This window comes from Corvus hawaiiensis, chromosome 11 (assembly GCF_020740725.1).
Source record: "Corvus hawaiiensis isolate bCorHaw1 chromosome 11, bCorHaw1.pri.cur, whole genome shotgun sequence".
NCBI classification, from domain to species: Eukaryota; Metazoa; Chordata; class Aves; order Passeriformes; family Corvidae; genus Corvus; species Corvus hawaiiensis.
Window position 1 is genome coordinate 7,749,759 of NC_063223.1, and position 119,290 is coordinate 7,869,048.

A 119,290-nucleotide genomic window follows, 5' to 3' on the forward strand; every position below is an offset into this window, starting at 1 on the left:
ACTCCTTCCTCTGTGAGAAGAAACAGAAAGAAGGAAAGTTAAAATATTTTTTTTCCATGTGGAAGAAGGTAAATCCCACGTGGGAATAGAGAAGGGAACATAATGGTTCAAGCTGTGGTGTTGGGGATGAGGTTGACTGCGTGCATAAAGCAGAGGCTTCATGGGGAGAAGAGGGGAGGTGTCTGCTTCTCTTCAGATTAAAAGAAATGTTCTGGAAGCTGAAGGTAATCTCTTCCCAGGCATTTGTAACCGAGCTTCACAGCTGCCAGATTGCATTTGATCACATCCAGCAGCCCTGGCTGAGGAGGCTGCAGGGTGAGGAGCAGCACAGCACCGGGTGTGAGGGCATCTGAGCCAGCCCTGGCTGAGCTCTGTCAGAGGCTCCATCCAAAAGGTCTCTCCAGGCAGAATGTGCCAGATTTGCCACCATCCCAAAAGCTACAGGAGGAGGTGGGCTGAACCTCCAGTGTATCAAGATTAGGGGGGAATTTTCAGACAGGAAATACTGATTTTTCTCAATGGCAGCCACCTACCTGACAAAAAATATTGTTCATCTGAAGGGAAATGTAAATGTAAGCCTTTGACACAAATATCCCCTTTAAAGAAGCCTTTCTGCCCCCTATCCCTCTGGAAATAGAAAGTTACATTTGCTTATGTGAAACCTGAAGAATTTTCACTTTGAAAACTTTAAACTTTGAAAAAATGCCCTTTATATTTGCCCTTAGCACTGAACTTTGTGGAATCCACCCTTTGCTGTACTGAGGTCTCAGCAGTGCCTGCTGCCTCATTTCTCTTTTCTGTTTTACAATTAACTCTTATTTTCAGTGTTTTTTTAAGAGCAATATGCACACCTGAAGATATTTTAAAGAAACTATTTTAAAAGGTTATGAAGAAATAAATACTTGGCATCGAGATTCTTGGAGTGCATGATGAATATTTTAACAGTTAAAAATCTAGCCAGAGAGAAATGAAAGGATTTAGTGCTCTAAATAAAACTCTTTGTGGGTTTTAATGTGCAAAAATGGACAACAATGGCTTTAAAGCCTCTCCACAGATACTTACATCTCTGCCCTGGTATACTCTGTATATGTTATATGCGTAGCCAGTAATGGTCTGTTATGTCTTTTTAGATGCTGAGGGAAGGTGTTACACCAGTTTTCTGCTCTAGGACTTTGCATAATAACCTTTAGGCTTTGAGCAGAGGGTTTGGACCCTTGGGAAGACAGTTGTGGATGCAAAGCTCTATTTTTGTACCCTGTGATGGAAAGCGGAAACCAGAGAGAGGGGAGGGAAAGGGAGATTTGGGAGGTGATCATTCCCCACAGAGGGGCTCAGCCAGCATAAATTGCAGAAAGCTCTGTGCTCACATAACTTCTGATTGTCTTGTGACTGCAGGGAGGTTTCACACCAACAGTGGGATAAGGTTTGGTTGTGTCACTGCTTAATATTTCCATTTCTTTCTCTCCCTCACACACATGCCCACACAGCTGCAAAAGACAAGTTTTCTGTAATAGCAGCTGTTTCAGAGGTGGAACATTACTTGAGTTTTTATTTGTGTAATTGATCAATTCACTATCTAAGAAAGCCTTTTTTTTTTTTTTTAAATTAACCAAATCCATGAAATATGTATTTCTGTAAAGTAACATCTTTGGCCTGAGCAAGAGCCCTTCAGTCCTGCTGTAAGGTTGCCTTTCTGCAAATCCTCCTGCTAATCGACTCTTAAGTATTTTCTTCCTTGCTGTTACAGAAATTCCTATTGCTAAATGTAGTGAATGCAATTTCTAAAGTGATGGTGCCAGTATAAATTATTAAAATTACATAGAGTAATAAAAATGTGTTGTGTATAAAAAGATACTGAACAAGGCAGTAGGACTCAAGCTTTTAAGTTACCTCAGAAAATTCTCTGTATCTGTAATCAGGACAAGTGGTACAGTAACTACAGTTGGCTTTTGTCTTTACACGTTTTCTAAAGCAAAATGCTCGGATGCCATAGTTTTCAGACTTCCAGCTTTCCTTGAAGAAAGTGAGATGCTCACTTTCAGCTCTCAGGATTTTGATAATTTTTGGAAGCATTTTTGGCTTGGAACATTAAAAACATAATGTCCAAAATCGTAAGTTACTTTTGAAAATCTATGTGGTTTGTTTGCAACAAGGATAACTGATAAGATTTAACTGTGAGAAGATCACATATATGTATCAAATATATAAATTCATTAATTTAGTACATAATATCTGTTTTCTTATTATCAAAACAGAGAAGTTTTTGAGAAACAGGAGAAACCAATTCACCCCTTCACTATAAATTAATAAAAATCATCCCTTTGAGTTTTTTCTTCCTTGTAGTAGGCACTCAGAAAATGGACATGGGAACTTCTATGGAAAGTTGGAAAGAGACATTAAACAGCACAGATGCAAGGTTAGTGTTATACAAAAAAAAAGAGTTCAGTGCATAATCTCAGCCCTTGATGGAGAAGATACAGTGAAATGTTGACTTTAATTGCCATGGGACATAGATTAGCAGATGGTCCCATGGATAGACTGCTCTCCATGTCTATAAATAGCATAAGTTAATTTATGCAAGATCTTCCTTTTCTTTTATAGCTATCTCCCAATGTGTCGATATCTTCTTGGCAAGGAAGTATCCAGCCCCAGAGCTGGAATAGAGGCCCTGTCTCAAAGGCTGGTATCGTGTGATTATGTTACAGCAAAAAAGCATCTGATCAAGTAACTCCTGATTGAAAAGACAGGCCGTGACAGTCTGATCTGAACACACCTTCATTTCAGAAATAACTATCAGGTATCTGCAAGTCAGCTGGAATAATGTCTGGGAGAAGTGGGGGAGGCAGCACGGCGGCGAGCGGGGTCAGGGAGCTTCTGCCAGTTCTCATCACAGGCTGCTGATGCTGTTTTGCTTTGCACATCTTTTCTGCCTTCATCTTCCACCTCCCCAATGCTGGGTGAACTCCTTTGCTTGTGGTCTCACTGCCACAGTCACAGCTAAGTGGCAAATGGGTTTTGGGACCTGGCATTGCTGCGTGCAGCCAGCCAGCCTCCAGCCTGGCCCCTCTGTATCAGGTTTCGCCTCCCCGACGTGCAGACCCTCGGTGCTACAGCTGCCCCTCAGCTCCTTATCACTGGAGTCGTTTTCCCTCTTTACTGGGCTTTCCCAGCCCTCCTATTCTGTGTCTCTCTGTCCGTAATTTCTGTAATGCAAACCTCACTTTTTGGTTCACAGCTTTGCCTTCTCTGTTGTTCAGGAAGCCTCATGTTTGGAACTGTCTCTGAGTAACTGGGTACCAGAATCCCACAGATATTTCTGCTTCTGGGCTTGTGAAGCCATTTGTGCCTTGTCCAAAGAACTCCTAGAAACTCCCACTTTTAAGCTCGTCATCCATCACTGTGCAAATGTTGGCATTATAAATCAGGGTCCAAGCAATCTTTTGGCCCAGTTCTCCCTTGCTATTACATTGAATTAAAGAGGTACCAGTAAATATGAAATAGGCAAAGAATTTTCTAAGCTGCCTGTGTAAATACAGGCAGTATTTTAAGCCAGAGCACTTTCTTCTCCCAACAGTGGCACAGTATCTCCCAGCCCCACAGAAGGGCTGAGCCATCCCTCTTCACCACCTGGGCAGGTAAATGAAAATGTAACAGAGGACCTGCAGTAACTGACTTTGTGCCATTTTGAGCCTGATATCCATCAAGATCAGCCACCAGAAATATGTATTGATAGATCAAGGACCACAACCTGCTCCATGACAAATCTGAACCCCCTTTGGTTCAGTAGGGATATTCTGGATTTACCTACATGTAATTTAGAGCAGATTTTGGACCCTGCCCATGAGCATTATGCCTTTCCCCACAGGAAGGAAGATTGATTCTGACCTTACTTAAACTAAGCAGCTTTAATCGTTCGGCATAGAAACACCAAGACTGGGCTGGGGGCTGGGGACACAGACATGGGAATCCTATAATCTTTGGTTAAGTTGTAATGAAATTGTCCAGGATGAGAAGGAAACAGATGGATTCTGATTAATTTCTCACAAGTGTAGACCTCAGCATCCGATGTAACATATGTGGTGAGCAAATGTCACTCATGCCTCCAAAGTGCAGAAAAAATCACTATTGTCAGGATATATTCATTGGCATATTGGCTGCTGAACTCCCAAGGGTGCAAGGATGCTGTGCATTACATTTAGTCCTGAATTAAATATTCAGAGGCAGAGATACCTAACCCTTTCCTGTATGCCTCACTGGTTATCACAGTTGAGCTTAATGAATTGAAAGAAGGAGGGGAAGGGAGATTTCCCTCCCTCCTTTGTAAATCATTATTTACTGTGGAAGGAATATCAAGATGAGTTGGTATTTCTGCTTTAGAGTGTTCAGTTGACTACCAATAGAGCCTGAGTTAGGGAAAATAATGCAGCTTTGAGCTGTAAATGAGCAACTACATGGCTTTCATCTCGTATTGATAGAAATCAGAGCCCAGGTCTGTGTTTGTGGAGTTGTTCTGGGTTTTGTCACTTCTATAATCTATTCCACATAATTGCATATTTAAAGAAAATGTAGTTCATTTATTGATTGCCACTTTATTGTTCGAGGCAGGTAAGATAAGAGGCCAGAGCTACTTTCTCTTGTCTCCACGTATTCTTAGGAAGTGGAAGGAGCAATGCATGTAAGTAAAGCGAGGCCCCATCTGTGCTGAGGAAACAGATTCATTACAGCTGACTTGTCCTGTCAGAATTACTGCCCCAGACTGTTTCTTGGAAAAGGATGTCACTAAGATATCTATTAGAGTATTTCAACCACAAACTTGAGAAGCGAATATTGAGCAGTGGGGCTTCTCTGTGGCTTGGGCTCTGCCCTTGGATGCAGCTCCCCACTTCCAGTCACTCCCTCTGCAAAATCAACCAACATGTCAGTCAGTGTCTTCTCTTCTAAAAATTAATTCCTCATTAGAAAAATGGGGGAAAATGGATATTTTGCTCTCTACCTCACTGTGTGTTGAAATTTAATGTCTGTCTTAACTTGCACATTTCCCTCTCCACCTGTGGCAGGCACTGCTCCACTCACATTATAGGCTGGTTTGTTTGTCTTAACAATCTTCTATTTGACAAGAGTGTGCATCTTTTTTGGGGGAAGCTGAATCCTCTCAAAAAGAGCTTTATTTCTGACTGAAGAAGATGTGGCTGATAAGGCTGGGGAAATCTTGAGACAACCACATTAGCTGCTGTCATACACTGGTGGAAGTTGGCTCTTCACGTGCAGCCTTTTGTTTTTTCCTGAATGGAAGATGAAGCAAAGCTCAGTAATAGCTGGAACTACACGAAACAGCCCCCATCTGCTGCAGTCATAACCTTCATTTTGAAACCCCTAGGTTTTGGAAAACCTGACCTGAACTTCTTGTTTCCCTTTTTCACTGCTCCAGCTTGTGACCTGTGCTGGACTCCGGGCTCCTCTGGCCTCGTGAAGCACAGCACTGTTTGGTTTGGCCCCATTGCTCATTAGAGACAGCTCATAGTCTCTACGCTTAAATTTTTTAAATTCTGGTGAGAGAATCAGACCCTGATTTCTCAGGAAGCTGTACGCAATTGAGTGTTGGTTTTGCTAAAATTCCTGATTTTTTCTTTTCTGGGTTGTCTCCAACATTTTTATGGTGTTGTTGACTTAATTGTGTACCAAAACGGAGCTAACAATTTGTGCATCTGCAAAGCACTTGAACACAGTGCTCCCCTTTGTCAGCTGGAACTCCAGCTCACTTTTTCTGTTTTTTCCATGGTTCCTGACAATGCATCACTTAGAGTTCCCTCCTTTAAGCTGTGGTCAGTGCAATGAGCCTAAGTTTGATAATTGCTTGTTGCATCAAGACTGCACAAGGCAAAATCACTTAAATCCTCTGTTGATCTCCAAAGTCACTGAACAAGACCAAACTGCCTCATTTTTCCTTGTTTTATCACATGCCACTGGAATTCCCTGTAAGTGTTGCAGTCTGCTTTGCTGTCCTGGAGACCACGAGCTGTGCTGGGATTCCTTGGCCCATAAAAGTGACATTGCAAAGCTACATCAAGACTTTTTGACCCAGCTTGTGTTGCGTGAAAGCTTCAGTCTCACGATGCCACCCCAGCTAAATACACGGTTTTCTGGACAAACCTACCCACTGCTTTGCTTGGCAGAGGTCTTTGTGGATAACCAGGCAAGCCTGAAGCCATGAGAATAGGTGAAGCCAAGGAGAGTGGTGGGAGATGGATTTATAGGGAAGATAAATTGGTGGGCACGGATATTTGTGTTAATTAATTGCAAAGCTACAGAGAAAAGGAATATAGAACTGATGCAGAATTACCTTGTGACCAAAAATATTTCCCTAAATCAGATAAGTGAGAATCTACTCACTCAAGTGAAGCCATTTTCAAGGAGCAGTGATGAGGATGGGACCTGAGTGCACGTTGCCTTTGTCTCTCCAGCTGAGGAATCACACATGAAAGTCCCAATCACTGCTTCCTGTATACAGCAAACCAGCAGAGATATAAAATTGGGGCATAATGATGAATGAAACTGTGGGATGTGTCTTGATTATCCCAGGTTTCTAATGTATAATTGAATTATTTTCATAAGTGTATTTCAAGCCCTTTGATTTCTGGCCTCTGTTTTTAATTACTCAGCCCCCTCTTGCCTTTGTGCATTATTATGCTGCTCATTAGCATTCAGTGAGACTACAGAAGTTTGACTTCTGAATAAAGTAGCGTACAAAAGAGAAGGGATGCTTTTTATCTTACCACTTAATAATTTAAATGGAACCCTTTTCTTTAATCAATGTTTAATAGTACAATAGTTGTTTATTTAAACTGTGTTTTGCCTAATTTTGCAAACAAAAAAGAGAGGCAGGATAAACATGTTTAGAAATAAAAACCTTTGTAACCATTTTAATCTTCAGAAGACTTAAAATATCTCCAGCACTTCCAATGTTGGTTCATCTCAACAAGGCAGGAACGTGGGCCTTGAATGTCTCTGTATCATTTATGCAGCGTTAAGAAGCACCAGCCTATTTTTTATTTGAGGGAAGCAGAAAACCTTGCTAATTGCAAAACTGAAATCTACTCAGCAGCGTTAATATTGTTGGCATGACCGCCAGCTGTGATGATTAGGATGTGTGACAGAGGGAGAGATAATTTGATCACAGGCCTGGGGACCAGAAGCTCCTGTGTTCTGCTCCTTCCCAGTGCACCTGCAAAGGCAAGGAAAATACAGCGGAGATTTAGTTCAGCCCCACAGCACCCAAGCTTTCTGGGAGGGTCCTGCAGGGCACAGTGGATGCCAGAAATATGCGTGTAACTCCAGGGTGAGGGAGAGAATGAGAGCTTAAGCCTGGGCATTGACTTGTCAGAGGAAATAGCTTTAGGGGGGTTTAGTAATCTATTACTAATTGGGTAGTAATTAATAATCAGATGTAGAGGTTCTGCATGTATGGAGCTTGTTCTGTGTCACCAGAAAAACATGGCTGTGGATGGGGTCAGACTCTGTGGGACAAAAACTGGGAGCCTGAGCCACGGCAAGGTCAGGGGGACCCTCAGAACACAACATAAAAGAGACGGACTAAAGCCTCTGTCCCTCTGCTTGGCTTCCTCGTATGCAAAACAGGAATTGATCAGGGATATCTTGAGGATTTAGAGATATCTGGAGACCGCTTTGGAGACATTAAAACCAGCGAGCATAATATCTGCATTTCAAAGTACTCTTTGGACCTCTTAATTCACTTTGACAGCAACCCTGCGCTAGAAATGGGGTTGGCTCTGTTGTCTGGATGGGAAAACTGAGGCTGAGAGATGGGAAGGAATTGTGAGCACAGGATAGCACCAGGCCAGGGAGAGCTGTGAACTCCTGTCTCCTGTGCCTCAGCAGCCCAGTAAAAGCCCCCACAGCTGGTAAACTGCTCCATCCACACATATCAGGGGGTTGCTGATCCTACATAATCCGTCTGATGTCCTGACCAGCCTACTTTCAACAAACTGTACTCCAGGCAGCAAGATGAGACCTTGTTTCCTGCTAATTTGCGTCTCCTGTCCTCTAAATCTTTCTCTTTCCCATCAGTACACCCAGTTCCCTCCCTTTTGCCCAGATCTACTTCTCACGTTTCTTTATGCAACCTTGGAGCTCCTTCCTGCTTCTGCCTTTTCTCTCTCCCTTTTTCTACGCTCGCTAGAGGTCTGGAGGGGTGTTAAGTGTCAGGAACAGTAGGCAAGAAGGTGACAGCTCCTCAGGTAAGGAATCAGATGGAGAGATGTGATCTCATGCTGTGGGCTTGTTCCCTCCTACTTTGACTATATTGTAACTCCTGATTAAAAGAGCGTAGCTGAGTTGTGCTAACATGAGATGAGGGAGAGCTAAGGCTGGGGATTTGGAGCCTTTCTTTTAGGCTAAGTGAATTTGTCCAGGATGTGAGAGTCTGCTTCTGGGTTATAATTTACCATGAATGGTGGTGTGGAAGCTGATGAGACTTTTACTGTATTTCACATGTGCACAAGAGAACTTGCACAAAAAAACCTCAAAAGGCAATTTGCAATTCCACAACAGTAGCCAGAGTGTTTTCCCGTGATAAAAGTAGTCTGCTCTGTTCCACAAGGCATTTTTTCACTGATTCTTCCAACTGAAGGAGTGTTTGTCCAGGAGGATGACAATTTGTATCACAACAGGATTTAGGTAATATAGCTGAAATCAACCTACTGTTGCACTGAGCCCTCTGGTTACCTACGGCGAGACACTGCCCTCTCTCACAGAAATGAGACTCGATTCTACACATATTTAAATGCCTGACACCCACTGAAGCATTTATTTGGACGTCACTGTTTAGGCGAGCAGCAGAGCTCCGAGAATCTGAGGGTGTAAAGTGAGGTGATAAAGGTTGTACAGAGAGTCAGTGGCAGCACAAGGAGGCGACTCTGTTTCCCAGTGGCTGCTGCAAAGGCTGTCAAAGTGACCCCCACTTTGTAGCCAGGGAAACACCAGCTTTCATTTTGAACATTTAAACCAAATTTGTGAAGATGATGATTTATTGATAAGCCGCAGGACTGTGGACATGCGGTAAGAGGCGCGGGGAGGTTATGGCCTGAGCCCCACACCCTTCTCAAGTCGCAGCTGTTTCCGAAAGATGCTGCGAACTCCGGCCCGGCTGCGAGCTACGAAACACCTCCCGTGTCTTCCCTCGGCTGAGCAGCCAGCACTCGGATGCTGAAATAAGGTCAGGACTCCGTCAGGCGGCTAAAAGCCCGGGCTGAGCGAAGGCTGTGCCTCCGGAAAGCAGCGCGGTGTTCCCCGGCAGCAGCATCCCGCTGCCCGGTGCGGAGGGAGGGAGGGAGGAGAGGGCACCTCGCCCGAGCAGCTCCAGCTCTGCGCTCCCCGTGCGCGGTGGGGTCAGGGACCGGCGCGAACCAAGGGAGGATGCTCCGCGGAGGTGGGAAAGACGCCGAAGCCGTAACACCGTGCTTCCTCCCCAGGCTCTGAGGAGGAGGAGGAGGAGTGGGAGGGGAGTTCCAAAGCCACTTTGGGCGCTGCGCCGCTACGTGCAGGAGTGTATGCGGAGCATCCTCCTCGCAGCCCGAACGCAGGGTGCGCTCCCCGCTCCCCCGTGGGTGATTCCCCGTTCCCCGACGCTGCTCCTGCTTCCGCAGCCGCTCCCCGGGCGAGACGGCGGCCAGGTGAGCGGGACCGGGCAGCGGAGCTGGGGCACCGCGGGGTGCGGGGCCGGGCCGGGCAGCGGCCGGGGCTCCCCTCCGGCTGCCCAGGCTGGTGCTCGAAGCCGGGAGGAGCGGGACGGGCCGGAGCTGCGGCTCCCCTCCGGGAGGTGCCGGGCCGGGCTGGAGCCGGGGGTCTCCGCCGGCTTCCAGGGCCGGTGCTGGGCGCTGCGCGTCCCGGGAGGGGATGTGTGATGTGCGCCGGGGGGAGGCAGCCGGGAGAGAAGCATCGCTTCAGCTGCGGTGTAACTTGTATTTCGGAGCGCAGTTACCGGGAGTGTGATGGCTAACAGTGACTTATTTATTCTCAAAGAGGCCACGGGAGCTGTCCGGCCAGGGGCAGAGGGATCCCCCGAACTGGGCACCCCGGGATCCCCCGCACCGGGCATCCCCCGTGCCGGCAGTGCCTGCGGTGTTCGCGCTTCCCGGAATGTCTGTAGCGAACCCCGCGGGCTGGGCAGGCTCCGGGAGAGCGGCTGCGCGAGTGTCAGTCCGGAACACTCCAAGTGTTGGTCCTGGAGTTAAATCTATCTCTGCACTGGGGTGTATGCGTGTAATTCATTTACTGCCCCCGTTACCCCAGCGATGAAGGTGTTGATAGCAAAGGGTCAAGCTTGCTCCCTAAATATCACTCTTCCCCCCACCCCCCCTTCTTTTTCTTTTAGAAAGTGCTTATAATTTCAGCTACCGATTTTATAGCTCCTGAAATACTTACACCTCCCAGAGCAGTTGGTTTCCCACGACTGGCACTTTCACCTTTTTGAGTGGGAGGATTTACTTCCTTTAAAACAGAGCTCTAACAATACCCACTCCTTTCAGCGAGGCACGTGTCATCTCCTGACCCCAGCAACTTCACTTTGACAAAATAAAAGCTGGAAATAATCACTTAAGAGATGCGACTTTGCTCGTTTCAACAAGTTGCTTTGTTCTCTGCTCGAGTAATTTCCTCCAAGGCCCGTGGTCATTGTCGTTAGCTGAGGATGTGGTGATACGTGTGATGTTAAACCTGCAGTCACCGGGGATTAATGCACGGGCATGACATCACCGACAGCCAATGAGGGGATGGGTTTGGACACACACGGACCCAAACTGTCTTCCAAACTGGTGATCCTGCCGTGCTCCTGAGGAATAACGCCAGTTCGGGCAAACGCCGTGATTTCCTAGCACGCTGTCACTGTGTTTCTCAGCCCTGTGTCCTCCTCTGAGACAGTCACAATTCATTAAACAGCCACTCGTGTGTGGTCAGTCTGGTTGGTTAAAGGTTTCACTTCTTGGGAAGAGATTATTGAAAATGGGCATATCAGTGCCCTGGCAGAGAGAGAGCTGACGCGACTGAGCTGGTTGCTGGCAGTGTGTAAACAGGCAGAGTTCTCAGCCCTTGTGGCAGGAGAGCTGCCTAAGCAGCGTGTTTGAGCACACAGAGCTTTCACCTGTAGTAAATTGCTTTCCTTTGCCTGATTGCTCGGAGCAGAGCTGCTCCCGTGGAGATGGGCACAGACTCCGTGCCAGGGGAGTGAGGAGGGACCCCGTGCTGCCAGGTGGATGTTGCCGTGGCTGGCGAGGCAGGAAAGCGCCTTGCCCCGCTGTGCCAATGGCTCCTGCTGTGCTGTCACCCTCACCTTGGTGCCTCCGTGCTGCCAAGGTCCAGCAGGTCTGAAGCCCTTGGCCTCAGTTCCTGTCACTTTGCTCTAGGATTGCTCAACAAGTCAGGGTGGCTTTTGGAGAATCACAACAGATGTTGCCTGGCATGGTCTGGCTCCTGAAATGTGCATTTCAGAGTTCAGCTGCCTCTTCTGTCTAATGTTTCCTTAACCTTCATCATTTGCTGCAGACTGATCCAATTCCCCTGCAGGTCAGGCAGGGGCTTCCCCATAGGCTGTGCAAGACTCTTTTTGTCACGATCACAAAATATTTTCACTCAAATCACTTATATTTCCCTTTGCTAGAATTCTCAATGCTAAAACATAAATTTTTGGGTCCAGACTTCATTCCTAAAGTCTTTTAATATTTTTGGTTGTGATTTATATGTAGGTACACACACAGAGTCCCTTATCAGTGCCATTGCATCGATAGCCCTTTGCACTGAGGGACCCACACAGAATATTAGCAATATGACTGATGTGCCTCAGAGCTGTGTGTAAGATCCTTATGCCTTCATTGCCAATAAGACGTGACAGGATACATCTAATGAATTACCTTTAAATTAGAAAGCAGTAAACAAGCCATTATTGGATTAGAGGCATATTAAAATTAGAAGAACGTTACCATCTTTTGATATCCTGTGGCACATTTTTACCAGCTAAGAAATGACATGGGGAGCTGCAGAGAGAGACAGAGGGTCTCTAGAGAACTGTAATGATTTTCATCTGTGTGAAATAGATTTTTTTTTAAATGCTATTACTTAGTGTCTTATGTTTAGATGATGCTGTAGCAGATTTCTTCCTGTTTTTTCCCTTCTAGTTTCATATTGATGTTTGATATATTTTGTCTGAGCGACTTCAGTGCTTGTGGAAGGTACCAGTTTGATGTACTCTGAAAGCTAAAAGCTGCCAATTATTGAAGAAAAACACAGGCAAAAGTGTTGGGGAAGATGAAACAGGAAAGCCTTGGAAATATGATTGCCTGACAAAAGATTTTGGGAATATGAAAACTACAGGCAACATCGAAATGAAAGCCACTTTTGAAATACCAGGTCTTAGTTACTGAACAACTAGAAAACAATGGTATGGCCGACTGAAGTAATCCCCTCTTGATGGAACAATACCCTCTGCTTGCAAACAGGTCCAAGGGTCAGAGCAGACCCTACTAGCTCAGCAGAAGGGGTCCAAAGAGTAGTTTTTAGAAGTTAAGATGTAACACTCTATGGTAATATAAGAACTCTTATAGGCTGTATGTAAATGCTATAGGATTTGTATCTTGTATTAGATTGGTTAGTGACAATTAGAATATTCAGTGCAGAAGATGATTTATTGTATTGTAACCAGGACTTCAGACATTCTCATTCTCATTCTCATTCTCAATTCTCATTCTCACTTCTATTCATTCTCTCTTCTATTCATTCCTCTCTTCCACTTCTACTCTTGCTCCTACTCTCTCTCTCTCTCTCTCTCACCCGTTCACTCTCTTGCTCTCTTGGGCCTGCTCAGAGCTGAGTCTACCAGCTCTGAGCAGTGCCCCAATACCCACGCCCTTTACAATAAACCGGCTGTGTCCCAAGACCTGCCTATAGAGATCTCTCGTCTCCATCCGTCACCGTCTACGTCCGGCCGTCCCGACTGGACCCCCAGAACCCCCGAAACCTACACAAAAGGAAACAAGAGTCTTGTTGATAGGTTTTAGTCCAATATTGAAGAGCTTTCTGCCTTGCCAGGGTGCAGAGATTGCCTGGGTTCATGCCTCTTATTCCATGGCTCTTTTCCTCAGCTGTTTAGTAGGCTGCACCAGCTCTAGTGATTGTGGAATATTATTTAAATTGCATAAAAGAATTCACACTGACTTCCCTGAGTTTTATATAAATTCCTAAGAATCCACCAGTTCTCCTGGTCATACAGCTCAGGTGCAGGTGTTACCTGGTGTGGCCTTCCAGATGTGACTGCTCTGGATTGGATCTGAATTGGTGGAACTTGGGAGCAGCCGCTGATCTCTCCATGCCAATCTCCTATTAATTGAAGGCCATCACCTGCTGTCCTCTCTCTGGCAAACCTTCCCAATTAAGGACTGGGCTGAGAGTGAAAAGGGCAGAATTTCGCCAGTACTCAAGCGTTAGAAAAAAATGTACATGGAGAAGTAAATAGTAAAATATATGATGAAAAGCAATTAATTCTCAGGCTTGTGTAAAATAAAGTTTCTTACGAAATCTTGAAATCATTGTGGTTTTGTAATGTCACCTACCTCTGTTGGCCATTGAAAAAATAAGATCTTAATCTAGAACTAAATTTGAATTTGTGGGTCCAAAAAGTTTGTTTGGACTACCAATATTTTATAACTCTCTAAGACCAATCTTTTATTCTTTTAAACACTCTATCAATATGAATATGGAGCAGCAATAGACCTTTGAGTCCTAAGCCTCATTCCAGTCTCCGGAGGAAAATCTTGAGCGTAATGTTTTGTGCTGGATTTTGGAAGCACACTCAGAATAAAGATCTCTCCTATATAAATACTTTTTACCCAAGATATTGGATTTTCCTTGTCTCACTCTCAGAGTTTATGGCCCTGGGACTCCTTTTCTCAAGGTCTAGTAGAACTCCTTCAGCATCTCTTTTCCCCTTTGAAAATGTGATAACCATCACGCAAGCAGCAGCTTTGAAGCTGGTGCCAGCCCTGCAGATCAGGAGATCACAGCACACTTTCACCTGGGGTCAGGCAGCTTGAGCTGAGCTGCTTTGCAGTGCCAGAGCATCCTGACTACTTGCAAGGACGGGGATTTCTATCGGACTGTGGCACCGAAGCCTCTTTGCTATTCTGAAGGGGCTTGTAAGGAGGAACAAAGGACTGTGGATTTCACCTATTTTGCTCTATTTTATGTTTTCCAGCAGTTATTTTGGAAAGGCTGTGAGCTGAAAGGCTGATTTTCTCAGACTCGGTACAACTATGCCAGAGTAAAGCTCAAATGAGGGAAAGTACTACTGGGTATCTCCGTGACTCCAAAGGTGACCCGTTGTTTTTATTCCCCTTTCTGTTGTGTTTCAATTTCAGTTACACTTTACAGGGAACATCTGTGGAATAAAAATTCTGGTGGGGTCAGGTCTTTCTCCTAGAAGGATATTTCCCTCTGCACAGCATCAGTGCAAGTTTTCTCCCTCCTCCCACAGCAGCTGTGCTACACATGCTGTGAGGTATGACAAGGATAAATATATTAAGGGGCAGAAATCCCACCCTTGGTGTTACAGGATGGTAAAAGATGGTTAAAGAACTTCCTCCCCAACCCTCACTGCAGAGCTCTTGCCCCTTTCTTTTCTCCAGCCACTTGCCAAGCACGACTCACTCGTGCTACATCCCTTTGAGCTGAAGAACATGGAATCAGCTTGGACTTAACTGATTCTTACTGGTTTCTTTTCTTTATAGAGGAGAGAGCAGAACTCAGGTGCTTGAGCTCTTAAAGCATTTGTAGGCTTTTTTTCTGAGCCTGCAAGAGGCTGCTAACTGCTAAACCAGAATCACTTGAGTAATGCCTAGACATGGATAAACCAATTAAGAGGAGTTCTTTCAGCTTTTTAAAACAAATTGCAAATTTCAGGTTCGTATTTGCATAATTCAGGTTATTAATTCATGTGTTTGCTTTTCCTAAACTGTGTGCCAAATTCCCATTTGGTGTAAGTTTCAGAGTGTTGATCTCAGTGTAAAGGGGAAAAGGTGGAAATTGAGTTGTTGTAGGAAGCACTAAATGGTTAGTGATTTTTCTTTTCAACAAAATTAAATGAGCTTCTTTTTTTTCAGAGTCAATTCAGTGTCACCTTAAGTATTCAGTGAGAAATTCAGAAATTCTTAATTGATAGGGTACCCAATCTCTCCTTTGTGCATCTCTGGGATTTATATACATCACAAGTTAATAAAGCTTCCAGCATTCATTCTGTGCATGTGTAATTAAGGAGCGACTGTACCTCGATGTCATTTGCTGTGTTATGTGGATTCCAGTGGTGAGGACGATGGTATTTTATGCTATCGAACACAAGCAGGAACATCCCTGCATGAGTGAATCTGTTTGAAGGACTAGGCTGTGGCTGCTTTAGTCTGGAGAGCAGTTACCCTCAGATTTTCTTGCTGTTTCCATTATTCACTGAGAGTTATGTGTGTTTATGATAGTCTGATCAGCAAACACAAGTGTGTTGCAGATGCAGATATACTGTGAAGTACAGCGGTTTACATTAATGGGAAGGATTTATCTTGTTGCAGTGTTGAATTTATGATGCCAAGCTGTGATATTTCCCTGTTTCAAAAATGTTATATTGCAGCGGGCTGATATCAGGGTGATAAAATAAATGTTTCTTTTTTAATTCAAGCCACTGTAAGATGCTAATAATGTTGGAGACAGGAAGAGAAATGCCATGTTTCAGAATTTAATGTAATGCATCCATATTACAATTTCCTGGCTAAACTAACTTAGCTTGGACTCCTAAATGAAACTTCTTGTTCAGTTTAAACTATTAAACAGGTGTGGTTGAGTTCTTTAATGGAAGTATGGCTTCTATGACAGAAGCAGGGGAGTTATAGTGCCCTGCTTAAATCAGTCTTTGAGACTGTTCCCTATAATTTACAAGGGCTTGTAGTGACAGGAAAAGGGGGAATGGCTTTAAACTGAAAGAGAACACATTTAGATTGGATATTGGGATGAAATTCTTCACAGTGAGGGTGGTGAGGCCCTGGCACAGGCTGCCCAGAGAAGCTGTGGCTGCCCCATCCCTGGAAGTGTTTAAGGCCAGGTTGGATGGAACTTGAAGCCACCTGGTCTAGTGGAAGGTGTGTGTCCCTGCCCACAGCAGGAGGAGGGATTTGGAACTCTAAGGTCCCTTTCAGCCCATACCATTCTGTGATTCTAGGATAATTCTGAAAATAGAGAAGCTCTGGTTGCTGGTGATGGTCTCTTCACTGGGCATTCAGGAAGCCCGTGTTCCCTGCTGGTTTCCTTCCAGCTTCCTGGTGAATGCTCAGCAGACAGGGTTACTAGGGAGGAAGAAGGGATCATCTCTTCCCCTTTGCTGTTACCTCCTCCTCTGGCCAATGCCAGGGTCTGTGGCAATGCCAGGGCTGTACTCAGGATACCCATTTGTTTTATTCCTGGAGGAAGTAAGATAGTGTGAAGGAACTCTTCATAACCTTAATGACAGAAGGTGTCGTGGCTGCCCTGCTCTGCGGCATTCCTTCTTCCCTGAAGAAAATTGGGATGCAACTGGAATTGGCCCAGTGTGGATCCAGGCAGGTGTAAAAGCCTGATCCTGGCTGTCTGGCAGGCTCGTGTTGACTGTGTTACTATTTGTGCTGAGCACTGCCAGTTTAATGGCTCTGAAGCACCATGGTTAGAAGTCAAGTGCTATGAAAATTTCCCCAAACACAGATCTACAGCAGTGAGTGCACCTGCACATAAAACAGGCCACTGAATCTCAAAAAAGGATTTTTAGTCATTTTGTGGAACACAGAGAGATTGTCATGTGTGCATGTTCCTGTTACATTACTCCGTTAAACAGTGCCTCTGAACTTCGGAGTTAATATCCTTTATTGTGGAAGCACATCACAGAGTAATTGAAATTGGGTTATTTAACTGCAAAGTATACTGGAGTAACAATTTAATTGTGGAAATACCTGCCAGTGATGTGGTGTATGGGCTTAACTGGGGCTAAAGGAGGAAAAAAGCGAAATAATTATTTTAGTACGAAACTATCCCCTATTTTTGGTGTGCTGCTGAAATGATTAATTCTGATTTTGTTTAATAATAGATCTGTTTCTGTTCAGGGACCACTGAAAGAACAAAAATTTGTTAGATCAAATACCTTTTAAAAACCTGTGCTTATTGTCTTAAGAGAGAAGCAGGTAAAAAGGATTATCCCTCCTTTTCTACACCGAATTGTCATGGAGAGATGGATCTGGGGTGAAGTGGGACAACTTCTGGCAGAAAGACTGTAACCTTCCACCTGAGAATGACACTTCGTTAAGTGTTAGAAATTAATTGGTATATTGAGCTCATCCACACACATAAGAGCATTTCCCTCCAGAACATTTCCTCCTTGCAATGCTTCTCATATATTTTTGTGACATATATTTCAGTTTAACAATAGAAGAATAGTCACAGAAGCTGTAAACATTTAAGAATAATTACTGTTTATAACTCTGAAAAAGGGGCACCCACTTTAAATACAATTAGTGCAGCCACTTTAAATACAATTACTCACCTTGCCAGTGGGTACCATTCACCTGTGAAATGTTCCAGGTGCGCTTTCCTCACTGGTTGCACCCCAGACTGTGGTGGGTGGTGGTTTTGGGTGGATGAACAGGAAGCTGCTTTCTCCCAGTGTCTTTGCAGACAGCTCCAGGAATGAGAAGGAAAACATAATTCAAGCAAAACTCCTGGGTTTTGCATGTGTTAAACATTCTTTTTCTTGAACATGCTCTTCAGAAATGGATAAACTATTACTGCTAAATCTTGCTTGGAAATGTAGGGGAGACGGTCTGCTATTTGTAATTCGCATATTTGGAGTATACGTAATTGTATTATGGCTAGAGATCTGATCTGCCTTCTGTGTTTTCCTCATGTAAGAGGAAAAATAAAGCCTGAATAAAGCCAAATTAGTCTTATTTTAAATGCTTTTATTTTTTTTCCCTTACAGAAGAAACATCTTCTGTTACAGTTAATGAGCACTGTTGTCTTTTGTTAAAGTCTTTGTTACAGAGGCTTAGAGCAAAAGGGCTTTAATAATAAAAAGGCCTTCTTCTCTGGAATGTCTGTCTGATAATAGTCTGTATGATTTAAGAATAATGCTGTAAAATAATTGCTTTTCAAAAGAATAATTTTATATAACTAATTGGAGGGCAAGTGGAAAATCTGCATCCTCCAAATAAATGTATTGTGTCTCTTTAAATATCCAAACAATTTTTCCTCCTATTTTTCCACCCTCAAGACAAAAATAATATCAAATCTCATTCAGGTTGTACTTAAATATGACCAAACTGATAATTACATTATTACAGAGAAGGGCAGGATAGCTGGAGGATATGTACAAGGTGCATTAGTACTGCGAATAGAAGCTGATTTACTTATTGATAGTGGAGACACGTTTTAGTCACTTTATAGAATTAACAATTGATCAGCTTGTTAGGTTCTAGTTCTTCATAAGCACAGCATGTTTATTCATTATTGTCATTACATGATGCAGGCAGCCGAGGTCATGATTAGCAAGGCAAAATCTAAAAAAAATTCAGCTTCATTAAATATAACTTCTGCAATGGGCAGTTTCTGAGCAATGCACCAACTCTCACTCCTCTGACATAAATAAAACTTATACCTGCCTGGCTAATTTGCATTTCATTAACATTTTTCAGAACCATCAGATCTATTTGTTTTGCCAAATGCCAGCGATTCAGGCTTGTAAAATTGTAATAAGATGGGCAACATCAAAGCATTACTTTCAAATTGCCTTGGTCACTGTAAATATCCCCCAATCTGCAGCACTGCAACTGATAAACGAAACACGCCGCTGGAGGAGAATGGAAAGATGTTATTCCAATAAATATACCCCTGATTGTTTGTTACTATGGGTAAGTTATGTTTTCTAAATCAGCATTGACTTAGGCTTGAGCGAACCCGATAGCAAAAATTCCCACAGAGGCTTCTCCTGCTGTATATGACTAATATATTAAAGAAGATAAGTAGTCGTTTTTAAAACTTATTACACAGTAGGATTGAACACAAGAGGAAACCATTTTACAAATCTGAAACTTAAGGTCACCTTGAGAAGAAAAGGACACTTTAGATGGCTAGAAAAAATCTGTTTCCTCCAGAAACTGAGATTCAAAGTTTACTCTTTTCCCAGTGTCTTTTATAAAGGTTTAGACTCCCAAGTGTAAAACTAGAGTCTGTTTTGATGTGCAAATATTTCAAAACTATGTGGTGGATAGGCATTTAGACACTCGCATCTAACCAGTGCTACAGATGAGCTTCCAGTCTCTTAGTAATAAATAAAATGCAGAGTAATAATTAATAAATAATAAAAACCAGAATATAAAGCTATTCTGCTAGTGGTTTTTATAATATAATCCAGAATTAGGGCTGACTTTTCTAAAACATTTTATTAGACTGTTTTAATAATTTTCTACCTTTTCCTTTTTTATTTCTAAGCATTTAAAAAAAAATCATGATGTGTATTTTAGTGATACTGAACACTATTAAACTTTTGGTTCATAATTCAAACTTTTAGGAGTATGAAAATGTGCTCAATAGCATTTTCTTAGGGCTTGTTAATAAAGTTAATGAACTTTTTTTCTATTAGTCAGTCCTAGCATAGATAATACTGCTCCCTTGTTTGAGCTGTAGCAAATCAGGACAACATTGATTTTCTTTAAGAGATGAATAATGAAAGATCTACATTCTTAAATATGTAGATAAAGACAAGTAACTTAATTAAAAAATTATCAGTGGAAGCTAATAAGATGAATTAACTGTTTCAATTTGTTGTATATGTCAATAAGCTGTACGATAACCTGGATTTTTACATAAAAGCCACTTATGATTTTTTTTTTTCAATTTTCAGTGTAATTTCATGGTGTCTTTGGCCGCCAATTCTTTTGGAAATTGCTCATGTCTTGGGAATGTTAAATTCTTGGAGCTATCTCCCCTAACTTCAGCTGTGTAGGCGTTGACTCTGCAGATGTTTAACGTCCAGAGCAGTGCAGCCTGATGAAAATAGTTCTGCCCTGATCAATAGGGATGTTTACAGGCTCTGTCCTCGGCGGTGAAGTCAGGTTACAGAGCCTGATTGTTTTTCCAGTGACTGGCAAATTCTTGTGTTTGATCACATGTGCTATGAATATCTGAGCTGGCAAACTTCCAGGCTAAATTGCTTGCTATTTTTTGACTAGCATTACAAATTATACATGATGAAAAAAAGGACGTCTTGGGGCCTCCGTCTTTCATCCGATGCTGCTTTTAATATCGAGGAGGCATCATCAGGGTACACAGGGTGGAGGAGGAGCTGTGAGGAGGAGCTGCTCTATTAAGATGTGGTAGCTGATGTTATTAAAGGAGGAGACAAACAGCCTTGTGCTGGAAGGGCTCCTCTGTGTCGCACACACGGGGGTTTTTGGTCTCACATTAACAGAGCAGGCACCCACACCAGTCTCACGGGCGGATTCGCTGGTGGGAATAATGATGTGTATGGTGTTGCACCTGCAATAAGGCTTTCACAGTCCTCATGCTTCAATTCTAAGGAACTCCTGAGTCATGCTGGTTTTCAAGCTTGAATCTCAAATCTCAGTGCAGCTACAAATGCATCATTGGACAAGCACGCCCAAGCTGCTGCTTCAGGCCCTTGGGTCACTGCCTTTCTGTGGCAAATGTACTGCCCAGTGGCTGGGCTGGAGTTTAGTTATTCCTGTCTTTTTTAGACATCTCTGTTTGGTTTCCAGGGTAGGACAGAGATGCTTCACCAAGATCTGCAGATTTGGCCTTCTTCTAACTCAGGGCTGTCCTGTTTGAAGTGACTCAGCTGGGTGCTGAGAAAAGGGGCAGCTTGTAGGTGGGCCATACCTGTAATGGGAAGGCGTGGGGGACACTTTGTAAAACCTCTGGGTAAGGCATTGCTTGGCAGACAGGGCATGATTTGAGCAGGATGTCTCTGTAGAGCTCCCACAGGATGGTTTGACAATAGAACGTGATTTGGGAAGCAAATTTCACTCTGTCTGCTCCACCCGGCAATGCCCTGCCAAACTGCAAAGTGTTGAGGATACTCTGGCGCTTCAGACTTTACTTTAACTTGTTTTACTCATTTAGTCTTACTTCAGCTCTTGATTAAACATAATATTTGTGTCCCTGAGATGTGCCATACTACGGATCTTGCTCTGTTAATATGGATGGGAGCCAGTGTTTCTTGTCCGGAACAGGACTGTCAGAATCAGAGGTGTAAATAAGAGCCAAGGGAAATTGCAAACCTCTCAAGTCCAGTCTGTCTGTATTTTTATTACATGGTGCTCAGCAGATCTTTCTTAGAGGCTTTTTTTAAAAAAAAATCCTGTTCCAAGTTCAGCTGAAATTTACCCACTTACAGCAGAGATTGTTCTTGGTCCTCTGTGCCAGGGTAGCAACCTCTGGATTTTTCCTTTCATTCGTGGTTTTTGTCAACACTGTTCAACACACAGACAGGACCTGGCTGTGGTTCTGTGTTTTGGGGTATGCACCTCAGGACATGAGTGGCCAGAGGTCGGTGGTGGGTGAGAGCTCCAGAGGGGTCCCAAACAACCTCCAGCTGTGTCCAGCGTGTTGGAATGGAGCTTAAGCTGGGCTTGAGCTCTGTATTCAGAGAGCTCTGCTGACTTCTCCTGAGAGGAGAACAGGAAACTTCAGAAAGCAATACTTTCCAGTTAGGGTGACCATCATAGGAATATTCCATTATTCAATTAGAAATTTTTCATATTCTTGAAGACTAAATGCTGAGACCTTCAGGTTAAAAAGGCAATAGATTATTTATGCTATGCTGCTATGCTCAGGTGATAAATTGGATGGTGCTATTGCAAGCAGAGAAATAATTAAGAATTCTGGTACAATTGAGAAGTCAAATTAGAAAGGATAAAATCATGATTTAAGAAACCAACTGTCTTTGGCTGGAGAGCAAAAATAATTTAAAATGATAAACCATACCCTCCACTGGCCATTTATTCTGGTTTGTGCAGCAGTATCAGTGTTCCAAGTGGGTTCCTCTGTCTTTCTGACACACAGCTGCTACAAGACACTTTGTACTCACAAGTACCTGCTCAAAATCATGCAATCTGAATGAAGCTGAAATACCCAGGTATTTATTCTATTTGCACAAAGCCATCCGCCTAGAAAAAGGACCAGGAAGGTAAAATAAAGGTGGGTGCACTCGCTGGAAAATGTTCTTTGGGTTTGGCTCACCAAACAATTTCTGTGAGCAGAGAAGTGAATTTTTGGCATTGTCTGTCAATTTTAAGGGAGGATAGAGGTGGACAGGACTTCATCCATGGTATAAAAATGATGTATTAGACTAAATTGGCAGTACATAACTATGTGAAAATGTGGGGTTTGCTTAGTGCAAGGCACAACTCTAAATTAAAAATCTGTATCTTCCTTTTTGGGTGTGGGGGTACCCTCTGGTGAGTGAAGGTTTGGCTGCCCACAGCCTCTCTTGCCAATCTTAGCCAAACATTAGTCATTTGCAAGGAGGGGTTTCAGTTGGTGAGGGGAAAATATAAATTCAGTAAGTAATTTTTTTCAATTTTTTTTTAAATTAGTGGTGTCGTTTCTCATTTAATTAGTGACCAGTACTAAAGCAGCAGACTTAAATTCCTGCTCTGGTCCTGAGATGTAGCACATTTTTAATGAAAGCAGTTTTTAATGTAAACCAGTTCTGTGACTGTCTTTGCTATCTTGCCTCTTGCCAGGCCATGGAAGTGCTGTGTGCAATAACCCTGGAATTTGAACCAATGGTGCAACCACTCCATGGGCGTCTATAAAAATGTGTCTCACAGTGCAGGAAACTCAGGTGGGAACAGTTAAACTGAGAGAGTTCCACTTTTGTGTTCCAGTTCATCAATCTTTAAAGAGACACTAGTAGGTCAAATGGGTACAACACTGATCGATGGACAAGAAGAATCCCTTTTTAAAGTCATTGCAATTCACCTCCAATGGGCAATAGAGAAAATAAAATAAAAAGATACAGCCACTGGGGTCCTGGTGGGGGAGAAGTTAATTAGCTGAGCACTCACATGCTCTTCAGAGAGCTGTCCCTTAGAGTCCATAAGGGATTTGCAGTCCATTACTTTTTTTGGAGGGCAGGTTCCCTGCAATGTGACAGTGACAAAACCTGTCTGTCTCCCAGTCTCTTACCAAAGGCTCCTTGTGGTGTAACTGCACCTCAGGAACAGCCAGGACACCACCTGGTCATCACCTGAAAGACAAATACCTGCTGGGCAGGACAGCAGCAGTTGTCTCAGGACCCAGCAAAGTGCTCATGATTGAACTAATTTGAGTTACATTTGAGTTACAAGCAGTGTACTATTAAAGTCTATGTGGCAGTATTAAATGAGGCACATTGGCATTTTTTGTAGGGAAAGCTTCTGGAAAGTTGTATGTGAGCTGAAATGTCTATTCAGTTGCCCATCTGAAACCACAAAAGGTGATATGTGAGGTGTTTCATACCTGTTGCTAATTCCAACATAATTGAAATTTGGAGGTTGCTCTCTTTACTGCAGTTAAGTACTGTTTTCCCCAGGACAGAAATTCACAGACTATTTACTCAAAAATGGAAAAAAATGTGTTCTGTGGGAACCTGAAAGCCAGGGTTCTGTGAATAGTCAGAAATCAGAGGAACAGAAGACTCGTGCAATCCATTTCCTTAAAAAACCGTTAGGCAGAAATATCTGAGCGTCTGCCCAAGGTGACTGAAGATACTGTTTCTTATTCAAGTGCCAATATCCATAACCTCATACAAACTCAGGAAGCACAATCCAACCTCTGGCAAACAATATCTCATTGCTAAAAGAGAGAACTTAACGTGCCACCATATAAAGATTTTTTTTCCTGTGAATCTTGAGGTGGTTTTTTTGGTTGGGTTTTTTTTTTCCCCCCATAAAATCTCAGTTTCCTGGATGAAAATAATTGGAGAAGATTTTTCTTTTCTGTTTTCTAATTATTTTTAAGAGACTTAATAGCTCTCTAGTGGTGATGAGAAGCCGATTAAAAGCTGATTGTTGTCTACCCTGAAAATAAACAATCAACGATTTGTTACTTTCAACAGATCTCACATCTTTAAGGCAATCATAATTGCCTTCAAGAGAGGCAGGAGAAGTGGGGGGAATCTCATACTTCATTTCCAACCCTGAGCATTTCAAAGCATAACCAAAATTATACCACTTACCCTCCCCCTTGCTCTTCCCATCAATCATGCACATGGTTACATGATCATGAAGTGGCTTTTGCATGAATGAAGAACAGGAAAAGAAAAATCCATTGTAGGCAGATTGGGAAGTGAAAGCCTGATGTTCAGGCTTCTCTGAGCTTTGTGGAAATGAAAATTATTATTATTAGGGAAAAAAAAAAAAAAGAGAGACCAAAAAAACCCAAATAAAAAAGAAAGTTTCTAGCCTTAGCCATGAAGAGGACGTGGCATTACTCATTCAAAGCTTGGCTGGGTTCATACTTCAGTCAGAGGCACTGGCTGAGCCTCCTGTATTGAAACATGTTGTTCCCTCAGCTGTGACAGGTGCGGGAAGGAAGACCCTCTGACAATTCACATGCTTGAGGGGGAATACCATGTTAACACCTCTCTTACTGTTTCTGAAGAGCAGTTATCAGCTTTCTGTGGCTATTGCTCTCCTGTCCTGGTAGTGCAGCCACAGGAAGGTGTTTGGGACCTTTAGAGGTTTGCTCCTTTTCCACTGCAACAGTGCCAGAGCTCTGTGTGGCTTCCTCGTGCCTGTGAAGGGATGAAAACAGCATCCAGCAGATGATTAACCTGCCATGGGACATCTTTTTCTCTTCCCCTGCCTCCCAGCCCTTTTGTTGGGGGTTCACACGTGGTCTGCTGCCAAGCAGGACAACTTGCCATGGGAGGCAGGGAGAGGTGCTGTGCAAGCAAGAAACACAGAGGGCTGAGACTCACAGAGAAGAAGGCATGAAGGATTGGGCAGGAAGAGGAAAGGAAGGAAAGGATGGAGGAAATTCCTTCTGGATGTGAGGAGCAAAATGTAATTTATGGGACTTCTGAAATTCTCTTGCATCAGCGAATGCAGTTCCTGGTGCTGCTGGAAATGAAAAGAGCTGAGTGTTGCTTTATGCATTCCTAGTGGGATTTGGAATTTTTCTGGTTACAAGGAGAAAGGCAGAGCCTGCTGGAGGCACACAGAGCCAGTGCATGCACAGACAGGGCAGGTGCACTGGGTGTGATGGGCAGGGCTTCCATCCAGCCAGAGCTGTCAAACAACAGAAAAGAAAATAAAACTCTGAGATTGGTTCTAAATATGCTTTTGCTGAGTTAACAAGAATCCAGACTGAACAAGTTTGGGTTCTTCTTTAAATGCAGTTGTTTATTCACCCATGTACAAATCTCCATGCCATACAATTGCCTCATTTTTGTCAGTGTCATATGACACCTTTTACTTTTGAGCAACAATTCCTGAACTGGTGGGTCAGGAATCTTATTCTGGAATCCTCCTGCTCAGTAGAGCAATGTTTTTCCAAAGTAACTTGAGGAAGTTACTGAGAAGCAAACAATGTTTTCTAACATTGATTAAAAAGCTGATCCCATAGCATCAAAGTCAAGTGACAAAACCAGATCAATAATCTGGGTTATGGCTGTTTGGTCTGTGCCTCCCTCACCCTGTGCAAGTTTTACCCTTCGTTATTGAGATTCTGTATGTTAGGGGCAGAGTTTAAAATCACCCTGAGCTGTGTTGTTGTTGCTACCAAAGAGGGAATATAAAAAATGTTACCTTTCAATTTCCTAGTAGTTATCCTGTCCTGCCCCAAGCCTGACAGAGAGCAGGGAGAGCACTCCACAAGGTACTTTGCTATTCGCTTATGTAGTGAATAACACAGGTGCTAAAAAATGTGTGTTCAGCCTGTAATTACACTTCTGGAAATTTAGTGCTGTATTTATGAAATGCTTTTCCTTAGAATCTTTAAATAATTAGCTAATGAGTCCCAAGTGGAACAATTATCCCATATACCCAGACAGTTGGGATTCTTCATCAGCCAACGTGCATCCAGTGCTCATAAAACATGCTTGTGTTCTAAAAGCAAAACTGGCTGCTCTGTGCTTGCCTCTCAGAGTGTTTTGGGAATTGAAACAAAAGCAGGGACCAGGTTACATTGGTAACAAGTCCTGTTACTGTCAGGGCCTAGTACAGCTTAGGGAAGTGTGAGTGGACACGCTGTAACTGTGAGTGAGGTGCTTTTGGGAATAACAACTGAATAAAATATTCTGATGCAGTAGAACCAGAAAGAACCAAATTTTGTTGCATGAGGACCTTAAGAACCACGAGAAGGATATCTAAATACAACACATCCTGACTCTGCCTGCACGAAAAACCCAACATGTGTAGGAAGAATTTTCAGTTTGTTTCTGCCATGATTTTCCTCCAGTAACCTCTGACTTGATTCAGGGTATTGAGGCTGACACTGAACAGTGACTGACTACCTCATATTTATATCTCAGTGGTTTTTTGCTCCAGGGCATAAAGGATATATAGTCCTGCTACATGCTCTGAGCAAACATGTAATCCAACCCTGTGGATGGAGAGGGGAGCCTTGACTACCTCACAGGTGTTCATCCAATTTAAAGAAATCTCCACAAACCAGGCTCCACAAGATTTTGAGCCGTTTGTACCACTAGTTTCCCCCCCTTAGACACAGAAAGTTTCTCTTCATGCACACACCAATTAATCTTTGCAGGACACTGAATTTATTTTTATGCTGCTTGCAGTAGCTACAGAGAACCACTTTAAATCCTGCCCTTCTTTAAACCAAGCCTCTTCAAGGAGACAGTTGACATGTCTCCAACAAACTCTCTTTTCTTGACTAAACAGACACAGTCACTTCTACCTTTCCTTACCACCTGCTTGCACTTGCTGACTTTTAATTTTCATGTTATTTCCCTTGGATTGCCTCTTGCTCTTAATTTGAATGGCTACCCCTAGTCAGGAATTATCTGCTTCTTGCATGTGAGCCCTGGACTGGCCACCACACACCCAGAATAGGTCTGGGACCTCCAAGTGCATTATCCAGAGGCACAAATGGACATGAGTTTTCCTCCTTCATCTCTTCCATCCATTCCTCCCTCCTCTGAGTGACCTCTGCAAAATAACCCAGCTCAGCTGGCTCCCTGGTGAGAGGGAAGGAAGGTGAGTGACCTACTCTATAGCAGGTCAGTTATCTCTGCCTTCCATGGGAGAAATTAAATTCCTCCATCAGTTCAGGGTAGAGAAAATAGTGTTTTATGGCTCAAGACAACCTGTGCAACAACTTTAATGCTTTGCTACCTGGCAGGCAAAGTTTACAGTAGGGGAAAATGGTTTTTTACTGTGTCTGAAACATCCTGCTGAAGAGATTTCCTTTAAAGACGTTTCTCTCCATGTTTTTTTGGTGTGCTGCCTGCTTTAGATGAGAGATGCTCTGCTTCTGGGAGGGCAGCTGGGAGTGGAGCAGGGCACTGGCTCTGCTCTGTGTCCTCTTTGAACAGGGTTGGAGTCATTCCTGTTCTCCCTTGAACAAAGTGACTGAAACCTGCACATCTCTTGAGCAGGGCTTGCACAGGGGGGTGGAGAAGATTTTGAGCTGCAGTGAGGGACTGAAAGAACCTGGATCATCACAAGGAAAAATTCTTTCTGATAAAGGTAATTGAAGGAGTTGAAATGCTGGGCTGTAATGAGATCTCCTGTGTTGGCTGTCCACACTGGTAAGTCTGTGCAACCTTTAAAATGAAACCTTGATGGTGATACATGCCTTTTCATGAGTTTGGCAGAACGGTTCCTAGTGGGGTGGTGATGAATAATAAATAATGCTGTATGGAGAAAAGAGTCTATTCGGCCTCCATTTGACAGTCAGAATAGCTGCACTTTGCTCTCTGAGCCGTCCCTTGGACTTGGTGGTCTTTATCCTGGAGGAAAGATGAGAACTCACTTTGTGTTGAGAGAGCAGAGGAAGCAACAGCTTTGATTTCAAACTCCTCCTTACTCTGTGTGGACTTTGGGTTTTCTGGCAGTCAGTCCTCTGTTCCTTGCCCTCAGTCCCTTGCTCAAATTTGTTTCCTGATCCTGTGCACTGCTCTTTCTGCTGCTGTGTGACCTGAGCTCTGCTGGCTCAAATTTGGAGGCCACAGACTCTCACTTAAAATGAGTCCAACTGAAAAGCCTTTTTAAGAGATCATCCACCCAAGTCACTATTGAGACTCTGGCACTACTAACTAAGGAAATCTGTGGTGTCTGGGCCAGAAAATTAGGGTGATTTAGGCATGTTTTGCAGGATAACCTCCCAGGACATCTTCTTTACACGCTCACAACAGACAAAAGGTTTGTTCTCATGTTTAAAGGAGGTGGTGAGGACAGATATACCCTAGAGAACTCCAAATGCTGTGAAGACAGACCCAGTTCCCCCTCCAACCTGTGGCACAGAGGATGTCTGTCAGTGTGTGAATGGTCTCTGGCTGCTGGTGTGGTCGATACCTCCTGTTATGTGGATATAACAGCAGTTCAGTTCTCCCTCCTCAGGAGGTTGTGGGGTTTATTTCCTCTAGCTCTCACTGGCATTGTTCTCTTTTCCTCCCCACCTCCCCCACTTGCTGTTAAGTGAGATTTTGAAATATTCCTGTGGAAAGGGCTAACTTGTGATGACAGACTGAGCTGCTGCCAGCAGAGACTGATGTCGTAAATGGGACATGATGTCATAAAAAACAATTCAAAAATTGCCCATGAAGTGTGTAAGGAGTCTGCTGGGGTCTGAGAGGGCTGGGCACTCCTGCAGTGCCCCTGTGGTTTTTTGGATACCTGCCTGGCTGATTTTTGTGCAGTTCAAAGAGCTTTCTCACTTCACTTTGCCGTGGGGAGCTCGATGCGACCAGACCTCCATCCCTCAGAGATTCCTGTAGGGAAGCAGAAGAGCTGATGCCAGCTCTGGGAGTAAAGGGAAGACGGAATGGACCCAATAAAAGTTTTACTTTCTTGCACTGTGAGCTTAGTCTTGTGCTACCATCCAATACCTGAAGGAAACCTACAGGAAAGATGGAGAGGGACTTTTTACAAGTGCCTGAAGTGAAAGGACAAGGGAGGATGGATTCAAACTAACAAAGAGTATGTTCAGGTTAGATATTACGAAAAAATCCTTTACTGTGAGGGTGGAGGGGCCCTGGCACAGGGTGCCCAGAGAAGCTGTGGCTGCCCCATCGCTGAAAGTGTTCAAGGCTGGGTTGGATGGGGTTGGAGCAACCCGGGATACTGGAAGGTGTTCCTGTAGTGGAACAGGATGGTCTTTAAGGTCTCTTCCAACCCAAACCATTCTGTGACTCCGTGATTCTGTCATTGTACTACATGGGTAACTTTATGTCCTCTCTCAGTTTGCACAGTGCCTTCCTACTTGGTGTAACCCTTACTTGGTGTAAGGACTGGCAGAGCCAAGGCCTTTAAAGACCTGACACATCCCTGTGGGTTGTGCCAGCTGGGAAAACAACCAGCATGTATCAGGAGGTACAAGCTGGAAGGTGCAGTGTTTAAAGTGAGGTTAATTAACTGTTGGAATAACTCGGCGGAGGTGGATTTACCGACACTCAAAGCCTTCAGATCAAGCCGCAGTTACGTGAGCTGATGCAGAGATTTCTGGGTCAGGGTTAAGGGACCAAATCCAGAATGTGAGACGCGTTATTTCCCTGTATCCGCCCACTGCTGGGGCTGATGGGGCACCTGGAGGGCACGGCGGTCACTGTGAGGTGAAGGTCAGCACGTCCCCGCGCTGCCCCCGCTCCGAGGACAGGCTGAACGCACGAACCCTGCGACAGCGACGCGTTAATGTGGTTAATGACAGGCGCTAATTGTCACGGGCGGCGGCGCCAGCACAGAGGAGCGCTGCTGCCGGGAGGGCCGGGATCCCTCGGGGCCGGGGTGGCTCCGGCGGGGCGCAGGGAGCGGGGCTGGCGGCGCAGCCGTGCGGCTGAGGCTGGACGGGGCTGGATGAGGCTGGATGAGGCCCGGTGAGGCCGGGTGAGGCTCCCGAGCGCTGCCAGGAGCTGGGAGTGGTGAAGCTCCTCATGGACACAGGCTGCGGCGGCGGCGCGCGGCCGCCAGGGGGCAGCACCGCCCCGATGGATCCCCGGGAAGAGCCGGGATCCTTTGGGAAGCGCCGGGGTCTCTTGGGAAGCACCGGGGTCCTTTGGGAAGCGCCGGGATCCTTCGGGAAGCGCCGGGGTCCCTTGGGAAGCACCCGGGATCCCTTGGGAAGCGCCGGGATCCCTTGGGAAGCGCCGGGATCCTTCGGGAAGCACCGGGATCCTTCGGGAAGCTCCGGGATCCCTTGGGAAGCACCCGGGTCTTTTGGGAAGCACCGGGGTCCTTTGGGAAGCGCCGGGATCCTTTGGGAAGCGCCGGGATCCTTTGGGAAGCGCCGGGATCTTTCGGGAAGCGCCGGGGTCCTTTGGGAAGCGCCGGGATCCTTTGGGAAGCGCCGGGGTCCCTTGGGAAGCGCCGGGGTCCTTTGGGAAGCTCCGGGATCCTTCGGGAAGCGCGGGGGTCCTTCGGGAAGCGCCGGGGTCCCTTGGGAAGCTCCGGGATCCCTTGGAAAGCTCCGGGATCCTTTGGGAAGCTCCGGGGTCGGCCTCCGCACCGCGATTTGGAGCAGCGCTCACCCGCCCGCCGTCCTGGAGCTGCCCCGTGCCGGGGAGCGATATCAGCGCACAGCCGGGAATGGTTTGGGCTGGAAGGGGCCTTAAGGAGCCGTGGGCAGGGACACCTTCCGCTATCCCAGGTTGCTCCAAGCCCCGTCCAGCCTGACCTTGGACACTTCCAGGGATCCAGGGGCAGCCCCAGCTTCTCTGGGCACCCTGTGCCAGGGCCTCCCCGCCCTCAAGGGGAAAATCTTTTATACAACATCTAGTATAAATCTCTGCTTTCTTCATTTAAAACCTGTCCCCCTTGTCCTATCACTGCCTGCCTGCCTGTGTAAAAAGTTGCTTTCTCTTTATTATAAGCCCCCTTCAAGTACTGTCACTGAATTGCTCCCCTGTTTATAGTGATTTAGCCCCAAAATGGGGCTCTGGGTTTGTCAGCCAGTGTGTAGGTGTTTGCTTTAGCCCTCTCTTTTGTCTCTAGCTCCCCTCACACAGCAGCAATTTTCAAATACACACAGTCACCTGACTAGATCTTTTCCCCCCTCTTCTAAGAAATGTCAGATATTGCTGTATTTCCTCTTTGTTTCCCTTTGTCCTTTATTCAGTAGGAGATAAGAGTTTAACCAGGCTGACAATGGGGTTAAAGTCAGGCTGGCAAACCCCTTGAACAGGATATGGCCCCCAAATTTCTTTCCTTCTCACCCTTACTTCACACAAGAGGAGACTTTAAGGGATGCACAGCTGTATTTTAAGTGAGGAATTATTTAGAATGGAGAAATTAAGGCCTTTTAAATATTTAATGAAAGGAGGTTTTGTAAATTATTTAATAGCTTATTATAAAAGATGGCATAAAATGGTTTAGTAATTTATTCTTTGCAGAAAGTAGCCATAAGAAGCATTTTACAACATGTAAATATTGGTAGGAAATGCACCTAATTTAAAATGTTATCTTATTCCATCTGTCAAAGGAATTACACAGTGCCTATACAGTTTTCAAATAACTTTAGACCTTTATTGTTTCTGTTCTTGACACACTTCCCTGGTACAGGGAAATGCTGTTTATACCCATTTTCCTGGACTGCAGAGGCACAGAGAACAGACTGTGCTGGGACTGAGGCACAGCAGACCTGACCATTGCAATTCCCTGCAGATCCCAGAACCCACAATCTTCATTTGCCCTACATACTGACACAGGGGAGTGGTGTAGCCTCTGGGGAACTCGTGCAAAGCAGGAGTTGCTCATGGCCAGTCCATGCATAAATACTGAAAATTGAGCCCTTCCCCTCTCCCATTCCTTCTTCCTTCTTTTCTGTACCTTCGCTGGAGATGGAGGTGGGGTTCAGCTGCTCACTGGCTAGAGCTCATTGCATAAAAATAAACAAGCAGCTCTGTTTTCCAAAGTCATGTGTCACCCTGAGCCAAGACAGGGGCCAGCAGTTAAACCCACTGTTCACAAAACACACACAAAGCATGCTTTTGCCATGAAAAGGCTGGAATTCCTTTTACAGTTATTAACGAGGTGAGCCTCTTGTTTCTGTTCTGATCTGTCTCCTTTATTGACATAAACCAGCTGAAGCTGGTTTCACGAGTGTGCCTTAATGTCACCTCACACAACTCTATTTTTTAAAGAAATATCACTGCCTGGAAGGCATCAGAAGACCTGGAGATATGCAGGTGGATGTATCATCTGTCACTTTTGCTGCATCCACTTAATTAGAATGAGTTGGGCTAATCAATACTCCCTTGCCTTTTACCAGTGTTTAACACGTGTTTGCAGAACAGGTTGCACTGATGTTTGTATTTACCTGTAGATGCATCTGCACAGGGTTTTATTTTCCTCTCTAATAAAAATTATGGAACAGATAAGCACTAAAACCCAAGTTAGTGTATTGCAGTATTGATTTCTACAGGAGCACTGTAAGAATATATTTATCTACCTGTCCTATTATGAAATGGGTAAAAATGTAGCACATAACCATTTCAGTCAGTCAATGCTATATTGAAAATCCTGTTTGTTTGCTTCTTCTTAATAGGCCTTTTGAGGCACACTGGTTTTTTATTTTTATTTTTTATTTTATGTGTATTTGTGGAAGAAAGGATTAATACAGGATGGTAGTGCTTTTTCTTAAGACAACTCTTTGCCTACATTTTGTTTTGATTTTCACTGCTGATTTGATAGAACCGCTGATTTTGGCTCACCCTGGAACTCCACCTTGGAAAGCAAAGAGAGTAAAATGTGATTAATTATAGATTGCTGGCCTGGTGCCTCTTTAATTCCAGCAATTACTCTATTTTCTCATGGCATTCTGAACAAAAAGGAGCTGTTAAGGCCAGGTTGGATGGGGCTTTGAGCAACCTGGTCTAGTGGAAGGTGTCCTTGCCCACGGCAGTGGTTTGGAACAAGATGAGCTTTAAGGTCCCTTCCAGCCTGTGATTGGAAGGTTCTGTGATTCTGCAAGTGTGTTGAGCTAGGGGCTTTCCTGTCCTGAGCTGCTGAAAGGTGTCTGCCTGTGTACTTTTATGACCCCAGACATGGTCTGCCCTCCAGTGTGGTGGTGTAATTTTGTGTTCCTTAAAAGCAAATTTCTAATTGATCCAAGGAAGAGTGAAATGAAAAGAATGGTGGATGAGAAAGGTTTTTGTGATCACTCTGTAGGTGAAGACCACATTGTTATTACTCTCACAAATTCCTCTGTGTCATGTTTTCAATAGCAGAAGGTCAAGTTGTGCCCAGGGATGGAAGTGAGAGAACAAATATAAACAGCAAAAGCAAAGAAGCTTGAATGTCTATAAAATGGAGATTTTGAGCTCGTTTTTCTGTGGAATGTGTGTCAGTGCTGCTGCAAAAGTGTTTCCATGTGGAGATTTCAAAGTGTAACTCCTGGCTGTAGGTGGGCTGGGTGTGAGAGGTGATGCTGGAAGCGAGGAGAGGCAGCAGGGTCAGAGGGTGCAGTAATGCATAATCCCAGACACACTCCTGTGGATGTGACCCTCTGCTCCTGAGGCAGGCTCCAGGGCCTGGGCCAAATCTTTACGAAGACAATGACAGATTTTTCCCACTCTGTAATAATCTCTGGTTCAAACTGTTGGAGGCTTCATGGAACCATGTGGCAATGTGTTTGCACTATGGTGCAGTCTTAGACCTTCCAGCTTTCCCAGCTGGGTGGTGAGAGAGCACATGGTGATAGGGCCCCAGTGAGCTGCACACACTCTGTTTGCAACTCCTAGTACAGCAAACTCTGCCTTTGCTTAATGCACTGATATCTCAGAGCTGCCTCACCACAGCTTCTCTGTGTTCTCAGAAAGAAAAGAGCAGTACAACTGCTGCCTTTTGCCCCAGATTGCCCTGTAGATGGCACTGTGAAACTAAGATTTTGGTAACACAGACGTATTTTACAGCACCATTCCAGATGTTAATTGCAGTGTAATGTGGCTTTCTTTCTAGGTCCCCGAAGTGAAGGAAAAATTCTGAGATGCAGAAAGGTTTATTTGCTGCCGCAAATGGGAATCTGGAATAACTATGAAAAACACACTGAAATAATTGTGTTTGACTGGAACAAAATTCTTGCAAAGTCCCCAAGGTAAGAGCACTTTTTATCTTTCAAATGACACTGAAGATTCACTGTTCTGGTTAGCAACAATATCCACTTGAATCCAATAGAGAGTGAAGGCTTGACATTTCTGAAAGCGGCAGCCCACTGACGCAGAAGGGCTCAGCACCCCTTGCTGCATCTGTCTGCCAAATTTCATTTTTTCCCTGCCTTTTCAAAGATCCTCTTGTAGTTCTTTACATCAGCAGGCTGAAAACTTGCATCCTGTCTACCTGCAAGGCAGACTGAAGTCTGCAAATGTGTCACCTGGATGGTGCTGGATGCTTTTAGCAGCCTTTCAGTTTGGATATGACCAAGTGGACGCTTTGTCGTGATACATTCATTCCTGGATTTGAACATTCTTACACTGGACTAAGGTTACCCTGTTAATCTGATGAGCCCTGGTTTCACATTGCTTGTTTAATATCTCAAAAGAGTCAAACTCAGCTGGGGAAATCTTTTGAAAATAGGTCAGTACATGACCCTTTCCACCGAGACCAGTTTTGCTCCTGCACTGGGAACAGTGGGAACACCTGGGTCCACTTAAGAGCTGAAATAGCAGCTGTTGAGCGCGTGATGCACGATTTGGGACCTGTCCGTCATCACACCTGCCCCTTCAATCAACTCCTACGAGAAACAACATGCTGAAAATGCCTGGTCTGGGATAATTAATTCTATGGGTTAAATCCAGCTTTCTGCCACACCTCAGGAAGCCTGGAGGAAGGTTTCTGTCTTCCTGGTGATATATCAGAGTGACACCAGAGCTGGGATCTCCACTGATACTTGGGTTGCATCCAAGTGTTTGCATTCGGAGCAATAGAGGGATGGGATTGGAAGCTGAGCAGATGATGACATCGTATTCAGTGATAACTGGTGCATGAGCTGTAAACTGTGTGTTTCTCATGGAGAGACCAAGAAAACTAAGGTTAAATTCAGCTTTCTCTGGAAAAAAAAGGGGTTCAGCTATGTGGGAAAGATTTGGATGACCAAAATCTGAAATTCTGATACACTGATTTCAGAACTTACCAGGCAGTTAGGCTAATGCTGGATCAACAGCAATAATAACATTTATGCTGGTTTCACAGTGACTCAATCCCATTAGCTGCAGGGGCATTATGTGGTTCAGCTGGATGCAAGAGGTGAATTAGGTTCAGCTGCTCTGAATTAACCTGGGAGCGCTCCAGAAGAGCGTACTCATAGGGTAGGTGAGGAGCAGTGATGTCTTTATCTTCTAGGCTTGATGCATGCTCACAGAAGGCTCCTATATACAGCTGTAGAAGGCCATCAGGGTGATTGTTCCTGTATTCAGGGTGGCAACATATTGTGTGCAAACCAGAGCATCTTCTTAAAGCCAGAAAAGGTACCATTTTACCAAACCAGCCCTTAAATTGTGGCTTCTTTTACATATAATTTTCATTTTCTGAAATCTGTGGATGTGGTGAGCTATTTTTTTCTGCAATATTTGTGTAATTTTTAATAAAGTTTGTAGGCTGAAGGTGCTGGGGTTTACACCAATGTATTTCTTTCTCAAATGTAAACCAGTATTTGTTGCTAAAATATATTTACATGCAGCAAGCTTCTCATCTCTTAACTTTTGATATTAATAAGTGTATTTTTTTTTTTTTAGGCTCTACCAACATTTACAATTAGAGAAAAAATATTGTTTTGCAAAGTGTAAAAAGGGAAATTATGCAAGCAATTTAAAATGGGAAAACATGGCCTCTGTTTTGGTTTAATTTGTAGATGTTTATCAAATTTAAACAACATCCAAGTGTGTCACCTGGTTGTGACAGTAGAGCTGTCTAAGGCACGTGTTGCTTGGGATTTTTTTGTTTTAAACTTATCTCTTCAGCACTTGACCATTGGGTTAGCTGAGTAGTCTTAGGTATTTTCAAGATATATAGGTAATTTTTTTTTAGAAAATACTTGGAAGACTCAGAACTAGAATCTGCAGAGGGGAGTAGTTCCCAAAGGACCTTTTGGTGCAAATAAACTCGTGATAGGCTTGCCCAAATCCCAGTGTGCTGATTAACTGGAGACTAACGTCACTGCCATGAAAACAGTATTTGATTCAATTTATGCAAATCTATAAATTGCCTTTAATTAATTTGATGTATTCCTGCTTGCAGAATTTGCTGAAAGCATGGAACACAGTATCTAAGGGTTCAGCTACATAACACCCATTTATGTATCATGCAAGCAATAAATCATCATAACTGAGTTTAAAAAGATGATTAGATTCCCTTTCTATATGATGAATGGCATAACATAAGCTGTTGAGGGATTTAATTGTAGATATTTGCAGAAAAATTACTGAGGATTTGCGATCTTAGTTCTAAGAATCACATGAATAAGAGTAATAACACCTTCTTTAGAGCAAATGTTTTCTGAGATGCAGTTTCCAACATCCTGGCAGAGAAGTGAGTCCTTGAATATTTGACTGAGGTGCTGTTTCATGAGTGTCTTATCCTCAGCAAACCTGCTGATCTCCAGGAAATCTCCCAGATATTGTGTGTTTGGGAGACCCAGCCAATTTCTGTGCATGGCTGCAGGGGAGTTGGTAGCTTTAGTAAATATGTCCTGAGAAGTGTTAAGTAAAGATTATATTTATTTTCTGTCATTGGGGGAGGTGCAGTTTAAAACTAGTAGCACAACTCATAAATATGTATATTTAAATTTGAGAGTGGCTGGCTCTTAATAATAGACAAAAGAACCCATCCTTTATCTCTCATTCATAGAACTGTATTGCACTCATAATGTGTTATTATAAATATGTGTTTGTGGGTAATGTGATGTGTGACAGACATTGCTTCTAATTATAAAATTATATTATATTATATATATTATCTAATTATAAAAACTCTTTACAGAGAGTTGATCCCAACCAAATCATGAAGTTGATTTTGTGAATGTTGCCTTGTAATAAATGCATTAGTTATTCTTCAACGTCCTTTCAGCTTTTCCTTCCCCACATCGTTTTTATGTTATTCCCTACTCACATTGTTCTTTCACTCAACTGCTTCCTTTTCTGCCTCCAGGATGAGATTCTGTGCCAAATCAATGCTTCTGTCTGACTGGCTCTTTCTGGTCTATGTGTTAATGGTCTGCTGTAAATTGTTGTCCGCCTCTAGTCACCATCCCCGGGGGCACACAGGTAGGAGCTTTTAAACTCATTATGTGCTACTGAGACCAATTAATACCACTTGCAGCATGTTAGAGCCCACTTTCTAGCAATGGATAATTGATGAGGCTGTTGACAGCATGTTATAATCAGTGCAATAGGTTAAAAATACACCGCCACCAAGAAAAAAAAGAGTTATTGTAAATTTTCATGGCTTTTCTCTAGTAATTTTATGTACTAAAGCTCGCCAGGGGGTTTTTGGAGTGACTTCATGACCGCTAGGACTTTGGGATTTGTTTGTGTCATTTTGCTTTATCCTTATCCAAAGACATTCTGAGACGTATCTTTATCTTCACCCTCTTAATCCTGTCATTATCAACTGACTTTACAATGGTATCATTTGCTTTGGTGGGCAATAAATCGAAGCCCTCAGACTCATGTTAGCCAGTTCTTTCACTGACTAACACAAATTCTGACCTGTGATCATCTGCTGATCCCCCCCCCTTCTTTTCCTAACTGGCATAATGAGGCAAAAAAAGATCCTGCATTTGAGGGGATGTACTATTGTAGTAGGGAAATATCTACCAGGCACGATGTGCTATCATATTATAAATGATAGAAAAAGCCCAGAACAAAGCCGGGTTGACTTCCAGACTGGATCTCTGTAGCAACATCTCTGGTAGGATCATGCAGACAAAGCAGAAAGGAATAAAGATGTACCAGTGCTAATGCAAAGGTATTTGTGCAAGTCCTAAATAAAATGGGATAGCTGTGCTAAGACTGTGCCACCTTTGATCCCACTAGAGGGTGAGCTAAGGTAACAAAATGCCACCTGTCAGTGCTGCTTTCAGGAGAGGCCAAAAGTCTGGCTGCAAACTCCATGATGGGTCTGTGTTGTCAGCACCATAGTCAGCTTCATGCTGGCTTGGGGACTTCTGCAAGTGTTGCTCTTTGTGATGTGGCCTTATTCTTAAATTAGGTGTTAGGCCTCAAATCCATATGCAATGTTCTTAGCTCTGAGTCAGACTCTTGTGGGTCCAGGTCTAATGTTAGCATCCACTCCCCTCAGGGCTGGGAAGTGGGGATGCATTTGGTAGAGGCTCCATCCTCCAGAAGAGACAAACTATTGATCTCTTTCCGGACTGCTTCCAGTGGTTGTCTAGGTAGGAGCTGAAGGCTCCTCCTGTGCTCACCAAAATATCTTCAGAACTGGCAAGCAGGATTGACTGACTTGCAGGTAGCTGCTGTGTCTCTGAGAGCTACAAACCCTCCTCCTTGCCTTCCCCATAACATCTGGAATGGTGCTGCTCTGCTTTCCCTGGCTGTGCAACACTCGTGTTTGCTGTAAAATACAGTCAGTGTTTATGGAGAATAACTGCACTTTGAAGCAAAAGCCTGTGGAGTGATTCCAGTGAATGCAGTGTTGGAGGATGGACCATGTTGCTGCTTTGTTCTGGGAATCAGTTTTATCACTTCAATGAGGAAGAAGGGGGTCTATGCACAATCACAAGTTAATAGCAGAGCATTTTAGAGCCTACTCTGAAGAAAAACCTGGAGAGCAGCCTTCTGCAGCTTTTGCCATTTGGGGAGCGGTCTTGTAAGAAGAAATGTTGTTTTTGTCCTTTCGAGATGCACTTCGCCTGTGTACCTAAGGGAAATACCTGTAATAAGGCAGCAGTGATCTTGTGTTGTGGGCTTGTGTGATGAACACAGTGTATTATGTAAACTAGGACAATACTTTTTACATAAAATTTCAGAATGCTTGAGGACATACCTCAAATTGACACCAGGAATTCTTTCCACCCTATCAAAGAGGTACCACAAAAACAGTCAAGTTGCTTGACTTGAAGCATATTTGTGCACTGTGATTTCTCTGGTGAGTGAAAAGAAGGTTCTGTTCCTCATGAATAGTTTGGTCTGACTGTGGAGCTGTTTTTCAAATGGACACCCTTGAAGCTGGAGCCTCCATGCACATTTTTAGACTGTGGTGTCTTGTTCTTCCCCAAATGTGAGTTTTCCTCCATGTACACTGAAGTGACCCCCATCCCACTTTGATTCCATGTGGTAGATGAAGCAGCCACCCCATCTTTGATTCTGCAACTCCCTACATCAGACTCTTGGCACCACAGAGGATATAGAGGGTTTGGGGGGCTCTCCTCCAGGGGCCTGCATTTCCCAGCCTCATCTTATCTTTGCTGTTTAACACAACATATAGATTGACTTTCTAATGGATAATCAAACCTCAGATGGAATCTATTGTGTGAGCAAGGTGCTGCCTTGTTCATCAGGAAAGCAGATAATTCAGAGCTTTAAGCAGAGCCTGTTTTGTGGAAAGCAAATAATTAGTCTCATTTATTTCATACAAATCAGCATGTTCTTGGATAGCAATTGAGATAAAATTTTTGCAGTCAATAGGCAACATTCACATTTTTCAAAGTAAAATGTCCTGAAGCACATTAGAGGGATGAATCCAAGCTTTGGGTTCAGCAAAGGCTTTGTCCTGTGTCCCTTAGGTCCTGCAGCTGTAACCTGACAGGTACCTGCTGAGCTGGGAGGCATGAGGTGCCCAGGGATGCTTTGAGAGGAGCTGGTTTTTAAGAAGAGGTTGTGTCTGCTCCTGACAATCAGTGTGTTTCAAATGATGTACTTGACATGATTAGCACCTTTAAATATATGTGTATTCACTACAGCTAAGGAACTTTATTAACTAAGAGCAGACAAGAGAATTTAAGATGAAAAGTGGGAATCGACTTTTTCTTTTCAAATTACTGCCATTTTTAAGGAGCCTAATCTGGGAAGAGACTATTATTGACCTAGGTTATGCTAGATGGTGCCTGAAAGAATGACGTTTGACAGCTGTCTGCCCTATTCAGGCAGGAACAGAGACTGGATCTTACAGACTCAATAGCCATCCTGCTCCTGAAAAGTGGGAGAGAATGGCATTGAGCAGTCCCTTTGACAATGGAGGGCTCTTTGCTGTAATAAAGCGTAAGACAGACCTGGTTCTTTCTTTTGCTCTGTGAAATATTCACCACCATCAAATACCTGTCAGGGGAGAGACTGTTCAATCCTGCAAGCCAATCCTGCTATTGCTTTGGAGCAATTTGAATCCAGCCTGGAGGCCGCAGCCTCCTTTTTCATTGGACCACTGTAATGGCTTTGACTGCCAGTGTCAAAAGGTAGGGGAGAAATGTTCCTTCTCATCACCATTAGATCACTGAAGATGCTGCTTGTGCAGATTATTTCAGCATCCTCTTTGTATATCTGTGTGGAGAAGACACGTGAGAAAGTTCATAGGACTTTGTTGCTGTGAACATCCTTCTGAAGAGTTTCTCTTTTGCCCTGACAATAGCTAAGGGAAGCATAAGCACCAATTTTACTTTTTTTTTTTTTTTTTAAACTGGGCAGTATTTCAGGCTCTTGAGTACCTAATACCGATATAATGATCAATTCCATGCTGTGCTGGATGAAGCAGCATACATTTAGTACCAGAAAAGATTTGTTTCCACCTCACTGCTCTAAGTCACAAATGAAGAAGCATTGACAAGACACTTTGTCAGGTCAGCTCGTGTGAGGGCTGGCCCTGCAGACCCTGAGCTGGTACAGCCAGCTGAGCAGCTTCTGCCACGAATTACTGGTGCAGCTCAGCTTTTTCAGACTGTTTTATGTGATGATCCTCACCTGAAATGCTTCCAGCTTTGCTGAAGGGTCTAAATTTTTGAGCGGAATGTTCCACATCACTTTCAGTTTTTCACAACTTTAAGGAATTTTTTTCTCTACTTTCAGGGCTTTATGGACAGGCTCTGTCCCCACTGGAGTCAGAGGAAAAATTCTTTACTTACACAAGCTCCAGGATTTAATCTTCTTACAGGAGAGCTGAAAAATGCAGCTTTGTATTAGAAACATTGCTGCTTTCAAGAAAACAGTGAAAACCCAGTCTTCTTGCTCTCCCCTTATTTTGGGGTCGAATCATAATTTTTCCTGGCAGTGCTGTCGGGCAGCCATGGGATGGATTCCCATTTCCACCAGAGGGCCCTGCAAGGCTGTGGAAGGGACTCCAGCACTCAGCCACCGCCGGCTTCCTCCTGATCTAAATCCCAACTCTGCATTTTGCTAACTAGAATTATGAGTCCTTTGTATTTCAATGGGTCAGACATGGTTACTGCACAATAAGCTTTAGCCCTTTGTTCTATTTAACTCCTTTTATGTCTTAATGTTTTATTCAGTGTGCTATTTATGTGGTTTATTACCCAGCTTCTAAATATAGGGGAGCTACAATATACAGCCCTGACTGTAATCTCTTCAAGTAATAAGGTAGGAAAAGCAATTCAGTTGAGAAATAGGTTTCCTTTAAGACTAAAAGGAGCAGAATTCTCTGTGTGAAGTTTGCTGGTATATTTATTTTTGAGGAGAAAAAAGCGTAAGAAGTATTTCTTACTTTCCTTCTTTAATTTTTTCCTTAAATAACAATGAGAACTTTTAATACATGTGACAGATTTTGACAATGACTTCAAATTAGATGCATAGCTATGTTACCAATAAGTAACAATTCGGTGTTGATTTACTCTTTTATAGGGTAAAAGGTAGCTCCTGGTGTCATTTTCCATGAAGGCAGCTTTAACTGCGTGGAATGCGGTTGCATATGAAAAGATTTGTGTATTCCTGGCACTCGAGGGGTGGGAGGAGGAGAATTACAGACAAACTGGTAAATGTGCAGGTTTATGTATCAAATGCCATTGTTTCAAAAGTGTGGGGGGAAATTCTGTAATAAAAAGAAGACAGAGTCTCAGTTAATACAAATGGCCAAACCCAGTGTGTCAAACTGTAGAGCAGGAGGCTGAAACCAAGCTCTTTCCTGCAGTATCAAAGTGACCTTATTTTAAAGCCATTGGGGAAAGCTTGTGAAAATACTGTCTTAATTTTATTAATTTTACATTGACAGCATCATGTTTTTTACATAGCTGCCATCTGCAGTAAATGATAATCTTTATATTCCATTGACCAAAATTCTAACCAGGAAAGCTTTCTTTACTCTGTGTCTTTTCTTTTAAATCTACTTCTGCCATACTTAGAACTGATAACAGAAAAAAAAATTGCATTTTAAATGGATAGTCTTGTGCTAATGTGAGAAATAAATGGTTGGATAAGTGTAAATCCACAAATAGATTGGAAAAGATCTTGTCCTAGGTGTTCATTGAGTGAAGTGATGCAACAAAAAGCGGCACGTGCTCTGTTCTGGGTTTACATGGAGGTCAACTCGCTGAGTCCTTGGGAGGATGGATGCCAGAGTGATAAAGGCGAGAGATTGAGATGTAAAGGACTTGCATCGAGTTCCTTGCTCTCAAATGATTAAAAGACCTGCCTAAGATGAAGTTGTGACCCCACTGAAGTGGGAGTTTGTGATTCTTCTGTGATTTAGTTTCCAGCCTACTCCGGATATTTCCCAGCAGAAAAGGTAAACCTCATAGTTATGATTTTATTAAAGCTTAAACCAGTCATTCTCACAGAATTCACCATTCACCAATCACTGCCATTTTGAAGGATGGAAACTGTTTTAGGACCTGTTCTGCTATTGATCCCCAGGTCTGTGCTCACTGGCTGGGGCACACTGCCACAGCCTTTCTGTTACATTAATTGTGATAGCAGTGCAGAGCCTGTCCCAAACTTAAAGTCCCATTACAACATAATTGTAAGGCCTTTCATCCCAAACGAGTGGCTGCACAGGCTTGAATAAACATCCATGGAAATGGACAGCAGTTTCTGTTGATTTGGTGATTTAGGCTGTCTGGTTTTGTCTGTGCTACTGGTGAAGGGTGGTTCAGAGGCAGGCTGATCCTGCATGTTGGCTTTCATTTGCCCACTTGGCTGTGGGTGGGTACGAAATATTCACCTTGTACTTAAGAGCAGGAAATCTGTTGTCATCCTTGGCTGTAGCATCAAACATGCCCCACCTGTGCCTGGTCCACTCAGACTCCAAGAAGTGCCCAGCTCTGCTCTTGTGCCAAGCACGGTGTTCTCTCCTCCAGAGAGCTGCCCCTTGACTTTAACTTTGAAAGTTTGTGGTGTTTATGTACCTGGCTTCAAGGACATGTTTGAGCAAGCATTTCTTCTTGGAAACTAGAAAACGTTTAATTAATAATGGAAGAACCTGGAGATGGAATTTTTTTTTTTTTTACTAACATTTAAGTGTTTTGTTGGCAGAGCACCTCAGGATTGCTGCTGGTAGCCCTTTGCTGCAGCTGTCTGTTTTTCAGTGTTTGGCAGCATTCTTGCATTCCTTCAGGAGAGTGACAACTGATAGCGGACAATGGATTCTAAATCAGGAGATTAAAGATGTCTTGTAGGCTTCAGCAGGGTAATCTCTCCTCATCACACTGGAGATGGAAGTTACACCTGACATTCATTATCTTCCAGGGTGGCAATCTTTAACAATACCTCCAGAAATGCCAGAAGTTATGAGTGGAAAATTCTAGGATCAACAGTTCTGTTGCTTAAGTGTTTGGTTTGCCTTTATTTATTTATTTATTTCCTTTCATTATTTCCACCTTCCCCCCCCCCCCCCCCCCCCCCCCTTATGAACATCATCCATATGCCTTGCAGTCCAATGGTCTCTGGTGTTTTCATTTATGTTGTTGTTTTGAGAAGTAATGACCAGGTAAGTGGGAGGTAGGATTTCACTTAGCTTTGTTTCCTGCTTGCATCTTCCTGATACCAGTTCTGTTTATAGCTGTGTTTCCTTCAAGTAGCATCTTAAGATGCAGTGAATATTTTGGAATAAGCAGATTTCTTTAGGTGTCTTTTTTTGCACAAACTGTTGCAAATTAGCTGGGGTGAAATGGCAGGATCTGTGTTTAGTAGACCAGGGGTGAGTTAACAGCTGTTTGTAGGGTGTTGCATCATGTTGGCTGGTTTTGCCTGATAGCAAAAATGAAATTGTAAGTGATTGTAAAGCAAAAATCTAAATGTACCAAGGTAGTTTTTGGGTTCATTTTATTTTCAGATTGGATGTAAAACCTTAAAGCATCTTTTGTGCTCTGTATATCCCTTCTTCTACAGCTTCCTTTATTTTCTCAGGAGATTTCCTTCTACATAACAGGAAATAAGGCTGATAGAGAGCAGACACTGACCTTCCTGCCTTATGGTGTCCCTGGATTGTCTCTGACTGGCACATGAAGTCTCTCCTGACTTGCCATGTTGAGGAGATGCCTTTTTCAGAGGAGATCAAACAGGAAGATGTTAAGACTGTGTCATCACTGACAGTTGCTACTCCTAAGTTTTCTCAGATTTGTCTATAGAAAACATCATTTACTGAAAATACTAAAATTGAGTCCGAGTATAATTTGAGAAAAGAGCGAGTGATGTCAGTGGGCTTAACTCACCCCAGGAACACGAGTGTTTGGCATGAATTGTGGCTATGCTAATGATTTCTGTCTGCTGAGTCCTTTCAGCAGATGCTGGTATTCTTCCAACTGGAAAAAATAAAGCAAAACAAAAAAAAACCCAACAAAACTAAGTCAACTGAAATTTCTCATCTAAGAGTTTGAATGTAGAAAGAGGTACTTGCTTTTCTCTACATGCACTCTGTTGGAGTTAGTACTCTTGTGTCACTGAGGAAAAAAATGTAGCTGATAATTTTATTTTCAGTGTTTCTAAATGCATGTTGTTTAAAAAGAAGCCTGATTGCTCCGCAAGTTGCTCTTTAGGATTTTCACTTGCTTGGCTGGGTGTCCAATGCTGTTGTCTGTTTTTAGGAATGGCTGCTGATAATAGAGTTTAATAATTTACTAGCATAGAGTTAATTTTTCAGCTTTTGTTCTGCTTCCAAGTTTCAGAAATATGGAGGCAATATAGTGGATTTTATTATCAGACCTATGTTCAATGTTGTTTGTTGTTTGAACTACATAGAAAAAGGCAATATTTTGACATTTCATTCAGAAATACTGTGACAGATGGGCTGTTTTTCTTCCCCCCCTCCCCCCCCACTATTTTTAATATTTTATTTGAAAGTACAAAAGACCCCACAACTTTGTGTTGACATTCTCTAGAAATGGAGTAAAATTGCTGTCCTCAGCAAAATGCAATTTGCTGCAAGGGATGACACAGTCCCCAAACAAGGAGCCTAGATAATTAGTCTACAACTGACAAATAAGTCTGCTATGCTAATGTAATGAAACATCCTTTTATCAGACTGTATCACATGGTAGTTTGTGCCAAGCTAGAGAGAAAGGAGAGTTTACTCTGAAAACATGTCCTCTTCTGGGGCAACAAATCTAATCTAGCACTGACTGTGAAAGAATTTTCCTGACCCTTCCCCACTATCAAGGGATTTGGATTGACTTAATTCTGGATCAAACCCAAAACCTGAGTAGGGTTTTTTGCAAAAGCATTTCCATTTTTCTTTTGGCTGTAGCACGACCAGCGTCAAAGCAGCATTAAAAAGAACTGTGGCTGCAGAAGGCCCAGTTTATCAGGGGGATAAAGGTGATTCAGCATTTTCTCTGTATTGTCTCTCCCTAAAAAAGGAGGTCTTTGCACCAAATTCTGCAGCCTAAATAAACAGGAATGTGCTGGAGTAACTCCTCTGGCAGCCAAATCAAAGCAATAAGGTGTTTGTCAGCAACATGAACTGCTCTACAAAGGAAGTGTGATTATTCTCATTTAAGAGATTGGGGTTGAAGCACTTGTGTGCATGGTGAACACTTCCATGTCCTGGAAGCAAACAGGTCTCAGCTGCAGAAGAGAGCCAGAGGTCAGGTTTAGATTGCCTTGCCTGGGACTTGGTGGCTGGGCTGCAATTTATGCAAACAAGACACTGAAATACCATCACTGCACTGTGCTGGCCAGCAAAGATTCCCACCTGTCAGAGCTGGCAAGGGACTGGTGAGCTCCTTCCCAAAATTATTTCCAGCGTTTCTTGGTCCAGAGTCTGTTAGCTGAGTTGGTCAAAAGGCACTGCAAAGAAAGGACATTTATTCTTATTTATTAGGTTTTGCTCACTACATTTTTTTGTGAAATATGACATGACCTTTCAGTCTGAGATCTGTTAGATAATAAATATTATTAGCAGGGTCATTCCTTGACCGAGGGAAAACTGCCTGTTGTGAAATGATGAATTCAGTCAGGGGACAAGCCATGGAAAGATGTTTGGTTTGTGGCAGCCTCAGCAGCTGATTGTACTGAGGGAGTGGATATTGCTAATTGCCACTACTCTTATGTTAGCATGGTGAGTAGGAACTGGTTTGCTACTTGGCTGTGGGGATAGGGAGAGAAGAAATGAAGTCCTTCTGTCTGAGGTGAGAGCACAGGCATTGTGTACCCATTGGCTGACTCTTGTTTCATGCAGTGTGAAGCACAGGTAACATCAAGGTACCGGGAGTTGAGAGGCAGCAGGTACTGACCTCCAGCAGAGAAGGGGTCATTGACGTTATCACACTCTGTAAATAAAGCATTAAACAGAGAAATTCTGAGTATAAAAAGAAATCAGTATGAAAATCACAAGGATACACCCTGTGCTTCAGTAAGAGTGTGTGTTAAAACAGCATCCAATTGCAAAGTGCTCTCTGGGGCAATGAGAGCTATTTAGTCTTTTTTGCATAAATCTGATGACTTAAGCTATCGGCTTTATGAAAGGGCTGGATGGTAGAGTGAACAGGACGTGAGTCTTCAAGGAAGAAGAAAGGCAGAAATCCCTTTCAGTGGAGACAGGATCTCATGATGTCACTGAGCACTTGATAAGCCAATTGAAATTCAAGAATCACATTTAAATTTCTGTATGATGAAATGAGAGGGAGAGAAATAGGTTTGCACTAATGATTATGTAAACTCTTGACTAGAATCAAATAATATATTGTACATTTTCATTAAAATCTGCTGTCCTGTATCCAAGCAAGTGCTAAAGTTTAAAATGCAGTTAAGAAGTAACATGTTAGAAATGTGCAAAAGCTGAGATTACTCTTCATGTTATGTACTGTACAAGCCTTGTCTCTGCAATGTTTGTATGGGTGTGTGAATTACTAGGGTTTTAATGCTCCAGTTAACTTTTTTAACAGGTAAGCGGGCTTGTTGTGTTTTGGTGTAGAGGCAAATCAAAGACATCTGTTTACTGACAGAACACAACTATCCTAAATGAGTCCTCCTGAAATTAAGCACTGAGAGGTTCCTGGGTTGGGTGTCTCACTCAGACTGAACTGAACATACGGCAGCAAATAAATGCGGATACACTTGCAGATTCTCTGTAAAAGCTGATTTGGTGCCTGGGTGCAATGGTACAGCCTGTGATCACAGGGGAGCTCTGGCTTTTGTCTGTGACTCCAGTAGAGTGTTATTTACAGCACCCAGGACTTTCTGGAGAGTGGAGGGATTCTGGTTGTACCCCTGCTTTTCTGGGAGGTTCACTGTACAGGGAGGACAACCTGTCGGGCTTTCCAACTGCTACACAAACCCCAAGATAGTCAAAGGTAGGCTCAGCAGTCAAACCAGATGACACATGGATTATGATTCTCCTATTCTGTCAATGGTGTAGTTGAATAAGTAAGTAGTAAGTACCTGAAGCAAGTACTGATAAGTGATGTTTATCACAGTTCACCTGTTTCCTCCCATACACCAAAAATAAAGCATCATCCCATTCTTTGTTGACTGCTACACCACTGGTGCTCTTTGGAAGAAGTCTGTGTTGTGGAACTTAATTATGGGTTAAATTAAAAGTGAATTAAATTATAATTTTATGTTTCTTGTAGCAATTTTACAGGAAATATGAAGATACGAAAAATACAGGGATTGACACTTGTTTCTCTGTCTCAGCTGCATCTCACAGAGCAGAGTACTCATTGTTCAGCTAAACTGCTGAGGAAAGATTTGTCCTTTCCTCTCTCCTGGTCCCAAGTCAGACCACTTGCCCTCTGCCGCCCTCCCATTCTCCTTGATTTGGAGGAGTTTGTGCCACTGATGTCTTGCTGTAGAGTCCTATAAGCATCAGAAATTTATCTTCTTCATAAATTGTCCTGTAGACGGTACCCTGACAATTTGAGTTGGCTTTAAATTGTTGTCACTGTCTCTGCTTCATCATCCACGAGTAATGATGTTGGTAATGAAAATGTTATGCTATCATTTACAAATTCTGAACACCTTTGTTATCTATGAGATGATAAGTAGATAGCAGAATATCAAAGTCTCATTTTGCTCTACATATGTTCTGAGCTCCTGACTGCCGAAACAAGGCAGATACAGGCTTTTAAGGCCAGATTTAACAAGATATGTAGATACCTATCACAGCAGATTAGCTGCCAGTATGATTTTTCAAATGGGTTTATGCAAGGTAGGTGCTGAACTTCCATTTTTAACTGCAATGAAATTCTAGATTTGAAGACTTTAAATTTGTGCTGGTATAAGATAGATAAGATCCAGCACATTACAAAGCTCCGTGTAACCATTCCTCTGTCAGCTCCAGCATCTTAAAACAGCTAAACAGCTGCAGAGTCAAGGTGGATCAAGTCCATGGAGTGGTTTTCCCAGGCAGCACAGGAACGAGTCAGGGCAGAAGGAGCAGACTCTTACAGCGGCTTCTAATTCAGTGCCTGCTTTATTTTACTTTCTCTGCAAACTTTAGCCTTGTTCGGCATTGGCAGCGAGGTGCAGAAGGAGCGTCCCTGTGTCGGTGGCTCAGCTGCGCGCTCGGTGTCCGTGGCTCTGCCCGGCGCCCGTCCGTGGCTCTGCCCGCGGTCGGTCCGTGGCTCTGCCCGCGGTCGGTCCGTGGCTCTGCCCGCGGTCCGTCCGTGGCTCTGCCCGCGATCCGTCCGTGGCTCTGCCCGCGGTCCGTCCGTGGCTCTGCCCGCGATCCGTCCGTGGCTCTGCCCGCTGTCCGTCCGTGGCTCTGCCCGCGGTCCGTCCGTGGCTCTGCCCGGCGCCCGTCCGTGGCTCTGCCCGCTGTCCGTCCGTGGCTCTGCCCGCGGTCCGTCCGTGGCTCTGCCCGCGGTCCGTCCGTGCCTCTGCCCGCCGTCCGTGGCTCTGCCCGCGGTCCGTCCGTGGCTCTGCCCGCGGCCCGTCCGTGGCTCTGCCCGCGGCCCGTCCGTGCCTCTGCCCGGCGCCCGTCCGTGGCTCTGCCCGCCGTCCGTGGCTCTGCCCGCTGTCCGTGGCTCTGCCCGCTGTCCGTGGCTCTGCCCGCTGTCCGTGCTGAGCCGCCCCGCTGGATGGCGGCAGCGCAGCAGCCGCAGGCTCCTGGCCGAGCAGCGCCACGCTCCCGCTCAGAGCGCATTCTCCCGATTTTCACGGGATTTTCTCCCTACTTAATCTTTTATTTACCTCTGTGTATCCAGCGGAGGCACAGCTCGGTCTTTATGTTCCTCAGTGTCCGAGCGCGGGTGTTCCAGATTTTCCAAGAGCGGGGGCCAGGTCAGCCGGCGAGGAGCGCACACGTCCCTGGTGCGGGTCACACCGCAGCCGGGACCAGCTCAGCCCGCTGCTTGTCAGGCAGAACTTGACCTGGGAAGGGAAATGAAATTGAGCCTGAGCGTTTCCTTTCTACGTTTTATTAGGCTGTATCAACAGCAATTAAAGCAGGCAGGTATTTACTGCCTGATGGCACTGACAATTTAATTTCCCACTGCTAAAAAAATGATCTTCAGCTTAGCAGGCTTTGTAATTAGGTTTGACCTTGAGCAGTCCCACATTCCTCATGTTGGTATGTTCATGTTAGAAGGAGTATCTGAATTTTGGAATCTATTTAAAATGTAAATTATGTTTCTTAAAAATTGTAGCACATCTTGCATAGCATCGAGACGTTTAGCATTTATGTTATAAAGGTACATAATAACTAAATGTGTCATAACCAAATGTCATGATTTTATGCTGAGTGCTTGGACCTGCAATACTTTATGTGTGTGCCAGTATTTAAATGAGATCCAGCTCACCTCCAAGGCTAACAATCTATTAGGATGAAAGTGTGGGCAGTTCACCTCAGTGTCAGTGCTGTAATTTCTAGCTATTTGTGTGTGGACTCTGTACTGTGAGAGAAAAGAGATTTGTACAGTTAAGACTCTCTCTTCAACATGATAAAGTCCCACAAAAATTAAAATTCAAATTACAGTAACATTTTGGGTATCTAGGTAGAGCCTGAACTTCAGTCAACAGAACAGAGCTTTTTAATTTTTAACATTGGATGTCTTGCAACTAAATGCTGAAAGTCAATGCATTTTTTTAGTTGTTCTTGGTGAATTAGTAGATACTGTAGATGACAGTAAGGTATATTTTAGGAAATATCACACCTGCTTTCTTTGGAGGTGGTTCTCAGTTTAAGAGAAAATACTTGCATTTATTAGGGTGTGAATATGGTATTAAGTGGTTGCAATAAGGATAGTGTTGTTTGTTGCAAACAGGAGATATGAGATCAGAACAGACTATTTCCCTAGAACAGCAGGGCTGTAAGTGCTGGATTATTAACAGTAAATCCACAGTATTTCCTTTTGGATATGTAGAAGAGACTTAATCCCAGCCACAGGTCCTTGTGATGGCTCTGGGCAAGAATATGGAGATAATGAAGTAAGGAAAATTGCTATATAGAGAAAAATGCAAGCTTGGAGCTGGTACAGACTTGACCTCTGTTATAGCCCTTAATCTTGGAATGAAACAAGATTTTGCAACTTGTTCACCTCCTTCTGAAGTTGCTTGCAGATACAGTGACACAAAACTGTTTCAAACTTATCAACACCAGCACTGGCTGAATGTATTATCTGATGCTGCAGTATGGAAATTGGGGCTGTTTGATTTACAGGACTCTCTGAGCTGTTGGATTTATCTGGTTGGCTTAAAAGCCTAAAGGAAAAAATTGCTTTGAAGGAGAATTTTTTAAAAATAAAGATGTCCCTTAGTTAGGGTTAATTGTGGCATCCAGGGAAGATATTTTATTACCATTATTAATCTAGGTCTGTGTCTGACCCTGTGGGAGAGTTCTGTGTATGCTCCAGGTGACAGAAGATGGAATATCCATAGAGAGGACAGAACAGCTCTAGCTGGCAGACATATAAAATAATCCATATGAAATTGGGGAGTTTTAGGGGAGTTTGGAAGTTTTAAGGGCACAGCTTTGAAGTGTACAGGGATTTGCTCCTGTACATTCATTAAGAAATGATACAGTATAATCAAGAGATGATTTATGCAGTTGTAACAGTGGTGTAGACAGGCTGCTGTTAAGTATATCCTGATGCTGGTGTCTTGTTCCAAGTGTTGGGATTAGCTACAGGTGATAAGAACAATACTTTGTTTTCTGTCCTGAGCAAGTTATTTCTTTAGTTGGTTCCTTTTTAGTTTGTTCTTTTTTATTATGATGTCAATCTGGTAGTCCAGCATGTTCTGAATTAATTATTAAATGCTTCAGAGTAAATGGAACTGGGACTGCTGCAGAGAACAGGAGATTGTTGTGATTTGCTGAATTTAGAGACTCTTTTATTTCACAGTGCTTTCCTAAAGGGGAACCATGTGTGCACCTTGAATTTCACACACCTCTTAATCCTGAAGGACTGAAAGCTCTAAAGGAGGAGGACAGATGTTATTTTACAGTTCTTCCACCTGTCACTGACTCCCCAATAATATTTGAGAGTGCTGGGCCAGCAGAGGCTGTTGTCAGTGCAGACTGTGATCCCAACGCTGGGGTCCCTCCCTCCCAGAACAATCTGTGCTGTTCTCATGTGTGTGTCCAACTCACACTTGGTTTCAGTTCTATTAGATTTTGATTATTGGATGTCATCCCTTTGAGATACCATGCATTAGATATCATCCATTGAGTTGAATATCATCCATTAGATATCATCAGCAAGTGCTGAACAGGGAAGGTCATTGTTTTCAGTGCTCCCTTTAGACACTTGTGAAAATCCCACCTGGAAAGTCTCTTATTAGCCACTTTTGTTATATGAAAAATGTCATTCCTCATCCTCAAATGACAGGGAAACACCAATAATAGTTCACCTTTAATCATTTTAAAGTTTAGTTTTGTGCTCAGTGACAAAGCTGTAAGATACATTTAGCAGGATCCCATAAATAATTGCAAGCTGAGAACAGAATAATGATGGAAAGCAACTAGTTAGCCAGATCATGTAACTGCAATGCTTTATGTTGCCAGGAAGGACTTATGCCAGCTTGCTTGCAGAGTTGCTGTTTTGAACCTTCTTGAATCCTGGAAGGTTTGTGATTTGAGAACTTTTATGGATTTCTTTATATAATAGTTAGAAGAAGCCTTGCCCCCAGTGACCTAATTATGTCACCTGCATGCTGCACAACTTTGTACTCAAGCAAGACTGCCACAGGCATGCGAGCTTTGTACTGGAATTTTTTTTTGAATTGGACTTAATCTTTTCTTCCCCCCTCTCCCAGTACAAGCTGCTGACTTCAACATTTTACCTTAGATTGGAAGCTCCACTGATTTTTTTTCTTTTGGGTTTTATGGTTTTTGTTGTGTGTGTTTTTGTGTGTGTGTGGTTTTTTTTTTTCCCCCCAAGAGGCCGAGGATGCAATGATAAAACTAATTTGTATTTTTAATCTGTACCTTGTAATTAGAGCTAGGAGGGGCTGGAAGGGGATGCCAAGCAAGTAAGTGCTTTTCCTTTAAAAGCTCTCCGGGCACATAACTGAGTCCTGGGAGAGCTTTAAAGGAAAGCACTAATGAAATTCCTGCAGAAAAGGAAAAATAAGCCAACAAAATTAAGACTTAAGCATGCTATTTTTATTCAGGACTGGGGTTAAAAAAGACTCTGGTACCCTCTGGGTTCATTCTCAGATAAAACATTTGAATCACTAATTATTATGTTCTTTTTGTGTAGATGAGTTTCTGCCCCACTGATTTCCCCAGTACTGAGATTTTTAGGTGATTGAAGATGATGTTGGTGTTACTTGGAGGTTTTGCAATCATTTTACCTCAGCTCTGTTAGAAAATCAGGTTGTTTTTACTCTGAGATCAGTAATTTTCATGAAGTTTTGTTTTTCTAGAGGGCAAAGCTCCAAAGCACAAACCCCAGCTTATTTAAGTCTTGGAAATGGAATAGCTGTGGAATTTAGGCACCTGGATCTCGTGAAGGTTTAAAAATACCGCACCTTTCACTCAAGCAGAGCAATGAGTTAGAAACAAAGCTCAGTCATGGTCACCCATGTTTATAACCTCGAAGAAGATGATGGTGGTGAGAAAGGATTGAGGTGCCAGTGCTGAGTTGAGAAGCTGAAATAGATGTTTATTGTCCTTTTGGGCAGGATTCTGCACTTTTAAGCCAGTAGATCTCCAGTGGTAGAGCGGCACAGAGCTTTGTGCATGGATATGCTGATAGAATTGTTCTAGCACAGAGGATTCTTTGTTTCTAGGAAACACATATGCAAAATTTTCATTACATGTTGCCTTCTGAATGCATATGACTTCATTAGCACAGTGAACTCCCATGCCTTCCTTCTGCCAGCTGATCCTCTAAGGGTCCCCTGACTTCTGCTCTCAGTGGCTTTTCTCCTTAGTGTGTAACAACCTTTATTTTTTAAATACCAGTTTATAGAATTAAAATGATAGCTCTGAAACAGAGATGTTGCAGAGCTAAACCATGTTGTTCATTGGCACATTGTGCTGTGCATGAGATGGATGATTTTGCATTCCATGTGCAAGAAGGAACATAAGCCTCAGCTTGTGCTGGCATTCCCAAGGACAAATGAAAACAAATGTCAAACAAGATTTCTTTTGATAAACACTATACCCAGTTAAAATGAAGCTCAAGCCCTTTTTCCTTATGCAAGACTAGCTTTTGTTCTTTCTAAAGAAGAGATGTCCAGGTGAATACACTGGGTCTTAGCTGGCATTGCTTGAAACTGGATTATTCCCCCCCTTCCCTGGTGGGGGCCATGAATGGTTGGCTTTGCCTCATCTCCTTCTTTTTGAATGGATGCGGAAGACTGCAAAGCTGGCTTCCTCTTCCTATTATTTAGTAACTATCCTCTATCCCTTGAATTTTTTGGGATGGCTTGAGTTATTTCTTTTCAGTGGCTTAGTGAAGGCAGCTTTCTCTCCTGTCTTAGCTGGAGGACCAGGCTGAAGATCCAAGTGAAGTATCATCCATAGTCTGAGGAAAGAGAAGGACCACTAGCAATTAGGATTTGTGAACTGAAGAGTAAATGATGGGGATTTTTGTATTTCTAAAACTTAGTTTTGGAAACGAAAAATATCCCTCATCATCAAGGGCATTCTCAGCTATACCTCTGACTTAAGTATATTAGTTTTCCAAGTGATGTAAATAAAATTAATGGGCCTGACTTTGTTTATGGGCTGTGCCTCCACGCAGCCATGGCCCTGGTGCAAATGCTCTCATCCTGGTGTTAGCAGGCAGCTGTAAACCTCTATTTCTTATGGCTCCCTTGTAGCTCTGTGCTCTGATGCAGCTCAGCATGCAGATTTTTGAGTAAGGAGAGGCAATAGTTTTCAACATAAACAAGTCCACTGGGTCACATTAACCTCCTTCAGTCTCTGTGTTAAATAATTAAAATAAACTAGGTAATGTTTAACTATACGTATTTAGAGGCTTACTGGAGGAGCTTATTAGTTCAATATTCTAACACAGTATCTTAAACCTTCCTGAGCTCCAGGATCCCTTATTAAATATTTAGTGCATATTGCTGAAAAAGTCAAGATTTGCTTTATTTTTTAGAGGGAATGTCTATTCTCAAAACTCACTCAGCCTTTAAAATACTGGCCATCTATAAATACTATTTTTCTCCAGCTGTCATTTCTTGCTACCAAGGACTATTTTTCATTCGTACCAATCTTAATAGTGCCCCAAGAATTAATACTTGCAGAAGGCTCTGCAGTGCATCCTTGCTGTATTCTATAGAACCACCTCAAGTACCTTTTTAAGCAGTTCATTTGACAGCAGCTCCTTTGGATAGAAAGAAGACGTGTGTCAGCTGCTGACTGTGCTTCGGAGACATCAATATTTCTCCTTTTCTGCTTCTAAAACTGTCAAAATGAAATTAGTTAATTGGTGGGTAATTTAGTGTAGTTGCTGTGGGATAGTAATTATTGGTGACAAGAGCTGCTGGATGTGCACTAATACAGTACAGCAAAACCTAAAATTTGAAAATACAAGGCATTATCTTGCACTGCTATTAAGACTAGTCTTTTTGCCACAGTCTCATTTAGTAGAGATTCAAACCTTCAAGTTCAAGGACTTCTTGCGAGGAGAGAGAAGATTTTGCTTTCTGCAGAGCAGAGTTTTAGAAGACTTGCTACATAGCTAAGCAACAGCAGCTTAGTGGATTAAAATAGCATCAGTGATATCTCCAGTCTCTGGGGTAATGAGTTCTAAGCAAGGCAAAGACCTCCAGGAAGGGATTTTGTTTCTGTGGAGTCTCTATCTGATGTTAGTGAATAATAAACAAATAACAAATTGTTTCACTGAATTCATTCTCATTTTGCCTAATTGCCTGTCTTGGTCCAGTACTTCTGCAGACAAGACACAAACCATGTTGCATTTACCTTTACACCCAGGGACTGATTGCTTACTGAAAGCAACACAGGTCCTGTGTTTTTTCTCTGCCTGTAGCCAGAAACTGGTCACTCCCTGCTCCAGGATTGTCTTTCAGTATTTTATTATCACTTTCCATGTTGTTGTGTGACCTGAGATGTCAGCTGAGAGAAAAGGGTCCCTCCTCAGCCCCCATGACAGCAGCACCTTTTAGTATGAAGGTATTCTGCAAAGAAAACTGTTTTCCATCTCTAACAGAGACTCCCCATAAACGGTCTGTGTGCCATAAAACATAAAACTACCTAATAATCCACCTCTATACCGATGCATAAAATTACTCAGAAGCTGACAAAGGATAATGTGTTGGACTGGCAGCATGTTGGATCTCTAATACAGACTCTATTCATCCTGATAATTGCCATCCACCTCTCATCTGAAACTCACCTGTGCTTTAAGCATTGAATCATGATCAGTCATAGCTCTGTTCTCATAATGCTAGGAAGGAGAAATACAAGGTGGGAAACTCTTTTAAAGAGGGTAGTCCCAATTTTGACAAGGTGTTTCATGCACAAACATGTCTGTTTCTTCACTTGCAATGTTTTCAGGTTTAATGGGGTCTAGATTAACAGGTTTTTCTTCTCTATTGGATTTTTTTCTGAAATTTGATGGATATGTAAAAAGTTAACTTAAAAAAATATCTCTGCTTTGAACTGACAGGAATGTTAGAAGAAATAGAAATCTATTCTCTCTTACCTAACTTCAGTGTTTTTTGAATAACAACATATTACTGAAGTTCCTGATAAAATGTCAATGATTTTAAATAAATAAAAGGAGAAATTACTTATGATTTTCAAAAGACAGCATCTTTTAATCTTAGAGTGCAAAATGCATTCCTGAAGGAGAAATAATGCTGGTTTTTTTCTAGACCATTGCAAATAGATGTCAGGTTTGTTGCCAAATAACGTCTGATTTCATGTCTAATAGGTAGTGGAATTTAATGAGTACAAACTGAAAAATGGAATAGTTCTCAGTAGGAAGGGGGCTGAGTTCTTTTGACACACCCTGCTGTTCATTCGATTGTAAAAGATACCCACAGGTGGCAATTCAGTGCTTTCAGTGCCTTGCCTGTGTGAAAGAATAAATGTGAAGCCTGGGCACACTGGGAACAAATCCACCCTGGCTCACAGGCTCAGTAGGAACTTTCAAAAGGAGTGAAAAAGGGCAGCCTTTGTAGCTAAAGGAGGGTGTTGGTGGTCTGAGATTTTGCTGTTGATATCTAAGGTACTTGATATTTAAGGTAATTACACCTAAAACTTATGTAGGGAGTGAAATTTATACTAAATTCAGTGGTTCAGGCCTTCAGGTGGCCCACTGCTGCAGTTAGTTTGGAAGACATACTTGACACCTCCTCCACGTTTTTTTCTGGGAATCATTTGCCAGCTGGGTCCACAGCTGGTGCTGTGGCCTAAATGGGCTCCTTGTGAGGACTGAAGGGAGCCTATGAGAAAGATGCAGAGAGACTGTTTACAAGGGCTTGTAGTGACAGGACAAGGGGGAATGGCTTCACACTGAAATAGAGCAGGTTTAGATGGGATGTTGGGAAGAAATTCTTGACTGTGGGGGTGGTTGCCCAGAGAAGCTGTGGCTGCCGCATCCCTGGAAATGTTCAAGGCCAGGTTGGATTGGACTTGGAGCAACCTGGGATAGAGAAAGGAGTCCCTGCCCATGGCAGGCAGGTTGGAACTAGGTGGTTTTTCAGGTCCCTTCTAATCCAAACCTATCTATGATTTGATGATTTTATGATTATCACACTTCAGCTGTCCCATTCATCACCAGTGCAGAATGTGTGGCTCAGGGACTCATGTGGATGTTCCCTTCCTTGAAGCTGTCATAGTACATGGGGGATTCATATCTTTGTGATGGTTTAGTTGCCCAGCTCTTGTCTCTAGGATATGTTAGAGTTAAAATAGTCCCTGAGGAAAAGGTGATGCTGAAATGTGCCTTTTACTCACCCCATGGGGAACTGTAGGTGCTGGCAATGGATGTGTGTCCTGCTGCTTCCCTACTTTTTTAGGAAACTTGCATGGCAAATTTCCTTCAGGTAAAAGTTGGGTACTCTTAAGTGAAGTGTCAGATGTTTTTAATACCTGAAGGTCTAATTCTGTCTGGTGCTGAGCCTTGTAAACCAGTGCTTTGTATAACCTGGATTTAGGAGCACTCTGTACATGGCCAGGTCAAATCACGAGCATGTTTACTGTCAGCTCATGGGTCTGGTTTGCTGTGTAGTTTTGAACTGTGATTAAATGGAGATCATTATTTTGCAGGCTCACAGAACACAGAGTGCTTGGAATAGGGTAGTGAGAAACCTATTTTCTTGTATGTAAGTGAACTCTTCTGGGGCTATGTTGCTGAAGCCGGATCCCTTCTCAGCTAAGGCTACTTCCAAAGTGTACATATTTATGATAACCTCAGGCCATCTGCCACTGATTTCAGAATGAAGTAAAATATTCATTCTGGATGTATCCTGCTTTATCACAGCCAGTGATTCACAGTGGAATGTATCTTTTGCCATATTTTCTTGTCTTAAACCCAGTAAGTTTTTTGTACACAATTTAGAATCTTTTAAGTCTTCCACATTTTGTCTCTCCCTTAATCTTTGCCCAAAAATAAAGGGGAAATTTTACCTTAGATTCTGTACTGCCATTTTTGCAGTCTGAGAAGCAGCTTGTTGGAGACTGCAATTAAAATTATTACATATTTTACCCATAATTCAAGAAGAAAAAGTAAATGACGTTGTTAGAAGTGTTTAAACAGAAAGCTTTCGGTCGCTTAATCACATATGAAATAACAAAAGGCTTTTGAAAAGCCATTTATATTTCTGCATTGCCGTATTGAATACCACCATGCCTGCTCCCTAACAATAAAATTTTACAATATTTGTTGAGCAAACCCCATATTTTTCTTAATGCAGCAATGTAGGTATTTTTACATTACAGGACTGTTTCATTAAAGAAAAGTCATGGCAGTTCAAGTGGGTGAGTTATTTTCCTTGAAAGTTCTGTTTGTCAAGGTAGAATTAAATTGGACTAGCCAGGACTGTCAGTGTGCTGAAAATTGAGTTCTCTTTGGGGAAGTGGCAGTGCAGAAACCAATTGGTTAATTATATTGTTTAATCTCAGCTGGTCAGGATTGCATGCTCTGAAGGTGGATAGTCACTATAAAGAAAGTCTTGTAATTTCTTGTGCTCAAAAGAGGCACTTGCAAATCATTACAAGATGCGATCACATAAGATCAGGAAGCCTCGATGGATTAGTAATGAGACACAGAGCCTTTTAGCTCAAGGTCGATGTTCCGAATCCAGATCTGCTTGTGGTGTTGGGAAGTGACCTCAGGCAGGTTCTTTGTTTGCGGTGAGCTGGAGTTTTCAGGGTTGTTGATAAGTACAAATTCACTGAAGAAAAATTGCCGTGGCGGTGGTTTTCTCTCTGGCTGTCTCCTTCCCTCTTATATAGAGACAGAATTTCTGCTGTTTTCTTGAATTGTGCTGACTGAGGGAGATTAATGTGATTCTGGCCAGGTTCCTGCTGCTGAGAGCTGCCTGCTGGGCAGTGATGATGCTGCCGGACACGAGTGCTCTGGCATGGGCAGTGGAGGGAACTCAGCAGCAGGAGGCAGGACAGGAGTTTGTGTTTAAAGGAGACACTGCTAGAAGTTCATGTTTAAAGGCTCACGTTTAAAGAACAGGATGAGGGAGGCAGTCCAACCCCACACAGTGTCCTTAGAAGCTTTGAAAATAACAGGAGTTGAGCAGGTGTGCATGGAAGGGAAGTCTTTTTCAATGGGCTATCCAGCAAGTGTTGTACAGGGCTGTGGAGGACCTGGCGGCTCATTACAGACAGTGGCACTAATGCAGCTGTCACTGTCTCCTGCTACTGAGGTTCACTGCGGATGGAACTGACGTTTTCTTGGGTTCTAAGGACCTTCAAGCAAGGGATCTTGCAGAGGAATGTGCCTTTATGGAACTGCTGCTGCTCTGTAGGAACAGCTATTGCAAACAATAGCTCCTTCCCACCCTGTCCCTGCTGAGACATTGAGTTGAAGGAAGTATCAAATGGACACTGTATATAATCTCACAATATCCATGGATTTTCAAAGCTATCTACTATTCTGACAATTTATATTGCAAGGCAATGTGTGTTTTGAGATCAAGAAAAGCCAACCACACTAGAAACTGTTTTCTAGTGAGTAAAAAGTCAACACAATTTTTAAGGGTTAAAAACCTCCGTATAAACTGTGGGTTGAAATTTTTTTTTCGAGAATACAATCAGAAGAAACCTGTTAATAGTTTCCTTTTGTAATGTGCTGACTTCAAGAGGAAAACCCAACTGCTTTATTTAGAGTACCATCCTTGTGGAAAGAGTGGAACTAATGACAACTGTACCAGGTCACCTTTAACTTTCTCAGAAGGGAGATGGTGGAGCACTGCTGTTAAAGTCAATGGCTCTTGGGGGAACCTAACCGGCACTGTAGAAGGTAATGACATGTCCTCTCCTGCCACCTATGGCTGCTCCATTATCCTTGAAAGCAGCCATGAAATTTGCACAGCTTTAACGGGAACATCTGCTTCTCTCCCTTGGTTGTTTCCCTCACATCTGCAGCGGTGGCGACAGGGCACACACTCTTCCTCATTCACCCTCGTTGCTCTGACCTTTCCTGTGGCTCATTTTTTATGCTGTGTCTCCTTAATGACTGTTCTAATTCATCTCTGCATTTGCTGATAGTCTTATTAGGGCCAAGGGAAAATTCACCAGGTGAGGAAGCCTGTTGTTTCCTGGTAAGAATGAAACTTTGTCAAATCTGACAAGCTAGCTGGGATACTTTTGAGGGACAATTTCACTACAGTTTCTGCAACTTGCCCGGTTGGGGACTAGTGTTCCTGCTAAAAAGAGCAATCCATCTCTTCTGTGGTGAATGAAGTAAGTCTCCTTTTCTGACTGACATGGATGATTTATTTTTTTCTGGCCAACATCTAGAAAAATATCCAATTGTCCTCCTGCTATTTAAACATCTAATTTCCATTGATTTCAAATAGATTTCATGGCCAACATGAGAATGGGACATTTAAAAGCCCTTGGGAATTTGAGACTTCCCCTTCAATTCTAACTCCTTTGAGCTTCCAATCCAAATATGCTTTGTCAAGTGTCCTGGAGCAAAGCCAGTGTCTGTCTGGTTTCCTACAGGCACAGGGAAATGCTATCATTGCATCTGCTGCATCACAAAATAAAAGTGCTCAGTTATTGGGGGGAAATTTCCATCTCATGGTCTAAAACCCCCTTCCAAATACAACAATCTCTAAGAGTCAAGGTCTCTCTTAGTCCTTTGAGTGATGGCAGTGAGGATTGAATTTGATTCAAGGATCAAACTCTCGGACTTTCTCCCAGAGTTGTGGTCTCTTTCTGTCAAACATATGACGTGGTGTGGAGGGAGGCTTTTGATGCTAGTCTTCATTTTGTTGCTGTTGTACATATTATGGGATACAGTGGCTTCCGTGCCATTTTAAAGTTATATTTTAACTTTTCACTTCAAGCTGAATGGCTTAATTAAAATGGAAAATCTACCTAATCATTGTCAAGGACTGTCAATTTTAATAAGAATGGAAGAAGAGCTGGATTCTTGGGTACTTGGAAGGGGATGTGTGGAACAAGAAAATAATGTTTTAACCTATAGTTCTTCCATTTCTGAGAAGGGTCTGTTAACACTCTGTCTTTACTGATTCAAGCAGCTTTTTTGTAGCAATTCACATTTTAAGCCTGAGCGAAATATCTTTATTGATGCTAGTTGCCAAATGAAAAAAAAGCTAAATTTGTGTAGAACAAGCTGTATACTGACTTCAAAAACACCTTCTTCTGCATAAAAGAATAGTCTTAGTTATATAAATGACATGGAAGAAATAAGGTGGGAGATCAGCACAGTTTGTGTGTTGTGGCAGCACCCACTTGTGCACACCCAGTTAATGAGCAGAGATCTCCACATTTGGCTCTTTGAACTGCACCTTTCTGGGATTTTCTTGGGTTACAGCCTGTGACTGGAACGTTAAAATTTTAGTCTTCCACCTTTATTCTTAGATAAAGAAGATTAAAAAGTGAAAGTTGAGAGGCTCAAGAGGACTGAAGAAGCTTGAAAAGAAAAAGAAATATTAATGGTGATGCTTTGACTGAGAGTCATCTGTATGAAATAGGAAATGTACAGACCTCCACAGCTTCTGAATTCTGACCTTTTAAATTATTATTCTGCCATTAGCAGTGTAGGTCGGGGTCAGCAGTTTAAATGTGGACCTATGGGAAACAGTTACCAGGTATTCTCACTTTATTTCATTGTATCTGTATTTTATTGTGGGTCTGTTGCAGTGCAGCATGAAGCGGTGGGCAGTCTGCAGTTTTATTTTTTTTCCATAAAAGAAAACCCTCCCTATTTTAACAACACTGACTAAAAAAAGTCTGTTGACATTCTGAAAACCTCACTTATGCTTCGTACTTATGGATATAGCAGTTAAAATAACTTAAGTTCAATTAGCTGTTCAGCCAGGTTGGATAAATTCTGCACATGCTGAAACCACTTACAAGTCCTCATGCCACTCAGAGTTACAAATGCATTTTTTCAATTTAGTTTTATGACCTGTTATTGCTTAACTGGCAGCTGGATCTTATACTTGGATTGCTGTGATGCTTTCCTTACCTATTCCATTGGATAAACCCAAGGTAATCATTACAGCTGTATAAAACCTGGTATCAAATGAGACAAACTTTGAAAATAATTGATCAGTGGTGATCAAGACATAGGGCTTTTCCCAGAGATTAAAGACCAGCTGAGGAGCTGATGGCCTGGTGCCCAGTGCCTTGAGTGATCTGATTGCTCTTAATGTTCCTCAGAATTCCATTTGCCTGATTCGCCTATCACATGAAAACTTCATCCCACTTCAGCAGTAAAATCTATCATTCAAATTCAGTCTTATCTGCTGGTTCTGGTTTTTGCAAAAGACAGTTCTTCCAGTGGCAACAAATGCTGCTGTATGAGTTTAATAAACACAGAGCAATTAGTAGAAAGTGGGATTCAGTGCCATCCTTTAAATTAAGAACATCAAACAGGATGACCAGAAGAGCTTTCATAAACCACACCATTCAATGATAGCAGTTATGTGTGGATCTTTCTGGAGCAGACCCTCAAATGAGGGTTAAAGAATGAATAATTATTTATTTACTTACCTCTAACTGTCAAATTCAGGCACATTCCTATTATTCTATAGTCCCATAAAAGTAATTCAAGGAGGGAAATACACCTTTGCATTATAAAAATAAACCCCAGAAAGCAGAAGTTCTTTATGCCTTGTAAGTGTGAGCTGTTTTGAGCCCTGAAATGGAGTACAGTACATGTTTCCTTGGTTGATCTCCCCAGTTTTACTGATTCTATTTGGACATGAGACTAAAGATTCAATTTTCACTTAAAATGAAGAAAATGCTTCTTTCCCAAACATCTACTTTGTTTTCTGGCAGCTTCCATTTACTTAATCTGCAGAGCTTAATGACTTAGATGACAATTAGTGTTTCGTATTCTCTAAACAAATATCATTCTTGTCTGATGAATGACCTTGAACTGGGTTAAAAATACCTCTGGTATTCAGTAGATTACAAATGTTTGTTTTACACAAGTAAGCCCAAAATGATCATTAGATATTTCAGGTGATGGAGGAATGCTCAGAAAGGCACAAGACTTAATCCTCAAAATATATTTTGTTGCATGCATGAGACAGACTTAAAAGGGTTTTGTTGGGGATTTTTTTTTTTTAATTTCTTAAAGATTATGATACTATTAAATGAACTTCTGTCATGCCATAAATGAGCAGTAATAAGCTGTACAAGCACAGCCCTGAGACTGGGTGTGGAGAGCACCTGCAGGTGGCAGTGAGCTCCTGGTGCCTACAAGGGCTGTGTTAGTGACACCTTGATCAGGATGGCTTCATCATTGATGTGGATGGGACAGCCTTTCCTGGTTTGTGGTCCCAAATATGCTATTTTTGCTTTCCTATGGCAAGAACAACCCTGTTTTGAGAGGAAATCAGCTCTCAAAATTGAGGCAGAAAATTTAATTTCTGCTCACAAAGTGGTGAGTAACCATAAGCCTGCCCTATATGGATGTGTGTACCTGCTTTCTTCAGGCAAGCAGAAATCTCTCTAGGGAACTGGTTTCATTCTCTTTCCCTTTCTCTCATGATAAATTTGTGAAGGAAGGAACAAATGAGAGAAAAATAGTGGTCTGCATGTAATAGCGAGAGTGAATGTTAATGGGACACCTGGGAAATACTTCTATATTACAGAGCACAATGTTGCTCATTTGCTACAAGTTATGATTGAAAACCAAATCTTTCCTTTGCATTTTCTCCTCTGTGTCACCTAAAATAGCCCCACAGCAGGAAGCTCCCTGCAGGAAATGATTAGCCCTGCTTTACTCCGAGGTGCCTTATGAGGTTTTACGTTCCTGGATTCCGTCTGTACAAGTGATGTGTGTGCTTGAACAAGGATGAATATTGGTGCCCAGCTGAAAGGCAGCAGTCCTTATTGATTGACTCCAGCGAGCACCCTGGCAGACAGAGACACTCATGTTTTAATTTGTTTTTGCTTCCAGGTCACCCTTCATCCACCTTTCCATTTGCAGCAGCTTTTCCCTCCTGCCCCCACATTTACAGCACCTCAGTTGTTTTGATTTATCGACAACTCAGATTTAATGCTTTGTTCCTTGGAGAAGTCTCTGTGCTTGTGTCTGATCTAATGTCACCTGTGCTACTTTTCCAGAGGACTTTAATCTCCATATGGATGTGACCTCTGACAATCACCACAGAATTCACTCTCTTACATGATTCTCTACAGCTGTGTCAGCAGATTCCTCCACCTGCTCTGAAGGGTTATGCTTTTGATTTCATTAACTCTTTGGGTATTATTATCAGGGTTTGAGGTCACTCACCTATTCTCAAATATACAGCTACACCTACCTGGTGTTCCTCCCTACTCAGTTGCTTGTTTTGAGAGCTGTTTTTTTTACCCCAGGTGTCATGTCTCACCTGAAATGAGTTAAAGTGGTTCAGGACTGGTCCCCTGGTTCCCCAGATAAAATCCTGATTGTGATTTTGCATATAGCACACTTCTGTTTTCCACAAGGAGAAGAGCATAAATGTCTTGATTGGAACAAAGTCTGTAACTTTATGGGCTGTGGGAAAATCTTTGTTGTTTGAAGTCTACATGTTGTGGAAGCTCCAACCTCTATTCCTACACCTGGAATATGGTTGTATCTTTGCTTCCTTTTTTTCTTAGAGATATTAGTACTAGGAATCACAATCCTGCCATGTGTTTGAGGATTGTAAGAGTAATGGCTAGCAAAAAAGGGTTCCTTTTTCCCTTTTTGTTTATGTTTGGGTTTTTTGTGTGTGTTACATCTTACTTTGCCTACTATCATGGGCAGGTGATTATGGGAAGATATTTCTTGTCTATTTATTCCTAGAACAGCTGAACTGGGCTTTTGTGGCAGTTCTGGACTCTCTCTGAACGCTCCCTTACTGCCCATAAGTGAAAAGATTGAACTTAAAAGTGGAACTGGACTGATTTGTATATTCAGAGACAATTTCTGAGAAAGTAGGGGATATATATATATATGTGTGTGTGTGTGTGTGTATATAAAAAAAAATATACTGCATATCCTCGAGGGAGGAGAGCATCTAAGACAGAACCTTGTGACATGAATGTGAAATTATGAAAAAAATCTGATCCAGGTGGAATGGTAGTAGAGAAAAAGCTCTGCTGTTATTCTCAGCCTCTAACATGGTGTGTACATTTTACTTTCCAAGTGACTTTTATCTTCTTTTCTTGAGAAGAATTCCCATCTTTAGAAATAGCCCTTTTCCACTTTTACTCCTCAAAACTCCTGCCCTGTGAGCTGGATTGGTTCTTGTAAATATGTGTGACAAAGAATATGAAAAATAGCAAGAGTTGTTTCCTCTAATATTTGTGTTTTTCTAACATTTGCCTTTCGGTGTGTGCTTCCCGTGCTCATGTATTTGTAAGCAAAAGTCAGCATGACATGAAGGCAGATGATGAACTGGCACCAAGCTTCTTAAAGTGCTTTCCTCTTCCAAATAGCATCAGTGCCGACTTCTAAACTCATTTGTTTCTCTTAATGTTGTCTGTAATATTTAGTTCCATAGCTGTTCATCCTCCTATTGACATCCATCCTCTCACCCTTTAAATAAATGATGCAGTTGATTTTGTGCAGACCAAGCTCGCTGGTTTTGAGGCTTTCTGAGGAATGTGCTGAGCTGGACTCATCCTACTCCAGATCTGCTGCTCTCCACAGCATAGTAGCTCTCTTCATCAGAGGTGGCAGCTTATGAAACAGAGATAAAAACTCTCTTCACATTTGTCTTTTCCTTATGTTTCTTAGCTAAGAAATTAGAAAAAAGAGGAGGTTGTTCAGGATTTCTGATAGAGGCATGCTGCCTGCATGTATATTGCATTGTGACAGCACTCCCTGGGAGTGATCAGAATTAGTCACAGAGATGAAATGGATGTGGACAAAATTGGTTAGCAACCTTCTGAAAGCCTCCTTCTTTCTTTGATATGTTCCTTCTGGTTTTGAAGTGCATCACTATGATGTTTGATATTTTATTAACAATAATTATATTTCCCTCTTTTTTTTTGAGCATTTCAAAGAGTTTTAGAAGTATTGAGTATCTGCCCTCTGACTCCTATTAAGAATGTGAAAATAAGGTCTAGTCAAATATTTTTGTTGAAAAAAAGTATTAAGAATAGTACTGAGAATATTAAGAGTACTACTGAGAATAAACAGTTCAATGGCGATTATTGAGTCAACTCCATTTACAACACTTGTGCTGGCTTGTAATGTCCAAGCCTAATAACTTCCTGGTTAGTACTTTCTTGTTCTTCAGAGATGATGTCTGTGTTCTCTGAAATCCCTGGGGGCTGTCTTGCAGCTCTGCACAGCACCTTTTTCTGGGATGAAAATCCTACAGATAACAAATAAGTGGTCACAGAATCTTCATGTGGCCATTTCTTTAGGTCTTTAAGAAGCATTCTGGGCTTGGGCACCTGAGGGCTGTTGTTATCTGTAGGTGTCTCATTTTGGAAGGCAGCAAAATTCATAGCAGGGAGTATCCTGGAGGTTGCTTCCATTAGGGAGCCCTGTCCCATTGTGTCTGTGCCCTGTACTGAGAGATAGAGTCCTTAGTGAGCTAGAACAGCACTGGTGCTTCCAGGGAAGCAGAGCTCTAAGGAAATTAGGATATGGATAACAACACACGTGCCAAACTCCTGACCAGAGGAAACACAGAGCCACAAGGTTTTCAACACTCATCCCCTGTCCTCCACTGTCCCTGGCTGACCCATGCTCTTCCTTCAATATGCAGAAGGATTTCTGTGACAGAGACCTTTCTGTGGTGGTGTTGCTGATAAAATGTTTCTTCCTTTGGAGAGTTTTCTTATTTAAAAGTGACGATGTAACTGAATTTCAACTGCAAATACTGGCAGCCCTTAAGCTGTAGATCTGAATAGGTTTACAGGTGATGAGCTATGAATTTATGGGCTTTGCTCTTCACAGCCTTTCTCCCTCTCTCTCACTGCATTTCTCCCTGAAATGGTTTTCCTGATGTGTCCAGCATAGAATTCCCTTACTGTGGTCTTCACATTTTAAAAACACTTCAGTCCCTGCTCCTCTAATGATTTGGCTTCCAGAGAATCCATCGATTATAAAATATTTTAAGGTGTTTCTTGAGTGATTCTGTCAGTATAATCTCAGCTGCACGTTAAGTGTACTTTAAACCTGAGATGAAGGTTTATTTAGTGCAAGATGAATGTTAAAACATGAAGGAGAGAATTCTTATATTCTTTCTTTTTGCTGCTGTTGGGCACCTGAATGCAGATACAACAGGTTTCAATAGATCTAGGGAGGAATAGACTGAGTTAGGGTTGATTAAGATTTTCTGTGAGTTTTCTTAAATCTGAAAGCTGCTCTGCAAATGAGTGTTTATCCTCTAGATTGCTGAACACGGGCAAAAACAGGACCAAACGGCACCATGTTAGCCCTCAGCATTTGTTCAGCACCTGCTCACATCTGTGTCTGAATATTAAGGAGAAATTCATACCGTGTTCAACAGCATAAAAAGTGTCAGGATGTGTGTGAACAAGCAGGAGGAAATATCAACGTGAACGTGTAGGAGGGGAAAGACTATTACCAGGGCAATCCAATTAATACAAATGATGCATGCAGATGTCTGTGGCTTTTTAGTGCCTCCACTGTTGTACTCCATGAGGGAGTACATGCATTAGGGACAAGGGAGGTGAGTGCTGCCTTTCCTTGTGTGCCAGTGGTGCTTTCAAACCTGGGCATCCCACTCCTCCCAGGAGATGAGGAAGGGACACCTTCCCTTACCTGCTTGTGGAGGAAAACCAGGAATGTGACAGTAAAACAGCTCCTAAACCAAGGGCTGCTTTCATGAGGTAACTTAATTTTGCCTTCTGCAAACAGCAGTGTGTCTGTTGACTCCTGGCGCTTCAGGGCAGCACTGTCACTGCTTTAAAAGTCAAACAAGATAATTGAAAGAGCCCAAGGTTTTTGGGCCTGTATGCTCAGGGCCAGCGTGTTTGATTTCCTTTGGTATTGGCTTAACAGGACTGTTCACCTAAAGGAAGTAGGATTTGAACTGGAAAATAGACATCCCTGAAGCTACATATTGATAATTGGAGCTGGATCCTTATGATGTACCTTCTGGAAAAAAGGTTCTCTTATCTCAGCATCTGATGTCTGGTGAATAGTGACTTTAACTAAAGACAAGACCTGGCCACTTGGTCTTTCAGATGAGATACATGGCAAACAGAAATATGTGGCCTGAGCAGTTCAAAATTTTTGCTTTTTATTGCTTCCCTTATAAAACCTCATTCTCAAGAGACAAACCAGACTCTGACCTTGCTCTCCTGAAGTGAATAGAAACTTTGCTGTTGATTCCAGTGAATGCAGGACCACCACAGTGGACACTGTAGGAAACCAATGGAAATTTTCTCCTATTTACCCCAAAGAGTTTTGATTCAAGCTGTAGCACTAATAAACAGATAATTAAATAAATATTGAATTTATTTAATAAATAAAATTAACAACCTCATTAAATTAACAGCCTCTCTTAAATTAACAATCTCATCTTACAAAATCTTTTCTGTCAGAACTTTTGCCATCTTACTATCTCCAAGCATTTTCAGGAACAATACTTTGGGATGAAGTGGCAAACTTACTTTCTCTTTTGTGTGTTTGTTTTCCATATTGACTTACGGAGAAGCTGCTGTCCTCCTGACTAGTAGCTGTTTTCATTTTTTTCCATGTTTATTACTATATGGGTATTAGGTACTTCATGAAAAGTCACAGTCTGCCAATAAACTTATTACAGTGGCTCTGTAAGGTACTTTTATGTTATCTTCAGCATTTTGCCAACTTGTTGTAAAATACCTTATGCATTTTTCTGCTGTAGCACATTTTGCTTAAAAGTAGTGTAGCTTTGTCCTCAGGGAAAAAAAAAAAATAAAAAAAAAGTCTGTATATATAATTTTTTAAAAAGTTGAGTGCTCAAGTAGAACACTACATTTCCACTCCAAGATTGAATATGCATAGTTTCTTGTCCACTGAGGTTGTTAGGAATACAAATTTGGCAACAAAACTCAGGCAGCCAAGTGTTTTCACAAGTATTTCAGCTGTGCTTGAAATACTTGTGAAACCAAAACACACAGAGCAAGGAACACTGCCAAGCAAACTTTTTTTAAAAGTTATATGTATGTATTTAATACTCTTTTTTTTAAGTCCCCCCACAGAAGCTTAAATTGCATTGCTAACTCTTTTTGAAGTCTAAGATTTCACGTCTAATCAAGTCATAACATTTTCCACACAAAAATACAGTGATGTTAATCCCTCAATAAGATTTCATTTGTAAAAATGTGCCCGATGTTAGTTAGCAGCAGATACTGTAAAAAACAAAAAAAAACCCCCAAACCAGCCCAAAATATCCAAACAAAACCCCCCAAACAGGGCAAACATGGAGTGAGGAGGAAGCAGGATAATTCTCAGGTTTGCCACTTGGAGGATTGTCTGCTTGTGGAGCATTCTCACCCTTCCCCCTACATTTCTTTATTCTCTGTGCCTTTGATATCAGCCACACCTAGACCAGTATCTGTGCTGTCTCTCTTCTCGTACCAGCAGCCTGTGCTGCTTTGATGGTGACTATTTTTATTACTCTCAGTGTTGTCTCTCTGTCTTGCTCACTTATGAAATAACTCACCCTGCTCTGTAGTGCTGTTAATTTACAAGGTGCTTTACAGACACAGATAAGAGCCATCCAAGGCTCTACTCTAAATAAGACAGGAAAAATGCACGATGAAGCACTTGAAGGCTGTTCAGGAAAGTGAGGACATGGAAATGACTTATGCAAAGAGGTGAGGGGCTTGAGAAATGGAGTTTCTGAGAAAAGGTTTAGGTAGGATGGAGAGGAAGTTTGGCAGCAGAGGAAAATGATCAGCTGCAAGGAGCAGTGAGGCAAGATGTGAAGGCAAGAGGGAAGAAGGGAAAGGGAGGGGAAAATAAACTTGGAGAAATAGGGAAGAGAGAACTTTAAGGAAAGCAAGAGGACAGAATATTTACCAGAGGTTTGTTCAGAATGGTCTGGGAGGGAACTGAAGAAATCCATACAGTTTGGGTGTGGGTTTTTTCTTTTGGACAAAGCTTGACTATCCATGACAGCTTCTCAGCCCACCTTGTTCTCAGCCTGCCTGCAATGACAGACAGCAAGCAGTGCTTACACGTTGTTGTGTTAAAAAGTTTCCCTGCTATTTAAGATGTTTCTCTTGTACTAAATATTATCCTGTCCGTTGTGTCCATTTATGAAGGGAAAGAATCAAATAAAACCTAATGGAAGACAGGAAGGCAAAGGAAGAGGGCTGTGCTCTGTCTGCCTTTTTGCCCTCATCATCTAACTGAATACTCCAACCTGCTCTTCTCCCTATGGCTTTGTAAGGGTGAGGGAAGAAAGATTGAAAAATTTACTTATGATAACTAATTTTATTAGTAAGAATAGTATATAAACTTAGGGAATGAGCCAGATCCTACAAGATGCTTTGCTTCTTTGCATTCCTGGGATTTAAGCTGGCTTGGGGAGATTCAGTATCCTGTAGTAGGACTGCACAAACCAGCTCTTACTTAAGAATTTTTCTTAAAGAAAGGCTTTCTGATGTGTTTTTCTCTCCACCCCTTACCTCTGGAATTATTAGGCCAGCACCAAGTGAAGCAAGGGACGTGTGAAGTCGTGGCCGTGCACCGGTGCTGCAACAAGAACCGGATTGAGGAACGCTCCCAGACAGTGAAGTGCTCCTGCTTCCCGGGGCAGGTGGCCGGCACCACACGGGCACAGCCCTCGTGCGTGGAAGGTGAGAGGCTCTGCTTGCTCGTGGCTCATTAAGATTGTTTGAGAAGTTGAGTCTCCTTGATGTTTGACTTCCCACTGCCTCAAAAGCGTAATCCTTCTTTTTGTTAATTTTGGAAACATCTCTGTGCATTGATGATAATGATTCTGTGCATAAATCTTGGTGTAATTAATCCTCTTAATATATGTACTCGTCCATTTCATGTCTGTGCCAATAAAACTTCTTAATTTCTTCACGCAAGAATTCTCCTCTAAAACTAGTTTGAAAACAGTGTAAGCCAAGAGATTCAGGCTTATGATATTAACTCTTCCAGATGTCTTAAGACTTAGTAGCTTGGCTAAAAATTCACTGGATAATAAGTGCACCCTTAAGAGTGGAGGCCAGTTCTCTAGATCAATGTTTCACCATTTAATGTGCCTATTTCTTGTAGAAGTTGCTGCTCTTGTTAAATTAGTACATCTACTCCAAGACAGACTTTTTTTTAATCTTAAAGTTACCAAAAATCCCTAATTTCATTAATTCATAAGCAAGATTCTGTTTTCATTGTTTTGCATCTAAAATTGCAACAGGTTCACTCTAATATAAAACAAAAACTTCAAAGTCCAATTCTAATCTAATATTCAGAAATATTTAGTGTCAGACATAAATCTCTAAATACATGTGAATCTCTTTTTTGAGGTTATTTTACCTATTATGAAGCTGTCAAAACAGATATTTAAGAAAGTAGATTTTTATTTTTAATTTTTTAGATGCCTAGTGTTTTTATGCTTTGTAATTCAGTAATACAGTCAAATTTAACTGTGCAATTTCTTAGGGAGTTTTGTTACATCAGAAGTATCTTCTGTATTTTTCAGTGACACATCAAACAGTAGAAGTACTTTTACATATAGCAGATAATAGAAGTCAGGCAGAATTTTAAACTCACTTAGAGACTGCAAAGGTGACACTGTTATTCCATGGCAGAAATATACAAATACTATAGAAGCTTGATTCAGTCAATAGTTGCTGAAGGAATTTAATAGCTGCTTTTTCTTCAAGTATAGTTGAATTAAGTGCAACAAAATATTATGAACGTAAGATTTTGACTTTTAAAGTGGAAGCCTTTGATTCCCCCTCACTCCTTAGGGTAATGCTTTAGCAGGCTTTGCTTATTTTTGCAAGCATTTGAGACTACAGTGAGTTGCTGTAGCACAGAAACTGTAACTCTCTCCTTAGCCTCAGGATTAGATGTGTTTTCTCCTACTCTCTACACACCCTTCAGTAGACTCCTACACTGTGAAAGCAAGAAACAGTTTGAGTTTTGAATTGCATGTTACAGACTGATACAGACATTTAGGGTCTTTTTCCAGCACCTTTGTCCTGAATGCAGGCTTGTTTAATTTGCCTATAATTTGTCCTGAGTTTAAAGGGAAGGATACACCCAAAGCATAGAGTTACTTTTCCAAATAAAATAAAAAAAGATTTTATAAAGCAATTGGCTTGTAGCTGATTTTTATTGTCATTGAACTTCAGACCTTGTCCAGTAGTGGTGATCATTTGCACCAGGGCAGCAATTCTCTCTGCTGTTGATCACTGCCGTGGTTGGTACCTGGTGTTTTTTCTTGAATCACCCAGCTCTACTTGGCCCAGCAGACCTGTAGCTTGCCATTGTTCATTCCCACTCCTCCAGGAAGGGTCATGGTGCCTCCTTTCATCCCATACTCCCTTATTTTGCCTGTTTTCCTCTGTGCCAGGACCCCTGTTGGGTGTTGTCATCTCCTCTGTGTGTTTTTCACTCCATCCTTAGCGATCTCATCAGAAATGATCTCTCACCTCCCAGGAAGCACTGTCAGGTTTCATCCATTTTTTGTCCACACTGATGTCCACAATCAATCAGTACCAATGCAAATGATCTGAGACCCATATGGCTGGTGAAAGTTCATACATTTATTTTGCAATGTTGTAAGACTGAAAGATTAGATTATAAAAGCCAAACTGATGTTCCAGAAGTGTATTTTTTCACAATGTTTTTCAGTAAAAGTACAAAACAAAAGTAATTGAATGAACATTTCAGCAATATCCTGATGTCAGCTTGCCTGCTTGACACCCTAATTTAAAGGTTGCAGAAGAACAAATATATCTTGAAATTAAAAGGAAAAAAGTGTTTTGCAAGAAGTAGACTCCATTATTTTTGTTCATCTCTTCTGAATGTGTTATCTTTTAAAGCATGCAATTCAATAGTTTGTGCATAATGCAGACTAGCTGAATCAACATTTTAAGCCATATTTTTTTTTGAAATCCAATATAGATTATGTAGGATTGTGTACTGATATATTTCATAATCATTTTCTGGGATTTGATGAGTGCCATGAACAATGTAAAACTGAGAAATGCATGCAGAGGTTTGTGCTGTTGTTAACAGCAGGTTTATAAAGCCATGACTACATTTCTAAAAATAATAGTCATGGTCTTAATAGAAATTGGCTTAAGGGTAGAAAATTAATAAATTTGCCCAGTTAGGGTGTACAACTGTGGTTTTCCAAAACATATTGCGAAAGTGGCACTGTAACTGCAAGGAGATTTTTAGTTGATATTCTAATGCTTGCCAGAGGTCTCCCCACTCTTACCTGCAGTATTTGCTGACAGACCTCACGGGTTTACATCTCTGTGCAATTCTATTTTCTCACCCAGTGAAGGAAGGAACTGTCATTTCTCTGTCCAGTCTCCCATATGCATAGCTGGGCTAAACAAGAAGCCTATGCTTCATTCCACCTTACAGCAGGTACTTGACTGAAGCATGCAAATGAAGTAGGCAAGTCATTTTTGTAGTCAGTGGAGATGGAAAGGCCCTTCCAGAGGTCAATTGAAATGTCGGAGTCAGTCTCTGGTGGTGCCTGCCTGTCTTCACTATTTGCATGCAGCATTTACCCTTCTGAGGGCTGGTGAAGTGTTTAGCCACGTTTTACCTCAAACATACTCCATGTAATTCACTATTAAACCAGCAATTGCTGGTTTTATGTTTTTGAAATCAGCCAATCGAACATGGCACAGACAACTTCCCTGCAAAAAACCAACAGTCATAAAAAAGGTATTTTATAGTTTATCTTTCCCGTTTCTATTCTCTAGCTTCCATTGTCCTGCAGAAGTGGTGGTGTCATATGAACCCCTGTTTGGATGGAGAGGACTGTAAAGTACTACCAGACTATTCAGGTTGGTCTTGCAGCAGTGGAAATAAAGTCAAAACCACAAAGGCAAGTACAGAGATCACCTGTATTTAAAGGTGCCAGTCTGCTGATTGTTCTTACTGCATTGTGTCTGTGGGTGTGAGCACCAGTCCTGGCCTTCTCAATGTTTAGGAAAGCTGTGATTAATGTAGTTGTTCTCAGAGGGGAAAATATTGGGTCAGAACTGCCCCTTCACTCCTGCAGTCAAACTGAAAATGGTCCTGATTCAGTCCTCAGTGACCCAAAGAAACTATCCTTGTGCTCAGTGCTAGAGGGATAATCATGTTCCAGGACCAATTCTTCAATTTGCAGAGTGAGTACAGGGATCCGAGATCTTTACCAGTGTCACATAAAGTTAGATTCCTATGCTAGAAAGCCCTTTTAACTTTTGAAAGTACCAGCCTGGCTTGGGAGTTGTTGGGAACCTGCACTGATGCCACTGTGCCACACTGAACATCACTGGAAATCAGGTTGGTTCAGAATATTTCTAATTACAGACCACTCTGTAGCTGGCCTGATTTTTTTTAAACCAAAACTTTGCTATTCCATTCAATTTCGTAATTAATGGAGAGAAAATATCATGTCCTCTGTCTGCTTGGCAATTTAAAATGAGTTCAGTGCATTGAAGTTCAACAAGTCACAGCAAACTGCATGTCTAAATGCATCATAAACCAGGAGTCTTTAGCAGGCAATAGCAAGGGGAGACATATGCTCAGCTTTTCCCTTTACAGCCTCTTCTAGCTGGGAAAGAATGTTGTTCATTAGGTTACAGTCTAAGTTAATAAGCAATATTGTCACCAAATGTTGTTTAGTAAAGGCTGTTCTGAGGAGTGAAAACTGCACTAACTTCTGGATGGATGAGAGGAAACTGGATGTTTTGGGAAGCTGTGGTGTGATACTGGTGGTCTGTAGACATTGCATAGTGGCACAGAGGAAGTGGCAGAGGGGTTGGAAGTAGAAGACCTTTAAGAACATTTTCAGCCCAAACCTTTCTATGATTCTATGGCCAGTGTTATTTAAGTGCCAAAGATGCAGTCTGTAACGTGCCTGGGTCCTGCGGTTCTCCTGTGGTGGACACTACACCTGGAATTTGGCCTGCAAACTCTGGAATCAATGTGGATAACTGGGACTCAGTTATTGCAAGATAAAGATTACCCTCAGCCTTTCAATTTTTTCCCAGTGTTGACTTTTAACTACTCATTTGTGGATAAGGAGTAGCATCACACTGAAGGGTGAGACTGGTGAATTAGGAGTTCTAGAAATTGTATAAGACAGCTTCATCTCTGGACATATCAGGAGAGAGCTGGCAACTTATACCACAAGGACCTTATTGGAGAAGAGTGAGTCAGGTTAATTATTCTTGAGTGAGGGTTAATTATCCTCGATGCTTTCGACAGATACTCAAAGGATGGGGGGCAGAACAAAGACTTTTATGTTGGCACTGATGACTGAAGGCTGGAGGTGTCAAATCCTCATTCATGCAGCTGCCTCCTTCCTATGAACAGTTGTAAGGAAAATAGAATGGAAAGACAATTTCCTTTGTCACAGGGAAAAGGGAAGTATGATGTAACTTATATTTTTATTTTGCGAGTGAGCCAAAGATTTGTTTCAGATCAATAAACAAAATATTTCTTAAGTGTGTTATTAAAATCTTACACAAAGAGAACTATTTGAACTGTCAGACCAGTAGCCCAAACTGGTCAGCCACCTGTGAGTCTCAGCACTGGGATGCTCAAATCAGGCACAGCAAAACCCTTTGGGACTATTACAGAAAGTGTACACATCCGTGAATTTTTTCCAATTTAATAGTTGCCTTATGTCTAAAACACAATAAGTTGAGATCCATTCCATACCAATTTTTTTCTGTGTTATGCACCAGAGATGATCTTATTACCACTTTAATTTGTAATCAATTTTTAAAGCTTTTTAAGACCCTGGGATCAGTGCTACGTGGGACAGCAGCTTCCACAGGTTAATTATACACTGAAAGAGGAAATGCCATTTAATCAACTTTAAGTCCTCTATCTTTTCACTCCATGAAAATAAGTAAAAACAGTGTAGCTAAAATATCTGAAGCACAGGAGACTGCTGACGCTACTCAGTATTTAGATGAATAGTTAGTGGCTGAGTGGGACTGTTAAAATGTGCAAAGCTGAGGAGTTTGCATCTTCCATCAGTTCCCTCAGGAAAAGAAATAAAAACTTCTCTATGCTGAGTGTCTGTTTAGTTTTGTGACACTTCTAGACACTGCACAGCAGAGCTGACAAAGCTTTCCTCCTCACAGGCTGCCTGTTCTCATCCATTTGCAGGACAGGAAATCCAACAGGACCCTCGTCACTGTGCAGCCAAAGCTGCTGGGTTTGTACCATGGTGTGTGCATTAAGGCATGAACACATCCCTACAGCCCCTCCAGGGTCCTGTGGGAGTTGTGCTGTCTGGGGGAGATTTCTGCTGCAAGAACAATTTATTCCCCCATGTGCTGTCTGGTCCCTGGTTCCCTCCCATAAGATGGACCACTGGGAATGGGCAGCAGTTTTTGTGAATGGTCCTTTGGGATGTAAATCCTACACTTGTGCTGGAGGCACTGGTGGTGGAAATGATATGAAACAAAATAAAATAGGAGATTTCCAGGAGATGATGGTGGCAAATTTAATGGTGCACTGCCATTTCTTTATCAGCAAATGCCCCCCCATGCTATCAAACAACAGTGTAATTAGCATTTATATAGAGATTCTGCTTCTCTGTGTGGTATAAAGGTGTGGCTGGGGCAAGTTCATTCATTGTCTATTCGTGTGCACAGTTCCTTTACAGTAACAATGCACCTGATATCATCCTTTTTTTGGTCAGTTCTGTGTAGGTAATTCTTTCCTCTTCTTTTACAGGTAACACGGTAGCAAAGGCTAAAGCTGCGGGTCGCTCCCAGAGCCATGGCGTGTTGGAACTGTTCCTTGGCTGTTACACAGAGACACTTTTTTGTCACAATGTTATTGACTTAATCCTTTGAACTTGCAAAATGAGTTGGGAAAAAGAACAACACTTCTCCTTTCAACTGTGGCTGCTGTTCCTGAACCTGGATTTTGCTATTCAGTGGTACATTATAATTTCACAAGGAAAAACGAGGAGCTTTGGTTCTACCTGAAATGCACCTTGGATTCCCAAGGATCTGAGACCTGGCTGAAATCTGTGGAAGCACGCACCTGAGCTTCTTGTGGTGCACCAAGGATAAGACTTTCTTAATGACACAAAGATATGTAAATTGTTTTAAATGAGTTTAGGTCATGAATGTAACTTAGGGGATCATAGAAAGAAAATGCTGGTGTTAGAACTGGTACAGATGATCTCAAAGATCTTTTCAACCTATATGATTCTATGGATTTGTCTGAGGTGTTTCTTGCATACAGTACAGCATAAAAACACAAGGCTGATCCCAGTGAATTGACGGTACCGTGTTAGTAAATTATGTCTTAGTGTATTTTCAACTGTGGTTTAGTACCTATCAAACTGGTATGAAGGTGAAAAGATGGAACTTATAGAATCAGTAGCAATTATTGTAGGACATACTTTGGTTATAGCTGTGCAATTAGTTTTATTTCCTTAGATAGTTCTAGGTAGTTTAACTTTTACATTCATAAGTGATGGCAGGAAAGCATGAGGAAGAGATAAAATTTGAAAGCAGGCATAGTTTTTCTTGTCCTAAAATAAATCCATTCTCTAGGGGAATAGCAAAGTATACATATTCCTTGCCTCTTTGAATCTAGATATGGAAAAGAATTTAGCCATTAGCTAGAAATATTCATTGAGATGCCTCAAAAAAAGGAAAGCAGGCTTGTACTGCATAAGGAAGGCTTACTGGAAGGGGAGTAATTTGTTTGGATTTTCATAGCTTTGGTTATATCCTAATAGGTAACATACTTAAAATTCATAAGCAAAATTCTAGATAAACGTGAATCTTCAGTTTGAATTAGTTCTTGTTTAGAATGATTATAATAATTAAATGTCCAGTTCCTTGACAGACTGAATTTCCAAGTGGTTTCCTTTTGAGACACATAATTGTTCCCTATTATTGTAGATGCATTTCATGCTATTTTTCTTATTTGCCTGTTAGAGTTTTTTGTCATCAGTCTTCACAAATAGAATAGTGGGTAGAGGTGAAGCTGTAGCTGGTCTGTTCCCCCTGACATTGCAGCAGACTGAAGTGCAGTGGTGCAGATGAACTGCTGGTGACCCAGAGACTGAAGTCATTTTTATGCTTTATGTAAATATTAGGGTAACAATGCACATCCAATTTTTATATAGACAGAGAAGTGAAAAAAAGGTGTCTTGTACTAATGTAGGTCGTTGTGCATATGCTTTCTAGTGTATGGGAAAGATCCCATCAATGGTGGGAAGCTGTTCAGGGTCATAATTATTAACTTCTGATTTGCTGGAGTGAGTGGGAGCATTCAGCCAGGTGGAAAGATTTGGCCGTGTGTTTTTTGGTTTTGATTTCCTTGGTTTAGGTCACTTTTAATTATGTATTTGATTACAGCTGGGATCATAGTGGTCATTGTACTCAGTGATAAGCAAACGAGATTTTCTGCTCTGTGCTTGGACAGCTGAACAGTTAATAGACTCTGCTTGCCCTAATGAGCTCTACATTCCCAATATTCTTCCATTGTTTTGATTTTCTGATTAAATTTTAAAGTTACCTTTACTATTTCTATTGTTTCTCTGCATATACATTCATGGCGTCATCAGGGAAGATCATTTTCATTTGCTGTTTGTACAGTGTTGACCCATAACTAGAATTTATTTATTTATTTTGGTAAGTGCTCTTCGGTTAGACTTAGTTAAAACCATTGCTGAGATGTTCTAGGTGGGTAAAAAAAGGTTGAGAGAAAAATTGTCTTTTTTTGAAGCTAAATACAAAGAAAACAAGTTACTTTCCAGTGATCATACACTGGATTTGTGGTGGAATTGAGAACAAAACCAAAACTTGTGTCTAATTCAGTCCTACCCCAAAGGGGTACAATATGTCACATGCCCTGAAATAGGACCCTGCAAGGTGCTTTGGCTGTCACTGAGGAAGGGGGAAAACTACAACAGAAATTTGGTAGCATGGGATTATGAAATACGGCCCCAAAGAGTGACTTGCCTTCCTGGAAGCCCAGCCCATGACAGAGATTTTATATTCCTAAAGAAGCTTTGTTCCAGAGGATCTTGGGTCTCTTTACAGCATTTTCTGACTCATTGCACAAATGCTGTGATGTGTGCTTCTCTCTTTTTTTGGAGGATTGCTGCTGCTTCCAATGCTGTTGTCTGGCATCTGACACCAGCACTGCCCTTCTGCTGAGAGATAGTAGAATTAAAGTCTTTGCCAGCAGCTCTGTTAGTGGAAGAGATCAGTGCCTCAGATCCTTGGTGTGTTCTCTCTGGAAATGGTTTATGTTTAACTACTGGTTCTAGAAGAGCAGTTTTTGTAAGCAGCACTCCTTACCATCTCTTAGCAACCCCAGTTTGCATCCCACAGTTAGGATTCTGTGGGGCTAAATCCTGTGGGTCATCATGCCCAGGGTTTTGTTTGGACAGACACTGTCCTATCCTGGTTCAGAGAATAATCCTCTTGCTCTAAAAGAGGCAATGTCTTTCCATGCAATTTCAAACAAAGATTATTGCAGACGCTCACTTCTCTGATGATATATTAATATCCAAGCTGAGCTGATTCATATCCTGATTATACCTATACCTTATTTCTTAACTGTGTTCTTTTTGTCCCTCATCAGAATGACCCTGATGCCTTTCTTTTTCATCCAGGTGACATTTCAGTAGGCATAAAATAACTGTGGCTTCTTCATGTCCTTTTTTTCTCCCCTTTACTGTCTTTATAGCCTCCTTTGCATCTCTTGCGGTTTTGGTGAATATTTTTGAACACATATTGCCAGAATTATGGGCTTTGTTTGACATCTGCCACTGCTTGTTTTCTGGACTGTTGAACACTGCCAGGTCTGACTGCTGAGGAGCTGCATCCTGTCTCACTTTGAGCAGGAAGTGCCACTGTTCACTCCTCAGCCATTTCCTTACCACCATCCTTATCTTCTCCAGTTAGATAAGGAAATATCTGTGATATCAAAATAAATGCTTGAATATATAGATTAAACTAGATATATGGCATTTTATTTATCTAGAAATTAAATTTTCATAATATAACTCCCTGCAAGGTTCCCCTTGCATCCTACAACTCAGTCAAATTCATGATAGATTTTTTCCATTTTCAATTTACCTCTAAGTCTGTTATCTTCAAGGATTTTTGTTCAAATCTGGATCTAAAGAGAGTGGATAAATTTTTTACACTTGCTGTAAATTTTCTCAAGGGTTAGTTTATAACAAACCTACAATGATAGAAAATGGCTTTGAAGACTCACAATTTGCTTACAGACTGAAAAGACCCTGAGGTAAGAGAACAGTTAAGACTTCTGTCATAACAATAGATGCTTCTATATCTATTGAGATAGAGATGATCCTGTAACGAACATTTGGGATAAATTAGTACCTCATGACATTGTAGTAATGTCATTTAAAGGACTGTTTTCTGCAGCACAGTGTCTCTCAGCAATGCATTGGGGTAATAATTCTGGACAAACTCAGAATGGATCTGCTCACCTTAGAATTTGGAATATATTGGTTATGTTCAGGAAGGTGGTTTTTTGAAGTTTAAGGCTGCAGGGATTCTCACTGCCTGGAAATAAGAATCCTAAACCTGAAAATATGAAGTATGTACTATTTTTCACTTCAGTTACCTTAGTGCTTAGTTGAGAAATCAGAATCCTATTTGCAAGAGCAGGATTAACTAAACAATGATAAAACTTGGAGCTTTTTTTTAAAATGATGACTTTGCCTTATGAATAAGCAGCATAACTCCAAATAATTTCCTTTATGTCTTTTGCTGTTAAAGTTATTTTAAAAGACAAATGAACTAAAAAGTGCCTGGGCAAAGTTAACAGCTTGTACTTTAGAGTACGAGCTACGTATTGTAGACATATATATGTATATATTGTATGAATATGTCTCAGTTGCTGGATTTTTCTAATTTGGATGAAATTTCGCAGATGTAGTGGGTTAGAATAACAACCCATACCAACCTTCAAGAGACCTTTTGCATTTTATAAAGTACCAAAGCTTTATTATTGCTATGAGGACAAAGTCACCCACCAGGAGAAATTAATATTGGGTAAGAACACTTCAGGGGCCATTCTGCCCCGCTCTGTGTGTGAGTGTGACATTCCCATTAATACACAGAAATTACACACACTCAAAAGAAGAGCAGTTTTGGTAGCATGTTTTATTGGTAGCATATTGTTATTATAATCATTTTGCAAAATGATGGTCAGTGAAATGTTGCCAGAAAAATCACTACAGGCTGCACTGAGTGTGGAGGCTAAAGCCTGTGAAAAGCCACTGTTGCATTTTTACCAGCCCAGGGTGGGTCCTGGAGATGAAGATATATTCCTGGTCCTTTGAGATGTAATGGCTTGTAAAAGGGGCAGACATGAGGGAGACTTAGTGGAAAATCAACTCTGTTTTCACTCTTCTGTCCCATTCCTTTCAGAGAAGAAAACGATTGCACCTTCGGTCTTTGTACACTTTTGTAGGACTGAAGTTCAGAGATTCACAAATCTCTTCTAGCCAATGTGGGTTTTCCATTTTAGAAGGTCTCTCAGAGCATGGTCAGATCACGAGTGGTTAAACAGTGACACTGGGCTCTAGCTGAAATGCAGGTACCATCTTTCCTTGTGGATATAAAGTGAGGTACCTCAGACTGCTGTGGAGGTTGCAGCTTTTAAAGCTCTCTTAACTCTGTCAGTTGTCTGTCTCAGCCATAACCTGCATTGTATCTGCCATGTAGGGCTTACCTAGGGACACTGGATAGTCCAGCACTAGCAGAGACTTCTTCATTTTGGGGTATAAAAAGTTTTTCTCTCTGTAAGTGAAATTTTGCAGAACTGACCCCACTTACATACTTGGTATTTAGGCATTGAAGTCCTCCAGCAGAGAAATAGGAACACAAAGGTTTTGTTTGCTCATTGGAGTTGTGGTTTACTTAATGACAATCCATACAGCCATGAAGGTTGGTACAGGAATTTACACAAAAACTGTATAAATTGTAGTAATTCAGCATCCCTTCTGCTCTTTAGTGTTCTCACCAGGTGAAGGTTTGGGGATCCCATTCATGGCTCTTGGCTATAGAATCCTTATTTTTGTTCTTTGCAATTCAAAGTTGTGGGTGGATGTACTTTTTTTTTTCTTTCTTTTTTTTTTTTTTTTTTTTTTAATTTGAATAGTCAGAGCGGTTTTTCACAGAAATGGCTTCCAGTCAAGAAACTTCTGCTGGGTGTTCTGAGTAGAGGGAATGGTTGGCTCAGACATGACAAGGAATTTATGAGGGACAACGTTCATCCAACCCCACAAATGCTCTTTGCAGTGAGCCAGAAGAGTGACAATGTGACATGGGTAAGATAAGTCAAGATACATCATGTTATTGGTAAAAAGCATTATTCAAGACATTTCAAGGACTGTTAACCTGTGGCCTTCATATGGCTGAGACCTTGGAGAGCCACAATAAATTGTAAAATAATTTTCAAGCACCTTAAAGGAACATCTACGCTGCCACCCATGAGCCACCATGAGAAAGAGATGAACACTACAGCAGTGGAAAAATAGCCTAAAAGACAACCCAGAATTAGGTACAGAATATGTTTGTCTGCTGTACAGTACTGTGCAGATCCACCCAAGCTCGTGTACTGGGTGATTTTCCAGTTTACAGAATCTCAGTAATTTTTTCTTTACCATGTTTCCGCAAATGTGCCCATTGCTTAAAATTCACTAGAACAAGTGATTTGCAAGCAAAATTGTCAGCTGTTTGCTTACCCTTTGAATTAAGTAGCTCACAAAGTAATCTACTACAGTGGTAAAATCAATGTAAAATGCATTACTCTAACTCCCAACAAAATAAAATTGGTGCTTTGTAAAACAGCCCTGGTATTCACAGGACTAAACTCTTCTGTCACTCGGATTCCTGTGGAACTCCTGGAGCTGATGAGTTCACACGGGTCCAGATGAATGCACAATGATGTTCTCTATCTGCCTTTTGAAGATGTGCCTGCAGTCAGCAGGAGGCATTAGCAAATCCGTGAGGAATATTGCAGGAAGAGTAGAGGAATGTAGTGCTGCTTTCAACAACTTTTACAGGGCCTTTGGAAAGTAATGGGAAAACTACTTCATTCTACAGTAGCCCATGGCTTTCACAGCCTGAGGATTAGGTCCTACCCCTACAGAGAGCACAAGTGCCTGTCTGTGGTTAGCAGTGAGCCCAGGGCTTGTTGGCTCTGGCTAATATGCATTTTCTACACAGGGATGCTGCAAGTTGTAATGTGGCTGTGCTGAGTGTCTAAATATGTATTCCAGGTCTTGTAAAGAAGAGACCATGGGGGCACTCTGCACCCTCAGATGGATCAGGGTGTGTGTGAAAGGACTGAGCTTTCCCCCCACATGGTGCTGTGTCCAGAAGCATTCTCTCTGCTCATGTGCTAAGAATCCTTCCCAATCTTCTGACAGTAGGAAAACACAAACAGTTGCAGAGGGGATGTGAATTCCTGCAGCAAGGGCTAGAAAGAACATTTTTTGTCACTTAAAGCAAAGCAGACAGGGTAGCACATCCCACAGGACATTAATGAGCCACCTGATAACACCAAGTGCACACCTGACCTCTTGACACGTGAAGCAAGGATGACAGATGTACTGTCAAAATACAAATCTATCAACTTCATCATGTAAATCTACCCACAGATGCTTTACAGTAGAGATCTGAGGGCAAACAAACATTTTAACTTACAGAGTAACCTTGTAAACAGGAACTTTTTACAAAAGACTCCAGTTAATAATTTATGAATTGTAACACTGTCATGAGAGAAGGATACTGAGCATTGATTTTTGGCGTTGAATGACAACAAAGCCAATCCCCCTGTTTCCACAATAATGATGCACTCACTGTTCTAGTGTTGGGGTGCATTGATATTCATGATGCATTTGCATAAAGTCCTGTCTCTCACCTTTTATATTATTCATTTGGTGCTTTCCATCTCTTTCCCTAATGTGTTGAGTTGTTCCCTTAAACACATAGATTTCTATTCTGCAGGTGGGGAGGCATCTCAGAGTCACTTCAGGATACTGATTTTTGCTCTTTAATTAGGTCTGTAAAGAATTTGGTGCTTAGATCAGGAATTAATTTTGTTTTCTTGTTTATAAGTAATTTATTGTGACCTCTTGAAATGATAGCATTTGCCCTGTGTGAAGACAGTTAATTTTCTAAGATGTGACAAACACAGGTTTTAATTAGATTAGGGTAATCATGTCGAAAAAGGAACTTTCCTTTATGGAACACAGGGATATTTGCATTCTTTTAGTAAAAGCTTTTTTTTTTTCACATGATTGAAAATTAGGCCTAACAACAAACAGATCTGGAGTATTGGAGTTCAGGCAAGAAGAAACTTTTTGAGCTTTTTATAATACCTTTCAGGACTCTTCCTACAGAGCTGCATTTTTGGTACATGTTTATTTATGATTAATGTATCAATATTTTAGTTTCTATTTTAGAGAGGCTTTATGCAAATATCTGTAAGTATTTTTGCAGAGAAACCTATAAAATATGGATTTGGTATCACTCTAAATGTTGTGTCTTTCCCCCCTTGTACCCTTGAGCAGTGATGGCACAAATCCAGTCCCTTTTGGAGATCCTGTTTCTGGGGAAGGACCCTGATGGTGGAGAAGGCTGGCTGGGCTATGTGGGGAGGTTTTTCTGTGTTGTGTTGACGTGAATTCATGAACAGGATCTTGGTTTACCCATTGGAGTTCTGGATTCATGGCATGCAAAAGGTGTGGGGTTTTCAACACAATCCAAAGCCCTCATAAGCACCTTTGAAGATATTTTAGTTAATAGTTCTGATGAGGCTGTTTGAGTCTGCCAAATCAAATCAGACTTTGCTCCTCCTTAAGGGAGAGGTACTTCTGCAGACCTCTGGTTTAATGGGCTGGTGGCAGTTTCAGAGATGCTACAGAGAGCTGAATTGCTGCAGGTGCACTGATGGGTGAGACCCTGTAGGCCTATTGTGAGCCATTAATGCTCACCACATCAGGAATATTTCAACAGAGTTATGTTCCTGGATCATTGATCTGCTGATCCATAGGTGTGCAGAATTATGTTCTGTGAGACAAGCTGAAAGAGGCAGGAATGTTTTCTGTATTCTCCAACAATATTCTCCACAGTATTTTTTTTTCCTTACAGGAGTCTCAATTCAAGGATTGCTTCAGAGATTCTAGAGGTGATTTTAATGAAAGAATGAGATTATTAAGCCTACCAAGTGTGCTCTCCCTGCTTGATAAGTAGCTATATATATATATAACTGCTATTCATATATATATGTATATTTATATATATGTATACATATGAATAAATAGCCTGTGAAATTATAAATTATTTCCTTTCTTAATGCTTTTTACCACTGCACATTGTGTTGTGGAGTGTGATTCCTTGTATCCTCAGATACAGGACAAATCAATATTTGATGAATGACAAAGTCAGCCCTTTAATATTTTTTATCTGTCAGTTCATAAATGTCCTGTTCTGCACCTACAGGGTTCAGCTCTCAGCTGATTTCAGGGAGTGGCCAAGCAGGAGGCTGGAGGAGAGTGCCACCAGCTTGAGAGGAATGCTGGATTTGGTGCTGCTGTTAGCCAGAGTACTGCCATAGAGATTGTATTTGAGATCCAGCTGCAGGCTGTGGCACACAAGCAGTGCCAATCTGGTTGAATAAATGCAGATAGGCTGTTAAATGCAGTGGATATCCCGGTGTGCACCTTCTTCCATAGAAATCCTGTATGAATGATGGAGCCCAAAGGTTTTCCATCAATGTCTGAAAGCAATTCTATCCCTCTCTGCTTTACTGCTTATGACAGTGAGAGTTAAGAAGCCAGGGTTGTTCCCATCCTGTCCCCAGGGCACAGGTCCAAGGGAGAAGCCAGACTGTGGTGTTTCCCTAGTGTGGATTCCTGCAGCCTGAGTGCCTACAACCCAGTCTGCTGTGTAGCAAGCAGGTAATGTGAGATGTAAGAGCTTTGCCAACTTGTCTATCAAATATTGACTGTGTGCAGCTACTGTGAGGCTTTACAGGCAGTAGAAAACTTGGCTGCGTGGTAAAAGCTGCTGCTATGCTCATTCTACCCGAGATGTAGATCTAAATTTTCCTCATCTCTGTTCTCCTTTTCCTTCCACTCCTTGTATCCAAACTGTGCATAAACACATTCAAAAGGCAATGGAAAGATAGTCATTAAAGCCTCCTGCACTGCTCTTGCATGGACAGAATTAGATGAGAGTCTAGTTTATCCTCTCAAAACAGCACAATTTGTTCTTCAGGAACATTTACAGTATTGTGCAGCCAGGGAAACTTCATAAGAACATTTGGTTCTTACAGCCAGGTGCTGCAGAATGGTTTCCTGTAAAGGGCTAAAGGTTTGCCAACTGCTCTGTAGCTGCAACCAGCTGCCATCCTGCCACAGCAGAGCCACCCTGAGAGGTGTGGGAGGCTGGCAACTCACTGATATCCACTCAGTTGTCTGTCATGGTAGAGCTCACAAGAAGACACTGTGGAACCCCCTGGAAGGATTTCCCTTCGTGCAGCTGGCAGGGCTGTTACACCCTGAGGCTGCATGGCACAGCAGAACTTGCATTATCACTTTTGCAGTTGGCCCTGTTTATAGCCCCTGCTGGGATGGATTTGTGCTGGTGGTAAATGAAAGCGTGACTGGCATGTAATGGAGAGCCAGTGTCAGGAGGGAGACAGGTGGAGATTTTCCAGCGGCAGAGGAATCAGCTGCTGGCTTTCATCCCTCTCCAGTACTGGCTTAGCCAGTTAGGTACTGCAAAGGAACAAGGAGAATCCCATTTATTAGTATTTTGCTTATTTGTGTGGCAGGGAAGTATTGGATGCACAATGCTGTGCTGCCATCAGGTTGCAGGAAGGGAGAGAAAGACAATGCTAGATGAGAAACAGTGGAATGTAAGCAGATTTTTTTATCCCCTCTCTCATTTTTCTAAATTATAGTGATATTCAGTGGTAGAATCATAGAATAACTTGAGTTGGAAGAGACCCACAAGGATCATCGAAGTCCAGCTCCTGTCCCTGTACAGGACTGCCCCAGAAATCACACCATGTTGTCCAAACACTTCTTGAATATTCTTCAATCATGTAGGTTAACATAGAGTTAACTGAAGGTACAATGTAATATTTTATTACATATTATGAGTGTCAACCCTTTCATTTTTGTGCATTTACTAAACAAAATGTTAGATTTGCAGAGGTATTCCTTTATAATTGAAAATATTACTAAAAATCTGAAATTAATTTATTCAGCTTTATAAGCCAACAAGCACTTTTCTTACTTTGTATTTTGTTTCTGCAACCCAAGGAGACTGTCTTCTGTGGCCTCGGAGATGTCTCTGCAAATCTTAATAAATCCTCAAACTTCAGTTAATGTTTATGTATATTAGTCACATGTGAGTTTAATTGCCATTATGAGAGCCTATCATGGGTCATGGTTAGCCATTTCCCTTGGAAATAATTACCCTCAGTTGCAGCATAATGTGTTAATAGAATTGCTTTAAAGCAGGAGAGCAGCCCCATTAGCACTTGTCACTGCTCCGTGTATTTTCAGGATGTCTCTCACCTCCATCGTGAGCCATTAGAACCAAAGGGCTGGGATGCAGTAAATAGTCTGGTGCACGCTGGCAGCTGTGAGCAATGAACTGACAACTGATTTATTCAAAAGGAGACACCTAACACCCCAAAGGGGGTTGTTTCCCAGGCATGCTTGGTCCAGCTCTGCAGCCCTGGAGAAGTGGTCTCTGCAACTGCTTGTTCCTGGTTCTGCTCAGGGCTGTAAGAGCTGCTGAACCAGGCAGTGCAGCTGCCCATGCCAACAGTGCACTACCGTGAGCTTGTCTTAGTTCAGATCACCTCAAAACCAGAAAATGGAAAGGAAGTGTGAGCAGGAGGTTTCTCAAACACATAGGAGAATGTACAGGTTCTGCCTCTGTCTGTCCCAGCAATCCTGGACCTGCCTGAGCAATGTGGAGCTGCTTCAGCTGTTTGGAGAGAGGATGTCTGTCCCACACCTGCACCAAATGGCCAAAGGTGTGTCCTGGGCAGCTCTGGGCTGAGTTCCTTCACATGGAGAAAGAGACTGACCCCATATCCTACACCCTGTGGAAGATGGAAGCAGTGAGCAGTGCAAGAGGTGCAAGCAAAGGGGAGAGTTGGCAGCTCATTTGGCTGGATGATGGTTTTGCTCAGAAACAGCATTTATTTTCCATGGTATCTGCAATCTTCCTTCACGACACTCTCTATTCCTTACAGTAATTTGGAAGCAAATGTAGAAAATACGTGACTATGGTTCAGTACATGTTTTCATTGCTTTACTTTTGCAATTAACTTGTTGGCATAAAAGTCATTATCTGATGACATTTGGGAAGAAAGAAACAAATATTGCCTGGGCCAGAGGAATCCTGCCCATCTTTGCAACAGCCATTAAGATAAACACTTCTCTGGTTTTGTGCAAACAAGCTGATCACTTTTTTGGCAATTTAAATCAGCTGACATCATCACCATGCTCCAGACTCCAACCCAGTGCCAAAGGTTGATAAGCAATAAATGTTCAAGTCAAAGCTGACCTAATGCAGGCCTCCCAGAGCTTCGAAAAAGCTCACAATATTTCAGCCACAGCAGGTGCATTCTGTAATCCTTTATTAAAAACTCCTGCCACACACCCCCCCAACATGTGGTGGGGTCTTATGCAGATTAAATGTGACATGTTACGAAGTCATTGCAACCTTTTCCTTACTCCTAATTAAAGGAAAGAAAGCCAAGAAGAGAAAGAAATACTCCTAAAGAGAAATGTGAGGCAGGTGGGTAGACATGATTGTATCCTGTGTGACAATCACTAGGCCTGAGGTTCACGAGATGGGGAAGGTACTTGACCTGCTGTTCTTCCTGTGTGTGTGCTTAAATTAAATCAGAGGCTTTCTGTGAAAGATAACTGACTTTGTTTAATTAAAAGCCTCTCTCCTGTTCTACCTGGACTTCTAATTCCAGTGCAATGTGTAGGCACACGGTGCTTTGTCTTCTCAGGGTATAATTAGACTCAGTAATGCAGCTGTCCTGTTTACAGTGTAAATCCCCCTAATGATAAATGGAGTAGACTTTTGGAGAAACCCTGATACTTCAGACAGGGAGAGTGGATGATCTTTGCAAATAACTGGTGGCTAGAAAGTAAATCATTATCTGCTAATAAGCCTCTGATTGCTGGGTGTTTTATACTGTGAAAGATTAGAGAACTTGACTTAGCTTTATTTTAGTCCTGGCTGTGGAGCTGGAGCACGAACAGGACTAACTGGTTTGTTTATGGGTGAGATTCTGACCTTGTGTCTTGAGAATCCCTTTGAGAGTTCACACTATGGCAGAAGCTCTTCTGTGGTGCTGGTGAGAAAAATGTGACAAAAAGGCTTTAGGAATGGATAGTGTGTAGTAATATGGGGAGCAGATTCTGTGCTGTGAAGCACCCAGTGACCTCAACCAGGTGAGAGGACCCGCATAAGCATTCTACAGCCAAATAACTGTCCCCAAACCCCCACAGCATCAGGACAGGGAGCTGATTGAGGATGGAATGAGGACGTGCTTTTACCCTTATTTGCAGGTGTTTATCAGGTTCCTGAGGAGAGCAGAGTGTTCCAACTGCAGTCTCTGACTTCTGCTGAGACAGAGCTGGGGACCACGAGGGGGAGGTCACTTCAGCTGTCAGATTTCAGAGACCAGAAACTGCTCAGTGGGGAAGAGATGGGGAACATATGGTGTGGTAGGCAGAGGTGACAGTGGCACAGAAGAGCAAGAAATATAATGAGAAGTGAACTTTTTGTGGGATGCTGCCTTTAGGAATGTGGTGTCAGAGGGCAGGAACTGGTGAGAGCGGGGCTGTTTGTGCAAAGGAAAATCAAATAGGGTAAAAACAGGAGCTGGGAACAGGGATGAGCCTTGGGAGGGAAATTGCCTTCTCTCCTGTGTGTGCTTGCCGTGGCATACATCAGCCTGGAGGCCACAGGAGTTATGGCATGAATTGGAGGAGCATCTTAAAGATGGATGGTTTGTGTCCATTTGTTGCTCTCCAGAGGAATAAAACTGGGGCCTTTGGTTACTCTCTAGCTCTGGTTTTGATTCAGAACAGGACAGGAGGTATTTTTCTGGCACACATGATTGTGCAGCCCTGGGAGGAGGAGGTGGCCACGGGAAGAGATGTGCCACCAGCCCATTGTGCCTGGGGGTCACTCACTGGGACCACAGGGCAGCTCCAGGAGAAACAAATGGGAAGGAAGCAACCAGTGAGGAGTTCCTTCAATTGGACTGAGTCCCATTTCTTCTTGTTTCATTATATTTCAGCTGCATGGGACGAGTTGGGTGGCATTACCTCTGCTTGTTATGTGTTCTTATCACGCTGTCATTGTCACTGGCGTAGCCTTGCACAAAATAATTTTCTCTGCAATGTCTGATGCTGGTGTGTTCAGCCCACCAAGGAGACAACTTGAGGAATTGTTCATCAGCGTGTTCACTGACCATGCTCAAGATCTTCTGGACATCTGAATATCTGCTACAATTTGAGTTCTTTTGGCTATTATGGCACTGTGGGAATTGTTTTCCCAATCACTGAGAAATTCAAGACTTGAAAAATGCTTTTGTCTCAAATTAGGACAGAAACCCAAAATCTCAACCATTCTTATTCATCAGCTGTGGGAATTTAAAGGAAGGAACTATCTTAGTTGAAAATACATGTTTCAGTAAATTGCAATTGCTGCAATTTGAGTTCAGACTTTTTAAAGTGTAAATGAAGTATTTGCTGATCATTATAAATTTCAAAGGAAGAAAGCAGGTCTATATGAAATTCAGTCTGTTTCAAGTAAAAACATATATTAAAAAGTAGTTTAGGTTACAGATTTTTTCTCCCCAGCTGACAAATTTTTGAACAATCCTTCATTTGCAATGTTTTGAATTAGGAGAAATGGCATTTTCTGATGTTTCCTCAAAAAATTCCCAAATTGTTTTAATGATCTAACCAACAACAGTCTTCTGTGGCTTTTTGCCAATATGTTCGTTTATGTGTAATTATACTGGAATGATATTAAAAGTTTATTTCATAATGAAAATAACCTCAGGAGGAATGAAAATGGATATAGAGTTGCAAATGAAACACTCCGCAAAAAGTGAAATTTGCACTGCAAGGAAATTCTTGCTCCACTTTCAGGTCTGAGATGGTAATAAATTGAACACAGAGCATTTCACAGACAGTGTCAGATATAAAATATATTAATCTTGTCAGAGAGTGTACTAACTCTCCCAGATTTATGATCAGGTGCACTTAAGTGCTGTTCTTCTCATTAATCTTGATTTACAAACAGTAGCCTTCAGAACAAGGGGTCAGAAGAGACAAGAGACTCATGGATGTGTTGCTTGGATAACTCACCTTCCCCAGCTGCCCTGTACCTTTCAATGACACCTTTCCATCTTTAATTACTGAAGGGTCTTTAATCTTGTCTGAGTAAGGACAGGATATGATGGATGTGAGGGGTTGCCTGGGCTACTCTGGGTTTGTTTTTTAACAAGAGATGTCATGGATGTTGGTGTGAACAGCAAGATTATCACATCTGCCACTAGCAGGACTTGATGCTGAGAAAGTTCATGATGAGAGGGATGCACTTGGAAGGGGGGAAAAACAGCAGGAGAATTACTGAATGAAAACAGCCATGTGGAGAGAATATAGTTCCTAAGAAACTGCACTTTAAAGTCTGCTTAACACACATACTCTGAATAAGATTCTGTCCATCTGCAAAAGAATGTCCCTTTATAATTCTTAAAATCAAGGGGAAATGGAAAACCATGTTTTCAAAGGAAATAAACCTGGTAATTCCACTAGGTGATACTGGGGACAAGTCAGTCTTCCTGCAGGCTGGTGTGCTAGGTAGGATAACATCACCCTGGATTCTTGTCAAGGTGCTTAACCTGGAGGAGTTAAACAAACCTCCCAAATCTACTTGTAATTCGTAAGAGGAATGAACAAAGTAATTCATCTGATAAAGCTGCAAAACTGCCAGGTGTGAGGACGCAGGTGTATACAAAATGAAAATAATTTCTAACTTCCTCTCTGGTATGGTCAGTCATCCAAAAAAATGTCATTTGTAGCATTCAGCATTCATTACGTACTTTCTCTAAGGGTATTAAACTGCTGGAGCATCTGTACGTTGCAGGCAGGGTGGTGGCAGCGTTAAGAGTCTAATGGACTTCGTAGGGCCTCTTCCAGTTCTTCCAAATGGGAGTAGAAACTTGTGACATTTGATATGATGAGGGCTTCGGGAAGAGTTTTGGCATGAAACAGTTATCTGAGTTGTGCTTTTAAGTCAGGAAGTAAATCCACCTTAAAGAAATATGCCTGAAGTGTACCAGAGTCTGGACTTTCCTGATATCCACTAGAAAAATATTCCACAGCTATTGATAAAACCTACCTTATTTTCTTCACAGCTTCCCTAGATGCTTTGTTCTGAGCTTTAAGACCTCCCAAAGGCTCACAGATGCCATGGGGGTTCATGGATGAGAATTCAGACTTTGATGTGGTTGGAACTTGAGACACTAATTGCTTTGAAAAACAGGACCAGGGCCTTAAGCTGGCATCAGATACTGGCTGGGAGCCATGGGAAAGACTTGAACACAAACCAGATATGCCCTTGGCAGCATAAGCCATGGAATAAGCAGTTGTTCCCCATTCCCAACCAGCTGGAGCTCATGTACGGTTTCCACACTGAGTTTCAAAACACATTGAGTTATTATAATCCAGCCCAGAGGTGAAAAATTCATGGATTACTGATGCCACCTAAGCAGCCAGACTTCGGAAGGTGTCAGACCCAAGGCACAGCTCTGACAAATGTGAGCAGTGTGCTTTTCCACAGAGGAGGAGATGATGTTTCCATGAGCTGTTTAAAGAAATCCTTCCCCTCATCCTGCATTTTGGCTGTGCTTGGATTCATTCACTTCAGCCTTTTTGGATGCAGTTCAAGCCATCTGCTCCTCTCCAAGAGCTGTGTTCCTGGAGGTGTTCTGGCCTGCTGTGAGTGTCAGTGGTGGTACCCGTGGAGAATGAGGACACTGTCATCCACAGCCTGTTGGTAACCAAGCCTGCAGCAGCTTCTCCATGTCTCCCAGACATCTTTCCTAATTAAAGAGAGGAAGAAGGGCTACGTGGATGTCTATGGGCTGTTCAAGGATGGGAGAACAGAACCTGCCTCCACTCTTAGGTTTGCTGGACACCAGTGACAGCAGCTATGTTGGAGTTGAACTGTCCACTTCTGGTACTTACTGTTGTTATTTTTATATCAAAGACTTCAGACTGATCTAGGAGCGGAAGGGAGGTGATGACCACAAGAATTGGGTGTCAGCAGAGCTCTCTGTGCTGTTTCAGGGGCTACATCCCCGTGCAGGATGTTGGCCAAAGTGAGACAGCTGTCAGGGAGGAGGGAGGTGTCAAGAGGAAAACATGTATCAGAACCTTCAAGGTCAAGGATCAGCTTTTGAAGAGGTTGAAGAAATTATTTATCATTGAAAAAAGGACTTTGAAGGCTTGATTTTTAGAATACTTATTTTGAATCCTGGCTTTTTTTGAAAAAAACCCCATGAACTTAGCTGGAACAGAGAAACACAGACACCAGTTTGTTTGTAAGTGAAAGTTTCTTTTCCAAGGAGAGCCATATGTACTTGATTAAGAAGCTGACACTTCTCCACAACTTTTTGTTTTGCTGGTTTACAGATTCATGGAGTGACCTTCTTGGTAGGGATAAAGGAAATAGGCAGAGTGAGGGCATCTGAACAGTAGAAGATAATAGATAATGATTTTTTCTGTGGTTGGTTTGCTCACTTTAGAACAAGTTGAGGCTTCTTTGGAAGGCAAGGCAGCTTCAGTTGTTCTCAGCCATGCTGGTGTGTGGTTTAACATCTGATCTCTCATTAGTTGGTAATATTTCCAACAGAGTGTGAGATTCCTAGTGCTTCCAGAAAACAAGATCTCAGATTTTGTATTGAAAATATGGTGCAAAATATGTTCACCTCATAAGAAAATTCAGATAATAACATGAGAGCTGAAGGTCTTCATATAGAGTTCCCATGTGGTGGTAGGCAGCTGATCTATAATTTCATTGAGAGAGTCAGAAGTCTTTCTTTTTTGGAGGAGAACATGCTGCTGATCATCTTAGTTTCTTGCTGTATGGGGTTTTTTCATGTATTTATTTTTAATTCTGATTATTCAGTGCAGGAATATTTTCTGTATCTGAAACTGAGGAACAGCTAACCCCTCCTCTTCATTTGTCTGGTGTGTACTAAAATATATCCTAGAGTGTGGAATGTATCCCAGACTTCTTGATGAGAAGGTGCAAAGGTGAGAGAAGTGTCTTTTCAAGAGTCTAAAGCATCGTGGAGTCACGTCTCAGTGAAGCAGTCATGACTAAATACAGCAGCCAAATTGAAACCCTGCCTAGTCTGACTTGTTTTTTTGGCATCTGATCTTGCAGTCACCTGATAGTGTTAGTCCTTCCCCTTTCTGTTCTGTTTAATGGTGTTGCAGAATGAGCAACTGTCTTCAGAACTGATTCAACAAATGGGGAATTTGGAAGAAATATTTGATGCAATTTGAGAAGGTTTAGGGCACTGCTATCACAGCAACTTCACCTCAGTGGTTCCTACTTCCTGAGCCCTGGTGGGACAGGCTTCTCTCTGCTCTACTGGACTCTGTGGAAGGAGATTTGCATTTGTTCCTTAGTTGGGTGCAGGTGGTTTAACAAACTAAAGTATGCCTCAAAGAGCTGGAAGAGTTGTAAAGTGACAGAGCCAAATGCTCAAAGGCCTTCCTCCCATGGATGTCACCAAGACCAGAGCTGTGGGTGGAAGGAGATGGCCATCTGTGGTTAGGAAAAACAATTATTCAGCAAAGCCCCATCCCTGGCTGAATTAGCAAGTGTTGGAAGTGACTGTAAATGCACCATCCTCAGTGCTTAGATGTACCAGTGTGTCTCTGTGCATTGCCCAAGTGTCACTCATAGTGAGATGCAATAGCAGGTTTTCAAGTTAAAAACTCAATGTTTTTTTAAATATGTGAAGCATAAATTACCACATATAATGAAGAGCTGGATGACTCTTATCCCTTAGAACTGCTGCTCAGAATGTTTCTTTGTTTTGTCAGATTGGAAAGGCATCAAATTGTTTTATTCATTATTTCTCCCTATAGGTTACTTTCCAACGTCATGTGTTTTGCACTGTATAATTTGGAATCTTTTCAGACTGAAAAGTGCAGACAAAGAGACTCCCACTTGTTTTGACAGTGTCTTGTGTATTTTATGCACCAGTTTAAAGCAAACACCACCCCTTGACACCCCCCCAAAAATGATGATCTTTGATTTGATTCACTCCATGGACCTAGAATTGATATGAAAACCTGTGCAAGAACTAAACCATGTGAGTAATTTAAAAATTGTGTCTAAATACAAATGCAGCAGGGTTCACCCCTGGAAATTCTCAGACGAGCTTAAAGACGACCTTTCATGAATAGTTTAAGTAGATATGGTTCTCTGTTGGGATTGGGGGAACAGGCTGGTAACCTTTTCTGTCCCCTTGTGGGTCTGTCTTCCGTAATTATCTAATTCACCGCTTTAACTTTATTTCCAAATAAGGAAAGATTGTTTTTGTATGGAAAGCTTAGTAGCACTACAGCTTACTTGGCCAGGGAAGCATGAAGACAGGATATATGTCTAGAGAAATATGCCTAGTGCCAGAGGTTTCCCAGGAGTTTCAGTCAGACCTGGGTAAGGCTCAGTGTGGAGAGGGATCAGCAGGACACAAGGCTGAGCTGGATTTATGGGTGTAGTTATCTAACAGTAGCTTTTGCCTCTCAAGGTCAGCCCACCCGAAGTGCACATACACAGTGATGGTTTAGAGGAATAAGCTATAAAACCATAAAGTGCACAGCAGACTGACAAGATGTCAAGTGGATTACTACTTTGACAGACTCAGGAGACCAAAGCACAGGTGCAGCCCAACAGCAGCTGATAAAGTAAGTGCTGACTGCTAATGAGAACTCCCAAACCATGGAACTGCTCATGCTCCAACGAGACCATGCCTTGGGTAGGAGCTGTTGCTTCCAAGGATAAGGATAGGCTAAGATGCTCCTAAATGGTGGATAACCCTGCTAATCCAAACACTGCTTGCTCTCTCCATCCTTGAGGAGCTGTATGATTTTCACCAGAGCTGCATAATCCCTGGTATGAGTGAGCATTCTTTATGAAGTGTTGGAAGGGTTGAGGACAGCATCCCAGAGGACAGCAGCTTTGGTGGTCTATAACCATCAATACTGAAATCTTGAGCTCCTGTGGGCAGTGAGAGGACTGGAGAGAGAAAAAGGTGCTGTGGGTTTCTTTCTATCAGTAGGGATAAAGGAGTTGGAGTGTTAAATGTGCACCACCATCCTGGCACCTGTGTGCCAGAGGAAGGTGGTGTCTGCTGAGCCTTTTCCTGCACATTTTTTTCCTACCTCCTGTTGTAGGAGCTGGTTAAATTTGTCAAATAAAAAAACCAAGACACTGAGAAATGGTTCTTCTGTCTTCAGTTGTTCCTAGGTGTAGGTTTTACGAGCAGTAACAGTACCATGTACCTCACTGACTAATTTGATGGAATGAGCTTTGTAAAAACAGATTAAACTATTTTCTATTCACTTCAGGAAGGGATAATTAGGTGGGAACAGAACAGACAGGAACAAGTCACAAGTACTGCGCTATCAGACACTGCCTTTGATCATCGTGTTACTCCCAGGTCTGCAGTCACAAATTAGGGTGTTCTATTTGCAGTGGATGGGGCTTCAAGCATGTTGTGCTCAAAGCTGAATTTTTCCTTGATTTCCTCTTCAAATGCCTTTTTCTCATGCAGAAATTTTCAGGCTACTCTGGACTCAGAGAAATTGTGCTATCTCCAAAAGGTGTTCACAGGGGAAAAGGTAACTTTCCCAGTCTCCAGGAAAATAAAGTTTGCCTTCACTGAGTTTGAACTAAAAAGTAGGCTCTCATATGTGCCTCTTTGAGCTGCTTTCTCAGAATCAAAATTAATTATTTAATCCTCTTCTTTGAGCTCTGTCTCTGCTCTATATATTAAGTTTCCTTTCTACATGGCTGTGACTGTGAAGGCTGTGTAGCTCCTGAAGGTCTAATAAAAGTAGAAAATGTAGTAACATTCAGCAGATTCAACCAGTGTCCAGGGCTGTGAATGGTGAGCTACAGTTGGGAGTCCTGGAAGTGAACTGGACAGACTTACAGACCTGTCTTTTGTGTTTTGCTCTATTCCTTCTCCAAGTCTGCAATCAGTGGGATAAGAAAAACCTTCATTTCTCTCCTTTGGGTTCATCCTTAGGGAGAAGTCTTGATGACAAATGCAATGAGTCCAATAAAGAAGTAATGAAAAATAACCAACTTCCTTTCACAGTGTGTGAGTTAGAAAGGAGGAAAGTGAAGGAGAGACTCTGGGGCTGTTTTATCCTATTGCTTTTGAAACTGTGAAGGAAAACTCTGTTAAGTCTGAGTCTGCCAGGTTTGGCAGACAGATCCTCTGTTATCGAGTCTCTTGAAACTAAATGTGATGCCTTGGTTCCCTGGTGAGGGCCCTGGAGGGAAACGAAGCTGCTGGAAGGCTCCTGAGAAAAACGCAGTGAGGCTGTCACAGGGTGAAAGTCCCCACAGCCTTTGAGAGAAGGCTCAAATAAATGCTTGAAAAGAAAATTTTAAAGGGAATCAAAGGAGGGGAGGCCTTCAAGTATTAGGAGAGATGGAGGAGAATTCTTGTAATGCTTTGTCAGTCTAGTGTATGGAAAATTTCCCTCTGGGACCAGTGTGGGGGAGGCTGGGTTTGAAGTACAGGGCTCAGCTCAAGCTGTTGACATTTCTCCTTCAGTGCTGGAGGAGTGTGAAGATGTCCTGTGTCAGTAGCAGGTAGGTCAGCCAAAAGGATGCCTTTCATATTTCCTCCAGAAAATACTGACCTATGTGCCCCAAGCACAGGTCGTTTCTACTGCCAGTTCTCACCTTAGGAGTGAAGACTCTCCAAAATATTAATTTGGTTTGAAACAGGGAATATTTTCTGTCCAAACACCTGGGCTTTGTTTTTATAAGAATTAAATCCAGGCACTTAGGCCTTAGCAGCATAAAAAATATCCCCTGTAGGTAGAGGTGTGATAGAGTTCTTCATGGAATTTGTCATTTCACATTATTGCTGGAAAACAAGGGGACAGATTGCATTGAAACCATGGGGAGATGCTGATGAAAGCAATTTGTGCTGTGGGAAAGTGAGATAGATCTGATGGAAGTGAGAGGGCTGCAGGCTGGAGCAGTGGCTGTGAGGGGCACAGCAGCTCATAGCTGTCCCTTGGTCAGTTGTCCCCCTGAGCTGCTGCAAGGAGCAGCAGGGCAGCTGTTTGGTCATGGTGTTCTCCATGTGTGAATTCCAGCCCTCAAGGTCTCACTCTCTGCTGGGTAACACAGAAAGCTTCAGGTGCCCACAGCACATGGGGTTTTTCAAGAATCCCACACCTTCTTGTGCCTCACCTTTCTTGGCCATCTTCAAGCCAGCACTTCCTTGGGTGGCGAAACCCCTGGATAGGAACAGGGCCTAAGGCAGCAGGTTGACTTTGTATAATTTTCCATTCTTTTTGCCTCATTCCCATGACAGAGATTGCATTAGAAGCTGAGAGGCTCATAAATTCTGAGTTATAGCTGTAGGCAGTTCATGAAGGGGAAATTGGGACTGGGGAGGATTTGAAATTTACATATATACCACACCCACTGCTATTTAATTTGCATTTTGTTTGCATATATCATGGTTAAATAATACCCATGCAGTACTTTTAAGGGGTAAGGAATGTATCAGTTTGTCTATGATTTATATAATTTTTGCTTTAAGTGTAATTTTATAGAGTAGTTTGGAGAGCATGCAGTATGAGCTTAAATTTAATTTCACAAAAATGATCAAATAAAACTTATCAGCCATAAATATTGAGTTCTCTTTGAAAATAATGTGGCTTTCATAAAGATCTTAGATTAACAACACTGCAGTCTGCTGGTTAACAGCTGAAAAACCCTGATCCAATACAAGAGCAAGCTTTCCCATACATTGGGATTTCAGGGGCATCTGCCCTGAACTGGGTGGGAACTCAGGACTTGTGTCTGTTCAGTGGTATGTGATTCCTCAAACTTTAGGGACTGAGTTTGGATAGTGCTTTAAAGCATGTTCCTTCCTTGTTTGCATTACATGAATGATTTTCCAGGATGAGTGCAGCAGCAGAGTGACAGTGTCTGTCCTTCCCAGGATGGCAAATGACTGTAACATAATTATTAGATAATTGTGACTAGTGTCCCATGTGGGAAGAGAGAGGCCAAAGCTATTTCAAGATGCTTTTCAGATTTTTTTTTTACCATGGACTTCTTACAAATTCAAAAGTAGGAAGTAAAACCACCTGACAGTCTTTGTTTTGTGCCTATCCCAATGGCACAGGAATTGCAACACCCTATTTAAAATTTATTTTCCCCTTTTTAGTTTTGCAGCTGTTCTTCAGGGCAAAGACCAATTCTGCAGAGATATTTCTGCATCTTTAAGAAGCAGAGAGGTGCCACACTCCTGTCACTGCATTTCCCTTGACTGGGAGGACTTGGAAATTCCATGAAGTCCTTCCCAGGAAAAGCTTTCTTCCTCGGGGATCTGGTCTCATGTGTTTCTCTGCATTTTTAGGCACCTAGACATCTTTTAGCTGTAAGTACGTTTTTGGTCATGTATTAAAACTCTTGGAGTACCATGTTCTGCCACCTCCTCCTCTGTACACACTCAGGAATCTCACACTGTAACCACCCTCTCTGCTCCTTTTCATTAAAGGCAGCTCTCGCCTGGCAGCCCAGCCACAAATCTGCTTTGAGACAGAGAATATTCCTCTGTGGCAGCACAGAGATCTTTATGTGTCCTTTTGGTGGCAGTGGCCTATAACCTGCAGTGCTCCCAGCTCTGCAGCCTCACACACGAGCCCCTGCCCCTCGCTGTGTGCTGGGCTGCCCGCAGGCTGCGCGTAGGGTTCAAGTTTGCCTTGAATGATCTCTTAGCTAAGAAATAACAACATGTCACTCTGGCAACCTGAGCTTAAATTGGTTTGAGATGGTAAGGAATGCTCTTGGTTTCTCTCTAACCTCCCTGCACTGGCAATAACTCAGTTCTGAATGTGCAGCCTATTATTACTGTGGGCTTTTGACACATGGATGTGAAACCTCCTCTTAACCTGGCTGAGCCTTGCCAGAGTGATGGACATCAAAAAGGTCTGCTCTGTTTTGATCAGCACCAATGTGCTTGGGAGCACGTCCCTAATCGGTCGCCTTTGTCAGTGTCTGAGTGCTCCAGCAGGGCTTCAGGAGCAAGTGGGTGTTCTCACCCATCCTCTCATTTGTCCCTGACCTCAGGCACTTGCACAAATGTTATCTGGAGCAGAGACTGGAGATGTGCTGTTACACAAGTGGCAGACACGTATTTAGCAAAATGGACCAAGTGTGGGTTTGTGTGTACTTGAGTTCCAAGCGTTTTTCTTAGAAGTTTATGCACTTCTTGCTGCTTTGTAGCATTCAAAAGCAATTTAAATTTCTTTGCTTCTTGATCTTTCTCATAGTCTTCCAGCTTTGCTGCTTTGTTTCTGTGCTCTTATGTGGCATCAAAAACAGTGCACTTGCTGCTTCCCTTTGTCCAGGTTGCTCAGATGGCCTGCAGCCTCTCTGCAGATTACAAATGGGTGTCAGTCTTCTGCCTTGCCTTGTACTGATGCAGGTAAAACAGGTATGTTCATGTGAGCTCAGAACAAAGCCTTTAAATCTATCATCTGTGTTTGCACTTGAATGACTCTTTTTAAATTTGAGATATGAACTATCAAAGGAAGAATACAAGCACAGGTTTGCTTGGTGGGCTGTTAAATAGGATTTCTGAGTAAAGCCTCAGTGACTCAGGAGCCCAAGAGCACCTTTAGAGATCTGAGCCCTTGGAAACAACTGTATGGAATGTATGGAAAACAGAGGCACAGCACTGAAGGCATCACCCTGTGCCTTTCTACCCTGTCATCTGCTGGCTGTGGTGTTTTCAAGCTTGCCCAGGTGTTGCTACAACCTTCGAATCCCCTTATATACCTGTAAGCATCCTTGGTATCAGCAGCAGCTGCCTGGCCTGATGTGCTCCTGAGCCCACAGCGATGGAGTGGAGCTGCTTTCTGCCTCCATCTGTCTTTCCACATGGCTGAGGCTGTGGCTGCATATGCATGGGAGCGAGTGAGGCTCAGAGAGCAGTCTGAAAGCCAGCCAGGCACTCGGTGCTTGCTGAGCAACAGGAGCATGCCACGAGCATGTGCCCTTCCACAGTTTGAATGAGATAGAGCAAGACACTAGGTCAAGGAGAGACGTGCAGCAGAGGGGGAAGTGGGAAAGAAATCCATAAATATTCAATGAAGGAAGCGGGAGAACACATTCTGATTACAACTCTGGCTCTAATGTACGCAAATGTAACAGTTTCCTCCCCTACTAAAGAATCATGTATTACATACATTCGACGATGTAGTAATGTGTAGCAACATAGTTTATGACTCCTAGGAGAAGAAAATCATAATTCACTGCCATTAACAAAAATAATAGTGCTTTCACCCAGAGGAGCTTTCCTTCGAAAGCCTGTACAGATTCTATCTAACCTAATTTAAGCAATGTCATGAGTTGGAACAGATCGCTATCAAGTCTGTCATGCTTGTCATAACACGGCACTTGAATTGAAGACATCCCTTCCCAGGAGAAATTCCTGTGAAGGAACTGTATTATTTAATGGAGTTTAAGATTCCTTTTAAGTTTCAGAGCTTGTTTGCTTGAAAATTGTTTCAGTAAAACTCAACTGTTAGCCAGGTTTCATTTAAAGAGAAATGAGTTTGCATGTCCATGATTACAGGCTGCTATTCCTCAAAGCTGTAATTAACTGGGGGTGCAAAGGGGAAGCCACTACAGAGGAGCAGAGCACACACAACGTGCTTTGCAGCTGGCATTTATTTTCTTAGGGGCAAGGCTTTCTGGGGCCTGTGGATGGCCACCAGCATTTATGGGAAGAGACATTCCCTTGTGACAGCCACCTGTCTCTGTCACACCTCTGTCACACCTTCCCTCATCCCTCCTGTATTTTATGCAAGCTGCTAATTAGCTTTCAGTTTTTAGTGTGTAACGAGGCAGAAAACCTAAGAGGAATATGAGACCGTGGTCTTGCCCCTCAAAAATACTTGGAGTCAAACAGCATCTTAATGAGTTTAAATCCTTGGATGGTCACAGGTGTGGGCTCGTGACTGCTCGTTTAATTTCTGATTTAAAGCAGCAACAGTGGGTGTTGAGGGGTGTGGAAGTTCACATCCATTCCTCCAGTGCTGCTCCCATTGCCAGGCATTTCCATCCACCATTTGTTCCCATGTTCCTGGAGAGCCTTACGCTGGTGCTGAGGGAGGCAGAATGCAGGCGCAGCTCCACGCTCACTTCATTAGGAGCACGTGGGGGCTGTCCTCATTTAGTGAGGCTGCTCAGGAACCTCCTGTTTGCAGAAACTTTGGCAGCTTGTCACAGCGTGTCAAGATCTGCTCATCTCCCCGGATAGCAGAGTTTATGCATAATGCAATAAATAGAGACGGGGAGAATTGCGTTCCATGCATTTAGCAGATTTCAGGCTAAAAGAGAGAGGAGTTAAACTAATGCCTTCCTGTCAACCTCTCAAAGCATTTAATAATTTTTTTGTGTTTACTTTCTTCACTCCCTTCGTATTTATTTGTTTATACAAAATCTTTTGGGTTTTACATCTCTCTGTTAAAAATGAGTCGATGTCTTTTTTCTTTTTGAATGCTTTAGGAGATGCTGGGGAATACTTGAAAAAGAAATATATTGGGAGAGGCATGAGAAAGGTGTTTAAGGAACTGAAAGCATAGGGAAAAAGAATAATTCTTTTCTCCCTTGCTGAACTGCCTGTTCTCAAACTTCTGTGACCGGGCCACATGGTGGCCTTTGGAAACTTTGGCGTCTAATGCTGAAGCTGTGTTCAAAGCAAAGCCTGCCCAGTCCTGTGTGAAGCACCGGGCTGATCAAACCCCACTGAAGTCAGTGGAAAGGCTTTCACTAGAGGCAGTGGGCTTTGGCTCAGATGCTAAAAACATTATCATCACTCTCTGGTTGATCCTCTTGATACCAGTTCTCTCATCAAACCCTCTGACAGAAAAGGAGAGAAAATCCAGTCCCTGCTGGTTAAACCAGCAGCTAAACACAGAGTTTTGACAGATTTAAACCACTCCTAAGGAGAAATCTGAGTTTTTCAGCACAGAGGTACAAAAACACAAATGCTAGAAGCTACACCAGTCTTCAAAGCATCCTGTATTCCCCCAAATTCTTAAGGTGCAGTTTTTTCACGACCAGGAGAGCAGTAAATGCTGTAGGGTGTTGCCTAGCATCCTACCCAGCCTGTGGGCATGGGGCTGTCCCTTGGGCATTGTGGCAGGGGTGCGGGGATGTGCCATGATCCTGGGAACAGGGGAAGGCTGTCCCGTGTGGGGGAGGCTGAAAGATGGGGCAATGGAGAGAGGTAGTGGGGGATATCAGCTTGGGAGAGAGGAAGACTGGGAGCTGCTGAGCCATAACCAGGGAGAGGCAGGGAAACTGAGCTCAGAGCCTGAAAGGAAAAGATGTTTAATGAACATTCTAGACAAAAAAAATTACATGATTAATCAGAACTGGCCTTATTTCTAGTCCTGGTATCTTGGTACTAAATGAAAGCATAACAGAGGGAACTTGAATCCTGATTTTGTTCCTGTTCTTACTGCAAAGGCTCAGTTCACAGGTTCAGACACCAGTAAGGAAGAGCCAACAGTTAGGTGGTGGAGGCAGGGACACAAGCCCCTGCTACACATTTTTAAGCAGCTTCTAACTCAAACAAGAAGACAGAGCTAAAAAACCCTCTTGATTCAATCAAATATCTCCTTCCAGCCAGCAAGAGTAACAGGCTTTGGGTGTTAGATGTCCGGTCTCAGTGGATTAATAAGTTGCTTTGTATTATCAGCCAAGTTTCATCTAGGAATAAATCCTGTCTGATCTCTGTGAACATGACACAAGATTATTCCAACAAGTGCAGAGGTTGGGATTTGTGCATTGAAACTGGTGGTGAGCAGGGCTGTGGGGGTGAGAAGGTTAGGAGAGGATCTGTGCCAGGGGGATGCACTGGATCAGGGTTTTGGGAGCAGAGAGAGGATTGCAAAGGTGCCCCGTGCTCCTGACCTGCAGAATCCAGCACATGACACATCCCGGGGACAAATTGCACTGCAAAGTCTTATGAGAAGCAACTGAGTGCGTTGGGGGTTGTTAATCCTGGAGAAAAGGAGACTCAGAGACTTCTCACTCCCCAAAAGAAGATTGTAGCAGGGTGGGGGGGCAGTTTCTTCTCCCAGGAACAAGTGATAGGATAAGGAGAAATGGCCTCAAGTTGTGGCAGAGATTAAGATTGGGTGTTAGGAAACGTTTCGTCTCTGAAAGGGTGGACAGTGTGGTGAGGGGTGTGGGAAGCTAGGCTGGGACAGGATGGTGGAAAGAAGTGTGGGAGAGGATTTTGTCTGAGAGGAAGGGAGTTATATCCTACCCCTCTATCAGAATTGTGCCACAAGGCTCAATTTCCATGATTCTTCCCATGGGAAATTCTGCACAGTGTTTTAATTAGCAATAGAAAGATGTTTAAAGAAGCTTGAGGTTTCTTACCCCTTACTCATGCTTTACTCATCCACTAGACAGACACACCTCACAGCCTTTTGTTCTTGGTCTACATTTGCACTTTCTGTGGTTTGTTTTTTGCTGGTTTTTCTTCCCTCTTCTGCTTTGAAACAAAGAAATATAGAGCAAAATTGTAAATTATTTGATTAAAGAAATACGCTTGGGTTTTCAGCTAATTTTTGTATTAACCTTTCCCTGTGTTTGTATGGCAGTGGTGCCTGGTTCTGGGGATTAAGCCTTGTGTGACTCCCAGGCAGAGCTTTCTGAGAGCCTGCAGTGATGGCAAACCTAGTCCACACTGATGCTGTGGCTTTCCATGGAAATTTTGGCCATTACTGAGAGTGAGCAGCAGGACTTGGTGTGCTAAGCCTATCCTGGACCTATATGAAAAGATTTGCTTCCAAACTGACAGGACCACCGAGGTGAGAAACAGCCTTAGCCTTCAAACGAGGCTTTTAATTTACTTTTAATCCCCCATCCTCAAAACTGTATGAAAAAAAAGATTAATAATACTTTCCTTTTTACTGAATTGAAAAAAGGATTTTCCCTCATTGGAGCATTTCCTCCTCCCACAGCAAGTTGCTCTCTGGTTTGGAAATGCTTTCACAGATGTCAGTTAAAATGTCAGAGGCTTCTGATCTAATCCGTGCCCTCTGAAGGACACCTGTGTTTATTTTTACCCTGTCTCTCGCCTCACATTCCTTTGTCTGTGGAGCCCTCCAGCAGCAGCTGTCCTCCAGCCCTCTGTCTTTTGGCATCTTGTACACTCCTGCTCGATGGTGTTTTTGGCTGTCAGGACCATAGCTGGCGTTGCCTCGGAATGCCCCTGTCCAGAGCTGTGGGTGACACTGCACTGACCTGGTGTCATCCCTCAGCCCCTACAGCAGGAGCTTAGAAAAGGCAGGAGGAGGAATACTGCTCGATATAAGGTGGAAGAGGAGGTGACTGTATGATGGGAGACCTTGGGAACAGGGGCAGAAAGGGAGGAAGATGGGCAAGATAAAAACAGGGATGAAAAATGAATAGGTGACCCAGCCCAGTTTTGATGGCACTGGTGGCACTGGGGACATGGGTGAATCTGTGCAGGTCATGTAAGCATCCAACTGGCCTTGCTTCTGCACCGAGGTGACACCAGGGGTTTGGGAAAATTAGTGCAATGATACAAGCAAATAAAACTCAGTTACATTTTCCCATAATTTTGATCCTCATTTTGGCAAAACCTCAATCTTTCCCTGACTTATCCAGCAAATGTGATTAAGATTACACGGCAGGAATTTTTCCGTTCCAGCTGGAAAAATATAATTTTCTCTCTATCCAAATGGAATGGTTGATTTTCTTGTCAGTGTTTAAATTGGCCTCCTTGGGAACATACTCTGAGATGGTGATGTCTACATTACAGAATAGAGACAGCTCTTGCCTTGAAAAAAGGAAAGAAAGATGGTGGTTAATGGAATAAAAACTATGTTCAAAAGACATTATAATAAAGTCCTACAGACAGAGGTTTTTCTGACTGTGCCTTTCCTTAGGGTCTCAGCTGTGAGTTCCTCAGGGACTCTCAATCCAGATTAAACCCCGAGGGAGATTTATATATAAATGTCTATATGTATTTCTATGTGTGTATATATATGTAAATACCATATAAGCCTGTATAAAATCCGTAAGAATCTCTCTATTGACTTCAAAGGCATTTAAATCCGTGGTAGTAATGCAACTATATATTTGTAGCTGATTTGAGGATTTAGGGAATCTCTCTCTGAACAATTTCTGAAGGCTGTTTGAGATTATAGCATTACTCCAGGTAGCTCTATTAAATTACAAACGCTGTTCTGATTGCACTCCCAGTCTGCCTGTGTGCTGTCTTTTTATTTCTGCCTTGGACTCAAAGTCCCAGCCATAGTGATGCTGGATTAATAATGGATCACACTGTCACGGGAGTGAGGCTTGTTTTACTGCCCAGAGGAGCCATGGGGTTGGGAAGTGAGAGGTCATTTTGAGGGGAGGGAGTTAAAAGGTCAGCTAGTGTGGCTTGCCACATGCCCAACGGAGCTGGAAGGGAACCCAGAGTCTTGAGCACCATTTCTAGCAGCAGAGAAGTGATGAGTCAGTGTTGTGGTGGAGGGGAAAGAGCCAGGAGCTTCAGTAGTGATATATTTTTAATGATGCAACACAGAATCATAGAAAGGTTTAGGTTGGAAGGGACCTTAAAGACCAACATGTTCCACCCCCTGCCATGGGCAGGGACACCTTCCACTATCCCAGGTTGCTCCAAACTCCATCCAACCTACCCTTGGACACTTCCAGGGATGGGGTAGCCACAGCTTCTCTGGGCAACCTGTGCCAGGGCCTCACCACCCCCACTGTGAAGAATTTCTTCCCACTACCTCATCTAAACCTGTTCTCTTTCAGTTTAAAGCCATTCCCCCTTGTGGAGATAGCAGGGAATTGACCAGCATCTGAAAGCTCGGAGCCCATCCTATGCTGGCACAAGTCCATGACAGGCAGTGGTATCTCACACGGTTCCTTTGCTAGGCTGGGACACCTGGAATACAGCAGCAGCACAGAAATGAACTCTCCCTGTGTTTGCATATGGCTGAAGTGGACACGTGTTCCTCCTGCAAACCATCATCTTTTCTGCTGGTGAACTTATTCCAGAGAGCTCTCCAATATTAATGGTTTTGCCTGAGCATCTGTAAAATGAGCTCCACAGGATGAGAACCTTGTAAGTCAATACAGGGAAAGCTGGTCTGTGCTGTCACTGCCCTGGTGTGCTGTTTGGCAGGAAGAAGGTTTCCTTCTCTGTCTTCATGGGTTTAGTTTTAAATAGCTTTTATAAAACAGAGCAACCTCCTGAGCTTTAGGTAATTTTACCATATTAGATACTGAAGTATTGCTGAATCCTGTTAAGCAAATGCAGACCAAAGGATAAAAAACAAAGCAAAAATGCCTTAAACCTAAAAGGCAAGTCTCTTCAGGGATTTCACCTGCTTCTAGTGAGTGATACAGGGAGACAGGACTGTTTTTCTGGGGGGAAGTCCTGTCTCTGAATGGATAACATATGTGCTAATCACAGCCATGTAGGATACAGGTTGCACCTGAATCACTAGGTCGGGTCTTGTTTCCTTCAGGGGATTTTTCCATTCCACTGAGCTCAATTTTTTTTTCTGTTAGCTGATTTATGCCTTTCAACATGAGCTGTATCAAAGTCAGCGTTTAGCACTGTATATTTATTTTGGTTTGCATGCAATTTGCAAATGATATACTGAACTTTTATACAGCTAATATGTTCATTTTAGTGTATAATGCATCCGTGAACTTCCTGAATTTTGAGCTGAAAATATGATAAGTGGGTTATATTATGCAGTGAAGGAGCTGTTCTATGAAAACACTTCCATATCATCAATTATGTACCAGCTTAATACAAAATGGTATTAATACATGAATCAGTGAAGGAAGCTGTACAATAAGATTCTCGTGAGAACATGAAACTGATATTTATTAAAGATGTAAGTTCCATGTTAAGAAGGAATACTTTGTTTTATTCATCTATTTGATAAGCAGCTCTGCAGCCCAGAAAGGAACAATTTCATTGTATATTCACAAGGAACTCTCACATGTGTTTCTCATATTTCTCACAGAGTTCAGAAGCTTGATAAGCAATATAGATATCATAAAATCCAACTACTGGTTTATAGTCCACAAGTATTGCTTTCATTTGAGCACAGTGCTTTGGAAATGACTCCTCAGACAGCTGGTAGTGCTGGGTGGGATCCCATCCTGGTAGAGCTGTGTGGAATGCTCAGTGGGATCCCTCTTGTGTTGATGCACATTGTAGTCCAAGCAGCTTCAGTGTTATTTTTACCTGGTTGCTCTTCAGCTTATTTCACTTGGATCTCAAACTGCAAATGTCTCTCCACCTCCCAAATGCATTTCAGAGCAGGCTGCAGACCCATAGCCCAGACCTGTTAAAGTCAGCACAGGTGGATCTGGAGGTAAGAGTGTTCTTGAAGTGTGTGACATGTCTGGGATGGGCGTTCAGGGTCAGCTGCAATGTTTTGTGTTGAAATGGTTGCAGTTCCAAATAGAGTGGAATGGAATGGAATGGAATGCAATGGAAGTAGTTCACTTGGAAGGGTCCTACAATGGTCACCTGGTCCAACTGCAAAAAGACAGAGTGTAAAGCCCAGCACAACTGAAGGGCAGGGGATGAGCCTTGCCCTGGGAACGCCACCTGACTGATCATGGTGGCTCCCCTACCAGGCAAGTATTATGGAATGTTGGACAGAGGTACATGTCAAAACACTTTTTAAGACTGGAGGAAGATGGGGGCTCAATTATACTCAGTATTTTCACTAAGAAGGTAAAGTCTCTATCACTCTGAGGCAGAGGCTTTCCCTTCAAACCCCATGATGGGTAGGCATTAGAGTCTGAGCTGCTTTAAGAGTGATCAGGAGCCAAGAGCTGACTCTGCCAGTGGTGCCAGTAGCTCCCATTCATCTCACTTTCAGCAATATTTGGAGCCAGAATTAAGATGCCTCAAGATGAATGGGAGCCAAATTGTACTGCCTTTGTTCTCATTTGATTAAAATCCAATAGTTTTTTGACTACTACATTGGATGAGAGGGTGCTTATTATTGTTTTTAACAAACATTTAGATGCTCTGGTGATTTAAAGGCTGGCACAGCCCCTTCATCTGTCTGCAGCTCACAACTGACTTATTTCCCCCCATTCATTACAAGGTGCTACAGGCACCTGGATGCCAAGAAGAGCCACGGATGTTTTGGAAGGAAACCCTGCACTGCTGGAGGAGCTGAGAAAAGCAATCCTGTAAGGGAACACTGTGAAATGATGCACAGAGAGCCACAGCAAGAAGGCAAATCTTTGGGAACCACAGCACTGGAAGAATTAGAGGGAACTTCAGGTAGAAGCACATTGCAGAGGTTTTGTAGCACAGATTCAATCTAGAGGAGTCATTTACTGAACAGCAGTAGAATAATAGAAAGAAAAGCTTATACAATATCTGAACCAGGGTAAGAGTAAAGATTGACAACTGTATGATGAAAGGGCGAGTGAGAGAAGTCAGTCTGTGAGAGAAAGAAGAACGGTGATCAATATTAAAAACACCACCCTGTTTCTTGTGAAAAGTAATGGGATGTACAGGAAAACATAAGCAGGGCGATGAAAGCATGGACAAGGTGATAAAAGAACCCATGAAAGTCAGAGGGAATTTGTCTTCAACTTTTTCAGGCATTTAGTAAGAGTGACGCTGCAGAGAGCTCCAGGGTAGCAGTCTGGCAGTTTGTTTGCCTAATATGGCACTGAAATTAAGCAATAATTCCATTAAAAAAAAAAAATCCCTGCTCCTCCCAGGAACTTTAGATGCAATTGTTGTGGGGCAATTGACACAGAAATCACTCCAAAGCTGCTTTGCAGAGGTATAAAGCAAGAAAAATGGCTGCATAATTATTTGTTTCCTTCCCCTCCCTTGGTAGCTTTCAGCCCCCAAAACTGAGGACTGCTTCAGTGTGCATATGACTCAGGAGAATATACTCCTCCAGTGATGGCCCAGAGGATACTGGTTGATAGCTGGGGATACTGGAGTATGTCCAGAACCAGTGCTGAGCTGCCCAGCCCCATTTTTAGGCAACATGGTCTACAGGAAGGTGTCCCTGCCCATGGCAGGAGGTTGGACCAAGACAAGATTTAAGGTCTCTTCCAACCCAAACCACTCCATGATTCTGTGATTTCCCAGCCATGCTGAAGCTGGAGGCAGGGACTGGTCCCAAGAGTGTCGCCAGTGCAAATGTTACTGAAAATACCAGCCTCCACACAGCCCTTGAAGCAGGCGTAAGGAGAGGCCTAGTTGTAGGAAACCTCTGTTCTTTCTGTAAGTTTATGTCCAATTTCTTGTCCCCAGCATGCCACAGTGTGATGGATAAGCATCCAAACCTCAGACAAACCTGAAGCAAGGGAGCACTCCTATCACTAATGAAGACACATTGTCACTGGGCTTGGCTCAAAGACCATTAAAATTTCCAAGTGGTTCCAATGGGGGCCAGAACAACCCTTTTCCTGAAGAAATAGAGGTATATATTAACCTTAATTGGGAACAGTCTCCACGAGGATTTTCCCTCTGAGGAAAAGGATCATTTTGTAGATATAATTGTTTTGGAGGGAGTAATTATTCCACGGATGCTTCCTGAGGTGACTGATGGCTCTTATTATGTTTTTTCCCCTGAAACTGTAAGAGCTGTAAGAGTCTTGTCAAGGACCAGTGTCATTACCTGGCAAGCAGGGGCCAGGCTGATGTTCCAACACAGATACACACCAGTAGGAGGAACATTTGTACAGTTTGGCTGAATATTTCTCTGTTATTCTGTACCCTGCAGCACAACACAGTGTGCAGAAATTGACTGACTTAGCTGGACAGTGAGATAAAAAATTACAAATAAGACCGGTTGGGAGCTGTTCTTCTGCTGTGATTAGATGTAAAACAGCCCCAGCCAGAGCCGTGTTTTGCCTGGGGTCAGATCAACAGAACACAGATCCTGGTGTTTCTAAGCGTTAAGTTTTACTCAATTTCCGGAAGGCTGGAAATCATCGCCCTGAAAAACCTTTCCAGTGATGGGGCATGAGTGTCAGCGTGAGGATCAGCAGGAGCCACAGGATAATCACTTTTTCCTCCTGATCAGGAAGATGTTCCAGGGAGATGTGTGGGAGGGAGAGGCTGACTAAGGAAAGGAAAAGGGGTATAAATCAAATCAGAGATGGGACAGACAGAATCAGGCAAAACATAGTAAGGAGGAAGATCCCCAGAATGAGAGCTATCTTCTGCAGATTCCTCTGTGGTCAAGTCCTGCTTGCTCCTTCAAGCAATGTGTGTGACATCCTAAAGGTGTCTTCCTGTCTCTTGGTGGGGAAAGCTGCCCTTGGGAGATTGCCTGAATAAGAAGTGAATCAGGGCTGATCAGCAAAACCCACTGCTCCTGAAGGAGTTACTGTGAGATGTGGTGGAGGCAAAAGACACTTGAAACGAGATAACTTAAAATCATTTTGTACACAATTTACAGCAAAGTTTTCTTTCATAATTTCCCTCTTTTGTGCCCCAGCTTTCCTATTTGCCTTACAAACTCTTGGCAGAGATACTTGGATTGAATAGGGAGCTGCTGTTGAGAAGCTGTGGTTTCAGCACTGCAATAAAGCAGTCTTACCCCAATGAATTTTAAAGGCTATTTTGGCTGTCTTGAGAAATGCTGATTTATTACTTGAATGCATCAGGTTTTTTGCAATTAACAGGACACTGTCTAGAAATTATAGACCATCTTAGGCAGAAATGGGCAATTGTCTTTTTTCCAAGCTATTTTTATGAAACATTTTCCTTCATTCAACCAGCAAGTTAAATACTCTCCGTTAATAAAGTGGCTTCCACATTCAGACGAAGAAAATTTTGCTAGATTTTTCTTCAGAGTTGACATTATCACCAAGCATTGCTCTCTGCAAGAAGGTAAAGTCGTGGTTGATTTGTTGGTACCATGCACGCTACCCCCTTGAGCAATTCCATAAGCCTCGTCCTGAAACCTCATGAAATTCAGTTGCATTACATGCTAATACAGCAATTTTAAAAATAGTGGTGTCACATATTATGTTCTATAGATGTGAGAGGCTGTCTGTATCACATGGCATCAGATATGGCAGCAGACAATGAGGTTGGCTTGAATACCACACAATTCATTATGCAAAATAATTTTCATTTGAAGACATTCAGACCTGTCATATTTCTTTTAATGAAACCCTGCATTTTTTTAATAAAAAAGCTTAGCAAGAATAGAATTTCAATAATGAATTGGGTAACATATTTAAGCAGATATCAATTAAGATTTTAGTTATAAGGAACAGTTTTTCTTGAATTTTTCACAAGATGTTAAATTTTTAATCAGTTATTTCTGGGGAAAAAAAAAAAGGTTTTCTGGGAAAAGAACTTTGCGATGTTTAGACAAGGACTGCGTATAAAACCTGAATCATGATAAAGAAAACATACTTAGGAGATCTTGATGATCTAAAGGACATAATTTCCCACAAAAGACCACAGCCTCTGTGCTCTGAGAGCCATATGTTGTCTGTGGAACACAGAGAAATTGAACCTGCCTAAACGAGACACGAAACTCCACCTTGTGTGAGCCAGCGAGGATAGTTGCACCAGCCTACATTATTTCATTCCTGAAAAGCGGTTGAAAATCTGCTCAAAAATTCAACTTTTAAAGATGTTTTCCATTCCATTTTGGGATGGGAAGGATGGATAAAAGCTTTTCATTTTGCCAAGGACAGAAATTCTGAATTAAAATAAGCACATTTTGCTGAATGGCATAAAAAGAGAACATCAAGGCAACAGCACCCACTTGATACATTTTCAGCAACTGCACATCCACGAGGGCCATACAGCTCTGAACAAGGCTCTGCTCTTGTTACACGCAAGTGTTCCTGAGATTGCTGTTAAAATACTCCCATTCGTGCTTGGTGCTTGTGTTTCTAGGAGATACCACGGGATGAGGAGAAAGGCACAGAGTGAAGACAAAGCAGTGAAGAGGATGTTTGCCTCAAAGGTGATATCTGGGAAATGGTGAGTAGGCAGGAGCTGGGTCAGCTGGACAAGTATAACATGAACACTAAGTCATTTGTGCTCCATCCTAGGGTCAATTATTACGAATACATAAAAAAAAGGTGCTTTCTGGCCTCTTAGAGTTATGGGGTGGAAATACAGCCCATTTTGCCATTTGAAATAAACACATTATCCTTTGCTTTGCTATTTATCATAGGAAACATTTGCAGTTATTCCAACAACATTTTTCACAAGATGAGGATGAGGATGCCACATCTTCATTGGTGAAGGTACCTTTTGGCTTACTGTTAATGCACATTGCCTCAATCATTAACTTCATAAAGTAGGAATAATTGAAAACCCAATGTTAAACTGCATTCAAAAGCTTTTGGTTTATCAGACTCCTGCTGTCTGCTATGTGCAGATTTTGATGTAGACAAGTGTAGAACATGCAAACCTTAATGATGGCTCTGGCTCAGCATTCACCCTACTTACATCAGCAAAAAGCCCCATTTTGAAAGCAAAGTGTGACCTCAGGAAATATAAGGTTTATATTCCTGCCAATTCCTACTGCACTTTCCCAGGGAGGTGTTAAACCCATTATCAGCCATCACGGACAAAATCAGCATTTCCACCTTTCAACACCATCTGATTGAGCGGATGTGGTGAATGGCAGGCTTGAAGTACAAAGTGGGTACTTTGCACTGCTGTCCACATGTCCGTGGAGCCCATGGAGATGAAAGGCTCAGCCTAAGCTCCACATGTTATTCATCATGCAGGATTGCTCCATAAAGTTGATTTTCCTTTGCTTCTTTGAAAGCCTTCTGTAATTGAGGCTTCGACTCTTTTCTTCCTAGGTCTAGAGTGAGTATAGAAAAAGACAAATTATGGTATTGAAAAATGAAGATTTTCTAAATTTCCCAATTTTGTGACCGAAATAAAGCAAGGAAATATCAGAATTCCTTATGGATATGCTGCATGGACAGCAGGTTTTGTCTGTATTTCTTATATATATGGATTTTATCATTTGGCCATTTTATAATTGCATTGCTTGGAAAACTTGGTTCAGGGAACATCATCTTTCTGTTGTTTTCATAGAAATAGGACATCACAGAGCAGACTGTGGACTGCTTCTGTCAGAGATTCAACTGCCATGTTTCATTTCCAAACCCTCTGCTGCCTGGGGCATGTGCAGCTTGAGACAGGTAAAGAAGTTTTGGGAATAAAGAAGTTGGCCAGTAATTGGCACACCAGTCTGCCAGGGATGTGATGCTGTGGAGATCATGTGTGGGGTTTGCAACATGCTTCAGTAAGCCTGAACCAGGAGTGTCAATGTTAAAGTGCTTTTTTGAGGGAAATCAAAGCCTGGTGGAAGTGTTGGCTGATAACACCGCTGGGTTGCTCTTTGAGGTAGGCAAGAAACATCCTGTTACCACCTGACACGGAGATACATCCAAGTGCACTTACACTTGTACTTTAAAGACTCAGTAAGCCAGAGTGGTACAAAGCAGTTTTAGTATCAGAGAATTAAGCCCTGAGGCACAAAGGCCAGATCTGTACTTGAAAAGGCTCCTTTGTGTTGCTGTGCTGGCAAACCCTCCAAGAAGGAATGAGGCATTTGTAATCCCACACAGAGTAGGGAGAGAGATCTTAGATAGGGATACCCAGTTTTGTATGCCAGGACTTGTGCGGATAACACAGAGAGTTCACAAAAGATGTGAGGGTCACCGAGTAACCTTGCTGTGCAGACAGAAACTTCTGAGTGGCTTAGCAGAGGCAGATATGAGCAAAACAAGCTCTTGCCAGCCTTGGCAGGCTCAGACTGCTGCTGTTTGTGGAGGTGCACTGCAAGACCCTCTCAACAGCAACCTACACACCCCACCATCTGCTCTAATGAGGTGCTTGTTCTTATTCCTACACTGTTTTCCATATCCTCTCCTCGTGGATCTTCGGGGACCTTTGCCAGAATGAAAATTTTTCAGTTTCTTTCACCTCTTTGTTCTTTCATGTCTCCATTCCAAACGGCTTTGTCTCAATCCTTTCCTACTAAGTAAGATTCGAAGTTTTCTGCTGAGTAAGAACCAGCAACCTGATCAGGCTCCACATGGCCATGCCTCCCTTTCCTCATACACAGCCGGAGTGCCAGACAGTCCTTCAGAGCAGAAGCTGTCTCGAAGGGTGGGTTTATTGGGTTTATTGAGGAAAAGGAGGTGGCTAAAGTTACTTCCTTTTGTGAATCTGTACAAGTTCCTGTCTGCTTTTTAGAACCACAATTCTGCAGAAACAAAGGAGCAACCAAACAAGTGACAAACATCAGAATGTGCGGCTGCTTATTTTATGCAGAGCTCAGAGCTTTTGGGTTTGTGCCTGCAGAGTCACCATATTTTAAAAATGGTAATTTCTGAGACCAATCTAAAAGGCTAATTGTTGCTGTTACTGATCTGCTTTAAAAGCCATGATTAAAGCTGAAGAGAACAGTCACAATTCCTGCCAGCTGCGGGAAGCTTTGTGGGTGCCTTGTCCCAATTACAGGGTTTTTTGTAGTGAGCACACTGTATTAGCATAGCTGCAGCTCCCTTCTAACAACAAGCAATCATGAGAAACATTTAATGGCAGGCTTTGGACCATGTCTTTCTTTTCTGTACAGTGTGAGTAGTGAGGGTTTCTGGTGCCTGTGAAACACATTTTTTCCCCCCAGTTAATTTAACAGGTTCGGAAAATGAAAGTCAAGGTTCAAGTTGATGTATTCACTATACTTATTTCCTTTTCCAAAAAGAGGTAGCTGTCCAAAGGTTTAGGTGGCAGTTTCCATTTGTTCATCTCAAGTGGTATCACATTCTGCTTTCACAGCAAGGGTAGAAGAAGCAGAGAGGAGACTTTGCTTAGGGCTCACAAAAACTCTTCAGCTCTCCAGTCTCCTGAGGCCCTATCCAGAGACTTCAAGAGGGGGAAAACTACTGCAAGAAAATGTGGTTAATAACACCTGGGGTTGACTAGGTTAGAGTAAAAGGAAGATTGGACTAGACCAGATTGTCTGCTCCCTGTCTGTTTTCAAGAGCCAGCAGGTCAAGAGGCTGCCTTCAAAAACCAGCCAGACAATTCTCCCAGCAGCCCAGGCTCTCCATTAGAAAGCTGTTCACTAAAAACACTTCTGTCATGGGCAAGGAAGCCTTCTAGGAACAACACGTTGCAGTAACACTGTCTAGTTCGGTCATATTCTTCCTGGGAGTTGATCCAAAGCCCACTGAGGTCAATCAGAACCTGTATAATGGCTTAAGCTCTGTTTAGTTGGAGCTACTAATCCAATTTCCACACCAGTGCTACTGTGAAGTCCCAATGCTGACACATGAAATTTAGCTCACTGCCAGTGGTAGCATCATTACGGTTCCTGCTGCTCTCAGCTCTCTGATGCAGATTTGTTCACATATCTGCAGCCACAGAAGCTTGGGCAGAAGTCCTGCAAGGCAAGGTGATTTGGGCCTTGCCCATTGTGAAGGGAAGACATCCAGGAACAACCTGGGGTACAGGTAAAGTTGCCCATGTAATCCAGTGAGGTGGCACTCCGTGCTGGTCCCATGGCTTGCGGCAGATTCCTCTGCTTTTAACAATGTCACCTCTAGGGAGGGGTATGAAATATGTCAGTGGGACCATTGAACACCTTTTCCAAAGCAGGAGCCATTGCTGACCAGGTTTGTCACCAATTTCCTCAGCTCTCTGAACAGAGAGAATTGAAAGTTGTTTCAGTAGTTGATGGTTTAGCACTTGACAGCCGAGTAGGGATGCGCTAACCCACACGGGCAGATGCAACCTGTTCCTAGAGACCTTGCAAGGCTACACTCATCTGTGCTGGAGGTCAAGAGCGTTGATGAGTTTCTCAAATTAATTCCTGGTTTAGACTTAGTTTTATCTTCTGGTCTGACTTAGTATTTTGAAAATTTCCGTCCCTTTTTTTGACTGTGATTATCCTCAGGAGCCACCCAGCCAGATGAACAACTCTAGGGCTCAATAGTTTGTGTTTTCTCACTTAAAATTCCCTTCCTGCAAGCCATTAAGGTATGACCTTGATCCTTTCAGTGTTCATGGAGAGTTAAGACACGTGGGGGTAGAGCAGAACTGAAAAGATATTTATTTGGGGACTTAGGCCAATATTGAGGAATTTGATTCAGCTACAGTGTCCAGCTGGATGTGAGATGGAGCACACCAGTGCTTATTTCTTGCTTTCCAGACCAGCTGTGCAGAACCACAGTGATGAGGTTTCCCATAGGTAACACTTACCGCTTACGGATTTTTGAAAATTAAAAGGTCTTATGACTGTAAATAATTACAGTTCCCAAAAAAGGTATTTCTGCCACATAAAAATGGCCATTGAGCTGTGCAGAGTCCTTCAATTTAGTGCTGAAGTTGTGTTAAATCTTACATTTCAAGATTTCTTGAGTTTCTTCTAATTTCCGAGAAAACAGGAGACGAAACAGCCACTATAAATCCTGTAAGTCCAAAAGTGCCAGGTGTATAACAGCAAGTAGTTTATCAGCTTCTGTTTATCTGGGTTTTCTTAAACCTTGTCAGATCCAATGACAATCAGCACTGACTTTCTACCAAACAGGTCAATAGAGGCTTCAGTCTCTGATCCAGATGCCAGATGAGTTGTCCATGAAACATCCATTAGGACACAGACCTCAGGTGTACGAAAACACAACAAACAATTACAGAGACTTTCTGGAATAAAAGAATTTAAGCCATGATCACCTGCTTTCTCAGAAATAACTGATAAAATTGGTGATATGATTTCTTGTGATGGCCTGCCTGTTTTATGTCAGAAAGATGCACCTTAACAATGTCTCATCAGATGTTTTTAAGCCTGCAGCACTGTGCTGAGAGAGACCTGTTTTAGCAAGAGTGTTGTGCCATCCTTGTCCAGGGTAGGAGTGAAATACTGACCCCTGAGACGTGCTGACCAGGATGCCATGCCTGGCATGGAAAGGAAGTATTTCTGTGGAGAAAGTCTGCATCTGGTGCTACTGGGCCATGCAGAAGATAATGGGTGGTCCTC

The 119,290-nt window shown here is 42.4% G+C and overlaps 1 protein-coding gene and 1 pseudogene across 10 annotated transcripts; one reads left to right on the plus strand and one right to left on the minus strand.

Moving 5' to 3' along the window:
* Positions 1-300: 300 nt before the first annotated feature.
* TAFA4 (TAFA chemokine like family member 4) lies at positions 301-79,352 on the plus strand. Of its 10 annotated transcripts, XM_048316037.1 has the most exons (8): positions 8,273-9,232; positions 9,489-9,689; positions 27,686-27,776; positions 34,200-34,335; positions 37,383-37,498; positions 71,304-71,459; positions 74,562-74,686; positions 77,542-79,352. In XM_048316037.1, the coding sequence occupies exons 2-8, from the start codon at positions 9,567-9,569 to the stop codon at positions 77,551-77,553; spliced, it is 759 nt and encodes a 252-aa protein (XP_048171994.1). In that variant the 5' UTR covers positions 8,273-9,232; positions 9,489-9,566; the 3' UTR covers positions 77,554-79,352. The 10 variants fall into 10 exon arrangements, with proteins under 10 accessions (XP_048171996.1, XP_048172002.1, XP_048172000.1 ...); XM_048316039.1 differs by lacking the exons at positions 8,273-9,232; positions 9,489-9,689; positions 27,686-27,776 and adding exons at positions 301-450; positions 2,344-2,416; XM_048316036.1 differs by lacking the exon at positions 8,273-9,232 and having other exon boundaries at positions 9,376-9,689.
* A 30,417-nt stretch (positions 79,353-109,769) lies between these two features.
* LOC125331863 lies at positions 109,770-109,912 on the minus strand (annotated as a pseudogene).
* Positions 109,913-119,290: the final 9,378 nt, after the last annotated feature.

What these genes read in the sequence shown, in the direction of transcription:
- TAFA4 (XM_048316037.1), top strand. Translation starts at nt 9,567, where the DNA reads ATGCGGAGCATCCTCCTCGCAGCCCGAACGCAGGGTGCGCTCCCCGCT. An exon ending in AAAAATTCTTTCTGATAAAG is followed by an intron (nt 27,777 to 34,199) that starts GTAATTGAAGGA and finishes CTTTCTTTCTAG; the next exon opens with GTCCCCGAAGTGAAGGAAAA. An exon ending in CCATCCCCGGGGGCACACAG is followed by an intron (nt 37,499 to 71,303) that starts GTAGGAGCTTTT and finishes TGGAATTATTAG; the next exon opens with GCCAGCACCAAGTGAAGCAA.